The sequence below is a fragment of the Macaca nemestrina genome, chromosome 17, assembly GCF_043159975.1.
Source record: "Macaca nemestrina isolate mMacNem1 chromosome 17, mMacNem.hap1, whole genome shotgun sequence".
Lineage (NCBI taxonomy): Eukaryota > Metazoa > Chordata > Mammalia > Primates > Cercopithecidae > Macaca > Macaca nemestrina.
The window spans coordinates 15,488,820-15,632,998 of NC_092141.1; the positions used below are offsets into that span (position 1 = coordinate 15,488,820).

The 144,179-nt window shown below is 42.7% G+C and overlaps 1 protein-coding gene, 2 long non-coding RNA genes and 1 other non-coding gene across 7 annotated transcripts; 3 read left to right on the forward strand and 1 right to left on the reverse strand.

Moving 5' to 3' along the window:
- Window positions 1-20,504: 20,504 nt before the first annotated feature.
- On the reverse strand, window positions 20,505-59,350 carry LOC105473515 (tektin 3). 2 transcript variants are annotated; one of them, XM_071082368.1, is made up of 9 exons: window positions 59,230-59,322; window positions 56,777-56,958; window positions 48,194-48,801; window positions 44,826-44,909; window positions 35,767-35,837; window positions 30,802-30,945; window positions 28,969-29,191; window positions 25,368-25,522; window positions 20,505-20,841 (listed from the first exon to the last, which is right to left on the reverse strand). In XM_071082368.1, the coding sequence occupies exons 3-9, from the start codon at window positions 48,770-48,772 to the stop codon at window positions 20,625-20,627; spliced, it is 1,473 nt and encodes a 490-aa protein (XP_070938469.1). In that variant the 5' UTR covers window positions 48,773-48,801; window positions 56,777-56,958; window positions 59,230-59,322; the 3' UTR covers window positions 20,505-20,624. The 2 variants fall into 2 exon arrangements, with proteins under 2 accessions (XP_070938469.1, XP_011725640.1); XM_011727338.2 differs by lacking the exon at window positions 56,777-56,958 and having other exon boundaries at window positions 59,230-59,350.
- On the forward strand, window positions 28,054-28,156 carry LOC112425206 (U6 spliceosomal RNA). Its single transcript, XR_003016270.1, has one exon. It is a non-coding gene; the product is annotated as a U6 spliceosomal RNA (small nuclear RNA).
- Window positions 57,725-73,321, forward strand: LOC105473517 (uncharacterized). Its single transcript, XR_982272.2, has 4 exons — window positions 57,725-57,947; window positions 58,764-58,905; window positions 66,766-66,887; window positions 73,167-73,321. It is a non-coding gene; the product is annotated as an uncharacterized lncRNA (long non-coding RNA).
- Window positions 59,464-61,433, forward strand: LOC105473516 (uncharacterized). 3 transcript variants are annotated; one of them, XR_011615407.1, is made up of 3 exons: window positions 59,470-59,692; window positions 59,872-60,081; window positions 60,706-60,720. It is a non-coding gene; the product is annotated as an uncharacterized lncRNA (long non-coding RNA). The 3 variants fall into 3 exon arrangements; XR_011615406.1 differs by lacking the exon at window positions 60,706-60,720 and adding an exon at window positions 61,151-61,433 and having other exon boundaries at window positions 59,473-59,692; XR_982271.2 differs by lacking the exon at window positions 60,706-60,720 and having other exon boundaries at window positions 59,464-59,692; window positions 59,872-60,156.
- Window positions 73,322-144,179: the final 70,858 nt, after the last annotated feature.

Consider the following 144,179-nt stretch of genomic DNA (forward strand, 5'->3'; position numbering starts at 1 on the left):
ACAGGGATCAACGCCTCTTGGAAGAGCTATCGGGACATTATCATTTTACCACCATCACCCCTGAGGCTTCCTGAATGCTTATCGTGTGCAGGGTCTTCCAGAGCTTTACTGTGCAAAGTCAATCCCTTTTTGCTTTTCAAACTGATAAAATACTTAGAGGCCATGCATACCAAGGCACGTTTTTATTATCACACTTAACCCTCCATATCAATGGGTTCCGCATCCACAGATTCAACCAACTAGAGATTAAAATAGTCAGGAAAAAAATAAAAATAAATACAACAATAAGTAATACAAAGAAAAATACAGTGTAACAACTATTTACGTAGCATTTATATTTCACTGGGTATTACAAGTCATCTAAAGGTGATTTAAAGTGTACCGGAGGATGTGTACAGGTTGTGTGTGAATACTGTACCCTTTTATATAAGGGACTTGAGCATCTTCGGATTTTGGCATCTGCAGGGAGTCCTAGAATCAATCCCTGCAGATGCTGAGGCATGACTTTTTTTCTGTTTTAAACATCAGGGAAACGAGGATCCCAGTATAAAGCAACTTTATTAGCAAAGAAGACTGGAATTGGACCCTCCTGTGTAAGCACAGTGCGGTTCCAGCAGCTCAGTGTGAAACTTTAAATTTCTCCCTGGTTCGCTTTTATCTCTGAAGGACAAACCCTCCAAGATGTTTGGTTACTAGAGCAGTGGATCTGATAACTCTTCACTGGCCGCTGCCTGGGACAGGATCAGGATTTAACGTGAATTACTTGAAGGCCTCGGATGAAGGGCCGTGCAGCCGAACATTTAGTCATGTTCAAAACATCTGAGGGACTGAACTATGTTTATCCAGACCTGGCAATTCCTGCATCCAACACTATTTTCCTGGGGCATCTTGGAGGATTAGTCTTTGCCAGAGAGCATTCCTATAATGTTTCTAGCCATCGCTACGCTCTACGTGCAGATGATGGGATGGCACCTGCCTGTTTGACTGCACTCAGGGGCCGGAGCACAGGGGCTGGAGCACAGAAACACACAGTTCTCACCCAAATGCTTTACAAACACTTCTGCATGGCGTAGCCCTCCCAGCATGCACATGGAGACACTGTGGCTATTTGAAGTCCCTGGATGTCCAGATGGGTTTCTGGAGAATTCTGTGGTTGTAACCTCTGGGTTTTATGGCTCCTTTCTCAGTCACAAATTCCAGGCACAGGCCACTTGTGGTTCTGCATGCCAGCTCTGGTCTCAGCACACGTGAGCATAAGACTGCATGACAAAATACCCATGGCCGTACTGTAGGGCTTCCCCCTTGTAGGCATAGAGGAGTAGGAGGACCCAAAGCCTTCCATCCCTGGACAGACCCTTTTATGCCTGAGATGGGTTGTTAGTATTATCTTAGTTTGTGAGTTTGGTTCCCTGTTGCTGTCTCTCAACTTTTACAAACGCCTATTTTAATTTAATTTATTTTATTTTATTTTTTAGATACAGGGTCTCTGTCACCCAGGCTGAAGTGCAGTGGCATGATCATAGCTCACTGCAGCCTCAAAATCTTGGGCTCAAATGATCCTCCTGCCTCAGTATCCCAAATAGCCAGGACTACAGGTGCGTACCAACACTTTAGGCTAATTTTTAAATTTTTGGTAGAAACAGAATCTTACTATGTTGCCCAAGTTGGTCCCAAACTCCTAGGCTCAAGCCATCTTCGCCTACCAAAGTGCTGAGATATTAGGCACGAGCCACTGAGCCTGACCCAAAAGCCTATTTTAAATGTCTTCCCACAACCATACTATAAGACATCAAAAGAAGGGTCATTTTTTATACACCCTGTATGAGTTTGCCAGGGCTGGCATAACAAAGTGCCACAGGTTGGGTGGCACAAACAACAGAAATTTGTTATCTCACAATTTCGGAGGCTAGAGTTCAAGATCAAGGTGTCAGCAGGGCTGGTTTCCTCTGGGCCTCTCTCCCTGGCCTGCAGAGGGTCGTCTCCTCCCTGTGTCTTCACATGGCCTTCTCTCTGCATGTGTCTGCCCTGGCTCCTGGTCTTATAAGCACAATCATCATACTGGATTAGGTCCCACCCCTGTGACCTCATTTTCCCTTAATTGCCTCTTTAAAAGTCCTATCTCCAAATACAGTCACACTCTGAGGTAACGAGGGTTAGGACTTCAACATACGAATTTTGTGGGACACAATTCAACTCAACACTCCACTACACAGAAAGTGTGGTGGGACCTTAGCAATTAATAGGGGAGCTCCAAAGGAAGGAAAATTTCAAAGAAAATTGTAGCTTCAAGTCCGGCTTCCCCTCCCCAAAAATAGATCACCCTTCCAGGGCAGCTTGGAGTTTCTAGTTTCCTCTTTATTCATAAGAATTCTATTTCTCTGCAGTCTGTCTCTTAGCCAAACTCAGTTTCTGCCAAACCATATCCCACCCATCACTAACTCTCCTGCCCCCCTGAGCCCTCCCTTTTTCCATAGACCCCACACAGAATAGCTCAAAATATCTTCCCAAAGCACAGCTCCATCCTTTAATGCCTCCTCATGGACTGGTCATTGAAGTTTGAATTACTCCATCATATGCCCCAGAATTCTTTCCCAGCCATGTCCTCCACAACTTTCCTCCCTGATCCTTTAGATCCAGGCAACTGGGAAACACACCAGAGACTGCAAGTCTGCTCTGGAAGGAGAATCCCCTGGGGGAGGGAAAGCCAGACTTGAAGTCTCAAGTTTCTTCTCCCAAAGTTGCCTTCCCTTGGGGATGCTTAATTAATTACCAAGGCCCCACCACACTGTTCTGCATGGGGCAGGGAGGGGTATTATGGGCTGAACTCTGTCCTTCCGAAATTTATATTTTAAAATCCCAATCCCCAAAGCTTCCCTTTCTATACCTTTATTCCGACTGTTCCCTTTACCCTTTCTGTCTGTCACAACTCACATACTGCATTTGTGCCTCCTTTGAATTTCACCTCCCAATTAAGTTTCCTGTCCTTCAAAAACTAAGAGCATGCACCTGCCCCCTTGGGCTCACATATGCATTTGTTCACGATTTCTCTCTCTGTCTCTCCCTTCCTCCTGACATCATTAACTTCACCTTTCTTGAATGGCACGTATCCTGTGTGGTCTCTCATGAAATCCCTCCATGATCCCTGGAGCACAAGGGCAGTCCTGTTTCCTCTTCATGTTACTATAAAATGCCTAGTACATTACCTGGACTTTCAGCACCCAAGCTTAATTGGATGGAGCTGGGGCCCCCTTCTTTTGATTTATTTATTTACTTACTTACTTCAATGTTTTCATTGTGGTAAGATACACATGACATAAGGTTTATCGTCTTAGCCATTTCTAAGTGTGCATTTCAGTGGTATTGAGTACATTCACATTTATGTGCAACCACCACCATCATCCATCTGCAAAACACTTTTCATCTTACACAACTGACACTCTGTAGCCATAGAGCCATAACTCCTCATTCCCCTTCCCTCCAGCCCTTGGCAACTACCTTTCTACTTTCTGTTTCTATAAATTTGACTACCCTAGGTACCTCATATAAGTGGAACCGTATTTGTCTTTTTGAGACTAGTTTTTTTCACTTAGCGTAATGTCCTCAGGGTTCATCCCTGTTGCAGCATGTGTCAAAATTGCCTTCCTTTTTAAGGCTGAACAATACTCCATTGTATGAACAGGTCACACTTGGCTTATCCACTCATGCATCAATGGACATATGGTCTGCTTCCACATTTTGGCTATCCTGAATAATGCTGCTATGAACATAGGTATATAGGTGTCTCTTCAAGTCCCTGCTTTCAGTTCTTTTGGACACGTACCTAGAAGTAAAATTACTAGGTCTTAAGACAATTCTATTTTTAATTTTGGGGGGGAATTGTGGTACTGATTTTTATAGCAGCTTCCCCATTTTACTTTCCCACCAACAGTGCACAAGGGTTCCAGTTTTTCCATATCCTCACCAACACTTGTTATTTTCTGTGTGTGTGTGTGTTTTTTGTTTTTTGTTTTTTTTTTTTTTTGAGACGGAGTGTCGCTCTGTCACCCAGACTGGATGGAGTGCAGTGACGCAATTTTGGCTCACTGCAAGCTCTGCCTCCTGGGTTCACACCATTCTCCTGCCTCAGCCTCCCAAGTAGCTGGGACTACAGGTGCTTGCCACCAAACCCAGCTAATTTTTTGTACTTTTTTTTTTTAGTAGAGACGGGGTTTCACCATGTTAACCAGGATGGTCTCGATCTCCTGACCTTGTGATCCGCCCACCTCGGCCTCCCAAAGTGCTGGGATTACAGGCATGAGTCACTGTGCCCAGCCCCTTGACCACTTTTTAATTGGGTTGTTTCTGGTTTTTTTGTTGTTGGTGAGTTGTAGGGGTTCTCTATAGATTCTTGATATTAACCTGTGATCAGATATATGACTTGCAGATATTTTCTCCCATTCCATGGCTTGCTTTTCAGTCTGTTATGCCCCCTAATGCACAAGAATTGCTAATTTCCATGTCATCCAACTTATCCAGTTTCCGTTGACTGTGGAGTTGCTGCCCTTGGATGTAAGCCCAGCACTACATCCAAGCTGTTCATTGCTGCCACTGTCTTCTGAGTCACTAACACTAGTGTCTACTAGAAGAAATCTTTTTCTCTATCTTTTCATATTTTGGCCCAAAGAAGAGTAGATTTTGCTCTCTCTCCAATCTAGAGGAATGGTGAAGCGAACGTATACAGCCTTTCTCTCTCTTTCTTCCTCCAGGATCCTTCCTCAAGCAGGAGAAGGCACCGTGCAACTCATCAAAACTTGACATTCATTGGTTCTACAGGCAAACAAGGCCATGGAGTCAGAACCAGTGCTCATGTGCCACCGACCTTTTCTGGTGTTTACAGTGGCTTCCTGCAGCAGGCCAGTTATCGCAATCCTAAGTGATAAAGTGAAAGTGTTTCTCCGTTGCTTAATGAGAGTTTTGTATATATTCCAGCAGGAGAAAGAGAGAATGATCTCCAAACCTCTATTCGTTCCATGGAAATAGGTTGAAAGTTAAAAGGGAAGGAAGGTCAATTAAATGATTGAGGTAGCTCTTGCACAAAGCGGGAAAATGTAGCTAGGGGTATTGAGAGCGACATTGTCTGATTGCACAGAGAAAAAAATCTGGTTCTCTGGAGATTCCAAGTTTTCACCTTTACAGATTGTACCTCATTTTCTGAGATTCAAAGAGGTAAGGTCCTATGCATTATGTAACTCTAGGGATGTGGAGTTTTGCTTATATTTCTTCACAATACAGGATCTCTGGGACACATAAGCTACTTCCCCTCTAAATACTTTACTCAGAGATATTCTAAATTTAATTTCCTGGTATATTGCCTTCCTGACCCACTCGCCCCATGGGAAAACATTTTCTGTGGAACATTGTAGAAAAAAATTGATGTATTTTAAAATCAACTTTTGTCAAATATATCCATTCTCTACAATAAAGTCTACCTTAATTCATTTAGTACAGTTTTATTTTCTTTGCAAATAATTTCTTTTTAAAAAAATGTTTCTTAATTTTTTTGTCATTATTCTGTTGGGTTAAATTATCAGTTTACAAAAAAGAGTTACTGACTCAAAACTGGTCTGTTAAAGAATAAAACTGTAAAGAAAATAGTAATATAAATATTGCAGCTCAAAATAACATCATAAACATAAATAAGAGAGATGACTCCAGTCTCGTTCAAATATAGACTATAAAGCTACATATTCTAGAGCAAGGACAGGCAAATATATTTCCTACAAATAACCTCAATTGCAGAGTTAAATTTTTAAATTGGATTTCTCTAGACTAAGGAATCTGCTTCCACTTGGCAACGATTTATCTGTTTAGAAACATTGTTAAACAGAGATGTGAAGATTTTGCATCATTTTCTAACAGTGGCCTTTTTTAATATGCCCATTGAGGTTTTTAAAATCCTAAAGCAAACACAAAATATTGCTTTTCCAGTTTTAAACTGAATATTTCTATCTAAAGAGTCACACAGCCAAGACGCAAAGCCTTCTCCAAAGCACAAACAGGTTTAGGTCAAAATAATCCCCCAAAGTTGGTAAAATCAGTTTCATTCGTTTTTGAACGTTTCTGCTCAGAAAGGAAACAGAATACGCTTGTGGAAATCATTTGTGCTGTTCACTATGTTTCTCTAGCTCATCCAGAGATTACATCTCTCTGCTGCCCGTAAAGTGAGACACGACCTTATAACCTGCTTCGGGAAATGCGAGTGGAAGCACAGCTTGAAGAGTTTGTATGCCATGTACCATGCTGTCGCTCTCCCTGCCACCATGACAACCTGGCACTGTTCCAGTAATGGCGGTTCCGCCAGCCTTGGTCCCAGAGTGAGGAAGGCATGCAACAGACTTTCAGCTGACCTGTGCCAGGTATGAACTTGGCTGAGTAAGATTCGGAAGTCATTTGTTACTGCAGCATAACTTAGTCCATTCTGAGTGATACGTAGTGACTGACAGAACTCTTTAACCATTAGACATAAGCTGGATGAGGCAGAGTATTAATAGCATATAAAGTGCGTATGCACAGTATACAATGAGCAACATCACATGGGGGTGGTAGCAGGGCTTGTGTTTGCTTTTGGTTTATGGTTGCTGATATAGCAAATTTTGAGCTCACTCTTGGACTAAGAGTGATATATATTCAAGGAAAAAATGGCTGGTGATGTTCTCCTGTTGGACACTTATGTTACAAAAGAAGAGGTGTTTGTTTTAGTTAACAATTATGGTGTGAGTCATGGTAAGGACTGGAAAATGTGTGTTGAAATCAGGATACATGGAAACTAGCTACATAAGCATTGAGGAAAAGAGATGCCATGACAGTAAAAGAAGTTGTTTCTCGGCCAGGTGCAGTGGCTTACGCCTGTAATCCCAGCACTTTGGGAGTCAAGGTGGGCACATCATGAGGTCAGGAGATCGAGACCATCCTAGCTAACACGGTGAAACCCTGTCTCTATTAAAAATATAAAAAATTAACCTGGCGTGGTGGTGTGCACCTGTAATCCCAGTTACCTGGGAGGCTGAGGCAGGAGAATCACTTGAACCTGGGAGGTGAAGGTTGCAATGAGCCGAGATTGCACCACTGCACTCCAGCCTGGCAACAGAGCGCGACACCATCTCAAAAAAAAAAAAAAAAATTACTTGTTTCTCAATGTCAGTCTTCTTACTACCTGGCATTCAATATTATACATATTAATTGTGATGCAATAATGAAGGAAGTACATTCAGATTGGAAATTAGAACCAAGCAGTGCCTATTTGGTGTATATATATCTTCTGAGTGCATAGTGTGAAGGTATTAGCAGAATATAAAATTTATTTTCCACACAGACTGTTAGGATAAGGAGTACCCAAATGAGGATTTGAAATTAGGAATGAGTGGTTGTGAGGTTTTTGTTTTTGTTTTTGTTGTTGTTGTTGTTGTTGTTTGTTTATTTACTGTAGAGATGGGGGTCTCACTTTGTTGCCCAAGCTGGTCCCGAGCTCCTGAGCTCACGTGATCCACTCACCTTGGCCTCCCAAAGTGCTGGTATTACCAGTGTGAACTGCCACGCCCAGCTATGACTGTTTGTGCGTGTGTTTTTAAGGCATTATTACTACATGGCACTGATAATATCAGTTAAGGCCCTTTAAATAATAGTAAGTGATTCATCCATGTGGCATGTGGAGTATCTTAGTAATATATTTGGCAATTCATGAGGATTGTTAGAGATGGCCACTGGATGCAAATGAATTAATTGCTAAGAATTTGATTCCTTTCAGATATTTGATGATTTTCTTCAATTACTAGAGGAAGAGAGTAGTGGCCTGTTGTTGGGTACACAATACTTCAAAACTGTAACTGAAGGATACCATGGAATTTGAAAAATTCCAAAGCGCAATTCAAATAAAAAGTGTGTTAGGAATCATTCACTGCTACCTTCCCGCTTTTGAGTTTAATACACTATTACTACACTTCTAAATATCTAAATGGATGCAGGGAGTACAGAACAGTTTCTCATCATAATCTATTTAGTTCTTCGTCAGGTGGTTTCTGAAAGAGCCACCTAAAATTTCCTTCCGGTCTGAATGGCCTATAATGGTGAGCTAAGATTTATGATTTTGATATGTTTAGATGATTATTAAATTTAATTTTTAGTACTTTCATGACTCTTTAAAGTCTGTGATCATCTGAAATTTACATGAGCATACCACATGAAATTACACTCTAATTTTTTTTCCAAAAAGCCAATTATTAAGTCATCCATCCTTTCCCTCATTGTCATGAACTGTGGATTTTATTGGATCCACCCACACATGTGGGCCTGTTTTTGGACTTTCTGTTTCATTGATCTGTCTGTCTATCCCAGTCATAATGACTATAGTTTAAAAATACTGCTTCTGGAATAATAATCAAGTGAAAATGGATGAAAAGTTTTTTTAAAGATAATGAGAGAAGTCTTACCTTAAAAATAACTTCAGAGTTATTATGAAGAATTTCATCTATCACTAGAAGATAATATATGCTGTATTGTACATGCTTTACTTTCTTGCCTTCTGCAAGCCTGCACATGTAAACAGCTTTCTCTATGTCAAAGCAACTCGCATTGACTTCATTGTCTCTCTAATTGTTGCTTTTCTTTCCTTCCTTTCACTGCCGATCTGCCCCTGCTGCCATGGAACGTGTTCCTCTTTCCCTTAAATTCCTGTGCTATCTGGGTACACTGCACTCCCCAAAGAGAACTATTAAAAGTTATCAGTGACCTCCTTCATGTCCTTCAAGTCTATTTCTGATCTTCAGCCTCCTGGGCCTCCCTTATATAATGTTGCCCCATCAACACACTGCCCGGGCCCACCTTGGTACCCTCTTTCCACTACCTACCCTGGACCTCCTCTGACTTTCCTGCTGGGAACTTCTCTGCCTTCTCACTTTTCTTGCATGTGTGCTGCCTGTACACACTTCACTTCAAGTGTGACTGGGGGCGCCTTGCACATATTCCTTAACCTCACTCCCTGCCTCCTGTGGTTTGGATATGGTTTGTTTGGTCTGGTCAAGTCTCCTGCCGAAATTTGATCCCCATTGTTGGAGGTGGGCCTGATGAGAAGGTGTTTGGGTCATAGGGACGGATCCCTCATGAATGGTTTGGTGCCATTCTCTCAGGAGTGGATGAGTGTCATTCTTAGTTCCCAAGAGAATTGCTTGTTGAAAAGAGCCTGGCATCTTCTCTTCTCTCTCTTGCTCCATCTCTCATCATGGGACACACCCATTCCCCTTCCTCTTCTGCCATGAGTGGAAGCTTCCTGAAGCCCTCACTAGAAGCAGATACTGGCACCATGCTTCTTCTACAGCCTTTAGAACTGTGAGCTAAATAAATCTCTTTTCTGTATCAATTACCCAATCTCAGACAACACAAACAGACTAAGACACCCCCAAACCCTGAGAACATGAGGTGGTTTAGCTCACATGGCTCGTGTTCATCAAGGACCAGCTGACCATTTTCACAGCATGGTCTACTGTCAACTAACACCCTCCTGGTCTAAAAGGAACTGCCCGCCTTCCTGTGGACTCCCAGAACAGTTCCTTTCCTTGACACTCTGATGGCACCATTGTCCCCAGCACCTCCAAGACATCTTCTGGATGTGCGTGAAAGGAGCCCCTAATTTACAAACCCTTACCACGTGATTTCTCCTCCTTCCGCTCTACCACCTCCACTAGCTTATTCTTCCTACTTCCTAAGTAGCTTCCATGGAGATTTTTATTAAACGCTTTTCTGGCTTCCTGGTCCCAACTGGATTAATCAAAATTTCTTACCCTGGCACCCAAAAACCCCAGTATCGGTGCACCAACGTTGTTTGCAGCATCTGTACCCCTTGCTGCCACCCTGACTGATACTGAAGTCAACAGGATTTGGATTTCAAGCTGGACTTGGTCTCTTAGTGGCTATGTGGGCTTGGGCAGGTAACTCAGCCTCACTCTCATCAAAGACCTTGGGTGGCATAAGTGGGATTTCCCACATGTAACCTGTATGTGTCAAACGATGAAGACCCTCCAGTGATCAAGGATCTTGCTTGTTGAGCACAGACGCAGGATGAGGCTACATGATACAGCAGTAATGGTAACACTTCTGGACTTCAGAAGGTGAACAAAAGGGCTCCCCTTCCCTTCCTTCTTCCATCTTCTCAGAGGTCAACACAGGGACCCTCCTTTGTTTCTTCTCTGCTCTTGGAGATCAACAAAGTGATTCTCTCTTCCTTTCTCATTGGTCACCCCTTTTGACCCATTGGAGCTATTTCTTGGTATCCCCAAAATGACCATTGCATGTAATAGGTGTTCTGTACGACTTTGCAAATGAATTGTTGCATGAGACCACCCAATCGTTGTGTAGAGAAAAGATCACTGAGAACCAACAGATCTTGGTTTAGGTTCAGATTTGCCCTGTTCTGGCTGCATCACACTCAACAACTATATAATCTTGCTAAGCTTTAGTGCCCTAAATTTTCATGGGGTGCTCTGGTGAGTGTCCAATAGCCACATGTGGCTAGTGGCTATCATTCAGACAGATAAGATATAGAATATTCCCATCATTGCAGAAAGCACTATTGGACAGTGCTGATAGATAAAACACTACAAGAAGAGTGGTGTGTCTGCCAATAATGTCATTAAATACTATTTATGGGAAATGCCTAGAACAGAAGCTGCACAGAAAACAGAAACACTGCATTTGGCAGAGGAGACAGCCTCTGTCTCTTGATTACTCCAGTGTGCCCATGGAAGTCAATTAGTAGGGATTCAGACAAACAACTGAAAAACCCCATTGCAATCATCTGGGCTCATTGAATGATAGGAAAGAAGAGGAAAAGGCTACCTTGGAAAGGTAGCCCCACCTTGCACAGGAGCCTCTAGTGTTGAGTCAAAGATACCAAACAATTCTAAAAGATAATCTGAAGCTTCAAATGGGAAGCGATGACTTTCAGGTTTTTTTATTTTTTATTTTTATTTTTATTTATTTATTTATTTTTTTGAGACGGAGTCTTGCTCTGCCGTCCAGAACGGAGTGCAGTGCAGCGATCTCGGCTCAGAGCAAACTCTGCCTCCCGGGTTCACGCCATTCTTCTGTCTCAGCCTCCAGAGTAGCTGCGACTACAGGTGCCGGCCAACACGCCCGGCTATTTTTTTTTTTTTTTTTTTTTTTTTTTTTTTTTTTTTTGTATTTTTAGTAGAGACGGGGTTTCACCGTGTTAGCCAGGATGGTCTCAATCTCCTGACCTCGTGATCCGCCTGCCTCCGCCTCCCAAAGTGCTGGGATTACAGGCATGAGCCACCGCGCCCAGCCGGCCTTCAGGTTTTTAAGCTTCTTAATCGATGTAAGAAATCGAGCAGTCAGTCAAAAAGGCAAAGGGAACTGCATGGTATTTAGCTCAGGCAAAGAGATTGGGAGGCAATGTATAAGAGATTATAGCTTATCCCAACGAGAAGATACTATCAGATGACTGCCGGACCTCCAATTTCCCCAGATCCTCTTCAATGTATTTCTATAATGTGTTACTTTTAACAACCGCCTTGGCTGGATTTGGCATTACCAGCCATACCCTTAGTATGGAGTGCAGTGCAGCGATCTCGGCTCACTGCAAGCTCTGCCTCCCTGATTCACGCCATTCTTCTGTCTCAGCCTCCAGAGTAGCTGCGACTACAGGCGCTGGATTTGGCATTACCAGCCATACCCTTAGTTCCTGGAGGGCGATGCCTATGTCCATCTTTTCATTCTTCACAGCACAACCACAGTGCTCCTGTAGGACTTGAGATTCGTGTCACTCCTTGCCTTAAAACCCTCCAAAGGGTTCCAGATCCCACTCACACACCCAGGATTGACTACATAATTTGAGGTGCCCGGTGCAAAATGGATATGCAGGGCTCTTTGTTCAAAAATTATTAAGAATTTCAAGATGGACTGGGCACGGTGGCTCATGCCTGTAATCCCAGCACTTTGGGAGGCCAGGGCAGGTGGATCACCTAAGGTTAGGAGTTTGAGACCAGCCCGGCCAACGTGGCGAAATTCCATCTCTGCTAAAAATACAGACATTAGTCAGTGTGGTGGCACGTGCCTGTAATTCCAGCTACTCAGGAGGTTGAGGCAGGAGAATCGCTGGAACCCAAGAGCAGGAGGTTGTGGTGAGCCGAGATCGCGCCACTACACTCCAGCCTGAGCAACAGAGCTAGTCTCCATCACAAAAATAAATAAATAGATACATAGAATTTCAAGATGGTGAGAATAAAGCACTAAACTGAGCATAGACCCTTCTGAGTCTCACACCAGTGAAGCTGGCTCTGCCCATATGTAACTCCTATAGATAGCTACGCAAATTTTCAGGGTCTTGTAATATGTGTTTCTCTCTATCTGGAACAACTATGGGGGCTGTCCCACTGCCATCGTGTTGCATATTGAAACCTCCAAAGGCCCAAACACTCAAATCCTTATAAATTCTCATAATTAACTTAGTTCTTTGTGTGATTATTGGTTGCCAATCTAATCCACTGACTGTAAGCTCCATGAGGACAGACACCATTTCTGTCTTGTTCATCATATTATTTCCATGGTCGCATAAAGCACTAGCACATAGAGGGTATTCAGTAAAAATGTGTTTATTGAGTCCATGAATAAATGAATGAATCGCAATTTTCTATATACCATCTCTTCAAAGGATTGGCAGGGGGGACAAGAGGAGGATGACTCTGGAGGTGAGCATACCACAATTCTCAGTCCGAATGCGGTATCCAGCCTAGTGTCACTCAGAACACCTGATTCAACCAGCCCGAGAGCAGGGAGACAGTAAATTCAAAGCTTTATGTATTATTGGACCATCCTGTTGTTCCTGCTGGGTCTCAGTGTATTCTTCTCACTTGCCACTGACTTTGAGTTGCTTATATATTTTTCAGGGAGTTTTACTGATTACGAAAAAAGACTTCATTAGATTATTCCTCAAAGTCTTGTGGGTTTCTGACCTCTATTTTAAAGACATAGCAATGGCTTCCAAAAGGCCAAGCAACGCAGTCTTTACAACTAAAAACATAAGTGAGTCTCATCTGACTGATAACAGTATTTAGCTGAGGAGAGAGAGGCTATGACTGGGGGGTGGAGGTCAAAAAAGAGTTTAGCCTCATCTGTAATGTTTCATCATCTTAAAGGGATAATATATTTCTATGTTGTCATGTAATTTTTTATGATATTAAGATATAACATATAAGTCATTTGCTATACAGGTAATATGGACAGAAAAAAAAGAAAAAAGTATATAAAACTTAATATTATATATTTGCTTCCCCATCCTGGCCATAAAAAAATTAAAACTCAAATTCTTAAAAACAAGGATGCTGTAGCCAAAAATATCCATATATATGAACATACAGATATAAACATATAGATATGGTTTAAATGTTAAAATAAGCAGCTGCCTTGATTATATCCATCACATAACTGATGCTACGGAGCTTCTCATTCTTATCATGGGATGGATTTTGTTGACTAGTTTCTCTAGTTGTTTTGATCTCTTCACTGAGCCAGAGTATTTCAGTAATGCCAATCTGGTTATTAAATTTTAATTTGATGTCTCTTCAACTCAAAATTACACTCTAACCACGCGGTCTTCTGTAAAATCAGGCAAAGGTAAAGAATCACAAGAGTATGCGCCATCAAGTCCTTCCGTATTATCCATTTGGAATTTGTGGTAAAGCCCATGTCTTTGGCTCATGTGCCTCTTCCTCTGTTTGCCCAATGGACAGCTCAAATTTTGTGTTAGAGAATTTCAAGCTTCTTTTATTTTTTATGAATAGAATTAAGCTATGCTATAATGCTGCTTTTGTAGACATGGATGAACATGTATTGCACTACGGGTTAGGTCCTATTTCTTGATTTCTAACAACATATACTTTTAAAGTTAATTTGACAGGTCTAGGTCCCCCAGATGACTCAATCTCCCATTTTCTATTGGACTGTACACTAGTGCCATAAATTAAAACCACATCATGTTACCTGTCCCGACTGGTACATTCTTGCATCTGTGGGCCTCAGTTCATCTCAGGCCCAATGTGGCCACCAACGCTGCAATTTGAAGTATGAATAAAACAAAACTAAGCCCTAGGACTAAACTGGGGCTCCTGTCTCTACTGTTATCCTTATTAAGTTGCTTTGTAAAATAAGCATCTGAAGACATCATAGTATTATTTCAGTCTCTAAGCCAGAGCTTTCTGATTCTTACCAGGGTTTCAATAACCTCAACAGCAGGGTACAGCAGTTCCAGCCACAAAGGGCACATTCCAGAGCAGAATAGAGGCTCCCTCTTTAGTCTGGGCACACGTTCTTCAGGTCTGCTTATTCGAAGGCTGCTCTCTGCTCCCCTAAAACTCCGTATTGTTTCCCCAACCCAGCAGCTGAAGTTCAGCTGCCACTGAGCCTCACTGTTGTTTCTATTATAGTAAAGTGATACCAGGAAAGCTAAATAACCTTCGCTTGTATCTCCTGGCTGGCCGCATAAGCATTTGAGCTTGCCATCCCCACTTTATAGCCTCCGAGGGTTTTAACACTGAAGTGCCTTGGGTTGTTTTGGCTCTCATAGTCTTAGAAATACCTGCACCTCTGGGCTGGCTATTCTGTGCTTAGAGGGCCTTGCTTTGTCCTGTTTCCTAAATAAGTAAAAACTTTTTTTTTTTTTTTTTGAGACGGGATTTCTCCCTTGTTGCCCAGGCTTGGAGTGCAATGGCACGATCTCCACTCACCACAACCTCCGCCTCCTGGGTTCAAGCGATTCTTCTGCCTCAGCCTCCTGAGTAGGTAGGATCACAGGCATGCACCACCACCCCCAGCTAATTTTGTATTTTTAATAAAGATGGGGTTTCTCCATGTTGGTCAGGCTAGTCAAACTCCCGACCTCAGGTGATCGGCCCGCCTCGGCCTCCCAAAATGTTGGGATTACAGGCGTGAGCCACCATGCCCTACTGAAAACTATTTCATTTTAGCCTGCTATTTCTAGGGATGGGATGTGCTCAATTGCCTAGCCAGCACTACCTGGACTCTGGGGAAGTAAACAGTCTTAATTTCGGAGTAGAAAATGACCATTCACGTTGTAGTCCCTGCATTCAGCTGTTTCTTCTGGTTGGTGCATCAGTTAGGATAGGCTAGGTTACGCTGCAGTAACAACTCCATAGTGTCCATGGCTTACGACTACATGAATATATTTCTTCAACATGTTAAATGGCTGCAGTGGGTCAGCAAGTAAGTTCTGTTTATCTTGGTGGCTCAGGGAATATCTCAAATGTTCTTGGTTGTCATGTCAAAAGGAAGAAAACTTTAGACAGTCTCACAATGGCAATTAAATATGCAAATCTGAAGTGACTCACATCCCTTCCGCTTGGTCACATGGATCCACTCATCCACAAGAGACTAAGGAGATGGAATGCTGTAAATAGTTTAGTAGCTACCAGCATTGGTTTTCAATGACAGAGTTCTGGAAATCAAATAATTGTACCTCACTCAATCTCTTCTAGCATCCTGTTGGCAATACCCATTGACACTGATGCGGGACTAACCTCCATATACCTTTTATCAAATTGTCAGGGAATTGTTTTCTCTATCTGAAAAATCAGAGCACATAGATACTCAGCTCTTATACTTAAATTCTACTTAAAGGTAGAATCAAAGAAGTTTAAAGCTAAGTCTTGGCAATACTATGGTAAAATTTATTGTACTGATGGTATTGATTATTTATAATAAAATATTACACCTTCATGAATATCCGTTGGGATATTAAAACATTGGCTTTAAAATAATTTTCCTTTAAACACACAACTTTTGAGGATGTCTCATTCATTCTAAACAGCTTAGATGAAGGCACTGTAGGATTACAGCAAAGAGCTTTGGAAGCAAGCTTATCTGAGTTTAACTCCTGACTCTGAAATTTGCCCCTGTTTGGCTTCGGGTTATTTTCCTTCCCTAAGTCTCAATTTTCCCATTTTAGAATATAAATCATTAAATGTATATACCTTACCCGTGATGTTGAAATAATACACGTGCAGTTCTTCTGCTCAGGAAAAGTTGACTATCATTATCATTACATGTGTCAATCTCAAGATAGGATCAATGACACAGAAGCTGGATCCCACTCATGTTTTAATTTTATACACATTTTCCAAAAGTAAAAATGTCTTAAATACCTCTGTCCTCAGTTCTCATTTCAATAATACAATCATTTTACACATTTTTTGTTGTTGCGGAGAAGAGAACCACTGTCTGGGATTACACTCCTCTCAGAGGCCAACTAATAGTATAGGATGGTAGTTAAGAGCTCACATCCTGGCATCAGCCAAGAAGACTCAGGAGATTGTCATGTTATATGATGGGATCACAGTAAGCACTCCACAAATGTCAGATTTCCTTCCTCTCCAGGAATTTGACTTCTGAGAATCCAGTGAAAACTTTGGTTGTCTATTGTTACATAACAAATTACCTAAGAACTTAGTAGTTTAAGACAACAATCTATTCTTTCTTGAGATTCTGTGGGTTGACTGAGCAGCATTTCTGTCTCACATGGTATCAGCTGGGGCACTAGGAGAGTGGGAAGATCCCAAATGGCCTCACTCCCATGGCTGCCAGTTGGTGCCTGCCTAGCCTGAGAGCTCCTCTAGGGCTGTTGGCTGTGGAGCCTCTCCATGGGCTGCTTAGGCTTCCTCACAGCATGGTGGTCTCAGGCTAGTCAGACTTCTTATATGGCAGCTAGCTTCCAAAAGCAGAAGCTTCCAGGCCTTCTTAAAGCCTAGACCTAGAATTGACACAATGTTACTTCCACTGCACTCTCTTGGTTCAAGTGATCACAGGGTCTGCCTATATTCAAGGAGGGAAGACTTCACAAGGACATGAGTATTTGGAGGCATGGTTATTTTCCCACAGGGGCTGACCAATATCTATGATATCTACCTTAGGGAACTGGGAAATTTGGTTGTCCCTTCCAGCACTGCTGCAAAGCACCAATGTGTTAATCTTTCAGACTGCGCTACACGTGGTGCTCATGGGTGTTGTGTGTGGACCTGGCTTATTATTTTCCTCTCAGATTGCCTGTCCTCCTGTCTCTCCAGGGGCTCCCTGTCTTTGCTATACCCATGAAGAGCACTGGCATTGAGAGATGAAGACAACCCGCTTGTCGCAAATAAATGGGTGGCCCTCAATACAGATACAGATTTTCATTATCAGAAAATGTGCAGGTTTTACTAAAGAGCAGGTTCTTGGGCAAGCAGGGCACCATTTTAATGGAAGTAGGGAAGGCGTTCTTACGTCTGAGTGACTGCAGGGTTAAAATGCCAAAGACAGGAATGTTGAAACTTAGTCCAAAGATTTCACATCACCTTAAAATTAACCTTTACTTTACAGGGAGGGAAAAAAAGTAATTGCAAAATAAAAGTTATTTTGATGGTTCCCACAGCCCTATGCATACACAAGGAGATATTATTTAGAATAGCTATGAAAAGCTCCCTGTTGCCAATAAGCTCCCCCCTCACTCTACCATGAGGCTATCTGAGTTGTTCAGGAGTCATGGTGATATATGTAGGGATCTTGTCTTGCTAAAAGGAAAAAAATGGACCACAGAAAGGGTCTCTTTCTGGCTCCTAGCAAAATTAGCAAATGGGAAGGTCCTGTAGGAATGAGCCAGAGGTCGCAAGACAGATCCCTCTGATATTGAAAGCCAAGGATCTATCTGAGCTGAGAAAGAATTCAGAGCTGTTTAGAGAGAGGGATGAGGGAACGTATGCAGCCACTTCCCCATTCTAGATTCCCTGCACATGGAACTGTCTTTTTTTTTTTTTTTTTTTTTGAGACACGTCTCATTCTGTAGCCCAGGCTGGAGTGCAGTAGCATGATCACAGCTCACTACAGCCTCAACGTTCTGGTCACAAGTGATTCTCTCACCTCAGGCCCTCAAGTAGCTGGGACCACAGGTGTGTGCCACCATGCCTGGTTAATTCTTTTTATTTTGTAGAGAGATGGTGTCTCCCCATGTTAACCAGGCTGGTCCTGAACTCTTGGCCTCAAGCAATCCTCCTGCCTCAGCCTCCCAAAATGCTGGGAGTATAGGCGTGAGCCACAGCACCCGCTTCATGTGGCACTATCTATTGACCTCTCAGGATCCTTCTCAACTCAGCCTTCCAAATAAACAGTCCCCGTGGTCTAGGGCTGGCCCGCAAGGTGAATGGATTCACCATCCCTGGGGAAGAGATTGAGTATTGTTTATTTTCCCCATTAATGCATGAATACTTATCAGACCATATATATTAATATAGAGCTCAGATGATACCATCAGAGCACTCTGCACTACCAAGCACTTGCACTACCAAGGCCGGTCTTGGCAGTTGGTGCCAATAATGAATCCAGCCCTGCTGGGAACAGCTTCAGGGCCAGGGCTAGATAGAGGAAGGCTGCAAGGGAAGACTCAGCCACAAAGATGAGCAGCAGCTTCACCTCCTCCTCTGTGCTTTGGGTCAGCCCTGCACACAAAAGGAAGGAATCCGCCCCTGTTTCTGGTGCAAAACAAAAATTATAACCTAAAACCAGACCCCACACTTCAGCTATTTACAGCACGAACTCGGGACTCAAAAGTGCCAGGTGAGGTGTTTATGACAACACTCTCCAGAGACATAAATGGAAATTACTAAAATTATAGCCGACTCGGTTATTTAGGGGCAATTACACACATTTCTAAATCTGAATGATGCTTGGGTAAGTGGAAGGCTTTGACATTCCAGCAGCCCTTCTTAAAGCCACATGATATTAAAGATAGTTTGGGCCTAAATAAATAAAGCCAGATCATGTGCCAGTATTTGTAGTCCTAAGATTCTTAAACAGGACCACGCTTCTGAGCCTTGGAGCTCTTGGGCTTCAGCATTAGAATATTTACCGTCCTGGAGTAGCTGCAGTATTTTAGATGAGAAACCAAATGTTTATTTGTGGAATTTAGTCTTGCCCACGGTTTACCAAAATAACAAAAAAACTTTGCTATGTCTCAATTACATTTCCTTCCCATCACTGTCTTGTAATGCCAGGAATATATATGCTTCAGTAAAAGGACTATATAAGCATATATTCCTAAAAGCAAAAATATAGTTCATGAAAAAAGCCAGAAAGGTTTTACCCCAGACACATAACAAATAAGAGATATGCTGAATTTAAGTTTATTCCTGCTATTGTCTAAAAGTCGTAACTACCTACATTCGGTTACTCTCATTGCTAAAAATTTTAGTGGCATTTATATACCTTTGTTTCCATTAGAGGCAAAAACAGAACAACTAAACCTACAATTTGATTTCTAAAATGATATACTGAGACCACAGCACAACCCCAATACAAGCTTCTCATCTGGATGTCCGCTTTTCTGGCATTCTGAGATGATTTGTGGAATTGACTAACCAAGGTCTTAAAACACTTTTAAGAAACAGAGAGAGAGAAGGAAATGGAGTTGGGGTTAATGGACAGTGGTTAAGGCAGAGCAAGGAGAACACAAGGATACAGAGAGAAATGCTAATAAGAGAGAGAGACACACACAAGCGTGAGAAATAGGAAAGAAAAGAAAGAAAACGTTGCTCCCCTCCTGGTTCATCTTCCCATTTCCGAGCTCCCAGACCAAAAGGATTCAACACTAGCATGCTTTCTACACCATCGAAACATACATTCCAGATGATTAAATGCCACTTTTAAACACACAAAAGAATTAGAATAAATTATAAATACATTATCTTAGGAAACAGAAGTGCTTTCTGAGCATAATTCCAAAGGCATAAATCATACAGAAAACACTAACATATTTTTACTTTTGTACTTTAAAAAGACCATAAACAAAATGTAAAGTAACATATAAAGAATATATAGTCGGCACATAGGACAAAAGTGTTACATATGAAGAAATACGAGGTGCCTGGAGAAGCGGGGCAGGGGGTGTTCAACTCCAGGTTCAGGGACTGGGGGAACTGATGAGTATCTCTGAGCATGGAAACGGCTTTATGAAAGCAATGCTCAAGTAATGAAAGTTTGAATTGGAGAGATGAGAGTGGAACAAAAAGAGACGTGCAGAACACATTAAGAATTATGCATTATGAATCACAGCCAAGCTGGCCCTACCTACTGTTGTTCCAAAGGCGCTCTGTATTTCTCTACCTTTGTTTTTGATCAAATTACCCCAACTACCTCATGCCCAATGGCCTTTCCCCTTCTCACTGTGGATCCTTTAAAGCAAAACTCAGAAACCACTTTCTTCATGATTCCTGACTGCCTCCGAGAGAATAGAGTCCTCCTTTCCAGTCCATTCGGATTACACACACAATGACAAGAATCACACCAGTTATCATTTTTACCTTCTCTACTAGATTGATTATATTTCTTCATATCCTTCCCGTAACCCAGACGCCTAGTAAATAGTAGAAAATTAAGGTTTGGATTCGAACAAAAGGCTTTCTGAGACAGGACGTTGGTACATTTCCATCAGCATAATCCTTTAATAAGTGACTATATTAGCACTCGGTTCAAATGCTGAGACAGTGCTCTGGCTCAGCCTTAACTTAGGGGTATCAAAACCACACCCGGTGGGCTCCCTAGCAGAAGCCGACCAGCCGGAGGGTGTTGGGGTAGCTCTTGCGCATGCTCATGCATTTTTCCTGGTCGATGTACAGGGAATTGGCTTTGACAGCCAGGTCATGCTCGAGGGTGGCTTTGGTGTGGACCAGCGACTGCAGGGTGTCCTCTGCATCCCTCAGGCGCTGCTGCAGGGTCTGGATGGTGTCGTCAACCTCGTGTACCTCGTTAACAAGGCTGCAGCATAAGGGAATCAGCATGGTTAGGTTAGCAGAGGTCACACTTCTGTAGCTTACGCAACTCCAAGTACATCACATTGTAACCAGTGATGCAAAGCTCGCGTTTTCTTTACTTTAGGATATATTTATCAGCAAATGAGGGGTGCATGAAATTAATAAAATATAAAGAAATATAAAGAGAATGGTGACAATGAGCCAATGGGAATGTAGATGTCCCAGGAGACAGAAAAGGATTTCATAATTATAGAAAAATATCCAGACCATTTTAAGATCATTATTCTAAGGCAATTCTATAGTTTCACAGAAATTCACAACTGGAAAACAAAGTTAGAGAGGTCTCCAAGCCCAACTTTCTTATTTTACAGACTAGGAAATAGAGCCCGGGGGTTCATATGCTGCCCTCTCTTCGACACAGGTCCCACATGTGTTTGTAAGCTGTACCTGGTTATCCAGAAAGCTAAGAAGGAAATACAGAGCTTCAGTGGCCATCATAAGAAACTGGGTCCCATTTCCTGGCCCCGTTCCGCTCTCAGCGCCTTGAGACAGAAGAGTAGAAGCAGAGACCCGGGAAGACCCATCTCATCATCTGCAGACACATCCTGGAATATGCTTGCAATTTCTCGGACCTCAAGTCCTTCACTCTTGCTGTCCCCCAAGCTCAGAATGCTCTTAACCCATTGTTCATCCCGCTAATTTATCCCCTCCTCAAATCCTAGGTGAACTAACACTTCCTCCGGAAGTCCCTCCCTTAACCCGGAAACCATCTGCTGCCCTGTGTTATGACTTCCAAGAGGACCAAGCCTTTTACAGCACTCAGGGTCTTGTGATTGTCTGCTTGCAGCATCTGCTGTCCTTGCCCAGGGCTGCGTCCACAGCCCCTCCTGCAAAAATACAGGAGTGCAAAAATTACTTATTGGGTGAAGACCAACTTTCATGCCCTTGGTGAAACGGAGGACGTCTTGGGAGGTAGGGAATTGCCCAGAGGTCTGAATCCATGGAATCTACTAAGAAAAAGACCCAGACCCAAGGCAATAAAAAGGAAGGAAAGGCAGGACGGAGCCTGGAGCATTCGCTTCCAAGCCACTTGTAGGTGGCCTAAGAAGAGGAAGGCTCTGGGAAAGGCCCCCACGCGTGCTCATTGAAGCAACAACAGGCCATGCGAACATATCCACGCTGTGCAACGCCTTTCCTCTTACAAGCTCTACTGTCTTCTGCTTTCCAATGGGGAGAGGAAGAATTAAAGCTTAAGTGCCAAAGTTTGGTTTTGTCTGGGGACAGTAAATGCTAAATCTGAGAACTCATCGGAAAGCAAATTTCTTGTTATTGTTTAGGTCGAATTGAATTAAAAAAGAAAGGCTTTTTAAAGATCCCAGGGTATAAAACATCACTAGCAAAGAAACAGATCTTCGACGAGGCTGCTGCAGCTGGCTGGTAATGGGATTTTTGGTAGTGGATTGTTTACAATCACAGGGGGCCTGCCTCTTGCCTCCCACCCTCCCTGGCTTCAACAGGAACCCTGAACCCCAACATAGGAAACAGAGTAGGATGATATACGAGTCTTTACTCCTTTCAGCCAAATACGAGCCTAGTGGAAATTTTATCTGGGAGGGAAGGTTTGAAAATATACATGTCAAAACATTAATGCTAAAATAATAATAATAATAATAATTCAAGAGACGTAGAACGTAGGCAGCTAGAGTATTTGTTTTCACACTGCTGCATGGACACAGCTAGAGAATAACACGCTTCCACTTCCCTCAGCGTTAATTAGAAATATATTGTTCATCATCTTCAAGGCCCTATTTCACTCCCAGTTTCCTTGTTCTTGGCTGATTGCAGAGTTGTTGTGCTGGAGTCACTCTTTCTCTTCTTTTTTTTTTTTTTTTTTTTGGAATTACAGAACCACAAAACGTCTTGCATTCAAATACAAATAAAGCTACCACAGTTTATATATATATATATATGTTAAAACTAATATATATAAATATATGTGTGGATGGATAGATAGACTATTTAAGTAGAGCAGAGCCTGGTCTGTCTGACCTGCCACCAAAAATGCCAAGAATGTTTAGAATCACTTTTGAAATAACTCGTTTAGACCATTTTTAAATAAAAGTAAAAGTCTTGAAATGAAAACAGCAATTTTTCTCAGTCCCCACTCCCCTGAGTTTATGATCTTTAGTTTTTCTAAATCTAGACCGCCAAAGGGCTGCTTTCAGAATGACCCATTTAAGAAGGAAAGTAATCCCCTCCCCCAGTAATCATCCTAAAGATTTTTGGCAAAGATATTTTAACAAGAAAACTTGACGGAAACAAAAGTAGGTTTTGTTCAAAAGTCAGTGAAGGAGCAGAGGAAATAGACATACTGTGAAGTCGGCAGGAAGTGAAAGAAAAGCAAATTCTGTATAGCCAGGAAAAGGGAAAAAAAAAAAAGAGTAAAAATCATTCAGCTCCTGAGGAGAAGCTGTGAATGCCTCATTGTTTGATAATTCTAAAGTCCTCTTAGACCACTACCCAAAACCCATTTTAAAAGCAACCCTGTGTTTGTCTAACAGCAGTATAAACAATTTATTTGTTCCCATCTCCACTTTTGATGACTCTGCAGAGATTTCTGGAGAATGAAACATCAGCTCAGCTTCTCCTAATAACATTTACATAAAGTCAAAACTGGTGATCTAATCCTAATAGGCCAAGTGGGTGTGCACTCACTGCTGGGTTCTTCTAAAGCAGAGAGGTGCCTCCAGCTGGCTGTCTAGGGACCCATCTAGTCTCTGGAGTGGAGAGCTGCTTATCCTGAATAACGAGCTGTGCGTGAAGAGGGGCTCTATGGAACCCACTTTGAAAAATATGCAGCCTGAGTGACCTCCTCTGTGGCTATGGCCTAGATAACAGCTCCACCAGGAGAAATGCAGCTCATCCTGGAAATGAAGATCATGTGCGTACAACCTAAAGCACGCTTCACGGCACTCCACACAGACAACATGCGTGCTACATACGTAAGGTGTTTTGTCATAACGATCTCCTCTGTGACCCTCAGTTTCATCCTCTGTGTGAGAGAGAGATGAGGATGCAGCCTTTACTTTGCCAACTCTTCTCAAATGAGATCAGATACCTGACAGGGGAGTGGTAAAAGCATTACACGACGTAAAAGACAGGAGAAGGAGAAGCAAATGGCTTGGTGGATAGAACTCTGGGGTGAGACAGGCAAAGATTCGAACTGCAGCTCTCTCTTACCACTAAATGTGGCCTGGGCCAAGCCACTCGCCCACTCCTGCCTCAGTTTCCTCACTTGTAATATGAAGGTAATGAATGAGATAGTATAAAGTGCTTAGGGCAGTGCTCAGCATAGAGTCAGATTAAGAGATGGTAGCAGCTATTATTATCATTGCATTGATTATCGCCATCATTGTCTTTATTATTATTATTATTATCATCAATGTTGGCCTCACAAGATCCCCCTTCCTTCCATTTCAGGAAATCCACTGTCTCAAACCACCACTTATTTCTTTATTTTATCCTTAGGATCAATCCTTCAAGATAAGAGAATTTTATCGTGGAAGCACAGCGAGTGGCATCTCCCCCACTGCACCTGAAAGGCTTCTGGAGTTCACGCACTGCCACGTGGCTCCTCCAGTTGCTATCAAGTTGATTTACTTCTGCACGGAGCATTTTAAGGCCTAAGAACAGCAATGATGAAATCCAGACAGAAAAGGCAGACTCACAGGTATTGGGAAATTGGAAATGAAGCCAGATTGTGGCCGGGGTGGGGAGGGAATCTTGGCCAGTTCCTTACAAGTCCATCCCAAAACGAATCTTCAAAGTGAAAATAATAATAAAACTCATGTAGTGTTTGGTAGATAAAACTGTGGGGTCAGATTCCTCCTGCTGTGTATATATAGGAGCTGTGCTCGATGAAGACCAGCTGGCTTTGATTTCTACTGAGAAGGAAACACATTGAAGTAAACTTAAATGAGACCCTCAGTCACAAAGACAGCACATGAGTAGATAGGGGTCAGTGGAATTGGCACTGAAAGTCCCTTTTCTGTCAGGTCCCCCATGCTGAGAACTACACAGAAAGTCACAAACTGCTGCTTATAAGACAGGAGTTCTAGAAGCTCCGAAGACTCCAAGGACATGCAAAAGAACCCAAACACCACGCTGCCTCCCTGAATGAGTTAAATGCCTAATAGCATTTTTTGTGTGTAGTGTTGATGTCCCCTCCTTTTTTAAGGAGTTGTGGTAAAATATACATCACATAAAACTTTAACCAATCTTAAGTGTACAGATCAGTGGCATTAACACATTCACACTGTTGGTGCAACCGTCACCGCCATCCATCTGCAGGACTGTTTCATCATCCCACACTGAAACTCTTCCCCATTCAACATCTCCCCATTGCTACCATTCTCACAGAAGGCTCCTACACGATGTGTATGGGCAGAAAGCAGCTTTCTAGAGAGCCCAGCGCCACAGTCAGTCTGGTGGCCCTCCGAGCGAGCCCCGAGCCGTCCCCTCCCACCTTACCGTAGCTGAGCCATGTCTCGGCACAACTCAATGTTCGGCCGCCTTGTGCGCTCGTCCAGTCTGGTCTGAGCCACCTTCAGGAAGGCAGTCTTGTCCTTGATGGCCTTCTTGATGGATTCTATGGTCATTTCAGTCTGGAAAATCTCCTGCAGGGTCTGTGACAAAGAGAAGCAACTGCCTGAAGCTTTGGTGCGGTCCCTTCAACAACCCGCCTCCCACCTCTTGCCTGTCCACTCCATGCCTAGCACCTGCCTCGACCTCGCTGATGAGGAGGTCGCTTCACCAAGACCATCTGTCCGTCCCAGCCCTGCCCCAGGGAACCCACGTGTCTCACTGGAGCTGGCATGCACCTGCTCTGGAGAGTGGGCAGTGCCTCTCTCCCCAACCCCAGGCTCAGTGACCTCATTTTGGTAGCTGGAAATCAGCCAAGGTGGGAGTATTTCAACCACAGAAATTGGCAAATACTACAAATCAAGGGCTCCCTGCGTGCCACCCCCAATGGCCTTTGTTAATTACTGACCAGCACACATCTGTGTTCTGATAAAAGTGAGGCTTTGAGTGGCCCTGATCTCCCTCCTCACATCCATATGTCCATGCGTCTCTTCCCACTTTCTCTTCCTACCAACTTGAGCATTGCTTTCCTCCTCACAGAGGATTGCCCTTGCAGCGAATCAGGCTTAAGCTTCAGGGTACCTTACTTACAACAGAGGAATACTGGCAGTTTTGTATTCCTGATTTTCTATTCGTTTTCTCTTAAAGAGGCCACTCCCCCAAACTGCGTAAACATGGCTCCCTCCTTGGTTCCCCCTCCTCTTTCTCTGTAAAGAGAGTCCCTGTCCTATGCTCTGAAAAGCCTCCCTTCTCCTCACATCTCTGCACTCCCATAACTCTACATCCTCCCCATTACTGTCCCTCTTTCTAGGTTCCCTTCCATGGCCTGGAGATACAACCAAGAATCATCTTTTTTTTTTTTTGAAACCCTATGTTTTTACCACCACTCTCCCATCCAGTCCCAACTGAGTCCTCTGCCAGATGTATTCAACCACAGCTGTGCCCACGCCCTTCACTTCCCACCCACCCAGTCTCCCAGTGGCCCCTGGATTCTGTCTCTGGCCCTAGCTGCTGTCATGAAACTTCAGTTTCAAAGCCGACATCGAGACCTCTCTGAAACCTCCCTCTCCTTGAGACCCTCATCTTGTTTTATCTGGCCAAGTGTTGTTCCAACTCCCTCCTTTCCAACTACTCCTCATTCCCTTCCAGTGCAAGGCTTTGTCCTTGGGTGATGTCTGTGCAATATCCTTTCTACACTACAGAGACCTCATGCAATCACAGATTTAGCACTTGTGTAATCCAGGCACTCTTCCGTCTGTCACTTGAGCTTTGATCTCTCTCCCAAGATAAAAATCATTTCCCTGTTTCTGTCACTAAGGCCTTCTTCAGATACTATGTGCTCCATGAAACCATCCTGATCTCTTGCCAGTGGAAACAACTGCTCCTTCTTGTAAACTGTGTTCACATTTCATCTGTGTTTCCAAGTTCTTTCTGCACCTTTCTAATGCAACTTCCTGTTTTCTATGTGCATGTCTCGTCTCTTAAGACATGAGACATATGTACATCCCTGAGTGCCTAGCACAATACCTTGAGTGTGCCTGTTAGGGCTGAATAGTGCCTCTTCCCCCAAAATTCCTATGTTGAAGTACGAATCCCCAGTGCCCTGGAAGATGACCATATTTGGAGACAGTGTCTTTGTGGGGGTGATTAAGTTAAATGAGGTGGTTAGGGTGGCCCTAATCCAATACAACTTTGGTGTCTTTATAAGCAGAGGAAATTTGGACACAGACACACACAGAGGGAAGATGATGTGGAGACGCAGGGAGAAAGTGGCCATCTATAAGCTGATGAGAGAGGCCTCAGAGAAAATCAATCCTGCCCCGCACCTTGATCTCAAACTTCCAGCCTCCGTTAATTAATTTTCTCTCTCTCCAGTGAGAAAATTAATTTCTACTGTTTAAGCCACACAGTCTGTGGTACTTTGAGTTAGGGCAGCCCTGGCAAACTAACATAACAGTAAATAAAAATTTGTTAAAGAAGGAACTCTGTGACACCAGCCTTCTAAAAGGCCTTTAGAATGTCTTCTTACAATTCATAGCGTCTGACCCCATTAACCTTCTCATCAATGTCTTCTACAAACTGTCTTCAACCTACTTTTCCACGTTTCTCTCCCAGGACACAAACCATCTGCACCAGCCACACACCAGTCTCTTGACAGACCTCAACTCATCCTCTGATTTGCTGTCTCCAAGGCTTTCTTCAAGATGTGGCCCCACCTGGAATGTTCACTTCTCCCTCCAAATCCCAAAAACACTTTTGTATTTGTTATTTGATAATCACGATTTGTAATATTCTATTCTATTCATATTGTTTATGAGCTTTTCATATGCAAGTATTTCTTCTCTGTAATGTAAACTTCCTAAGAACAAAAACTACATTTGATGCTTCTCTCCACCTTTCACAGCATGGAGCACACTGTCTGGCTCAATTAATATTTGTTGCCTAAAGCAGGCACCATGAGAAGGAAAGGTAAATTGTTGCAGCCTGAGAAAATGTGGTTCCCTCAACTGGGTAAAACCATCGTAGGCAACATAGCTCATGCTTGAAGGTTCTTAAAAATAAGAAACAACATTGCTTGCTTCAGCAGCATGTATACTAAAATTGGAACAATACAGAGAAGGTTGGCATGGCCCCTGAGCAAGGATGACATGCAAATTCATGAAACGTTCCCTATTTTTTTTTACTATAGGTAACATCAATACATTATATCGTTTCAAATAGCTAGAGGAAGGATATTGCATGTTTCCAACCCAAAGAAATAATCAGTGTTTGAGAGGATGGATATGCTCGCTCGTTACCCTGACCTGGTCACCATACATTAAATGTATCAAAACATCACTGTCCATCCATGAATATGTACAATTATTTTTTGTCAATTTTTTTAAAAAGATACAACAAACTATATTCAGCATAATCCACAAAAAACAGTAAGAGCTCCAAGACTGATATTAAGGAAAGAAAGAGCTCCTCGTTTATCTTGAAACATACAAATTCTGCTGTACTCCTTCTTTTTATAGTCATTGTAAAACTCTTATGCTTAGAGCACTTAAAATTTTTCAATATCAGAAACACTTTGAACTACCTAACAGTTTCCTGTATTTGGTTTTGTATTACAGAAAAGGGGTCTGAAATAATTTAACAGAAGACATTTCTGCCATATGTTCTAATAATAAATTCACTTCCTAGTTATATACAGTGATTCATTAAACTTTAATAATAATATTTTTGTTTCTATTAAAGACTAAGAACCTTTCATTACATAGTGCCTTCTTTGTGTTCCAAATACCAGTGGATTCCAATTTCATTTTGACACCTGGCTACCTGGCTGAAATAAATGGCATGCTTTGTGCTGTTTTAAATTTTTCTTGCTCTGTGTGGCCAAGCTGTCACATGCCTATGGTGCCTCTCTGGGAGTGGTGAGAGATTTGTGGCCCCAGAGCACACCACTCTGTCCAGGTCAGCTAAGAGGTACCACTGGTGGTTGATTTACCTTTGCTAAGTGCATCTGAATCTTATTCTTAGCATCTGCAGTCTCAGCAATGCGATTGGTGAAACACAAGTTCACTTTGTTGAATTGATTCCACATCTCATTGGCTGTCACAACCAAGAGGTTTTCAGTGTCGTCTCTTAGCTTAGCGGAAGCTGCCCGTTCACTCTGGGAGCGGAGAATATTGTCATCTGTAAATTTGGCCCAGGACTCGGGCACTGAGACACTGAAAAAGAGAAGCAGGAGCAGACAACGGTGAGAGTGATGAATCAGCCTACAGGATCGCTAGGCGACCATGTATCCTGTAAGAGAGAAACCCCCAGGTCGCTGATCCTAGCTTCATTATATAAATATCAGAGTGAGGCTTATTTTAAACTTTTCTTAATTCTTTCTTATTTTACTGCTAATCCGTTTTCTATATATCTAAAGCATAAGCTAGTTCTTCTGCCAGTTTCGGGGGCAAGAGGATTAATGAATGATGTGAATGTGTAGGTTCATGACAAATGTGTCACACATCACATCAATAAGTATATGACAAAATATTCAACCTCAAGGGTAATCAAAGAAGCATTAATGAAAACAGCCTACTAAGGAAATATTAGCACGACTAGAGAGAACGATCATTAGCAAGGCTGGAGAGCATATTTAGAAAAAGTTTCTCTCCTATCCTACAGATGAGAATGTTAAATTAGTACAACATTCCTGGAGGGTAAAAAGGTAGCACAAACCAAGAGACTGTCATTCAAATGTGGAAAGCCCAGAAATTCCACTTCTAGAAATGTATTATAAGGAAGCAATGTATCCAAGGATTTATGTGTGAGGACATTCATTTCAGCCATATTTATGTTGATCCCTGAAAAATGAGAAACAATCTAAATGCTCAAAAGTTGAAACCAAAAAGGTTGATTGTGGTACATTCAAAAAAGTAATCCATATACCAGGCAAATTCATGTTAAAGTAGAATATTTATTTTACAAACAATGTTACTGAAAAATCAGACAGGCTATATTTCAACTTTCAACTGGGTGCATTGTATGGTACGTGAATTTCACCTCAATCAAGTTAAAATTTTTAAGGGAGTGGCTGGAAGAGACCATGGATCCTGCCCAAAATTGCATCCAGGGGCCTGGCAAAGAAACCACTGATGGGGTAAGTGGAGCAAGCTGTGGTAGGAAAGGCATCGAACTATTTTCAGCCTGTATCCCACAGCATCCAGGGCATGCTATACAATGGCAACACGTGGCTTGTCTGTGTTTCTCCCTTTTTTATTTTTTTTGAGACAGAGTCTCCTTCTGTCACCCAGGCTGGAGTGCAGTGGCACAATCTCAGCTCACTGCAACCTCCCTCCCAGGTTCAAGCGATTCTCCTGCCTCAGCCTCCTGAGTAGCTGGAATTACAGGCGCCCACCACTACGCCTGGCTAACTTTTGTATTTTTAATAGAGACAGGGTTTCACCATGTTGGTCAGGCTGGTCTCCAACTCCTGACCTCAACTGATCCTCCCGCCTCAGCCTCCCAAAGTGCAGGAATTACAGGTGTGCGCCACCGTGCCCAGCCTTGTCTGTGGTTTTCTAGGACTTCTGCATCAGGTAGGGTTATTTTCATAGTTAGAAAACATAAACAACAAATAGTCCTTTACAAAAGAATTCAGGACGTGATTATCAAGGTCTGATCACAGAACGTGCTTGCTTCCTGGAGACTTGTCAAAAGCTGGGTGTGTTTCTCACCTTCCGATATCTTACCACGCTTTCCGTTTTAACCTGTAAGCTGTGTCCTTTTGAAAGGAGAAAGAGTTAAATGACATCACAATCACAGCAGTGGCGTGTGCCTGACTTACGTTGCATCAACCCTCTCCACTCCGCGGAAGTAGCCGACACCGTCTGACGTGTTGCGCAGGTGGTGGCATTTGTCGTCAATCCGGTAAGCTGTCTGTTTGTCACTCAGGTCCTTCTCCAGCTCATGCTGGGACGCTCTGTCGGCTCTGCAACACAGAGTCGGGAAGTGGAGCTTCACGCTCAGGTGGCAATGTTCTGCAAGGACACATGAGTGCCCTTCCATATTAGGACCTCTCTCGCTATTGCTCTCGCCATCTCTCCCTCTTCACACAATGTTCAATTTCTCAGTCAAAACGAGCACTCTTTGGATCTGGCCATACATCTACGTCACTGCGACCCTAACTCCCACCATGTCTACACTTCTCCTTTCATAGGGTGGGATGGAAGTGGGGAGAGCAGGTGAAGATAAACAGGGGTCCGGGATCTGCAGCCCCAGCTGGGGCCCATCTTCCTAACACACACACAGTCTTCCAGACAGGACACAGGTTCAAAGTAATCTGTCCACATCTGTGCCTTCCATTCCTTCCTTTTCCTTTTCCTTTTTCTCTTCTACATCTCGGCTCCCTTTTTCTCTGTTATTTGAATATAAACCCCCAAGAAATCATGAGGCCTTTATAGCCAAGCCTCCTGCCATTCATTGGTAACCTTGGTTTGTGGTCATGCTGCGGCTCAGAAGTTTGCCAGGAGATAAAAACCAAGAGTCAAAATTAACCTCTAGGACAGGAGTGAGAGAGGACTTCAACAGAAATCAGGAATTGATGGTCCCCCCAGGCTCACACACTCCAGCAGCCACCCTGCTGGAAGGAAGAGGCCTCGGTGAGCTCTGAGATGCATGGTCTTGCCTGCACTGCCAGACAGACGGGGGACCCACAGCTTATTACCACACACAGACCCTGGGGGCAGGCATGGGTGACAGGTGAGCCACATGGAATACATCGTTCGACAAATAATTATTGAGTGCCTCCTATATGGCAGACACCATTCTGCGAGCCTGGGATGCATCAGGGGACAACACCAACATCGCTTCTCTAAGGAGCCAACATGCTTCTGGGAGGAGACAGCACATTCAGTGAATGGGCAATTTGTGTGGTTTGAAGAACAATGCTAAAAAGCAAAGCAGGAAAAAAGAGACCAGGACTGTGGTTATGATTTTAAAGAAGATGGCCAGAATAGGTCTCACCAGGTGACATTGAGCAAAGACATAAAAAAGGGGGAATCAGATCATTCAGGGCCCTAATGGACATGGGAATGAGTCAGGTTTTCCTTCGAGTAAAATTAGAGGCCATTGACTTACAATTTAAAAGGACCTCATTCTGATGCAGGCTGAGAACAGACTGCCGGGGGCAGGAAGACCATTAGGGGGCCACTGCAGTTACTCAGGTGAGAGATGAAGGTAGCTTGGACCAAGAGGATGAAAGTGAAGGAAGCAAGAAGAAGTATTCAGGTTCTGGATATGGTTTGAAGATAGAACCAAGACAATATCCTATTAAATTGAACATCAGTGAGAAAAAAAAAAAAAAAGAGCTTGAGTCGTTGGAATAATGGAATTCCATCAACTAAGGAGGGGGGGTGGCTGGGGAGGGAGAAGCTAGGGGAGAAGATGGAAGTTCAGTTGACATAGTAAACTTGAGTGTTCACTGAACATCTACATGGGAGACGTGAAGGAGGTTGTTGGAATTTGAAAGAGACGTCTAGGCTAGAGATAAAAAGTGGGGAGCCACTGGCAGATAACTAGTATTTGAAAAAGTAGGATAGCTGAATGAGCTTGGGAATTTCTCTGTTTTCTCAGCACCTAAAAACGGTTTTGGTAGAGCAAAGCCATTCACTCAGTAAAGGCTGCATTGAATGGAATGAGTCAATTCTAGCTGCAGGTTCCCCTCAACTTAGCCTGTGCTTTCAAGCAAATCGCTTGACCTCCCAAAGCTGTTTTTCTTATTTGTAAAGTGGAAATGAGAGTAGCAGCATGCAAATGATCTGCACTTTGTGAATTCTAAGACAGTATACAAGCGCGAAGGATGAAAAATGAAAAAGCTCCCTTCCCTTGCTACTTCTGTGCTGAGGCTCTTGCCTTAGGTGATCATGTTGAAATTCTAGGACTAGAAGGCCTTTCTCCTTTGGTCTGGGACCAAGATGTCCCACAAGTTTCCTGTCTTAAGCTGAGACCCTGTTAGGGAAGGGGCTGAAATGTTCATGAAGCATCTGTTGTTACAGTTCACCTCTTGGGAGGTGGGACTTGGGGAGGTGGAATAGAGACTTTACAGCCTTTTACTCCCCGTCACCTCAAGTGAAAATCCCTGCTCGTGCACACTCCCAGGTCTTGGCTGGAACAGTGTTGGAAACATATGCCTTGAGAGTGTGGAATGATGAACAGTGGGACTCGAAGGAGGGGAGGGAGGAGAGTGGGATGTTGGGAGGTTGCTTGGTGGTTACAATGTGCGTTCCTCCAGTCATAGATGCTCTGAAGGTCCTGATTTCACCACAGTGCAATATATCAATGAAGCAAAACTGCACTTGTACCCCATGAATATATACACATTTTTAATGAAATTAAAATGTTAACAAAAGCCATATGCTTCAGCATCAGACAGCCCCAGTTCAAACATCTTTGCTACTTGCTAAACCTGACCAGAGGCAAGTTATAAACTAATGGTAATAATACCCATCTTTCTGTGGGGTAGATAATTAGGTGCCTACCAGATGCTAAGTGCTCAGTAAGCATTAGGTCTCATAAGATTGTAACATGGGTGATTTTTATGACTTTAGAACTGAGGCTGCCTGGACCTCCTCTGATCTGGCCTCAGAGTCTGCTTCGGCAGGCATTTAAGGCAGTGTCCCATCAACACGTCTTACAGCCCAAGATGGGAAGACCTTGGCTGCCCTGTGAGTGCCTAATGAGATTCTATTTCAAGCTGAGATCCAAGCTGAGGGTTTCATTGCTCCTTCTGAAACAAGTGTAGTTGATAAACTCTCTTCTAGTCACCTGCCCTGGACAGAGCACAGTGGCCCCCCACAAATCCTGGAGAAGCCATCCCAGGAAGTGAGGTAGGCATTTTACCCACTGTGTATTAAAGGAAAGCCAAGTTCTTTAAAGGATCAATAACAAAGATTCCAAACAGGTACATACACACAGAACTTTCTGCAAAGGTCTGCAATACAGCCAGTATTGAGGCGATTTGTAACAGGGATTTATATCAGATGAGGCTGTTCCATGGTAGAACAATCTAGGCCAAGAACGCAAAAGATGGGCAGCAAATTTTAGACTACGAAATAAAATGTGAATTAGGAACTAGAATCAATGCTTCGAACCACTCTTAAACATATTTCTAAAATTCCTAGGGAGCAGAAACCACATGCAGTCATCCTCAACTACTTTTTTGCTTATCCTCAGCAATTTTCAAATTAAAAAACCCTTCCAGTCACAGCTCTACAGAATTTCAGCATACAAACCTCGCCAACCTTCGTGGTGTTGATGCTGACGCACAGGGTGGACAAATGAAATGGGCAGCACGGACGCTTTTATAACACACATAACCACCTCTCCTATCGGGTGGCATATTCGACACTACTTCCTTCTGTGGCCATAAGCAAATGGCAATGATCTTTCTACTTAATGTTAACCAACAGTCTCAGCCAATACTTTTCCTATGCTGACAGCTGTGGTCATTGCCTGAGACCTTCTTTATTATTATTCTTACCCCTTCTCACTCCTCATCCCACCCCCAACCATAAATATTAAGTATCTACTATCGCCAAGAAAAGAGAGCCCATTCCCTGGAGGAATGTGTATTCTAGTGAGGAATAGGATGGGTTAACAGTTACAGTGCTGTGGGATGCAGGGAGCATTGCAAGTGTGTAATCATTGCAGAGGCCGGATCTTTTTTTTTTTTTTTTTTTTTGAGACGGAGTCTCGCTCTCTGGCCCAGGCTGGAGTGCAGTGGTGCGATCTCGGCTCACTGCAAGCTCCGCCTCCTGGATTCACACCATTCTCCTGCCTCAGTCTCCCGAGTAGCTGGGAGGACAGGCGCCCACCACCACGCCCGGCTAATTTTTTGTATTTTTAGTAGAGATGGGGTTTCATTGTGTTAGCTAGGATGGTCTCGATCTCCTGACCTCATGATCCGCCCACCTTGGCCTCCCAAAGTGCTGGGATTACAGGTGTGAGCCACCGCACCCGGTCGCAGAGACCAGATCTTTAAGGAGGTATGGAAAATAAACACTCAAGTATTACTTTTTCAAATGTTAAAGCTGAACAACTATAAGTCATCTCTTATATAAAAAAAATGCCAGTCTTTTGAATTAAAAGAAATCTTAGTTACACTCAAGTGAAGGCAGAAATCCTTCTGCATCTCAGAATTATTTATTTAAATAAAAAATTAAAGCAAGTACTCCATGTGCTTATTTTTTTAAAAAGTATTTTTTTGAGACCGAGTCTCTCTCTGTTGCCCAGGCTGGAGTGCAGTAGCACAATTAGAGCCCATCACTGCAGCCTCAAAGCCTCAAAATCTTGGGCTTAAGCAATCCTCCCACTTCAACCTCCTAAGTAGCTAGGACCACAGGCACCCACCACTATGCCTGGCTAATTTTTATTTTTTAACTGTAGAGATGAGGTCTCGTTATATTGCCCAGGCTCCTGGGCTCAAGCGATTTTCCTGCCTTAATTTCCCAAAGTGTCTATTTGTATTATTTTTAAAAATGTTTACGGGTACATAGTGGGTATATACATTTACGGGGTACATGTGATATTTTGATACAGGCGTACAACGTGTAAGAATCACATCAGAGTAGCTGGGGTATCAAGTAATCATCTTAGCTTTTGAATAAAAATGTGTGTATATGGCTGTGTGTGTGTGTGTGTGTGTGTGTGTGTGTGTGTGCCCTTATAAGAAATCAAGAGAAATTTGAATGAGAGGCATGAAAGTATAGTTCAATGATAGATTTTGAATTGTATAGAGACATAAAGCTCTTACGCAAGTTGGGCAATAGCCTTATCCAAATGTAGCTTCATTCTTTCTTGACAACACAGAATAGTATCAACTTCCTACTCAATTGGAAAAAAAAACACATTAATGTTTTCGTTATTGAATATAACACTCAAAATCAGCAATGTAACAAAACATCAATGAAGGAAAATTTTGTTTCTTAAAATATTGTGACGTTAAACAAGAAAACAATTTTGCATCCACTTATTTATCTACACGCTCCGTGATACTTTGTCTACACGCTCCATGATACTGCAATCTAAAGATCACACTAAGATGCAGCCTTTATAGGCCTATGGGGAAATTATATTATGAAACAAGTGGGGACATGGTTAAAATTTTAGGATTTTTCTCTCTTTTTATCCCTGTCCTTATTTAAAACAGAAATTGTTTAAAAAATCAAAATTCTGGTAATATACAAGGTCAAATTTAAATGTATAGCTTCTTCTATAATGGCTATGCTTCCAAGACAAAGTAAGTCAGGGAGGAAAAAAGCATAATCAAAAGAAGCTTCTCTCTGGCAGTACATGTATCCTCCAGAAGACAGTGCTTGGGTCCAAACATAGAGGCTGACTTCCACCCTGGGAGGTCGCCCTCCCGTCCTGCTTGTGTACTGCAGCCCAGCGTCTGTGCTTGTACAAACACCTGTGCTAACCAGGCCTCTCTACTGGACCACACACGTTGCCTTTTGATGCTGCTAGGACGTATCCACTAGTCCATAACATGTCAGACTATTAAATCAACATTTATTTCCCCCTTGAAATTTCTATGCACATTAGCCAATGTGGGAACTCAAAATAGCACCAAGATATTTCAAAAGTGCACATCGTTGCTGTTATCATTTTCTCAGCCAAAAAGTTGTCATACTATGCATACTGGTTTGGGGCATTTTCAACTTGAACATTTTCCCATGACATTAAAAAACACTGTGATGAATGACCTTGATCAATATGTAGACACCACCGAAGAGTATGCCTTTTTCCAAGGTTTTGACAAGTACAGCCAAATTGCCCTTCAGAAAAGTGATACGCATTTACAACAACAAATGAACATGTGTTTTCTTGTCTTGCCCAGCAAGTGGCCGCTGTCACTCATTTCCATCTTCACCAATGTGATGGAACCACATCCCCAGCACCCCACCAAAAACAGCAAACCTGCCTAAATTTGCAAGCTGATATTATGAGTATTCATTTGTTCGCCATTGCCTTTTTTGCTTGTGTGAACTGCCTGTTCATGTGCTTGTCCGCTTTTACTGTCATTTATTTTTTTCTTTTTCATATGTGAGCGTTATAAGCATGTTTAAAATTCAATCGTTTTTATCATACATGTCACAATTTTTTATCAAGTTGCCTTTGCTTTTATAAATATGCGTGGTGCTTTTGATATAGATGTTTCTGATTTCTATGATGTCGAATCTATCATATGTATCTCCTTTTGGTTTCTGCCTTTGTCATTTAGATAATAAAGGCCTTCACCACTCCAATATGAAGTATTACTCACCTATGTAGTCGTCTTCTTTTATTGTTTAATCGTTTAACATAAAAATATCAAATGTGTCTAGTGTTTGGTATCTGAATTAGTGGAATAAAGGAAGAGCCAAATTCCCTTCACACACTGACACCAACATTCTCCCTGCCTTGACAAGCAGGCAAGATTTCCCAGCCTCAGAGTGGGTTGTGCATCAGTCTTAGAATTTTTGTGTTTAGTTTTTATCTTTCTCAATGCCTCTTGTATGCGTGTGCCTGTGTGTACTTTGATGAGGTTTTAACAAAAGACGCACGGAGTTCTGCTTAGAAAGGACCATTTAAAACCCCAAATCGTGTTTCCATCCTTTGTGTACACAAAGCACAGAGTGGAAATTCTTAGGACTTTTAGTGCAAAAAAAAAAAAAAAAAAAATGCATTTAGTGGGATTCTTGCTGTAAAAAATTTTTACAACAATAATTTTTGTATGTGAATTTAAATAATGTCATATGATGAATGTCAGATGGTTGGGAGCAGAAGGGTTCATGAGAATACAAAAAGCCCAAAGCCAGAGGTCTCTGGCACTGTCCCCAGTGCTAACTTATCCATCCATCTGTACCCATACATGGAGGTGGCCTTGAAATACCACAGTAGAGCATAAAGCCAGACAAACCTTTCCCTCACCTGCCCATGAGAAGAAAGTTTGCAAGAAGGTGGTGGATACACACAGAAAGCAGACGCGTAGGAAGAGCCTTCATCTAACTAGATCTCTGGCTGCTGCCTCACACCTAAGGAAGTGAAATGCACATTTAGGACCCTGGAAGGTGGGTCCAATATTTCCAGATCCTGGACTTAGGGAGAAATTACAGGCCCCATGAGTTACAAGGTCACACTGACTTCATTGAGATTCTCAGATTGCAATGGCCAAAGTGATTAAAATGCAGTTTCATCTGTGGGGCTTCGGATGAAAACAAAACATGGAATCATGTCCAGTTGTTTGAAGAACGTGGAATGCATCCTACTATTTGAGCGGCTGAAACATTCATGAAGCATCTGTTGCTACAGTTCACCTCTTGGGAGGTGGGACTTGGGGAGATGGAATAGAGGCTTCACAGCCTTTTACTCCCCGTCACCTCAAGTGAAAATCCCTGCTCCTGCACACTCCCAGGTCTTGGCTGGAACAGTGGTTGAAAACATATGTCTTGAGAGTGTGGAAGGATGAACAGTGGGACTCGAAGGAGGGGAGGGAGGAGAGTGGGATGTTGGGAGGTCGCTTGGTGGTTACAATGTGCATTGCTCCAGTCATAGATGCTCTGAAGGTCCTGATGTCACCACAGTGCAATATATCAATGAAGCAATACTGCACTTGTACCCCATGAATACATACACATTTTTTACAAAATTAAAATGTTAACAAAAGCCATAGGCTTCAGCATCAGACAGCCTCCGTTCAAACATCTTTGCTACTTGCTAAACCTGACCAGAGGCAAGTTATGAACTAATGGTAATAATACCCATCTTTCCAGGCTGCTGGGTAGATAATTATGTGCCCAGCACATGCGAAGTGCTCAGTAAGCATTAGGTCTCGTAATTTTTTAACATGGGTGATTTTCATGACTTTAGAACTGAATCCTCATGTAAGATGTGGGCTCTGCTGTACTCTCAGCTAAGGAATATGCACCACATCACAGGAACATTATAAGTTTCAGCCACAAATATGGACGAGTGCTGACCCTGTGCTGTGGTCTGAATTGTGGATATAAAATCATTACTCGGATGTCCTTGTTAAACTCAGACCCTGCTCCCACAGATTGAGGCTTTATATGTGGTTCTGTTTACCTGTGTTAACTGAGTCTTTTTAAGTTTTGGGAAAGTGGGTAAACTGCCAGCCTAACAGGTGAATGGGCTACTGAAATCAAATCTTCAAAATCAAGCTGCAAGCCTGAATGAATCTAGCTAATAAGCGAATATCACGTATAGGTGCAGACATTTCATTTCCATATACAATGCTTTTTAATGATAGATTCACCAAATATTCTTGTCTTCTCACTTATCCTTGAGTTTAGTGGGAAGAGGCGTTTCCTTTCATTAGAGATCTGCATTCTCAGTATTTGTTCCTGAGTTCGGCCAAGGTGACCTATCAGCTGCCCTTTCTGGCATGGCTGCAGGTGAGAAGCTTCTGGTCCCACAACCTGCTTAGAGGCAGAAACCTAGGTGAGGAGGGTAATTCTTATTGCTGGGGGTCAGAGCCCACCCAGAGATCCTCTTTCCGTGCTGGTTGCTATTCAATCCTGTCTTAGAGGAGAAGCCCCTTGGGCTGGACTGGGCTGTGTGCTGGTTGCAGGGTTTCTATTCAGTCCTGTCCTTGGGCCGGACTGGGCTGAAATGCTGAAACGTCCCTCCAGCAGCAGGTCTGCCATCTCTGGAACTCATTGACTGCATTCTCAACAAACCTCTGAGGCTGGAGTATTTTTGCTTTCTGCTTCTGCAACACGGAGGAAGGAAAAGCCTCTTGTGGGAAGGAAACTGGCCAGCTGGGGCCAGGCCCAGAGCCTCAGCCTGAGTTCTGAGCAGCTGTCTCAGCCCCCATCCCAGAGCCGGACCAGGGCAGGCTGCAGGGTAGATGACTTTGCAGGTTCATTTGGCTCCGAAGTCCAAGGAGTCAGCACGGTCTGGGAATGCTAAGAAGATAGTACCATGATTGACTCCCCAACAGAAGCCATTCTGTAAGAATTTATCAACTATCACTGACGGAATATAATAGCCAACAGAATTCAACAGAATTCGGAAGAAAATATTTCATTGCATCCATGTTTTTCAAAAGTAGGCCTTCTAAGGCTACTTCTTTCCTTGGCTAATACACATTTAATTATTCTAAAAATTAAGACCTATTTTGGTAAAAAAAAAAAAATAAAACATATGCCAATATCACTACCTTGAGTAAGCCACAGAATACATTCACTACTTGAATTGATTGGCAATGACCGAAGTACCTCTCTCAATTCATGAACCGTTACTCTAATTGCACATTCAGTTTTTTGAGATAAAGCCCCCCCTGCTACTGACCTAGAAACTAGAAACCTCTAATGCAGTGGTTCTTGTTTTTAAGAAACAGCTTTGTTGAGATATAATTCATAGACCATATAATTCACTTGTTTAAAATGTGCAGTTTGATGGTTTTTAGTATATTCACAGAGTTGTATAATCATCACCGGAACCAAATTTAAAACATTTCCATCACCTTCCAAAGAAATCATGAATCCTGTGCCCATTAGCTGTCACCCACAATTTCCAATCCCCCAAGTCTCCTTTCATAATAAGCAACCACAAATCTACTTATGGTCTCTATAGATTTCCCTATTCTGGAAATTTCATATAAATGGGATCACCATATGTGGTCCTTTGTGATTGGTTTCTTTCATGCAGCATAATGTTTTCAATATTCATCCATGTTATAGCAACGGATCTGCACGTCATTACTTGTTTTTTTGGCAGAATAACCTATTGTATGGCTATCTTACATTTTACTTATCCACTCATCAGTTGATAGACATTTGGGTTGTTTCTACTGTTTGGCTGCTATGAATAATGGTGTTATAAATATCCATGCACAAATTTTTGTTTGGCCATATGTTTTCTTTTCTCCTGGGCTGACGCTTGGGAGTAGAACTACTGGATCCTATGGATCATACAGGGTCATTCATGCTTAACCATTTGCCAAAGGATCTGCCTCATTTTGCACTCCCACCAGCAATATATGAGGGTTCTAATTCCTCCCACATTCCAGCCAACTTGTTATTTTCTGTATTTTCTATTATAACTATCCGTCATATTTCATTGTGAGATCCTTTGCCCATTTTTAACTGGGTTGATTTTTTTTTAATTGTGAGAGTTATTTATATATTCTAGACACAAGTCTTTTCACTTTGTTGCTAATGTTCTTCAAAATATACCACATTTTTAATTTTGATGATGTCCAGTTTATCTGCTTTTCCTTGTGTTGTTTGTGCTTTTGATATCACATCTAAAAAACTGTTGCTTATTCCAAGGTCATGAATATTCATGCCTATGTTCTTTTCTAAAAGTCTTACAGTTTTAGCTCTTATGTGTAGGTCTTTGATCCCTTTTGACTTAACTATTTTGTATGTTGTGATGTAGGAATCCAACTTCATTCTTTTGCATGTGGATATCCGGTTGTCCAAATACCATTTGTTGAAGACACTCTTGCCATTGCATTGCCTTGGCACCGTTGTCAAAGATCAATAGATGGTAAATGTGATAGTTTATTTCTCAACTCTCAAATTGTGTCTATTGTTATAGGTACTACACTGTCTTACACATTGCAGCTTTATAGTAAGTGTTGAAATCAGGAGGTGTGAGTCCTCCAACTTTCTTCTTTTTCAATATTATTTTGGCTATTCGTTATCCTTTGAATTTCTATATGAATTTCAGGATCAGTTCACCAATTTCTACAAAGAAGTCAGCTGGGATTTTGACAGGAATTGTGCTGAGTCTATGAATCAAGTTGAGAAATATTACCGTCTTAACACGAACATCCACGTTTATGGATGTTCCCATCCATAGACATGATATGCCCATTTATTTAGATCATCTTTAATTTCTTTCAGCAGTATTTTGAATTTCTGAGGCGCTTGTTCTTAACTCTGCCTAGTCATTAAGATTAGTTGGGGGATATTTTAAAAAGATCAGTGCCTAGTCCCCACGGCAGATTTGAATCAGCATCTCTGGGTGTGGGACCCAGCCACTGATATTTTTAAAACCTTTGCCGGGTGATTCTAATGTGTAGCCAGGTTTGAGAGCCACTACTCAAGTAATGGAAACACTAAATGTAGCCAAGTACAAACAAAATGTCTGTTGGAAATATCATAGTGTGTTTGTGGGCAAGCTGATGAAGTTCAGCTGTTAGAACTGCCTTAAAATTTATTTCATACAGAACATCTCAGGATTAGTGAGAACAAAAGGCCAAAGGAAAGACGATGGTAAATTCCTATCCAGTTAGGATGACAAAGTAGATGACAGATTATTTTAAGGCTTGTGAGATTCATCAAAGGCTGGGAAGGAAGAAAGAGAAGAGCAGAGACCCATCACTGCAAAACTATTTCATTCAGAATGTTCTATTTCTTTTTTTTTTTTTTTTTTGAGATGGAGTCTTGCTCTGTCGCCCAGGCTGGAGTGCAGTGGTCGGATCTCAGCTCACTGCAAGCTCTGCCTCCTGGGTTTATGCCATTATCCTGCCTCAGCCTCCTGAGTAGCTGGGACTACAGGCGCCCACCACCGCGCCCAGCTAGTTTTTTGTATTTTTTAGTAGAGACGGGGTTTCACCATGTTAGCCAGGATGGTCTCAATCTCCTGATCTTGGGATCTGCCCGTCTCGGCCTCCCATAATGCTGGGATTACAGGCTTGAGCCACCATGCCAGACTGGTTTATTTTATTTTTAGAGGCAGAATCTTGCTGTGTTGCCCAGGCTGGAATGCATTGGCATGATCACAGCCCACTGCAGAATGTTCTATTTCTAACCACTCCTGTCCAGCCACAGGGACAGTGACTTTTACAGTAGATTTACAAAACCTTTCGGTAGTAGCCAAAGCTTTCCCGAGTATATTATTTCAACTCAGAGTTCTCTCAGAGAAGCAGACAGTAGAGGAAAGGAGAGAGCAAAGAAAAAAAGTCTGCTTGTCATCTTTAATGTCATGGGTCACTAAGAAAATTTAAGTGATGTTAAAGCAGAGCGTTGATGCCACGTGGAGATAAAATTACTCTGAGGACTGGGCTGCTACCTTGTCATACTTACTTTCCTACCAAGGACTCAATTCTCACCAAGGACCAATTTAAAAAAGGCAAAGAGGTAGGAATCTGCAAAGCTTGTGCAGGGACAGAGAAGATGGATTCATTGCAGTGGAAATTCTGTGATTCAGATGGAAATGAAGCTGAGAAATGAGGGAGTCAGTCAAGGGAGGCCTTAGTGGATTTTTCTCCTGCAGAAATTAGGGAGTCAAGGAAGAATTCGTGGCAGAGGGAAGAAACTCGTGAGAATGTATAGGACAGATCCAAGGGAAACTTGGGGAAGGAAAAGTGCTTTGGAATTTCTTATTAACCAGATATTTTTTTAAAAGAGCTGGAAATTGATGAAAGGAGTTTGGGAGACAACAGGCAGCAAGCCATGGTGATGAAGGAACACTGGTACCATCAATAGAAAGGGACAGGCAATAGGCTAAGCAGGCTTTATGAATGTGAACCAGGAAAAAAAAAAAAAAAGTTACCAAACTAAAAAATGTTTGGCAAGTACTTAGGAACGCAGAACTAATGCTTTATAAAGTGCCTGGGCTGAAAAAAGAGATTGGGAAGGGCTCCAGGTACATGATCCCTGAAGTCTTAAGAAATGATAGAGATCTGTGGTAACAAGTCTAAGAAGTGAAGATCAGAGAAATTAGAACTAAACCAGATTTAATTGGTGGAAGGTGGAAGACAGATTAGTGTGAGAATCAGCAGAGTAGTGCAGATGCAACTGTGAGTTTCTGGATGGCAATTTGGCTATATATCAAAAGCTTTCAAATGCATAGAAACTTTGGCATATCAATTACACTTCCCAAAATATATTCTAAGGAAACAATCAGAAGTACCTACAGTTACCAATAATATTTTTGTATACTGCAGTGCTATTAAAATAGGAAAACAAAGGAGTGGAATAGGGAAACAGTCTAACTATATAAGAAAGGATTGATTGAAAAAAAAAAAAGATAGCACCTTTACATTGTAGAACACTGCATAACCATTAAAAATCATGTCTTAAAAGAATATCTAGGCCAGGTGTGGTGGCTCACATCTGTAATCCCAGCACTTTGGGAGGCTGAGGCAGGCAGATCATGAGGTCGGGAGTTCAAGACCAGCCTGGCCAACATGGCGAAATCCCATCTCTACTAAAAATACATAAATTAGCCAGACATGGTGGGAGGTGCCTGCAATCCCAGCTACTTGGGAGGCTAGGCAGGAGAATCGCTTGAACCTCAGAGGCGGAGGTTGCAATGAGCTGAGATCATGCCCTCATACTCCAGACTGGGCAATAAGAGCAAGACTCCGTCTAAAAAAAAAGAAGGCATATCTAATTATATAGTAAAAAAATTACCCCAATATAAATTTAGATGAGTATACACTATTCAAATTTATAAATACAATGATTTGAGTCTTGAAGACATATCTGAGCATCATTGTATAAATTAGGTGGTGCCTATCTAAGAATGATTAATAAAAAGATGCAACGGAATGGTAGGGAAAAAAGCATGATTAATAAAAAAAACTGAAATACTCCAAAATTAATAGTGATTTCTGTCTAATAGAGCTTCAAGTGATTTTTATCTTTATTTACTCTTGTTTGCATTTTTCATATTCTCAATGAATATATATTATAACCAAGAAAAACATGTCTTTGCTAAATGATGTCAACATCTGATATGATAATGCTTTACTTATAAGTCATTTTATGTAACATCCTTTTTTACTTCTACATATTCAACACACATTTACAACTAAGCTGCTTGTGACTGATGCATTTCCCCCATATTTACCGTCAGCAGTTGTGTTTCGACTTCATCATGAACTAGATCGATTCCCATTCTCTTTTCTCGATGAAATAGACATTCCCGGGCTACCTACAGATACACAGATAATGGAAAGCACTAATAAAAATTGACAATCCATGACTAGCAGCTCTAATAATTTGTTTCAAAAATAAGGCAATAGATAATTCCAATACCAACTTTTCCAGCCCTTTTGTGAAAATCTAGCCTGAAACAGACTGTAACAACTAAATGAATCTCTGTTACTAGTTCAAAGTTAAAGAGGTAGCTCTTCAAAATAGTTTGAAAATATTCCTAATTTGGAAATTTGACAAAACGAAGCAGATGGCATTTACTTGATCCCCACAAATTAGCATCTGAGGGCATTAGTTGGCATTAGTTTCTTCAGGTGAGACAGTTCAATAACATGAGACACAAGTCTTCAAGATATTATTTCTAAATATTTTCTACTGAGAATAGGTAGAAATGAATGATTATCTCTAAAAACATCAAAATATTTGTGTTGCCAAAAGTTCCAGTGATTATTTTTAAAGTGTCATTTATTGTTTTCCCAATTATCAGAATAATATGCCTTTACTCACTAAAGAGAAAAAATACAGAAAAGTAGAAAATATGATTTAGCCATACTCCTATTACTACTTCGTTTGTTTGTTTGTTTTAACAAGATAGAGGTTATAATGTTCTTACAGCTTTATATTATGCTTTTTAGTATTGACATTAAATAGTAGACCCAAATCATGAAATATTCTTTGAGACAAAGTATGTTAGTGGCTCTAATGGAAAACAGCTTAAATTTCTAACAATAAATTATGTATGAAAGAACATTATGCAGCAGTTAAAATGCTTTTTTCAAAGACTATTTCATCACGTAGGACTCCCAAATAATATTAAATTTTTAAAAGCATAAAATATAATGGTATGTATACTATAATCCAGATATACTATCATTGAACAAAATCTTTGAGCGAATCTCTAATTGTTTAATAGTATCACTTACCAGAAGAAGAATTAAAAGGTAGAGGGGAACTCTGATTATCTTAATATATATTACCAAACTGCTTTCCAGGAAATTTCTACCAATCCATAGCCCCACCAGTAATATATGAAAGTGTCCATTTTCTCCTCCTATGGCAGCTCTAAATGTTACACATTTTCATTATTGCAAGTTTGATAGGCCAAAGGTAGTTATTTCATTGATCTAATTTGTATTTTATCATTAAGCCTTAACATTTTTTCTTATATTTGTTGATTGCCTGTATTTTCTCTTTGGAAGCTTATCTGTTCATGTGACTCATTATAAAAAGGACTTTCCAATGCTGTGTTGACAATAAATTTTCAAACACACAGAACATCTGCACAAAAGCTGCAGAAAAAATTCCAATTAGAACCATCTTTCTGAAAGTAGTCATCACTGAAAGGGTTACTAAGAGAAGAAACTGAATCTGCACTGGAAATTAAGAAAGTAGCTATCATTTTAAGGATATTTTCAATTCTTAAAGGTAATCGGGGGTAGAATGAACTGTAGAATAAATCAATATTTCAGAAGAATCTGTGCCTCAGGGAAGGTGTAGAATCCCTTCTGATTCTAAACAAAATTTTATGATGAACTAATTCAAAAAGATCATTAGTGAACTATCAACTGTTCTCAGAATTCCTGGGGATTGTGTGCCTCTGTGTGTGTTTCTGTATAGTGGGGAGGGGTTGCAATAGGAAGTGACAGTGTGCAGGGTGCCCCAAGAAACTCCTCCACCCACCAGACTTCCAGTTCCTTGATTCTCTAAACTCTTCTACTACAGACGCCATGGTAGAGACCTACGGGAAGTGCTCATCGCATGGGAATAAGTCATGCAAACATGAAGAAGAATGGTGCTAGCTGTGCTCATCAAAATGTATACTTCTAAAATAATTTCTATAATTTGCACATCTTCAAACATGGAATGTCTTTTTTTTTTTTTTTTTTTTGAGAGGGAGTCTCGCTGTGTCGCCCAGGCTGGAGTGCAGTGGCCGGATCTCCACCCACTGCAAGCTCCGCCTCCCAGGTTTACGCCATTCTCCTGCCTCAGCCTCCCGAGTAGCTGGGACTACAGGCGCCCGCCACCTCGGCCGGCTAGTTTTTTGTATTTTTTTTAGTAGAGAGGGGGTTTCACCGTGTTAGCCAGGATGGTCTTGATCTCCTGACCTCGTGATCCGCCCGTCTCGGCCTCCCAAAGTGCTGGGATTACAGGCTTGAGCCACCGCGCCTGGCCGGAATGTCTTCTTTCAATGGAGGAGGGTGGAGAGGGGTTGGAGGGCCCATCGCATAGCCTGAGGGCTAGAGATGACTTAAGCCCATTCAGAAGCCTGGTCAGAGGCCAGTAACCAACTGAAATGCTCCCTACATTACTATGGCAACTGGCCTAATCTCAGCCCCATTTTTCTACTTAGTCAAGCAAATTCCATGTCCTAAGATGGTCTCATTTGATGATGTCACTACGTCTTGAAAGGGAATCATAATATGTACACAGGAGGCGTTTCATGATACAGACTAAAAAAAATTAAGTTTTTGGTTGTATAAATAAAGTTTTGGTTGTAAAATAAAGTTTTTGGTTGTATAAATAAACAATCAAATATTGTTTATTTTCATTTAGGGACAGCAGTGATGAAGCAGCCTATTTAAGAGATAAGATGGTAATCTGTGTCCCTGCACAAAGCTCAATTCAAATTGTAGTCCCCAATGTTGGGGGTGGGGCCTGGTGGGAGGTGATTGGATCATGGAGGTAGATCCCTTATGAATGGTTTAGCACCATCCACTCGGCGCTATTCTCAGGATAGTGAATGAGTTCTCTGGAGATCTGATTGTTTAAAAGTGTGTGGCACCTTCCCCCTTTCTCTCTTGCCCCTGGACCCTTCAAGATACCTGCTCCTCCTTTGCCTTCCACCATGATTGGAAGCTTCCTGAGGGCTCCCCAGAAGCAGAAGCCACTGTTTCCTGTACAGCCTGTAGAACCAGGTGCCAATTAAACCTCTTTTCTTTATAAATTACTGAGCCTCAGGTATTTCTTTATAGCAATGTGAGAATGGCAGAATACAGATGGCATGTTCACCTTAAAATGTTGTGTATCCTAACGGTGTCTCTGTAATTGGCCTTCTTTTCTTTGCATTCAGAATTATTTCTTAAAGTGGTTGTTCTTACAGTGTATAATGCATAAAAAAAAAAAAGACGTGGTTTTGCCATTGCTGAAACCAGTCGCATATTTATTGATGGGAGTTGGCTTCTACAGAGAATTAAAACATAATTCAATATATAAATAACCACAGTAACTCAACCAGTGGGTTAAAATCATAAAACTGCAGTGCCTTCTATCCTAAGGTCTCACCTGAAGAGGGGCTTCAGTCTCCATCAAAGCCCGCTCCAGTCTTTTCTTCACATCAATAAGTGCATTTGTCTCTCCAATCATTTCATCCAACTCATGAATGATTTCAGATTTCCAAAACCCTATGTCATTGACACGTTCTCCCAGATTTTGGGTTGTGTCTGCCTGGGTTTTTCTTGTTTGTTGATATTTGTCTTGAATTAGGCGAGATGTATCTACTCTTAGTTTCTCCGAATTATGTCGGGAAGTGTTGGACTCTTGATAGTTGGTTAAATTGGACCTGTACCAGTCGTCTGGCGTGTATCTTGTGAAGAAGGTAGTTCTGTTGGAAACAAAGGGAAGCATGGCATTCTCGGACACCCTCTGTGATCTGGTGCAGTACGGGGCCACGCTTGGGTAACTGGAGGCCACTTTGTAGTATGTGCTGGGTCTCCAAGGAAGGCTCAGGCTATGGGTCAAATTGGAGTGGGGAAAGCGGTCCCTGTAGCTTGAGGCCATGGTACTGATGGCTGGTAGAAAGTTGGTTGGTGTTGGTCTAGGGTGGGCGTAAGTTGACGTTAAAGTACAACCTACGCGTTCCATGATGCCAAAACACTATTTGTAAATCTCTCCTGTTAAAAAATGAAAAGTAAAATAAGACAGTCACATAAATTAATCTCTGGTGAAACATACAGCTCCGAACACATTAGATGCTTGTTCTCATTTGTTATCCACATTCACCATTGATAATATATTCCAACAAAGTTTTTTTTTTTAATCTCCGTGTCTCTAGAATGTATTAAGATCACATTTTTATTGGCCATTTGAACTTCTGAATTTTTATAAAAATTATGAGAGTAATATTGTCTTGTTGTGACAAATTCAAATTAGGAGCCTAAACTATGCATCTTAACAGATAGGGATTCAAAATAGAATTCTCACTTGAGGTCAGGAGTTCAAGACCATCCTAGCCAACTAGACGAAACGCCGTCTCTACTAAAAATACAAAAATTAGCCAGCTGCTGTGGCAGGCGCCTGTAATCTCATCTACTCAGGAGGCTGAGGCAGGAGAATTGCTTGAACCCAGTGGCAGGGGTGGGGGCCAGATAGATTGCAGTGAGCTGAGATCACACCACTGCACTCCAGCCTGAGGCTACAGAGAGACTCCGTCTAAAAAATAAATAAATAAATAGATTTCCATCTCAAACCATGAGAGAGTAGTGAAAACTAGACTTAGCCTCTTATATCTAAAAATCTAGACAACTGATTTTAGACATTGGACAATGGACAGCACAGGACTCTGAGCCATGAGAAAAGAGAAACAAGATGAATCCACGTATTTACTAGCTATGTGACATTGGGCAAATTGCTTAACCTCTCTGTGCCTCGGTTGCTTCACTTAGAAATAATAGGGAATAATTATAGCACTTCCTTCTTTGGACTGTTGTGAGCAGTGGTAGCAGCAGGGGATTGCTTGGCAACTCCCCACCCCTGCCCCCACAAGTCATCCTAAATAAACACTCCTTCTGGATAACAATGGTGTGGTTGATATGCAAACACAGCTCAAGGCAAGTACCTGGATCTCCTTTCCTGCAACCTGCAACCTGTAAGCACCTCCAACATATAATAGAAATCCTAGGGAAGCCATGGGGTTATGAAGGCTAAGACAATGCTAAGTATTTAGAAGGCTTAGCACAGTGTTGGGCACATAGAAAGTGTGCAATAGATCTTAACTTTTTAAATTGCTACCTCAGAGAAGTAGATAATGTAAAAGATAAACATCCTTCCTCCTCGCAAAGGTGAACTCCTCAGAAGTAGCCACTAAATAGTTCATTAATAGTTGTATCTTTCCAGATTTTTCCTATTCATATACCAACATATGTATTATTTATATTTTATATACCTCTACCTATATACCATCTATACCTATATATAAAGCTTTTTAATACAAAAACCGAATTATCTTAATCATTGTATATATCATTGTAGATCATGCTTTTTTTTTTTTTTTAACTTAAGTATATTTTCTGGGCCACTCCCCCTGTTAGAACACACAGATCTACTGATCTACTTCATTCTTTTTACCAGTTCCATTGTCTGAAACTTTTGATCATTATTATTCCAGAAAGCCAAGGATGCCACAGACCATAACATATCTTTTAGCATTTAGATGTCATTCTGTTTTGGGGTTAATGTCTATGGACTTGTTTACTAAAAAGGAAAAATACAATCAGGTCCAATTCTATGCACTGCTCAGAAAAATAAAAATTCTTTAGTGACTACTAAAATAGCTATGTCTTGAGGACTTTGGTACCCAACTACAAAATAATCTATCTGTAGAGTTGTGTTCAAGTCACAATCCCCACAGATCATATGATAAAATATCCACCCATGGCCCTGTGCTTATACAACCCTAGTTCTCTTTCTGCTAAATTCTTTCTTCCTACAGCTCCCAAACGTGTTATACTGGCCAAACTTACAGACTGATGGTGAAAACAAAAGCCTTAGTTACCACTTGCACTTCTTTGCTTCAATTTGAAACTTAACCATTACTTTTTGAAAAAGGAAATTTAAAGTACTGAGACCTTAGGGTCCTTAAGGTTGTCTTCAGTTTCAACCCCTTCCCCATGTCAGATCAATAAATAATCTGGTTTAGTTCTAGCAAGAAACTTCAAGTGGTGATAGACCACTCCTACTTTGCTTTGGTTTATTTTATTTTATTTTACTTTTAGAGGGAGTCTCGCTCTGTCGCCCAGACTCGAGTGCAGTGGCGCGATCTCGGCTCACTGCAAGCTCTGCCTCCCAGGTTCATGCCATTCTCCTGCCTCAGCCTCCCGAGTAGCTGGGACTACAGGCGCCCACCACCATACCTGGCTAATTTTTCTGTATTTTTAGTAGAGTCAGGGTTTCACCTTGTTAGCCAGGATGGTCTCGATCTCCTGACCTCATGATCCACCCACCTCGGCCTCCCAAAGTGCTGGGATTACAGGCATGAGCCACAACCACGCTGGGCTGGTTTATTTTATTTTTAGAGACAGAATCTTGCTGTGTTGCCCAGGCTGGAATGCACTGACATGATCACAGCCCACTGCAGCCTTGAACTCCTAGGCTCAAGCAATCCTCCCAAGTAGCTGGAGCTACAAACACACACCACCGTGCCTGGCTAATTTTATTTATTTATTTTAGTAGAGATGAGCAGATTTCATTATGTTGCCCAGGCTGGTCTCAAACTCTGGCCACAAGTGATCTCCCGCCTCAACTTCCCAAAGTGCTGGGATTACAGGCATGAGCCATCTTAATGATGCTTAATGAGCCTGCTTAATTCTTGACAATAAGAGATCTAAAAACCAATAGCTCACTTCATCCTTCAACCACGGAATTTCACGTATAGAATGCCACCCGAGTTTTCCCAGCATTTGTTATACTGGCATCTTGAGACGTCTCAACCCATGTTTGAACCGTAAGTCATCTGCTCCGGGGGTGATATCTGAAGATGCAAGGGTTTATACACCAGATGAGATATGTGGACTGAGAATAACAAATATAGTTTACAAAAGCACCTGGTGATTTGTTTTTTAATTAGAAGTGAGATTTGTCATAGAATCTGGAATCTAAAGCATAAAGCATAGTGGTTTAGAGATCACAGAAGTAGAATTTCTCACGTATGGCAGTCAGTTTCATATGGAGAGATAATATTTTACAGCCACAACTGAAGTTCTAGTTCTACCAGCCATCTCGTATGTCATTCAGGAAGACTGAATAAAAGACATCACGTGGGGATGGTTTCACCAAAGTATTCCACTGTCATGCATTTTGGGCCATTAATGGTCAAGAAAACCAAGACTGTCATGAACTAAAAAATACTTAAAAACTGAAAACTGACTTCTACCTCCAACCGTGAGAGAATAATAAAAACCAGACTTAGCTTCTTATACCTAAAAACCTAGACAAAATATATGAAATAACTGCATTCAGACCTCAGACAACAGGCATCATAAGACTCTGATCCTTGAAAGAAGGGAAACAAATAAGGTGAGCCCTCTGATTGTCAAGGCATTGTACCCAAAGACAATTTTCAGACCATGAGAAAAAACGTGAAAACTGAACAGAGCCTGGCAGCCTTTGTGAGCTGAGAAAGTGATCAGAATTCGGGAAGGCTGAGAAAGCTAGAAACTGTAAAGCAGGTTTATGGAATAAAGTGAGCTATGCAGACATAGAGATCCAGAAATCTATATGGGGATCTTTGTCTTTGCTGAGAAGAGGCTGCACAGGCATCAAGGAACACTCCACAAACCCTGGCAAAGAGCGATGGCAGAGCTGTTAGCTGAACAATTTCTAGAACTGACAGAGGGTGGAGATACATTATGAACACAAACTAACTAGATTGGAGGGTCACTGGCAACCACCTGGAGCATTCAGGAGAGACACCAGAGAGGCCATACGTTAGAGGTAGGGCTTAACTATGCCTGGAGTGAAGGTAATGAAGACTCCCTCTAGCAAAGCTTGAAAACAGGTCTCAAAGATATCAAGCTAATCCACAAGTAACTACCTTACCACATCAAGACACTCAAATATGTAACATCACCATGTCCAGCATCCAGTCAAAAACGACCAGACGTAATAAGGAGCACAAAAATGTAACCCCTAAAGAAAACTCAGTCAATGGAAGGAGGCTTAGAAATGGCAGAGATGATGGAACTAGTAAACTGCATTAAAGGATTTGATACAAGAAGAAATTGAAAAGCACCTTGGTAACCTATGGTACAACAGCAAAGGTTCTAATATTAAGGTTTTGCAGTGTCATAAAAAAAAGGAGAAGGACAAAAATATTTGAGGAAATAATGGCCGAATGTTTTCCAAATTTTCTGAAAACTATAAATACCTAGGTCAAAAAGCTCTACAAACTCCAAGAAGATAAATACACACACAGACACGTGCACACACACACAACCCCCTGCTGCCACCACCACTCCACGGCTCATGATCAAATTGCTGAAAACCAGTGATAAAGAGAAAATTTGAAAATCAGAGAGAAAAGACATATTTGGAAGAAAAGAACAAAGATAAGAATCAGTGCTGAATTATTGTCAGAAACTACCCAGACCAGAAGACAAACAACATTTTTAAAGGGCTGGAAGAAAGTGTAAAGCCTCAAATTCTGTATCAAGTGGAAATATCCTTCAAAAAATGAAGCTGAAATAAAATGTTTTCATAAAAACAAAATCCAGAAGAATTCATCATCAGCAGACCTGCAATAAGAGAATTGTTAAAGGAAATTCTTCAGAGAAAAGGAAATTATACCAGATGGAAAGTTGGATCTACACAAAGAAATGAAGAATGTCAGAAATGGTAAGCATGTGTGTTAATAAGAAAAACAAAATCTTTCTAACTTTCAAATTTATTTAAAAGACCATTATTTAAATTAAAAATAAAAAATTGTGGCATTAATAAAATAGAAGTAAATTATATGGTAGCCATAGCACAAATGACAGGAGGGCTTACATGGCCATATTAGATGATAAGGGTCTTATAACTGAAATGAAATAATGTCATTTAAACATACACTGTGATAAGTTAAAAATATGTATTGCAAACTTTAGAGTAGCCAGTTCTCAAAATATAAACTAAGGACCCATGGGCATGCCTAAGACCTCTTGGGAGGTGAAATGGTCAAAATGGTTTTCATGGTAAATACTCAGATGCTATTTGCCTTTCTCACAAATTTACAACAGAGTTTTTCAGAGGCGACATGATGCATACTATCGCAACAGACTGAATGAAGATGAGAGCCCAGCTACTAAGCTAAAAATTACTATGCCAAAAATATAAAACAATACCAAATACTTCTTACTAAATTAATTTTTGTTCCAGAAAATATTTTAATAAAAACATTATGCTAATATATAATGGGTTATTATGGTTATTTTAAAATAATTTATGGTTTTAAATTTCTAGTATAATAAATACGATAGGTATAATCCACATAAGTAAAAGCTCATTGAGGTCCTCAATATTTTTAAGAACATAAGGGGGTCCTGAGATAAAAGTGTTTTTGAACCACTGACCTGGAGCAGTATCTAAGACTAAAAAACAAGAGTTTTAACCAATAATGAAGGGGGAAAAAATGGAAGACAAAAAAGACTCGTAATTATTCCAAGAGAAAAGAGAACCAAAAATAAGACAAAGAAAACCCAAATAGAAAAATAATACAAATCCAACTATACTGATAATTAAACAATCCACTTAAAAGGCACAGATTGTTAGAAATGGTTTTTAAATAGCAATATTGAACTATAATCTGTCTAGGAAAAATCTCACTTTAAATATAAAACACAAAGAAGTTAAAAATAAAAGTATAGGCCGGGAGCAGTGGCTCACGCCTGTAATCCCAGCACTTTGAGAGGCCGAGGCGAGTGGATCATGAAGTCAGAAGTTCAAGACCAGCCTGGCCAAGATGGTGAAACCCCAACTCTACTAAAAATACAAAAATTAGCTAGGCATGGTGGCAGGTATCTGTAATCTCAGCTACTCAAGAGGCTGAGGCAGAGAATTGCTTGAACCCGGGAGACGGAGGACCATGCCACTGCACTCCAGCCTAGGCAACAAAGTGAGACTCCATCTCAAAAAAATAAAAATTAAAAAAAATAAATAAAAGTATGAAAAAAAGATAAACTGTTTAAACACTAATCAAAAGAATACAGAAGTGGCTATATTAATATCAAATCAAGTAGACTTCTAAACAAGAAATATTCGGAGATAGAGAGAAAAATAAGGATAAAGGGATCAGTCAAGGAGATATAACAATATTAAATGTTTATGTAATCATTTACCTAACTTTCAACACCTAAAGCAAAAATTGACAGAACTAAAGTGAGAAATAGACAAATCCACATTATATTTGAATATTTCAACATTTGTCTGTTACTAAATCATAGAACAAGTAAACAAAAAATTGGTTGATACATAGACTATTTGAACAACGTTACAACTGGACCTAATTTGCATCTTTAGAGTGTTTTAGAAAACATTCACCAATGTAGACCATATCATGAGTCACAAACAAGTCTAAATAAACTTAAAATATCAAAATTATACAAAGTATGTTAACTGACCATATCAGAATTAAGTTAGAAATCAGTAATAGAAAGATATTTGGAAAATCCCCAAATAGTAGCAAATGAAACAACACCTTACTCCATACCTCATGAGTCAATAATTACATGGGAAATTAGAAAATATTCTTAACTGAATGAAAATGAAAACAGCATAACAAAATTTGTGAGATGCAGCTAAAATAGTTATTAGTGGTAAGTTTATAGCTTTAAGTGTTTACATTAGTAAATAAGAATGAGGTAAAATCAGTGATCTGTGCTTTCATCTTAAAATGCTAGGAAAAAAAAAATAAACCCAAAGTAGAAGGAAGAAAATAATAAAGAGAAAAAAAAAATCGATGAAATAGAAAATAGACAAATAGAAAAGAAAAACAATAAAACTCTATCAATAAAATTGATAAACCACTTGATAGGCTTATCAAAATTAAAAAGAGAAGACAAATTACTAATATCAGGAACAAGAGAGGCAATATTCCCACAAACATTATATAAAGTGAATAAAGCAATATTACTAACAACTTTATGGCAAGAAATTTGACAACATAGGTGAAATGGACAAAATTTTTGAAAGATGTACAAATAACAAAAACTGATTAAAGAAGAGTTAGATAACCTGAGTAGCCCTGTAGTATTTTTTAAAAATTGAATCTACAGTTTAAAAACTTTCCTCAAAGAAAAGTTCAAGCTCCAATGGGTTCACTGGTGAATTCTATCAAACTTTTAAGGAAGAAATACCTCAGTTTTTAAAAACCTATGGCTTACTTTGGTGGTGTGCGTCTTTTACAATGATTAACCTACTCTCTAAATTCTAACTTAGTCAATTCCTTTTTTTTTTTTTTTTTTTTTTTGAGACAGAGTCTCACTCTGTGTCCCAGGCTGGAGTGCAGTGGCGCCATCTTGGCTCACTGCAAGCTCTGCTTCCCGGGTTCACGCCATTCTCCTGCCTCAGCCTCCCGAGTAGCTGGGACTACAGGCGCCCACCACCACGCCCGGTTAATTTTTTATTATTATTATTTAGTGGAGACGTGGTTTCACCGTGTTAGCCAGGGTGGTCTCTGTCTCCTGACCTCGTGATCCGCTCGTCTCTGCCTCCCAAAGTGCTGGGATTACAGGCGTGAGCTACCATGCCTTTCCAGTCAATTCTTAAGAGAGCATGTGCAGCACATACTAGATCATTAACTGATGCTATAAATATCTCATATTCGCAAAGAAACTGAGCAAATTCTTTGGAAAAATGACTGCAAATAGTTATGGAAAAATCCCCTAAATTAGGCAATTGTTTTTTATTGTACATTTAATCATGATGTTTTGGTTTGAATGCTCCCCTCTAAAACTCAAGTTGAAATTTAATTACCATTGTGCAGTATTAAGAGGTGAGACTTTTAAGAGGTGATTATGTTATAAGGGGTCTGACCTCATGAATGGAATAATGCTATTATTGTGGGAGTGGATTAGTTATCACAGAATTGGGTTCCTGATAAAATAATAAATTCACCTCCATTGTCTCTGTCTCTTTCATTCTCTTGTCCTTCTGCCATATTATGATGCAGCAAGAAGACCCTCATCAGGTGTAGCCCCTGAATCTTGGACTTCCCAGCCTCCAGAACTGTGAGTCCAACAAATCTCTGTTCTTTATAAATCACCCAGTATCTGGTATTCTGTTATAGCAGCAGAAAACTAAGACATATGACCAAACAGAATTTTAAGAAATGAGACATGGGCTACAAAGTCAAATACAATGTTTAACTAGGTGCACTTAATTTACGGTCAACAGTTATTTATATACTGAAAAAAATGCTATAATAGTCTTCTATAAATATTAACATGCTAAATATAGAATCAATCACACAGAGATTTTAAGAACCGGAAAGCTCTATTTGCAATCCAAAAGTTGGCTTCATATTGGGTAAACATTTTATTAGCATATTTAAGCAAGACTTGAAGATCATAGATATTTTAAAGTACAGAAATCTACAGACCATTTTCTGCAGAAGACACAGGTTTACATGACTTGCTCCACACCCTGCCTTAAATCAGGGGCAAGCATAGGCTTGAATGGCTCACGTACAAACCCCTTTAGTTCCTTTGTAGCCACTTAATTACAGTTCCAAATTGGAGCGGAAATAAAACAGTGCTGCCAATGCACTAACAAATACCAGAAGTAGAAGAAATCATATCAGACATCAATGTTTAATTTCTCTTTATGCATATATTACATAAGAATACAGGAAAACTTCATCTCTTCAAAAAAAAAAAGTTTGGTTAAGGAACTCTATTCATTGATGGTGTATAAATTATTACACATTGGAGAGCTACACGGTGGTATCCAGTAAAGTTGAAATGTCATATTCAAATATGTTTGAATATGTTCAAACATATTCAAATATGTTTACAATTAGAATGTACAAGAATTCCTTTCTAATATTTTTAAAGGGAGCAAACTAAAAGTCCATCAACAGGAGGATGCATACGTAATATGCGGTAAATTCATACAAGAATCACCACACAACAGTTCAAATGAATGACCTGGAACACGTACAGCATAATGACCTGGAACACGTACAGCATAACCATTCTATCAACTCAAAATGTAACAGTAGTCTGGGTGTGGTGGCTCATGCCTATAATCCCAGCACTTTCGGAGGCCGAGGCGGGCAGATGACGAGGTCAGGAGTTTGAGACCAGCCTGGGCAACTTGGTGAAACCCCGTCTCTACTAAAAATACACACATAAAAAAAAGAAAAAATTAGCCAGGTGTGGTGGCAGGCACCTGTAATCCCAGCTACTCAGCAGGCTGAGGCAGGAGAATTGCTTGAATCCGGAAGGCGGAGGTTCCAGTGAGCTGAGATCACGCCATTGCACTCCAGCCTGGGTGACAAGAGCGAGATTCCGTCTCAAAAAAAAAAAAAAAAAAAAAAAAAGTATACATTGGTTTGGGATAAACATATGAGTAGTAAAAGTATAAAAATATGCAGAACATAAGTAAATGCTAAATTTTGTAGGCTAATAGGACTAGGGAAGGAGAGAGGAGAATGGGATTTAGGACTAGGGAAGGAGAGAGGAGAATGGGATTGTAGGCTAATAGGACTAGGGAAGGAGAGAGGCCTCGTAAGAGGCCTCAACTGTGCCTGTAATCGATTTTTTGTTGGTTTAAGTTTGGACTGGGTACACGGATTCACCCCTGGGTTCACTCTACTTATTGTGTGAAGTATTTTATTTTAAAGAAGAAAAAAGTAGAATATTTTGTCAGTTACCTCAAAACATTTTTGCCTATTAGTAAAACTATATATTTTTTTCACAATAATCAAACAAATAATTTTACCCATTTCCAGGATGTTTATTTCTCTACAACACCATATACATCCAGGAGAAAACATAGAGGGGTTTGGTCTAAACTGCCCAAACACAACCGAAAGCTTTGCAGCCTAGCTAAACAGAAATGGCTTTGGGCGGTGAGAGAACAGCTTTGATCTGAATTTCAGGAGCTCTGACTACAAGACCAGGTGATTGAACTCTCCTCCCAGTGACTGCAGATCTGAAGGATCGGCTACTGAAGCAGAGGGAACGAGGAACACCGTGCGGGGCGGCCAGCACCGCAGTGGAAAGGCACAGCGCTGCTAACGGGTAACAATTAGAATTAAGAAATTAAATGAGTTAGCACAGTGCAGGGGGTTCGGACGCCCCTTCCCTGGTTCCGCGTTTAGAAATAACTTCTCAAACCTTGAAAAGCATCAGAAAGGTAAATTACGAGGAAATAGACGTCTGGGTGGGAGGTGCCTGTGGATTTGTATGGCTTTTATTTGGAAAGAAAAGTGAAGATGGAGGGAGGAATTGCAGGGTGTCCGCGACCTCCCGCGATCCGGAGGCCAGAGGTTGGAGTCCTGGTTGGCGAAGGGGGATCCTTTGCGGTCGTCCTAGAGGCAGGCTGGAGTCAGCGAGACCACTCACCTGTCGGCGGATGCCCGGCGAGGGGCGGGAAGGGGCGGTGAGAGGAAGGGGTCACAGCCTGCCACCTGCAGCCCCCGACTGGGGCCCAGACCAGTCCAGCCCTGGCCCCGCCTTTCCTATCTGTGACGATAGCAGCGCCTGTGGGCCACTCAGCGGCCGTCCCGGCCGGCTCGCCGGGAGCTGATTGGCCAGTCAGAGGAGAGGCGGGAGCTGTCGGGCCGGGAGGGAAACCAGTTGGGCGGCGGTTACTATGGACGCGGTCACGCTTAGTAACCGAGGATCCCCGCCCTCTGGGAGACCTGCTTGGTCCGGGAAGTGAAAGGGGTGAAGAGTAGCCCAAGAGAGAGGCTTCGGTGATTTCCCCGCCTCTCCATGAAGCCTGATTCGGAACTCTTCCAACTGCGAAGAACTTGGCCGATTCTAAGGCACATCAGGGCTGCCTGGAACCTTATCACCTGCCTAGGTGTTGACAAGCCCCCATCTTTCCTGACAAGCCTCTCCTCTCTCCAGCAGGGCTTCTCCTGTGACCGGATTATCTAGTGTTCCTTCCCTCCTTCCTCACTCTAAGAAAATGGTTTGGGCTTTCCCTTTCTCTCTCCAGCAAAGATTTCCGTAAACAGCAGCCCTTACTGTTTCTTCCAGGTGCTGATCCACATTTTTAAATACATACATCATTGCTCATCCATGCAAGCTCTTTCCAATCCTGTAAGAGGGTTTATATTTTACAGATGAAGAAACTGAAGTTCGAGAAGTTAATGGACTTAGACAATGTGACTCAGGGGCAGAGCTAACACTAAAACTCAAATCAGTCAAACTTCAAGGCATCTTTCCATGAGGCAGCGGTCTAACCGTGTAAGCAGCAAGAGAATTTACTGAGTTACTTTAGTAACTAGTAATGCTAAAGAAAATAAAGCCCTCAGTTAATTATTTTTGGCTTTTCTGGGAATCACTGTGTGGCACTCCACCCAAGGGTGAGGCTGAGGGACTTGCCAGGGTAAGGCAGGCTGCCCAGCCCCTAAGGGACCTCAGTGAAGTGACTTCAGGTTGGGGGCTAGTCCTCAGCTTTGCCAGTTCAGACATTTGGTTCCGTCAGTGTCCTGGGTTTATCAGAGGCTGGGTCAGGCCAACCGAACTCATGGGAACCTAAAGTAGAAAAGTTAGAATGCTGCCTGAAGTGTTTACATTAAGCAACACGACCCCTCTAACTGTGGAGATAAGCCCAGAGTATTTTCCCCAAGGAGGAAAACCACAGAAACCACCCAGCGCTCAGAGGCTACTCACTTGCCTGGACACAAGACTAGACTAGACAAGGCTCCCATACCCCACACCAGGGCACTGCAAATCCTGACTGGTTTTCCCACTATGTTCCTTATCAGCAACTTTTTCTACACTCAGCCTAAGAAACATTTCACTCTGAGCTGTCTTTTTTTAATTACTTTTTTCTCATGCATAGTGTTCTGCATTTTGTATTTTCAGTATTCAGGACGGGCCTTGCAGATGCCTAGAATCAGTAGACAGCACAGTAAATGATGCCATGTTCATTCTTTGCTCCAAAAGGCTGGCAACCATTCTAAAGTAGATCTAATTGCCCGCAAACTATTTAAAGATAATGAGCAGTCTTTGTGCTTTGCACACCTCAAGATGCCCAAAAGCATTGCTAATTGAAGATGAAATTCATTCAATGTCTGATTTAAAAATAAACAGGTGAAATTATAGCAGACTTTGATCTTTTCAACGACACATTGAGTCAGTGAATTTCAAAAACCTCCTGATTAAAATTTCAGGTGAAATTGATCAACTCTGCTCTCCACAGAAAGGACTGAATGATGTTTTGGAAATAATTTAGATACTCTCTCAAAAAAAATTGTTCCGTGATTATCAAGTCTTTGCCAGAATTAAGAGGTTAATTCTCACCCTTCAGTTTTACAGTACACTGAAGACCCCCTACAAAGCTTATTAGGAAAAATAAAGCAAAACCACCTGGATTCAGCTATTCAACCTTACTTTCTCAGCAACTCCACAAGTTCAGGAATGTGTCTGTTTCTGTTCATCTCTGTATCCCCAGCATAGGGCTTCACGTGCCATGAAAGAGGGACTCCACATGCCATGAAAAAGGGACTCCGTCAATGCTTGTTGAATGAAAGCATGAAGTGTGATGCTTATGGGGTAGGAAATTATCAAAGATACAGAAATGGAGAAGCAATAAAGCAGATTTTGCCTATTTTATAACTTTGCCTTAGTCATTTTTATAACTTGAAGTCATTTTTATAACTTCCTTAGTTGCTACATTTTCACCCTATTTAGAGTCACCAAACCTCCTCTCCAGGCTCTCTGAGTCTTCCTATCACTCAACCATCACCCTTCATCAAGATGCTATCAGCCCCTTTCAACTGTCTATCCTTATCAGAAACCAAGTGTGGGCCATCTTCACCCCTGGACTTCCACCCCCATTCCCATCCTCACAGCAACTCACGTACACTGCCTGCTTTCTCCATTTCTCCTCCAGCACTAAAGTTAATCATCACATTCTTCCTATTCCCCTGACCTCACCCCATGCCTCTCTCCCGCTCACTCACTGCGTGCTAGCTACACTGGCTCTTTTTGTTTGTTTGTTTTTGACACAGAGTTTCACTCTTGTTGCCCATGCTGGAGTGCAATGGCGGTGCGATCTCTGCTCACCGCAAATTCTGCCTCCCAGGTTCAAACTATTCTCCTGCCTCAGCCTCCCGAGTAGTTGGGATTACAGGCATACACCACCATTCCCAGCTAATTTTGTGTTTTTAGTAGAGACGGGGTTTCACCATTGGTCAGGCTGGTCTTGAAATCCCAACCTCAGGTGATCCACCTTCCTCGGCATCCCAAAGTGCTGGGATTACAGGCGTGAGCCACCGCACCTGGCTTACACTGGCTCTTATTCAAGTTTCTTGATGCTCTAAGCTCTTTGCCACCTCAGGGCCTTTGCACATGCTGTTCCTGCTGCCTGGACCCCTCTTCCCCCCTCAAATGTCATTACCTCAGAGATGTCATGCCTGGTCACCCAGATTCAACTGGGCTGCCCTGCTATACTCCCCTAACTCCTTTCCTTTGTGACATTACAGTTTCCAGTTACTTATTTTGTGTGATTATTTAATTAACGTCTGAGTTCCCTTCCAGAATATGAGTGTCAACAGGAGAGGGGAGGGGAGGAAGCAGGGCTGTTTTGCTAACCACCGAAAACTCAGCAGTTCACCTGGTGGTGCTGAGGAGGGCAGAATACTGTGAGGAGGCCCCTTGCACCTCTGACAGCTCCTAAGGGGGATTAAAACAAAAACAGAAAACCAAAAACACCTCTCCCACAATTGAGCTCACAATTCAACAGAGGGATTAGAAGCCAGACTTTCTGGTTCCAAACCCTGATGTGGATAATGAGAGGAAAGCTCCCAGCTCTGTCACAGCCGCTCCAGTGTTCCCAACACCCAAATGTTCTGACAGGAGGCCCCCTATACATTTATGTGACATCCTTGTTACACATCTGGCCCTTTTTCAACTGCTGGAACAGAAACAAAGTAGGGTCACAACCCCAGTGGCTCCACCACAGCGCTGCTGGTGAGATGGGGAGCAAGTTCATTCAGGGATGAATCTTATAATTATCCTGTTCCAACCTTTGCTGGTTCCTCAGAGTTTAAAAAAGGAGATCTCAACTCCTCAGATCAGCATCCAGAGCTCTCCATGATCTGGTCCTAGCCTGGCAGTGCAGCCCCGTGTCCACACTCCCCACTCCATGATCCCAAATATGAGTGAACACACAACCCTGCTTCAGTCTCTAACATCCTGTGATTTTTCTGACCCCTGACTTGCTCATGCTGTTCCCTGTACCTAGCATCCTCTTCCTCCTTCATATTGCCCCAAATTTATAGAATCTACTCATGTTTTTATGTCAATGTTAAATGCTACCTCCAAAATGTTTGTTTTGTTTGTCAAAATTAATTTATTTTCCCTGCATATGTTTGTGTAGCATGTACAATCCATTTGATGTTGTATTTATTTACTGATATTTCTGTCTCCATAGTGAGCAATCCTTGCATCTGCACACAGATGCACACACCCCACCATTGCTCTGCACTAATACAAATCATAGTTACTATTTATTAAACCCTCACTCTGTGCCATATTTCCTATATTATGCTAGCTTTACGTACAGTATTTCATTTATGGCTCCCAATACCACGATAGGATAGGCCACTATCATTTCCGTTGTCTAAATGAAGTGGAGATTCCACTGGAGAGGTTAGGTAGCTTGACCAGTGCCACACAGACAGCAAGAGGAAGAGCCGTGCTTTGAATCCACTTCTTTCTGGCTTTAAATTCTGTGCTCCTCGCCTCTATACTATAAGTGCAAAGCACCAACCATGAAGAAGTAGCCTTTAACGATTATGCCCTGCCAGGAACCACTCATTCCATCCATGAACTCCTCCAACTCTTTCAACAGCCCTGAGAGGTAGGTATTGCTGCACCAGCACCTAGTCAATAAATACTAACGGCTTGTTGAATTACTTTGTGTGAGACTGACAGCAGCAGATAGAGCCAGTACTGGGACAGAGGTCCCCTGTTAGGAGGTCCTAAAGTCAACTTTTGTAGGGATAAAAACCTTCAAAAAGGTGGTCAGAATAATGACACTCTCCAGACAGGAGAGTGAGTCGTCCACAGAGTGGCCACAGAGCAGGTGGCTGGTCCAAGAGAGTTTAAACAAACCCCGCCCCCGCCCTCCCCACCCCGTTCCCGCCCTCCCCACCCCGTTCCCGCCCCCGCCCCCGCCCCCGCCGCCCTCCCCCGTCCTCCCCCCGCTCCCCCGCCCCACCCAAGATTCTAGGACTGGAGTGCTTACAGGCGATGTTTGCTGTTAGCACAAAGTCCTATGGAACCACAAGAATACTGGCTGAGATGGCTGAAGGTGGTCACAATCACTTTGTGAGATCCTTTAAAGGTCTGCAAGATTTTAATAGGGCAATGGAAAAACTTCTACTCATTCTGGATGGCAGAGCAGGAGTCAGTGAATGGGAAGCTTGTTAGACACGCAAGTGGATGAGAAAGCAAGCAGGGAGTCCCAGCACAGCCTGCTTCCATCAGGAGAGGGGCGGTACTCGGGGCTGAAATGGAGTCAGCGAGTTCCGTTCTTCAGCACAGGAAAAAGAAAATTCTTACTGCATTAGATTGGTGTTTACCGAAGTGTGTTTCCTGAACTATTCAATCAATCGATCGCTAATAAAACAATAGTTCCATCATCAAATAAATTTGTGAATTTCGAACACAAAAAAAACGTTAAACACGTTTCTTTAACACAAGAATCCTCAGAGTCTGTAATGTGCCAATTTGTATTTTTCCCGTGTAATTCTAACCACAGAGTTTTTAAAACTCAGAACATTTTAACATCCCCCAGGACACTCATGGAACACAGTCTGAGGAACCTGCTTTAGCATAATGCGACAATTCCAAATTTTAGCATTAACGTGCCCTAAAAATACATTTCAGTCAGAAAAAGAGAAACGTTTGCCCATATCTAGCTAATTTCAGACATTCTCTAAAGCAATATAGAAATAACTGACTTTCACAATATAGAAAACTCCACTGTGATTTGATGACAGTTTCCCTATTAAGTACCTTGTCTAGAAGTGTGCGCACATGTGTGTGTGTGCGTGTGTAAAGGTGATTCGTGGAAAATTAAAGAAAAAAAGAGTAAGAGAGGTGAAAGAGGTATAGTTGTCCTTTGGTATCCTTGGGGAATTGGTTCCAGGATCCCATAAATATCAAATTCTCAGATGCTCAAATCCCTTATATAAAAATAGCATAGTATTTGCACATAACCTACACATATCCTCCCATATACTTTAAATCATATCTAAATTACTTATAATACCTAATACAATGCAAATGCCGTGTAAATAGTTGTTATACTTTATTTTTTATTTGTATTGTTTTTTATTGTTGGATTGTTGTCTTTATTTTTAAAAAATGTTTTCTATCCACAGTTGGTGAATCCAAGGATGTGGAACATGTAGATACGGAGGGCTGATGGCGTATGTGGGTGTGAGTGAGGAGTGGAAGGGGAGGGCTGATGGTATATGGGGGTGTGAGTGAGGAGTGGAAGGGGAATGTTTAGGAAGTGGAGAAAGAAAACACTGCCTTTATAGCCAAACTGTCTCTAACCTGCTTATTTCTTCTAAAACCCTTTAAGTCCATACTTACATTTATAGCTATTTAAACAGAGAAACTGGAAATATTTGCATTGTAGGAGAGGTAACAGAAATGTTTTCCATCTCAATTTTATAATAATATAGGTTCTAGAAATGTTTTTTTTATCATTGTTGTTGCAAATCACTTAGAAAAAAAGTGGTATTTTACTCAAATTTGCATCATCAATATCAATGGTATTATTTTCCTTGATTTCTGTGCTGGGAATCAGTACTTTTGGAAACAGCAATGTCATTCTATGAACTGGATGTGGGGATCTGAATGGACTTAACATGCAGAATATGACATTAATATTTACATAAAAGGGCTTCATGGGAGATTGGTTAGGAACCTCAACCGGGTATGTAATGCATTCATTGAGAATTTTTATCACTTACAACGGCAAGGTGATATCAGCTGTCACGGTTGTGTTTTGCTTATGTTACTAAGCTATTAAAAGGGATGTGTATCACTGTCAGCTTTTTCAATTGAATAGACTTTTTCAGAGCATGAAATTGCAGGGCATGCCTTGCTGGGAATGTGTCCAGAGAGCCAAGATGTGTAAACTCAGTCAGGGTTATTCTTATCTGAATATCTATCCCGTGTCTAGTGGATGGAAGAGCTATGATTCAAGACGTTAAGTGATATGCCCAAGGTCAGAGTCACATTTTTGCTTAAGATCAGTCTCCTGACCAAGTAGAAAGTGGTGGGTTTCCACAGTGCTCTCTTCATGTTTCTCTGAGAGCATTATCTTATTGTTGTATGTTTTCATAGATTGCCACTCCTGTTAGACTGTGAGCCCCATGAGAATAAGGACAGTGTTGTTCCAGCCTTCATCACAGGAACCATTTTTGAAGCACCTGCTCTGTGCAAGCCTCATATACCTCACTTATATCTCTCACAGTAACCCCACAAGATTTATAACAGTATTTCTCTCTTACAGAGACTTAGAGGTTAAGTAACTTGACCAAGGCCGCATTACCTAGAAGGTGATAGAGCTGGAATTCAACCTAGGATGTCTGACCCCAAAGCCTGTGATCTTTCCCTTACCTCAAATGGCTGTACGTTTTTCCTGTGCATTCTCCTTGTTAGTCCTTAGCACTGACCAACCATCAGGCTTGGCCTGTGGTGCACTTCTGCTATGTGTTTATTGAATGAATGGATGGATGGATGAGAACCATAACTTGGGAAATGATGATCAGCTTTCCTCCTGGAACTTACTGGTGGTGTGGTATTGGGCAAATCCCCAGATCAACTGGATCATAAGAAGATAACAATAATGCCTCACTAGTCCGAAAGGAAGATAATGAATCAGATGCTCTATTGAAGTCTTTTCCAGAAAATAGACTGAAGGTGGGATGCTCGCTGGTGAATGGTTCTTGGAGAGCCCATCAGGCATGGCACCTAGTTCTACAGGAGCTGGCTGCTTCTCTTTTTGTCCTGGAAGAAATGTAAGTCAAGGGAAAAGAAATCTAGGTTGGAGTTATCAGGTGATATGTGTTATGAGTAATCAACAACCTCCCCAGCAGCCAAGATGGCTAGACAATCAGTCTTCGTGCCTGAAGACTTTCTTATGCCATCCGGGACTACCCTGAACTTTAACCTTAAAGTTTCACTTAGAAGGTCCTGGTATTATTCACTGAGAGTCCTATGTCATAAATTAATCATCATCAACAACAAAAATGACTCATGTTAAGCATTATAGGGAGATCCTTATAACCTAAAGAAGCAGATAGAGACATAAATGGGATACGTATAGTGGGGAAAACGCTTGGTTTAATGTTGTTAAGAGTCATTAAGTGGTAAATGTTGGATTATGGATAGTGTTGTGTTATAGATTGCATTTTGTACTGTGTATTTAAAAAACAAGGAACGATACCAAGGCTACCTAAAAAGATCTGACATTTTAAGATCTGAGGGCATTTATAATATGCTCTCTATGATCAAAGAAATGTTGACTACTACTAACAGAAGGACACAAACTGGTCTAAGGAGGCTGATTTTTTATCAGAGATACATGGTATTTCATCCAGATCAGCCAATAGGACCTTTATTAGTATAGAAAAATTACCTTTTGAGCTCAGCTACTACCACTAGTAAGATGTTAGAATTTTCTCAGGAGGAAGACAGAGCATGTCAAACAGAATCAGAGAGTCAACATCTCTAATTTACCATCAGTTATGCAATCATCGAACATTTTTAAACTCTTAGTAGCATGCAAGACAATGAATTATGAAATGTGAGTGACAGTGGTGTACTGGAACTGGGTCATACTGGCTTGCAAGACTACTGTTAAATTTTCAAGAATTTTGAAAGCTCACTAAGCACAGCCATTATTAAAAACTACATTATATACACTTACTGTTTAGTAAATTATTGAAACAATGGCAACAGACACCCAAAATTTATCACCTTCTAATTATTTCACAATATTTTACTATTTTATGTCCTAAGTTTATTTTCATCTATTGTATCTTTATAATGGAAACACTTTATCATGATGTACTACTGAGCATCTCTTCCTGACTCTGACATCAGCAACACTGGTAGCTTGAAAATGATTACAGTGGGAGTATTTACATCATGGAAATGATCACAGCCACAAAGCAAGGCTTGATTTATAGTTTTGTTGATTATCTAGACTCAAGAAAGTGTTGGAAAGTATAATGCACATTAAAGTATCTCCTGTTTGTGGCCATGAAATTGTGATGAGCACACACGCACACACACATACCCACAAAACATTGAAGCTACATTCTCCCTCTATTTGAACATAATTATCTGATTCAGCAGAGAAGTCACTTGTGTCGTTAAAGTTTCCATATACATCTTCATTTTTGTCTTACTTGTTTATGTAAACGGAGCTGTCAACCAACATTCATGTTGAACTCCGCTTACTCATTAATTGCAACTACAGGTTGGCTAGAGATACAAGAGTTTGGCAGAAATCAACAAAATAATTCTGTAAAAACCAACTGGCTATATGGAATTTACAATACAGAGTATTTGTATATTGTATTGCTATTTATAAATGATATACTAAAAATTGGTTTACTATCATTAAAATATAATAAACTTATGTATATACAGATGCATACATTTTTTCCCAGAGATTCAGCTGTTAAATGTTTGCATCACTGTGAATGGGCCCCTGTTTCTCTCCTTAAGAGGTTAACATTTGGTGGGACGTAGGCAAAAATCCCACAGTGCAGGCTCTGATGTGGTCAAAGCCATCAGAAAGAAACCCAGTCTCTTGGGAGCTCAGAAGAGGAAAAAAGCACTGCCAGCCAGGAAAGCCTGAAAGTTTTCATTTATGGGCTACAGAGAAAATTGTGTAGATCTTTAAACTGACAAGAGTTTGTGGAAACAAAAGCGGAGTTGGATATAGATAGATGTGCTATATTTTTATAAAATATTTGAAATGTCATTTCTCAGTGATTTAATAAGAAAGTTCATTTATTTTTGTTGACACTGTTGGAAATAGTTTATCTTTTGTTTATAAGCTAGAAGCAACCAGAGTCTGGCATGTGTTAACTTGAGTCTGATTTGTGCTGGTCTTTGTCTAATTTACATTCACTTCAGTCAGCCAGTTCCGAGGTTGCCAGGCTGTGGAGATGAAGGTGGCAGATAGTGGGCTGAGTCTTCCACAACCTGAGCACAAGCATCCAACATGCTTTGTCAGGCTATATAGGGAAGAATCTATTCAGCTTAGGGTGTCGGTGCTGACTGTGGGCCTCTGGGGAAGGAAGCCTCTCTAGCTATCTCTTTACGAAGCTATAGCAGACGCTGTCCACACTTCAACCCACGTCTCCTTGGACCCTTTGATCATTTTCCTGAGCACAGACTCCCCGTATGCTTATTCCTACATCTCCTTGAAGATGAACTGTCTTCAGGCTGCCAGAATCTACTTTGCTTACGCGAGAAAGCCTGGAAGTGCCTGGGAATTTGTGCCTCAGGCCAATACATAACCAAAGACTAATGAGCTCCGGAGTATAAATACCCCAAATGCTCTTCTCCTGAGGCGTGACCCTCTGAGGCATGACCTACCCTGTTTCCAGAGCTCCTCCTGTGGGACTGAACCAAAGTTACCCTTCTGGGACTTTGCTGGATACCACACTCCTGCATCTCCCAACTTCCCTTCTATAATTGATCCTACTTCCCCATTTCTTTCCCAGTTTTCCCCAGTAGAACATTTCTTGATAAATCACTTTCACACTAATCCTTGGAGTCTTCTTCTGGTGAACCTGACCTAAGTCAGTGGCCATGTTTCATATGATGTGTTCCCCACTCCCATTTATTGGCCATGAATATTTGGACCACAGGTAAACACCCAGCTCAAAGGTGGCCCCTCTGTGGACTGGCCAGTGGATTGAGGTGGCGGAGCTCAAGAGCCAATCTAGGCAGATCCTCTCTCTTGTGGGGTTTGATACTGAGTCATACAGAGAGTGGCTGAGTCATCATATTTGATATTGCAAAACTCTGGCTGAGATTCATGACTTGGTCTGCCAAGAAGCAGTGAGATAACCCTCATTGGAGCCTTCTTGCATTCTAAAGGACTTTGCCATTTGCAAACATGCTCCCATTTCCATGGCATTTCTTAATTCTATGTGATTCCTTCCTATAATCCTCATCACTCAAGGTAATGGGATGTCTCTGGTCCTCAAAAAGCCTAAAATATGAGCTAGGAATCACCTCATTGAGGGCCCCAATTTTCTGGCCATTCGTTGCCGAATTATTTAGGGAAAGGGCCCTGGAAATTAGCAAAGAGGCCATAATGATTTGAGTAGAAGCAACATGGAGCCAAATTAGCATTCAAATAAGTTGGATAATGAAGATAGGAGGAATCTGTTTGAGATATTAAAACGTTGAAAGGAAGCAGACTGGTGTTCTTAACCGAGGTAGAAAAAGCAGCTGAACCTCCTTTTGTTTTCCGTATCTTCTGTCTTCCTCTCAGTTGCAGCAGCCAAGATGGGGCTATCAAGGTGGGGAGGGGATAGTAGAAACAATGAGGGAAGAGGCTCTACACTAGGAGTGGTGGAGCCCTTGGGTTTACACTTGCCTTTTAAGTCTTTCAACATCTTTTGCTCAAGAAAGCACTTTAGTTCTAGTGATGAAAGAATCAGGCTAGACCAGAAACAGGCATGCTGTCCAGGGCTTATTCTCTATGTAGATTAAAAAGGAGCTTTTGACCCAGCCCAGGTCACTAGGGGCAAAAAAGAGACAGGAATTCAGGGCAGATATTTTGTTCAGAAATGCAGGTCGACCAATCTTTGGGGTATCAGGCCAGGTCAGGTATGGAGATGACAGGTACCAACTCTACAATTTTCCTTATTGAAAATGGAAAGTCAATATTTTATATCCACAAGCACATGCAAACAAATACAAATCATGTTTGCCTGGAATCAACATCATCTCCCCCTCTCCCACTCCGCACTTCTCTGAAATACTCATAAAAATCCTAAGTGCTCCTCAAAAGCCAATAATTAGCTCATCAGAGTCACACTACACAGACATATCTCCGCTGCTAGTACATTCCCTAGTGCAGGACATGACACATCAAAATTACCCAGAGAGCTTTTAAAAATGTAGATTTCAGGGTCTCATCCCAAGAGGAACTGATTCAGTAAGCCAAGGGTGGGGTCTGGGAACCCATACAAACTTTATTACAAATGAGGAGTTTACTTGGATTTGAGCAATGATACTAGATCTTAAATTTTATACAGATGATCTTACTGTATGTTCATCTTAAGGATTTTTAAATGCAAAGAAACTATCTTCTTTATTGATTTCCTTTGTTTGAGGTGGATATTTCTATGGGTTCATAACTTATAAACAGTTGCCTATTTTTGGCTAGTGAGATTTTAAAAGTAGTTATTTATAGGTCTAATTCAAGTTTAAATGTTTTGAAGTCTCTAAGAGGAATCTTCAAATCTCTCCTGTTTCTCCCTCATCTGCTCTATGAAGCACACATTGTCTTTGAGTAGAGGCTTCAGATAATAGAATTGAAGTTGGTCAAATTGCAGAAAGTGAAACCTAGGGGGATTTTAATAGCTCCCCAGGTCAGCCGCTTCATTAGATGAGAAAATTGAGGCCAACAAGTTTAATTGATTTGCCCAAAGTCAGCCAAGTGCTTGAGACAAGTGTCTCCAACATCATTTGGTCTCTCTCTTATACCCAGGAGGCCTGGTGTGAATAGTCTCATTGGAATTTTATTTCTGGTGTCATTCTGCAAACAGCACTTTCTGGCCAAATTGAGCAAATGTGAGTGTGCTATCCCTGAAATCACCCCATCCAGGCAGCTCCATCTCCCATCTGCTACAAAGGATCTATCCGTCACTGCCTATAGCCTTCCTTAAGGAAGAACCTTCAAAATTCTAAGTTAAAAAAAAAAGAAAACAAATTTCATCATGCCTCAAAATACTGTAATGTTTCTCATTTACCTAAATCTCTGGGACCTGCTTACACATATCTGCTGAGCACATCTACCTAGATATTCTCTTTATATATACATATATAAAGGTATTTATAGAAATACCATAGTTATTTATATATACATATATACACATATACACACACTTACATACCTACATATCTACATATATATCTCTACTTCCCTGTAAATTATTTGTCTGAGTCCAAAGTAAGAGTCATAAACTCCACACTGTATTAGTTCTTCTTATCTCATCCAGCACAACCACCTTTGGATTGTCATTCAATTTAAAAATAAACAGAAAATACAGGGGGCACTGTGACGATCTGTAGGCAATCTTATGCCACCTCTCCATGTCCAGGGCCAAGCGGATTACTCATAGCTGCTCACAAGCCAAGTGTCATTCTCCTTGCTTCTACCCCATCCTTCAAAGTCACCGATGCTCTGAGGACACTAGGAGTGTCATTGAGGTGAATTCCAAAAGGGATGATCTACTGCTTAGTCCCTGTAGAAACCTAGTCCTGCAGAGGCCCAGACATGACAGTGGCTGCCTGTGTGAGACAGTGTCTGATGTGCACGTGCACTCTGCCCACTGCCGTGTGTCAGAGCCCCAGCTTCCACGCTTTGGGCAGGCGAAAAGTGTGTAGACTTATGGATGCCCCAGTTATTCAGCACCCAGGTCAAGGTCAGCCCTTTGTGCCCAGTTTTGAACAGCTTCTTCTTTTCTGTATAACCCAACCTGCCAACTAAATGCTTCCTTTTCTCCATGTGCCATGGTGTGGAAAGGGCTGGGAAGTGCTGCCCAGGATGTGCATCTGCTAAGCATTTCTGAGGGCCACAGTCACCTGGTGTAGCAGCTCCCCAGTCCCCCATCTGGGGTCCCCACTGCAGCAAGGGAGTTGCATGCTCCAGCAGGACGAGGGCGGCAGGAGATGTCTTTCTATCTAAGGAGGCTCCTGTGTCATAGAGGAAAGAACACAGGCTCAGGAATGAGACAGACCTGCTGCACTGGTAGCCTTGGTTTTGCCCCCTACTCACGCAAGACATTGAACGAGCCATTTGTACCTCTCTGAGACTCAGTTTCCTCGTCTATAAAATTGTGATACTAATACCAACATCACAAGTTGCTATGCAAATGAAATAAGAAGACAGGCAAAATAATCTCTCTCTTCCTCTAGGTAGAGCATATTGTTGTTTCCATGGAACAAAAGAGGAATAACTGGGGCTGGGTAGGGGGGTGTTTGTGAACCTACACAGCCACATACAGCAACTATTTTCTCCTGGTCTCCTCCTCCCACAGCAGTGTGGCGGGAAGAAGAGGCTGTGTCATCTCGCTCCTGAACCACGGCAAGACAGAACTTAATTATACGTGGCTGCAGTGCAGCCGCAACATTGGATGAGCTCATCGGTTCTTACAGAAAATGACCCAGGGATTCTTGAAAGGTGACAACTATTTTTAAATACCTAGACTTTTAAAAACAAAACACTTTCCTTTCTCTTCTCTCAGCTTAAGGCAGATTGGCCCAAGGTCTAATTTAGATCAGGGTCTGGTGTGAGTCACATAGTTGATCTTTCTTCCCCCAGTTCTATATTCCTAAAGTTTATATACACTTCCAAGCATGCGGCTTGTACATAATAATGGAAACATATCACTTGATTCCTGACATACATACCCAGGAGGTTTCATTTATCCACTACTATACTCTTTATCCAGAGTGTCCACGAAAAGACTGCAAAGGTCAGAGGCACGATGAGCCTGCCTTGACTTTGAGGATGTTGTTAGGAACTGCAGGGCAGCGAGAAGAAAGGGCAGCAGTCTCAGCCAGGTCTGGGAAGTCATCTGAGACGCAGTGCATGTCCCTTCTCCGGCCCAGTGGAGACTACTGAGCTATGGGACAAGGCCACTGGAGGTACTGGAACACCTCCCAAGGGGCCTAGGGGCACTGGGAAGGTTCGGGAGCAACAGTTTAGATTCAGTACATATCCATTCCTACATCTAATCTGCTTCAGGAGGAGCAGGGTCAAGAGTCTCCCTGGTTCTCTGTCCCTGTCACAAAAGCTCTTCTTCCCACTTATGGTTGCAAGTTGCCCTCAGGTGTAAAGCATTCCTGGGTGACAAACAAAGGAACAATTCAAAAACTTAGTGATGGGTTCAGAAAGTATATGACTGTCATGACTAGTTATGAATTTTTTTGCCAATGAAATGGTTTCTACTTTGTTTTCTACAAAACAGAAAGAAGACCTAGATGGTTGTCCTTTCATGAAATAATTTTTGACAACAGATGATCTTGTTATTTGGGGTATATAACTCAGAAGGAGTGATATTTTAAATTAAGTAGCATTGACATAATACTACTACTGTCTACCAATCTGTTTGAATGCAATTTCAAAGCACCAACATCTATAAAAATAAGGCATTGGGATAGAATTGATACTGAAACACAGCTCAGTTTAGCAAGGGTAGTTTAGAGATATGTTACAATACTGTGATACGTAAATTCATAAATGTCTCATCCATCTGATTGAGAGGCATGTAAATAATACAATTTTGCTTTGGGAATTTATTAATAAAATAAATTTATGTTTTTGAGATCAGAATATACTGAAAATGAAAAATGTTAAATTGTTGCACTTAGTCCCTTACTTAAAGGCCTCTTAAAGACTCCTGTTTAAAATTCTTTTTTAGAATTAAATATTTTTGAATTTTTTTATATACATATTTTTGCAGCAGAGAATTATGATAGGCTGTCCAATGGGAGATTTTCAAGCCTAAATATATATTTTATTAAGATGAAATTCTGTGGCGGAAGTAGAATAAGAAAATAAATTCAAAGAATGATGTAAACTTTGACTGCTAAGAAAAGGTGGGTCATTTATTTTTAAGTGGATGGTGGTAGGTATCATTCACTATGCTATGTAGCTGAATACATTGAAAAGAGTAATGTAAGAGCTTTAGTTTTAAATACCAGTATTTGCAGAACATAGAAAATGATTCCTCTGTAACTATTTAAACTTGTAAAACATTTTTTACATGTCAACTTTAAGAACTGAAAACACAGGAAAAATGAATAAGACCTAGTATTTGATGGCACAACAGGGGAACTACAATCAACAATAATTTAATTATATATTTTAAAATAACTAAAAGAGTATAGTTGGATTGTTTGTAACACAAAAGATAAATGCTTAAGGAGATCTGTACCAAAATACCTCATTTGCCCCATAAATGTATACACTTACTATGTATCCACAGAAGTTCAAACAATTTAAACAAACTGTTAAAAGTAAAAGAGAATATGAAGCTTTGCAAAATTCTTAAGTTGACAAGAGCCCAAAACTTTGAAGACTGCAGTTCTCATGTACCCAGATAATGATGACCTGGCTCCTCTTGTCCCTGCTGCTCCTGTTCCTGCCTCCCAGGGAACTTGGGTACACATCCTAGCTTTCTACCTTGAGGCGGCTGATCACCGTTCTGTGACTTGATGTTAGCCCAGGAATATCCTATTCATGAAGAAGACACATTTTCACATTATACTTACTGGTCAATATCTTTCTATCCTATTCATGAAGAAGACACATTTTCACATTATACTTACTGGTCAATATCTTTCTATCCTATTCATGAAGAAGACACATTTTCACATTATACTTACTGGTCAATATCTTTCTATCCTATTCATGAAGAAGACACATTTTCACATTATACTTACTGGTCAATATCTTTCCATCCTATTCATGAAGAAGACACATTTTCACATTATACTTACTGGTCAATATCTTTCTACAAAAGGTAGAAATAATATGTGTGGTTGCAGGGCTGCTTTTCAAGGCATAACTTTGAGATAAGAGAGGTGACAAAAATGTTATGCAGGTTTTAGACAAAACAAGGGTAGTTCCTAGGAAACATGAGCTCCATCTGCGGTAGCAGAAAAGATTACTCAGGGCCGGGCACGGTGGTTCATGCCTGTAATCCCAGCACTTTGGGAGGCCGAGGTGGGAGGATCACGAGGTCAGGAGTTCTAGACCAGCCTGGCCAATATGGTGAAACCCCGTCTCTACTAAAAACACAAAAATTAGCTGGGCGTGGTGGCGCGTGCCTGTAATCCCAGCTGCTTGGGAGGCTGAGGCAGGAGAATCACTTCAACCCAGGAGGCAGAGGTTGCAGTGAGCCAAGATCATGCCACTGCGCTCCAGCCTGGGTGACAGAGCAAGACTCTGTCTCAAAAAAAAAAAAAAAAGATTACTCAAGGGCAGGGAGAAGGTAGGTGGCATCCGCCTGTGTTTGGGTGGGAACTAGAGCGGAGAGAGAAGAGACAGAGGTGTTCCCAATGCCTATGTGTCTCTCCTCCACCCACACTCAGGGGCTCCAGCACCTGCAGACAAGCCTGCCTTCTCCCCAGTGTCACCATGGGTCAGGACTCCCTTTTGACCTGTAAGGACAACTTCATGGCCATCACCATAAGATCCTTGTCCAACTTGAAGGGAAACAAGCATGGGTCCAAGACAAAACTGCATGCCTGACATTGGGCAGGGGCATGCCACAAAGTGAAAACCCCTGCCAAAAAGTGGATATTAGCGCTAATGCAACCGGCTGGCAGCAGACCCATCCCAATGTTGAGAAAGGAGCAGGAAGTATCAGGCAGCAGTTCCCGAGCCTCGTGAGGTCAGGGAGGGGCCTTCATTTACCAAAACAGGCCACCAAAAGCAGAAGCTGGACATGCTGGAGGAAAACTTTATCAGCTGGATTGCTGAGGACTGGCCCTCTGTGTTCTCAACCGGGTAGAAGAAAGTAGAAATTGTACAGACTGGTGGCTTAGGTCATGCACTGAGTCACAAGCGTACTATATTATGAAATATTTGCTTTTCTTACACAGCTCATGGGCATACATACCTATTCATAGTCCACACATGGATTCTAAAGAATTTCACTTTCGTGTAGCTGCCTTCATGATTAGAAAACTTTGTTCACAAGTAATTTAGTAATCAAAGCATCAGAAAATTTAGAAATAATGATATTAACACAAATAGTAGTACAGATATTCCCTGACTGTGGTAGAAGTGGTAGATATCCCTTGGGATACCTGCATAGGCCCTGATTTTTTTTTTTTTTTTTTTTTTTTTGAGACAGAGTCTCCCACTGTCTCCTGGGCTGGAGTGCAGTGGCACAATCTCGGCTCACTGCAACCTCTGCCTCCCAAGTTCAAGCAATTCTTCTGCCTCAGCCTCCCAAGTACAGATGCCTACCACCACACCTGAATAATTTTTTTTTTTGTATTTTTAGTAGAGACGGGGTTTCACTATATTGGCCAGGCTGGTCTCAAGCACCTGACCTCGTGATGCACCCACCTCGGCCTCCCAAAGTGCTGGGATGATAGGCATGAGCCACCGCACCCAGCCTAGGCCCTGATTTTTAGAGCAACTCACCTGTTCTGCCTTCAATAATGGACCCATGCCCAGCCCCATGGCCACATTCTTTCTACTCAAAGTGTGGTTCATGCACCAGCAGCAATGGCCTCACCTAAGAGGTCATAAGAACTGCAGAACCTGAGATTCTGCCTTGATGACAGATCTAAATACTGAGAATTTTTTTTTTTTTTTTTGAGATGGAGTCTCACTCTGTCGCACAGGCTGGAGTGCGGTGGTGCGATCTTGGCTCACTGCAAGCTCCACTTCCTAGGTTCACACCATTCTCCTCCCTCAGCCTCCCAAGTAGCTGGGACTACAAGCACCCGCCACCACGCCCGGCTAATTTTTTGTATTTTTAGTAGAGACAAGGTTTCACCATGTTCTCGATCTCCTGACCTCGTGATTCACCCACTTCGGCCTCCCGAAGTGCTGGGATTACAAGCGTGAGCCACCGCGCCTGGCCAATACTCAGAATTTTAACAATACCTCTAGGTGAGCTGTATGCACATTAAGGTTTGAGAAACACTTGACAAATGGCATCACTGCTCTAAATTTAGCTCATTAGATTCAGGGTGAGCTGGACTTGGAGAAAATTGTGCCAACCACGATCTTCCTTGAGAATCTTAACTAAGAAACAATAATGGCAAGGGAAACGAGATCACATTCGTGGCACAGCTCCACAGGGAAGGTTTGAAAAGTTCTGCTAGGCCCTCAGTTGCCATACTTGCTGGGATGTCCTACAATAATATGCTTATTTGGGCAAACATTCTGTTTCAAATGACTTGGAGCAGCTTGGATTTTTGGTAAATCATAAATGTGTTAGAGTATCTGTGTGCACAAACACATATAACACGTAAAATGTGTGTGTGTGTCACAAGAAAAGAAGACTACAGATCAGTGTCTTTCATGAATATAGATGCAAAGATCCTCAACATGATACTAGCAAACCAATTCCAAGAGTGTACTGAAAGGATTATACACCATGATTAAGAGGGATTCCTCCCAGGAATTCATGGGTGGTTCAACATTTTTTTAAAAGACAGTAGAGATAATCCATTGCATTAGTAAAATGAAAGGAAAAAACCCACATGATCATTTGAATTGCTGCTTAAAAAACATTTGACAATATACAACACATATTCTTCGTAAAAACGCTCAGAACACTTCCCAATAGGATAAAGGGTATTTGTGAAAAGCCCATTGCTGGCATCATATTCAATGGTGAAAGACTGAAAGCTTTCCTCCTAAGATCAGGAAAAAGACAAGAATGCCTACTTTCACCACTGATACTCAACACTATACTGGAAGTCCTAGCCAGAGCAATTAGGCAAGAAAAAGATAAAAGGCAGCCAAATAAAAAAGAAATAACAAAACTATTTCTGTTCACAGGTAACATGATTCTATATATATATAGAAAATCTCAGATCCGAAGAAAACCTATTGGGGCAAATAAATCAATTCAGCAAAATTGCAGGTGTGATCAACACTGAAAAACACATTATGCTTCTATGTACCAGCAATGAACAATCTGAAAGAAAATTAAGAAAACAACTCCGTTCACAATAGCATCCAAAAGAATAAAATACCCAGGAATAATCGAGAATGTGAAAAACCTATACACCAAAAACTACAGGTTCCAGGTTCCTTCTTTTTTTTTTTTTTTTGAGATGGAGTCTTGCTCTGTCGCTCAGGCTGGAATGCAGTGGCACCATCTCGGCTCACTGCAACCTCCACCTCCTGGGTTCTAGCAGTTGTCCTAGCTCAGCCCCCCGAGGCGCATGCTGCCACACCCAGCTAATCTTTTGTATTTTAGTAGAGACGGGGTTTCACCATATTGCCCAGGCTGGTCTCAAACTCCTGAGGTCAGGCAATCCACCCACCTTGGCCTCCCATACTGTTAGGATTACAGGCGTGAGCCACCGTGCCAGGCCTACAGTTTCCTTCTTACACAGGGCTCCAAGTGGCAACACCAATCTACAGGGACTAACATGACCTAGGAAATATCACAGGCTCAGAGTTTGTATATATTTAGGCAGAGGGCATTTTGCCTGCTTTTCTGCTCAAGTGTGTTTGCTTGGCTACAAATAATATTTAAGAACATGTTTTTGGCCGGGCGCGGTGGCTCAAGCCTGTAATCCCAGCACTTTGGGAGGCCAAGGCGGGTGGATCACGAGGTCGGGAGATCGAGACCATCCTGGCTAACATGGTGAAACCCCGTCTCTACTAAAAAAATACAAAAAACTAGCTGGGCGTGGTGGCGGGCACCTGTAGTCCCAGCTACTCGGAGGCTGAGGCGGGAGAATGGCGAACCCGGGAGGTGGAGCTTGCGGTGAGCCGAGATCGGGCCGCTGCACTCTAGCCTGGGCCACACAGCGAGACTCCAAAAAAAAAAAAAAAAAAAAAAAAAAAAAAAAAAAAAAAAAGAACATGTTTTTGAATTAAATATTAGCTAACTTTTTGTTTGTTTGTTTTGAGATGGAGTCTCATTCTGTCACCCAGACTGGCATGTGGTGGCACAATCTTGGCTCACTGCAACCTCCGCTACCCAGGTTCAAGCCGTTCTCCTGCTTCAGCCTCCCAAGTAGCTAAGATTACAAGAGCTTGCCACCACAGCTGGCTAGTTTTTTGTATTTTTTAGTAAAGATGGGGTTTCGCCATGTTGGCCAGGCTGGTCTCGAACGCCTGACCTCAGGTGATCCGCTCTCCTTGGCCTCCGAAATTGCTGGGATTACAGGCGTGAGCCACCGCTCCCAGCCAATATTAGCTAATATATTTAGTACAGTTGCCTCAGTGTCTGCTAGCTTCCCCAGAAGGGGCTCTGGACGCCACAGAATAGTCATTTCAGGACCTCAAGAAAAATGATAATTAGAACATTTTGATAATTAGAACATTTTTTCTCAACTTAGTTCTGTCTCACAATAGCAACACACATAGACCACCCTCTATTTAGTGTCGATGATTATTCACACAACAGAAAGAATACTAGACTTTTAGAACTAGAAAGGAGGCCAAGTGGTTTTATTTTTATTAATGTCTTATTCTGGCACGAATATTTTGTTCCCCAGGAAGTGAAAAGTATACATGCTTGCACTTTTTTTTCTGGGGAAGATTAATCGCTGACCTCTTCCTCTTGTTCCACAAAGCGAAGAATATTAGAAATCAAAGGAAACTAAAAATCATCCAGTTCAATCCCATTTCTTTACAAACAAGAAAACCAAAGTAAAGCTTAGAGATGTTCAACAAGTTGCTTAAAGCCACACAATTGGAAGAATCTAGACTCGAACCCAGGTACCCCAACTCCAGGGTAGAACATTCCCAGCCCAATCCAATGTGGCTTTCGTGGAGCACACGTGAGCTTCACCTGATGGTATCAAGACTGTGTGGGAGTTCATCATCTTCACACCTGGGGATGGACATCTAGGCTTTGCTCTGAAGTTTCAGATTTATCAATGTGTGGACAAGCTTCTTGAAGAAGTTCTCCACAAAAAGAGGTCCCAATGCAAACTAGGTGTAGCTCTAGCTGGAAATGACGGGAGGATGAAGTGTTGGTTCACTTTGAAATAAACTTCAGAGTAATAAAATGTGTTTAAAGAGCACGTAGAGGGTGCCCTGTCTTGAATAACTTGGCCTTGTGACTTTTTAATTCTTTTTAAATTTAAATTTAGTATGTTTCTGTATCCTCCTTGTAGCAAGTCAAGCGACACGTAAGCTCGTGGAAGAAAATCTAACAATTTTCTCATTACTCTCCCTCCTCTCTCACCCCCTTCAGTGCTCAAAGGCGAGCACTGTTAACCATCTGTTTTCTCTTTCTGTCATTCTAATGGACTTTTAAAATGATATTCTGGCCGGGCACACTGGCTCACACCTGTAAACCTAGCACTTTAGGAGGCCAAGGCAGGTGGATCACGAGGTCAGGAGATCGAGACCATCCTGGCTAACACAATGAAATCCGGTCTCTACAAAAGATTCAAAAAATTAGCCAGGCATGGTGGCAGGTGCCTATAGTCCCAGCTACTCAGGAGGCTGAGGTAGGAGAATGGCGTGAACTTGGTAAGTGGAGCTTGCCATGAGCCAAGATCGCGCCCTGCTCTCCAGCCTGGGCGAGAGAGCGAGACTCCGTCTCAAAAAAAAAAAAAAAAAACAAAACAGATATTCTAAATGTGCATAGTACAAAATCCAAAATATAGCTGTCTCCCTGCCCACTATCCACCCAGTTTGAAGGAGAAGGCAATTTTTTATCAGTTCTTTTAAGTCCTTCCAGAGATAGCCCAATAAGTATTTACTTATTTACATATTTTACACAATTATTAGTGTTCTCTACATACTACTCCAAATCTTTATTCTCACACAGACTGATAGTCTTTTTCCGTTATGTGTATAAAGCAGCCTCATTCTTTCTATTCATCTATTTCATTCATAATTTATTTAACCTGTCATGTTGAAAGATATTTAGATTGTTTTCAAACTTTAAAATTACGTTACAAATCTAGGTAAATATTTGTAGAGTGAGCCTCTGAAAGTAGAATTTCTGTGTCAAGGGAGTGTACATTCATAATGTTGATATCTAGTCTTTTTCCCCACTAAAGACATTGTTTCAGTTTGATTTCTCTCTAGGATTTCCTGGTCCTGCCTGCACCTGCCACTCCCTCCAAATTTGTTAATAATATAATTGGGATTGAATTAAATATATGTTTCCCCACAATGACCAACATTAGGTGTTATTCAACTTTTAGAATTTTGGCAATATGACAAGTAGTTGTATTTATCATTCTCTTATAATTAATGAGCTTGAGTAGATTAAGGCCTATTTCTATTTTCTTTTATCAATTGTCTGTTCATATCCTTTGTCTGCTTTTCTGCTGAGTTGCTGGTCTCTTGTTGTTTGTTTGTTTGTCATTCTTGATACCAGCGTTTCCCACCCAGTGAGCCACAGGGTTGCAAATGGGTACTGACCTCTAGCCCCAGGGCGACCAGTGGGACTAAGCCAGCCTGAGAAGCCCATATTCTGTGTGCGCCACAATCTGGAAACATTCAGCCCCAAGTCTGTGCGCTGAACCACTATGCATGCGTCCTCTTAAGTGTAAGGGTGGATTTAATATATTTTATCAACTGCAATGGTCCTCGACCTTTTTGGCACGAAGGACCAATTTCGTGAAAGACAATTTTTCCACAAATGGGGAGTTGGGGGGATGTGATGCTTTGGAATGAAACTGTTCCACCTCAGATCATCAGGCATTATATTCTCATCAGGAGCATGCAACCTAGATCCCTCGCATGCACAGTGCCCAATAGGGTTTGCCCTCCTTTGAGAACCTAATGCTACTGCTGATCTCAGGCGGTAATGCTCGCTTGCCCACCACTCACCTCCTGCTCTGCCGCCTGGTTCCTAACAGGCTGCGGACCAGTACCCCCACAACCAGGGGTTAGGGACCCCCGATAGAGGAAGCGTTCACCAATTCCCATTTTCCCAAGAGTTTTTAGGAAGATTACATACTGAATATTTCAAATGTCTTTTCAGCATACACATTTGATTTTTAACTTGTATTTGGTTAATAAGGTGAAATACATTAATAAATATTCTTATCTGGAATTATCTTTTATATGTTTATAAAAAGTTTAAAAATAAAATCCTTTTTTTTTTTTCTTTTTGCACTCTTGTTGCCCAGGCTGGAGTGCAATGGCATGATCTCAGCTCACTGCAACCACCGCCTCCCAGGTTCAAGCAATTGTCCTGCCTCAGCCTCCCAAGTAGCTGGGATTACAAGCATGTACCACCATGCTGGGCTAATTTTGCATTTTTAGTAGGATGGGGTTTCGCTATGTTGGTCAGGCTGGTCTCGAACTCCTGACCTCAGGTCATCTGCCCTCCTCAGCCTCCCAAAGTGCTGGGATTACAGGTGTGAGCTACTGCGCCCGGCCCCAAAATAAAATTCTATGAAAAGATTTATAACAATGAAAAGCAGTTCCTTTACCCATTTCTTTTCAACTCCCAGTTCTACCTGTTAATTAATGTGCCAATGTTGTGTGTGATTTGTTGATGTCCTGCAATAGTAACTGATGATTTTTGCGTCTTACACCTTCAGGACCACTTTCCCAACCATGGAGTCTCACAGTAGAATTTTATTACCAAGAATCGATGTTTACATGATTTCAATTAAGCAAATATTGTTCACTGCAAAGCCAAGTAGTAGATTTAATACATTAAAATATTTAAACTTGCATATTTTTACTTGCTTATTTTTTCTTCACATAATTTCCCTGTATGACTCTGTTGCATTTTGTTCACATCTGCCGCACGCTTGTGAACCGTGTGTTCCAAATGCTCAATGTATCCAATCATTTGTCAATTCTATTTTGTCCCCCCAAGTTCTCAAGACTTGGGCCTCTTGAGGCTCATTAGGCCTCTACACAGATAACATCCAGGGATTTCCACTTGCCATTTTTTTTTTCTCTATTAAATACCCTGTTTCTTGGCTCCCTTGCCTTCTTCATGTTCATTTTTTTTTCTCCCATTTTAGTGGAATAAATCCTTATAGCTTCCTATGCAAGGGTTTGTGGCCAGTAAAATTTGTGATTTCCCGTAGAACCATCCGTTGCCTAACGACAGGGATAGGTTCCGAGAAATGTGTTGTTGGGTGATTTCGTCCTTGTGAGAACATAGCAGAGTGACATACACAAATCTAGATGGTACAGCCTGCTACACCCCTGGGCTATATGGTCTAGCCTATTGCTCCCAGACTACAAACCTGTATAGCGGGTGATCACACTGAATACTGCTGGCAACTGTCACACAATGGTAAGCATTTATGTATCCGAACATATCGAAAAACAGAAACTGTACAGTAAAAATACGGTACAAAAGATTTAAAATGGTATATACCTGTACAGGGCACTTACTATGAATGGAACCTACAGGACTGGAAGTTGCTCTGGGTGAGTTGCTGAGTGAGTGGTGGGTGAAGGTGAAGTCCTAGAACATTGCCGTATGTGACTGCAGACTTTATAAACACTCTGCACTTCGGCTACACTAAATTCATTTAAATAATTTTTTTCTTCAATAATAAACTAACCTTAGCTTACTGTTAATTTTTTTTTTTTTTTTTTTTACTTTGTACACTTTACTATTTGTAAACTTTTTATAATAACACTAAAAACACAAACACATTGTATGGCTATATAAAACTATTCTCGGCTGGGTGCAGTGGCTCGGGCCTGGAATCCCAGCACTTTGGGAGGCTGAGGTGGGCAGATCACCTGAGGTTGGGAGTTTGAGACCAGCCTGACCAACATGGAGAAATCCCATCTCTACTAAAAATACAAAATTAGCCGGGCGTGGTGGCGCATGCCTGTAATCCCAGCTACTCGGGAGGCTGAGGCAGGAGAATCACTTGAACGTGGGAGGTAGAGGTTGTGGCAAACCGAGATCGCATCATTGCACTCCAGCCCAGGCAACAAGAGCAAAACTCCGTCTCAAAAAAAAAAAAAAAGAAAAGAAAATTCTCTATCTTCATATCCTCATTTTATAAGCTAATTTCCATTTTAAATTTTTATTTTTTATTTTTTTACTTTTTAAACTTGTTTATAAAAACTAAGATACAAACACACACATTAGCCTAGGCCTACACATGGTCAGGATCACCAATATGATTGTCCCCCATATCCGTGTCTTATCCCACTAGAAGGTCCTCAGGGGCACTAACACACAGGGAGCCGTCATCTCCTATGATAACAACGTCTTCTTCTGAAATACTTCCTGGAGGACCTGCCTGAAGCTCTTCTGGAGGAAGTGTAACTCCTTTCATAAATATGTTCATAGTGATTTGCCTGGTTTACTTTTTTATCATAGGTTTGCATGAGTAATGTGTTGTGCTATGACATTACAAAGACTATGACGTCACTAAGTAATAGGAACTTTCCACCTCCGTTACAATCCTATGGGACGTCCGTTATATGCAGGTTCATTGTTGACTGGAATGTCTTTATGTGGCAAATAATTGTATTCTAAAAATGTCATTATTCTTCACTTATACACTCGATTAGCTATTTGTCTCACTATTAAATTCTAGTTTGAAAATATTTTTCCTTCTGCCTTCCAAGGTTGTGTGAAACCACATTGATTCCCAATTCTTTCTTTATGAGACCTGTTTTCCCTCTTTCATCTTTCAGTGTCTTTTCTTAATTCCTATTGTTCTGAAATTTCATAAAAGATAGACATGTCATGAGTTGGTTGTTGTCGTTTTTATTTGTTCACTTTGTTTGTTTTACTTGTAATAGTTCTCGATCCTTGCTTATCTGTTATTACCTGGACTGTCATGTCCTTCAGTTCTAGAAAGTTTTCTTGTACCATGTCTTAGATAATTTCCTCCTGTTCATTTCCTCTGGATCTCCTATTAGATGAATTTTGTTTTTCTTGAAGAGATGCTTTAGGCCAGGCACAGTGACTCATGCCTGTAATCCCAACACTTTGGGAGGCTGAGGAGGGTGGATCACCTGAGGTCAGGAGTTCGAGACCAGCCTGGCCAACATGGTAAAAACTCATCTCAACTAAAATTACAAACATTAGCCAGGTGTGGTGGTGCATGCCTGTAATCCCAGATACTCGGGAGGCTGAGGCAGGAGAATCACTTGAACCCAAGAGGTGGAGGTTGCAGTGAGCCAAGATTGCATCACTGTACTCCAGCCTGGGAGACAGAGTGAGACTCCATCTCAAAAAAACAAAAATCTTTTAATGTTCTTATTGTTTCTCTACAATTTTCCATTTCTTTGCATGACATCTTTACAATTTTAGAAGATTTTCTCAATTGTATTTCCCAGTTTCCTCTAATGTTTATTTTGCTGTGATACTTTAAATATCCAAGGACCTTTATTGTCTGATTTGTTTTTTCTGAGAATGAGGTTCTTATTGTATGAATACAATGTCACCTCTCACCTCTTTGGAGACATCAGTGTTACAGTATTTTTGAAGGTTTCTTCTCTGTCCTGCTTAATTTCTTACCTGGTTTCTTATGTTTGTTTTGGACCCTTCCCCCAAATGTCTGATGAAACTTGATTGCCCATGTATGTTTCAGAGTCTTGGGGGCACTAAAAAGATGACTGCAGGCTCAAAATACACAGCCAAGACTTGTCAAGCAGCAGCTGCCACACTTGGGCACCTCCAGGTGTCAGTGAATGGAGCTATTTTCTCTGGGTCAGAATTTTCCAAATCACGTCCTTGTACGTGGCTGTGGGCATACTGTGAGCAGAGTCAGGGAAGAGAGCAGAAGGATGCAGAGCTTCATTTCATACCCATTTTCATCCCTGTACCACACTACCTCATTGTACCTGAAATGTCCAAGACCAGAACTCCTTCTATCTAATCTATCTGTAAAATAAACCTGTAACTTTCTACATGGAGCAGAGGTCAGGCTAGAGCAATCTGGAGACCCCCAACTGTGGAGAAAGTCTGTGCTTCTGTAGCCTTTCTGCAGGCCCTAGCTTGCCTCCCACTTTCTGTGGGACCTGATGCTTTCCACACCAGACTCTCTAAAGAGCTTTATGGACTCTATGAATGAAGTCACCTGTTTTCTTCCAGTATCCCCTACTCAACTAAATTTAGAATGCAGTTTTTGCCTCTTTGCTAAGTCAGTTCCTCTCTCCCATCTGTTTTCCATATTCCAGAAATTGGTTTAAATCTCTCACGCACTGGTGGCTCCTGTCTTGTCTTCTGAGTCCTCCTGGGCTTGAGTACCTTTTGGGTTTCTATAAAGTTATGTTAGAGTGGTCTTGGGTGAAGAGTAGGAAAAAGAAAAAAGATACACATAGATATTTGATCTGCCATGTTTTAATAGGTGTTTTCTTTTTCCTTCTACTCTTGTCCAGTTTCAAAGTTACACTTGTGGCATGAATGAAGAACGTTTGCATTTTTTCTATGCTCTAGAAGAGTTAATATCACATAGCCTCTGGTAGAATGTGTCCATAAAAGGATCCGAGTCTTCTATCTTTTTAAGGGTTAGATTTTTGACTGCCTTTTCAATTTTTCTGTGGTTATTATTTTATTTAAGTTTTCTACCTCTCCTCAAACCATCTCAAATTTTGATATTTGGAGGTCCTGAATCTATACATATCTTACCTTTTATTATATTCTTTCAATGGTTTGTTCTATAGCATAAAAATCAGGGACATGGCATAAACAGTCACAACAGTCAAAAGGTATAAACAACCCAGTGTCCACTGACAGATGAATGGAGAAACAAGGTGTGGTATTTCAGACGAGGGAATATTATTCAGCTTTAGAAAGAAAGGAAATTCTGACATATGCTACAACATGGTTGAACCTTGAGAGAATAATGCAGAGTGAAATAAGCCAGCCACAAAAGGACAAATACTGAATGATTCCACTTACATAAGAGACCTAGAGTAGTTAAATTCATAGAGATAGAAAGTAGAATGGTGGTTGCCAGGGGCTGGGTTGAGTTGTGGTGGGAGGTTGTTTAATGGGTACAGAGTTTGGGATTTGCAAGCTAGGAAGAGTTCTCTGGATGGATGGTGGTGATGGTCACACAACAATATGAATGTACTTAATGCCCCTGAACTGTACACTCAAAAGTAATTAAGGTGGTAATATATTTTACAACAAACTAAACTTGCCTAATTTTAAATTTAAGAAAAAATTAGGAAGACTTTCTTGGTTTGGACATTTAGCCCACTGATTTAGTTTTCACATTTGGTTATTCATTCACTATACTGAAGTTTCTTAAAAGTCACCTTATTTTAAATTTGTAAAGTTTCTACTTGGTTCTTGTTTGATACCAACTATTCTTATTTTGTGGCGACTCCCGGCAAGTAACCCATCATAAGATGTTAATAATCTTTAAAGTATTTGGTCATTTTCACTATTTCCTTAGAAGATAATTTCCTTCTCCGCCTTGTTAAGCTTGGTGTTTTGTTGGGTTTTTTGTTTTTGTTTTTGTTTTTATTTTGTTGTTGTTTTTGTTTTTGTTTTTTGAGACAGAGTTTTGCTCTTGTTGCCCAGGCTGGAGTTCAATGGTGTGATCTTGGCTCACCGCAACCTCCGCCTCCTGGATTCAAGTGATTCTCCTGCCTCAGCCTCTTGAGTAGCTGGGATTACAGGCATGCACCACTATGCCCAGTTAATTTTGTATTTTTAGTAGAGACAGGGTTTCTCCATGTTGGTCAGGCTGGTCTCGAACTCCTGACCTCAGGTCATCTGCCCACGTCAGCCTCCCAAAGTGCTGGGATTACAGGCGTAAGCCACCGCACCCGGCCAGCTTAGCGGTTTTGTTTCATGAGTTTGTTTTTCTGGAGTGTCTGGTGATTTTTGCTCTTCTCTTTGTATTGGGAATTTCCTCTTTGCCTGTCTGTGGATGCGGTTTATTGTCTACGTCTCTTGCTCTTGGTGAATGTGCAGAGGGGTTTAATGGGTATGGACAGGTCTCTATCCCTCTTTGGCTGCAGTAGTAGGCTCCAGGGTACCTCCTTCTTTCTGAGCCCCAGTTACCCACCACACTATCTGCAGTCACGGCTTCTTGCTGCATAGCAGAAGTTGAGACTGGGGGAAGGGGCTGCCTTAGCCGCCTGACCTTCCAACTAATTGCCCTGAAGAAAGCCCCAGGACTCCGCCTGTGCCCGTGTTTCTACCTAGACTCTGGGCCTGGGGCTTCCTCGCCCCACCACATCTGCACAGCAGCCTTTTACTGGGATGCCCTCTGGTTTACATCTTCTGCTCTTCTGGTCTGCCCCCACCTTGGAGAACTGCCTCTCCCTATCCTTACTGACTCATGGTACTTATCTTATTTCTTGGTGCTGTCATGAACTTAATATTTCAAGTCATTTTTATCTGGATGTTCACTCCACCTCCTTGTGGTGCCCTTCCCTGGCTCTTCATAATGACTTCTTGAAAGCTCTCCGAGTCAGGCCAGGTTGCTTCTGAGCTCCACATCAAGCTGGTACAACTCATACTTATGACTAGTGCTGAATAGTTCTCCACACTTGAGTCATTCACAACTACAAGGGCCCAAACAGACAAAAAGGATCCTTACAATGCATGGAAGGTGCTTTTCTCCACAAGCTGCTGGATAAATGAAGCCTGTCATTTCTTGCAGACTGCAGCTTCTCAAGCACTTTCCTGGGACTGCAAGGAGACCAACGTGTTCTGGTGCCGTGAGAGGAAACACTGGCAGTTTTGATATTAGTGCCATAAAGAATCAATGCACAGCCATGGAGTACAGAGAGACATAAAGCGTCCTTTTGTTCAGCTGCAATTAGTGCATTCCAGGAGAGCCAGTTCTGAGCAGGGGGCAGAGGGAGTAGCCACAAAATGGCCTTTGTCCGAACTCCCATAAAAAAATTCCAGCCAGTGGGAGTGAACACAGACACAGTCCAGAGAGTCGATTGTAGATGTCCCGGATTTTGGCTTTTACAGTGAAGCTATTCCAGGAATTCATGGACCGTGGTCTATTGAAGGAGGAGGAAAGCAAATACCTCCTCAAGAAAAGGTGCCACTTGCAGAAAAGTTGATTTTTATGGTTGAGGATTTATTGCTTACTAAGAACTTGGTATCTAGAAAATTGGGTGAGTTTTTGTTAGTGGTGTATAGATACAGCCAAAGAAAAGCACTTCCCCCCTTTATCTCACCCTCACACCCATCCTTAGTTCTCTCATACACACTTAGAAATGCGAATTCAGCTAAATAATCTCAAAACTGTGTTACATCTTTGGAATTACAGATATACTTGTAAAACCTGGTCACTAGGTAGGTATTATTCTTCCTATTTTAGAACTGGGAAAATGAAAGATCCAAGAGTTTAGGTACCTGGATGAAGGTCAGCTGGCAGAGCTGAAATTCTAACCCAGATCTGTCTACCTGCACTACCTGCATTCCAGATCTACCACACAGGAGCCTTACTGCTAAAAAGAAATATTAGCATGGTGGTGGGACTGCCCGGGTCCGAATCTTGCCTCATTGGCCCAAAAGCTATGAGATAAGCACATCTCTATACTTTGTCTTTCCTGACTTTATAATAGACATGATGGTCATGCCTCCATCATCACTGGAGCACAGAACTCTGGAAGCATTTAATGATGTAAGATGTGGCAGGCATAGAACAAACAGTACCTGGAACTTGGTGAACAGCAAATGGACCTACTTCAATTGTGTCAAGGGCCACAGAGGAAAAGCCTACCCAGGATCAGTAGGATGAGCTTCGAAAGACTTTTCCAGCTTGGAAGAATTTGCACTGATGCATTCATTTTGAGTCACTCTGGGTTAATTACATACAATCAGAAGGTGGCTGGTCAGATGAATGATGTACTTTTTCTACTCAGGCATTAACTGAGCTCAGATACCATCTAAAGTGCTGACCACCGCTAGGCAGAGTGACGAAAACGGGCAGAGAACACCCTGGTCTTGCTTTCCTTTCTTCTGAGAAGATAAGAATTGTTTCATAGACTCGAGGGAGAGAGTGTGCTAGGAAGCACCTTGAGCAAAAGTCGTAGGATCTAGACCTGAGGCCATCTCAGTCACTAAATGGGGGGTCTTAATTTCTTCATCTGTATAGATAGGGAGGGGAAATGAACTCACATTGGAATTTTCTTATAAATCTAGAAATACATAATTCTGCAGTTCTGTTTCTTTGCAAAAATAAATGAACCTCATTTATCTCAAGGCCAGACTCCAAGCAACCACCATACAAATTAGAAAATTCAATCTTTGAATGATGAATGCCATCTCAAATTGAACTGGAAAACCTTTAAGATGTCAGACCGGAAACAGTAAGAACAAACCTTTGCAAAATAATAGCAGATTACAGTAAGACACAGCTGAGTTCTTACGTGGTGAATTCACCTTCTTGCCTAGTACAGAATTTTTTTTTAAGAATTTCACCTTTGGCCAGGTGTGGTGGCTCAAGCACTTTGGGAGGCCGAGGCAGGTGGATCACGAGATCAGGAGATCAAGACCATCCTGGCTAACATGGTGAAACCCTGTCTCTACTAAAAATACAACAACAACAACAAAAAAGAAAGAAATTAGCTGGGCGTGGTGCCTGTAGTCCCAGCTACTCAGGAGGCTGAGGCAAGAGAATGGCGTGAACCTGGGAGGCAGAGCTTGCAGTGAGCGGAGATCATACCACTGCACTCCAGCCTGGGCAACAGAGCAAGAGTCCATCTCAAAAAAAAAAAAAAAGAATTTCACCTTTAGTGTTTCATTTACAGTGGCTTGGGTACATCATTTAATTTTTACGAAACATGAACTTTGTATTAATGGAAGGGTAGGAGCAGGGTGTGGGTTTAATGCTTACATTAGGAATCACCTCTCTGTTCTGCCCCAATCCACCTGAAATGACTCAGAATGTTGTCACTGTCACCATCATAAGAGCTGTCATCCATTGGTCACTGTGTCTCAGGTGCCTAAAATATCCTTACATAATTCTGCAAAGGAGAAGTTTTGGGGTTTTTATTTGTTTGTTTGAGACACAGTTTCACTCTTGTCACCCAGGCTGGAGTGCAATGGCTCGACCTCGGCTCACTGCAACCTCCACCTCCTGGGTTCAAGCAATTCTCCTGCCTCAGCCTCCTGAGTAGCTGGGATTACAGGAATGCATCACTACACCCAGCTAATTTTTTGTATTTTTGTAGTAGAGGCGGGGTTTCACCACGTTGACCAGGCTAGTCTTGAACTCTTGACCTCAGGTGATCCATCCACCTCAGCCTCCCAATCATGCCTGGGATTACAGGTGTGAGCCACTATGCCTGGCCAGGAGAAGGTTTAAAGGTAGTTCCAATTGATGAGTAACTCTCCCATTCTGTTTTAGAGTTTTCATTGTAATGAAACATTTTAATACAGTTGAAGTTATTTTTATAAATATTAATATATTGATAATCAAAAATAAAAACAGTTAATTCATCTTGACATTTTTGCCAAGCAATAACTACAAAACCTTGTTTCATATATGTTTTCTTTTAAAGACACCTATTTTGTATACGTTGTGGATTCATTAACATTGACTTCCTGACTAGCTGCACTGTCACTCATGCCCAGACAAAGCTTATCTAACACACGCTTTTTCTCCATAAGGCACATCATACCCTTCTTGCACTTAGGAACACTAGACAGCATTTCAGCACTACACTTGGAGGTCTTTAAAAACAATAAATCACCAACGATAAGCACCAAAAAAATGTTTAAAAGTTGTACTAAAATACCTAAAATACTTCACAAAGGACATTCATTTACAGTACTGAGAGCCAAAACAGGAAAGCAAAGACTTTGTTTACATCTCAGACACTCACATTTTTTGCCACTTTGTTGCATATGTGTGTCTGTGAAGCCGAACAAAGGCCATGAGTATGAATCTTTTGTTTGTTTGTTTGTTTTTGTTTTTTGAGACGGAATCTCGCTCTGTGGCCCAGCCTGGAGTGCAGTGGCGCGATCTCGGCCCACTGCAAGCTCCGCCTCCTGGGTTCACACCATTCTTCTGCTTCAGCCTCCCGAGTAGCTGGGACTACAGGTGCCGGCCACCACGCCCAGCTTTTTTTCTTTTTTTTTTTTTTTTTTTTGGTATTTTCTGTTCGCCAGATGGTCTCGATCTCCTGATTTCGTGATCCGCCTGTCTCGGCCTCCCAAAGTGCTGGGATTACAGGTGTGAACCACTGTGCCAGGCCGAACCTTTTTTTTTTTTTTTAAGATGGGGTCTCGCTCTGTCCTCCAGGCTGGAGTGCAGTGGTGTGATCTCCTTACTGCAAACTCCGCCTCTTGGGTTCAAGTGACTCTCCTGCCTCAGCGTCCCGAGTAGCTGGGATTACAGGTGCCTTCCACCATGCCCAGCTAATTTTCGTATTTTTAGTAGAGACTAGGTTTCGCAATGTTGGCCAGGTTGGTCTCGAGCTCCTGACCTCAGGTGATCTGCCTGCCTCGGCCTCCCGAAGTGCTGGGATTACAGGCATAAGCCACCGTGCCCTGCCTGAATCTTGAGGTGACAAATACATTTTAGTGACCAGACCAACTCACAAATACAGAATCTGCAAATAATGAGGATTGATTGTAGCTTGAAAACTATGGTCTTAAATAAGGAAGCAGAATAATATACATGTTAAGAGCAAGAGTTTTAGAGGAAGACTCCCTGTGCTCAAATCCTGGCTTAACCACATACTAAGTGGGCAAATTCTTCTTCATGTATTGGCTTTATTTCCTATGAAATTGGACGATAAAAGTATTCACTACATAGGACTGGCATAAGGACTAAAAAGAGTTAAAATGTATAAAGTTCCCAGAACTGTGCCTAGCATGTAATAAATGCTCACAAACATTAGCTGGTTTTCCTCACTTCCCTCCCCTGCCCTGCCTTCCTTGAGGGAGCTAGAGAAAGAAAAATAACCCCAAACTGAGAAGACCCCATTTTGGGTTTCCATACTTGAAAAAGCAGAAGCGATTTCCCCATTTTCCATCTAACAAAGAAAAACTCAAATAAACCATTAAAATATTCAGTTGGATAATGAATATGCCTACTTGTGAGTTTCTAGAAGTTTCTGAGACTATTTCCCCATTCACTTCTGTAATAACTTATTTCCACTGAACTTCCATATATCATTTGCTTTTTATGAAGCTTGATACTCTGCTCACTGGAAGAGTAGGAAATGGGAACGAGGCTGATGTTTACACAACATGTGACAACACCTTCTTGGCCCAGAGCTCAAAGGTATGATTCACTGTGTCATGCATAGCTGTTAAATCCCCAGATAAGTCTTCAAGAATGCACCTGCCTTACAGTCTGGATCATGGAGCAGAAGAACCACCATCAGGTGACACCTCATCCACATCACAGTTCCATTTTCTTAGAGAGTAAATAAACTCCTTTTTATAAGATTGAATTTGCAAACTGATGTGTATGGCTAGAGAGTAGCTGAGAAACAAGAGATAAGAAAATGTATACCTAACATCATTACTAGTAATTTCAAGGATTTATTACTAAAATTAATAATATTCACTTTAAGACTACTTTCATCTAGTAAACAAGATTCTTGAAGGTATCAAAAGAAAGAAGATTTGTGGTTAGAGTTGGTGTTTGGAATAATAATAATAATAATGAATGTTATTATTACCACCATCCGCTATTAACATTAGAGCTGGCCCTGTCCCTCTTTCCAAGGATGACTGAGGTGACCAAAGAAGGACGAGGGCAAGACAGTTTGCGGGAGATGGCACAAGGCTTATAAAGGAAGTTGCTTTCAACTCAAGAATGGGAAAAGATAGCCACATACATTCACAGCTTGCATCTTCATTTAAAATTACAGCATCAGAACACCTAGGAAATAGTAGCACAGGGATAGCAAATACATAAATTCACCATATCAGCTCGTGTTCTTTGGCGATGATCTCTGGAGCCCTGTTGGAAGGGTCGGAGTGCAGTGGTGGGATCTCGGCTCACTGCAACCTCTGCCTCCTGGGTTCAAGTGATTCTCCTGCCTCAGCCTCCCGAGTAGCTGGGATTGCAGTTGCCCTCCACCATGTCCAGCTAATTTTTGTATTTTTAGTAGAGACTAGGTTTTGCAATGTTGGCCAGGCTGGTCTCGAACTCCTGACCTCAGGTGATCTGCTAATTTTTGTATTTTTAGTAGAGACTAGGTTTTGCAGTGTTGGCCAGGCTGGTCTCGAACTCCTGACCTCAGGTGATCTGCCCGCCTCGGCCTCTGTGGGATACAGTGCCAAACCATAAATTGGGAAATTATGACTCCACCTGGGTGCTGTGATGCTTTTTATGCTGCGATGCTCCACCTGATGCTTTTTATGCATCAGTTCATTGCTTCCTCACAATGGGCATGTGAGGAATGCCCATTTTATTGAAGAAACATGCACAAGATCCCATTGATTAACAAAGCTAATTGCTAATACATGTCCTTGGATATCATCAAGGTGTTTCTTGAGTCAAAACTCCCTGGTTGAGAGCCAATACATTTGAATACAGTAGCTCCTGGTTATACCACTTGATATCCATGGGACCTTGGACACTTTTCTTTAACTTCTCTATACCTCCACTTCACTTAATAGAGGTAGTAATAGATCCCTGTTGCAGGGTTGCTGTGACTACGATAGTGTTGTGGAAAGTCTTAGCATAGTGCATGGCAGACAGCAAGTGCCCAATAAAAATGTCAGTTTTTATTATTGCCGTTACTGGCTTTCCAGGGTGCACTGAGAGTCACTAATGCTGCATTTCTGGCCCCACCCAAGCAGTTAGTATCCAAAGTCCCTTGGTGGGAACGTACTGCAGACTCAGCCAAAAGGGATGTAGCTGACTCTTGGTGGATACACTTTTATCAGACTAAGTAAAACTGCACCTCAGGTCCTGATCATAAGTCTTTATGGAAAATCATCAAACTATACCAAACAGTGCAAAACTCCTTTACCGATTTCCTTAGGAATTATAGAAGGTCTATAATTGGAATATATGTTATTTCATTTTACGTATTCCATCTTTTCCCGTGAATTGATCACTCCTGCCATCTTGGGGCTCCAGCAGCCTGCCCGCAGCTGTCTTAAGCACTTGTCAGATTTTCTGACCCAGTGAGGTTGGCATCATTATAACCACTTTAAAAATGGGAAAATTAATGTTTTGCGAGCTTAGGTAAACTTGCCAAAGTCCACAGAGCTAGCAAGCGGCAGAGCCAGGCTTCATCCCAGGCACCAAAGCCCGTTTCCTAAACTGAATGGTAGACTTCTAGCATGGCGTTTGCAGTGGCTACATTGTGTATTCATTGTATCCACTATGACTGAAACATCATTTATTTGACCAATTCCCCATTATTGTGCATTTAGAATGTTGCCAGTTTTTTCACTATTATACCTGTGACACCAGATACCCTTATACACTCTTTGGTTATTTTCTTAAAACAGTGTTCCTAGAAGGGGAATTGCTGGATTAAAAGGCTTTCTGAGTTTTTAAAGTTATGGATAAATAATGCTAGATTGGCTTCCAAAAACCATCTATCATTTAAAACTCCCACTAATGATAAATTAGTGTTAATTTCCCTTTTCTTGGTTGTGTATTCCTTTAATCAACAAGATACTTCAGCACCTATTAAGCAAGGCACTGATTAACCATAGTGCATTTATATGTGCTGATTTTTTTTCATAATTATAATAGGTGAAAAGTTATACATTTGTTTAGAGGTCCTCCAATAATCCAAGAAAAAGGCAGCTAAGAAAATTCTACAGAAGAGGAAACAGATATGCAGTGAGTTTCGGTAGCACATCCAAGGTCGTGCAGCTGGTGAGGACACAGCCAGGATTAAAGCCATCCAGCTCCAAAAGCAGTGCTCTTGCCCTTCTGCCACCCTGCCAACCCCTGGCACCAAGAGTCTCCAAGGGTTTTTGTGCAATTTCCTGTCCCTTCCCCACAAGCTGCATATTTCGAGCAAAGTCAGTAAAGGAAAACAAGGGGAAGAGTTGATGGAAGAGAAAGTTGAAATGGGGTGATACTTTACAAGCTTCCAGGCTAACCTGAATATCATGGATATCCTGATTCTATCTGCCTGAGGAATCCCAGCAGCTGATAGATGCCAAGGCGATGGCTCTACAGTCCTGTGGCAAATGATATTGAAACTGAATCAGACTCTAGAAATCATCTGCACAAAATCCTTTATTTTTAAAATGTCAATACAGAAGCCCAGAGGGAATGGCTGCCTGGCATCCTGTCAGGTGCTGAGTGATAGCAGCAGAGGGATTGGAACCCGGGGCTTCTTAAGCTTCAGACCTGTTCTCCTTCCATACATTTTTTTCTGAACAAGCCCAGATGGCTCTTGACCCTTTCCACTAATAACCAGCCCTCTTCTCATCTTGGCAGTCCCAGTACGAGAAAGAAAGGCAAGATCCCTGTCAAGTATCTGGGATTTTTATCTCCATCTCTCACCCTTCACAATCCTGCTCACAAAATTTAAAAACTCCTCTATTAAAAAAAGAACAATAATAATAATAATCCCAGCCCTCTGGGAGGCCAAGGCAAGAGGATCACTTGTGCCCAGGGGTTTGAGACCAGCCTGAGCAACATAGGGAGGTCTCATCTCTACAAAATAATAATAATAATGATAACATAAAATTTTGAAAAGCAAAAACCACCAACAAAGCAACAAACTGGAAAAATGTTTGCAATTCATATTCAAATATATATGCAAATATTAATGAATAAGGAGGTCATACATAACTTTGTGAAAGATAAACAATCCCATGAAAAATGGCAAATGGAGATAAGCAGCCATGTCAGAAAAAAGAAACACAAATGGCCTTATAAGAAGCAAAGTCTCACTCACAATTAAATTCAAATAAGAATAACACCAATTACTAAATAATGAAATAGCAAAAAAAGATATCTCATTTTAGATAACATTAGCAAAGGTTTAGAAAATACCTACCAATCTTTGGCTTCTCTTGCTTCTTTGCCTTGTTGTTCCAGTAACAGAAGGAAATGCTTCCCAGTATTTGCTTTACTAGTTAAACAATTTAATCTCCCTAGTCTTAATTCCAGTCAAATGAATAGAATCGTTTGTTTTTCTCCCAATAAATAAAATAAAACCCAGTTCTTATAAGGAAAAGATGTTTTCTTAAAGCATAGCTTGCCTGGTCACAGACTAGGAGAAAATATTTGCAATACATACATCCCATAAATGATTTGTATGTCCTTATATAAAGTATTCTTATAACTTAATAAGAAGACAACTCAGTAAAAATGGACAAACTATTTGGACAAACATTTCACCAAAGAAGATATACAGATAGCAAATAAATAAATGAAAAGATGCTCAGCATCATTAAACCATTATGGAAAAGCAAATTAAAACTATGATGAGCTATCACTACACATTCACTAGAATATCTGTGGTTAAACAGACTGGTATACCAAGTGTTGGCAAGGATGTAGAGAAACTGGAAGTCTCAAACTTTGCTAATGGAATGCCAAATGGTGCAACCACTTTGCAAATCAGTTTGGCAGTTTCTCAGAATTGAAATATATGTTAAGAGGATAACAAGATAAATTAGAGACCGGGAGAAAGTATTTTCAAACCACATATCTGACAAAGACTACCATCTGAAATATATAAAGAACCCCCCAAATTAATAAAACAAACAATTTGATTAAAAAGTGGGTAAAAGAGGTGAACAGATATTTCACTGAAGAGGATGGGCAGAAGACACATAAGCACATGAAAAGATGTTCAAAACCATGAGCCATGAGGGAAATGCAAATTAAAACCAAAATAAGATCTCACCACGTGCCTATCAGAATAGCTAAAATAAAAAATAATGGCAACACCAAAAACTGGCAAAACTGGTTTACTCACACATTGCTGGTGGGAATCTAAAATGGTACAGCTGTTATGGGAAACAGGCAGTTTTTTGTTGTTTTTTTATTTGTTTGTTTTTTGTTTTTTTGAGATGGAGTCTTGCTCTGTCGCCAGGCTGGAGTGCAGTGGCAATCTCGGGTCACTGCAACCTCTGCCTCCCGGGTTCAAGCAATTCTCCTGCCTCAGCCTCCCGAGTAGCTGGGACTACACCACACCCAGCTAATTTTTGTATTTTTAGTAGAGACAGGGTTTCACCATGTTGGCCAGGATGGTCTTGATCTCTTGACCTCATGATCCGCCCGCCTGGGCCTCCCAAAGTGTTGGGATTACAGGCGTGAGCCACCACACCTGGCTGGCAGTTTTTTATAAAATTAAACATACAACTACCAGAGAACCCAGCAACTGCACTCTTGGATATTCAGCCCAGAAAGATGAAAACTTATTTTCACAAAAGTCTGTACACAAATGTTCAGCTTAATTCATAACAGACAAAAACTAACAACCAAATGTCCCTCAACCAGTGAATGGTTAAAACTGCACAACCCGCATGTGCAGACTGAGATGAATGCACAACTTAGAGGAATCTTAAGGGAATTATTCTGAATGAAGAAAAGTCAATCCCAAAAGGTCACATACTGCATGATTCCAATTACATAACCTTCTTGGAGTAACAAAAATAGAGAAATGGGAACAAGTTAGTAGGTTCCAGGGCCAAGGGCAGGGCTGGGTCGGGGAGAAGGGAGGTAAGTGTGGATGTCATGGGCGCACACATGATCCTCCTGGGGCTGAAACTATTTTGTATCTTGGCTGAGGAGGTGGAACATACACATGTGATAAAATTTAGTAGAACTAAGTACAAGTCTACAAAAACGAGTACAAACAAACTGGGGAGATCCACACAAGATCTGTGGATTATATCAGTATCAATATCTTGGTTGTAACATTGTACTATAACTTTGTAAAATGTCACCACTGGGAGGAAACCAGTAAGATATTGTTTTTTACAGTGGCAAGTAAATCTATAATTTTCAAAAAATTAAAAGTTTAACATAAAAACATTAAACATACACTTACCATATGGACAAGCCATTCCATTTCTAGGTAATTATCCCAGAGCAATGAAAGCTTACGTCTACATGACAGTCCCGGAGCAATGAAATCTTATGTCTACATGATAATCCCAGATCAAGGAAAGCACATGTCTACCAAAACCTGTGCCAAGAAGTTCATAACAGTGTTATTTCTAATAGCCAAAAATTTAAAACAATCCAAATATTTCTCAGTAGGTGAGTAGATAAACAAATTGTGGTATACCCATGCAATGGAATCCTACTCAGCCATGAAAAAGAACAAACTATTGCTACACACAACCACACAGATGAATCTTAAAATAATTATGCCTTAGTGAAAAAGAGTACATACTGTACTGTGTGAGTCTCTTCGTGTAAAATCCTAGATAATGAAAACTAATCTATAGTGGCAAGAAACAGATCAATAACTCCCTGGGGAAAGGATTGGGGCAGGAAAGAGTGGGAGGGAGGGATGACAAAATGGGACAAGGAAATTTTGGAGCGTAATAAATATGTTCATTATCTTGATTTTGTCACAGATATATATATGTGTATAGTACATGAAGAAACTTAACAAATTGTTTATTATGTATCACTTATACCTCTATAAAGCTGTTAAATAAACAACAATAACAACAGCACAGCTTGCCTTGAAGTTTTCCATCTCACCAATATACCCGGCACTATTCAATTCTTTCCAGTGTCTCTTGCCCCAGCTCTTAGGGATTAGGTTCCTTACAGTGGTGTGTGCTTCTTGACTTGTTGAATTGTTACTGTATGGATTTCCTTCATGTTTCCATATCTTCCTCTCAGATCCTCTTAGGAATTTGTATCAAAAGAACTGGAAATAATAATAATATCATCCCAATAGACTCAAGGCAAGGAGAGCAGAAGCTATCGTCATCTGTCATGGAGAAGGAAACTCGAGCTCAGAGCAATTGGGTGATCCAGATAAGACACAAGTCCAGGGGGCGGAGCAAGATGGCCGAATAGGAACAGCTCCAGTCTCCAACTCCCAGTGCGAGCGACACAGAAGACCGGTGATTTCTGCATTTTCAACTGAGGTACTGGGTTCATCTCACTGGGGAGTGCCGGACGATCGGTGCTGGTCAGCTGCTGCAGCCCGACCAGCGAGAGCTGAAGCAGGGCGAGGCATTGCCTCACCTGGGAAGCGCAAGGGGGAAGGGAATCCCTTTTCCTAGCCAGGGGAACTGAGACACACAACACCTGGAAAATCGGGTAACTCCCACCCCAATACTGCGCTTTAAGCAAACAGGCACACCAGGAGATCATATCCCACGCCTGGCCGGGAGGGTCCCACACCCACGGAGCCTCCCTCATTGCTAGCACAGCAGTCTGTGATCTACCGGCAAGGCAGCAGCGAGGCTGGGGGAGGGGCGCCCGCCATTGCCGAGGCTTAAGTAGGTAAACATAGCTGCTGGGAAGCTCGAACCGGGTGGAGCTCACAGCAGCTCAAGGAAACCTGCCTGTCTCTGTAGACTCCACCTCTGGGGACAGGGCACAACTATACAACAACAAAAGCAGCAGAAAACTCTGCAGACGCAAACGACTCTGTCTGACAGCTTTGAAGAGAGCAGTGGATCTCCCAACACGGAGGTTGAGATCTGAGAAGGGACAGACTCCCTGCTCAAGTGGGTCCCTGACCCCTGAGCAGCCTAACTGGGAGACATCCCCCACTAGGGGCAGTCTGATACCCCACACCTCACAGGGTGGAGTACACCCCTGAGAGGAAGCTTCCAAAGCAAGAATCAGACAGGTACACTCGCTGTTCAGAAATATTCTATCTTCTGCAGCCTCTGCTGCTGATACCCGGGCAAACAGGGTCTGGAGTGGACCTCAAGCAATCTCCAACAGACCTACAGCTGAGGGTCCTGACTGTTAGAAGGAAAACTATCAAACAGGAAGGACACCTACACCAAAACCCCATCAGTACATCACCATCATCAAAGACCAGAGGCAGATAAAACCACAAAGATGGGGAAAAAGCAGGGCAGAAAAGCTGGAAATTCAAAAAATAAGAGCGCATCTCCCCCGGCAAAGGAGCGCAGCTCATCGCCAGCAACGGATCAAAGCTGGACGGAGAATGACTTTGACGAGATGAGAGAAGAAGGCTTCAGTCCATCAAATTTCTCAGAGCTAAAGGAGGAATTACGTACCCAGCGCAAAGAAACTAAAAATCTTGAAAAAAAAGTGGAAGAATTGATGGCTAGAGTAATTAATGCAGAGAAAGTCCTAAACGAAATGAAAGAGATGAAAACCATGACACGAGAAATACGTGACAAATGCACAAGCTTCAGTAACCGACTCGATCAACTGGAAGAAAGAGTATCAGCGATTGAGGATCAAATGAATGAAATGAAGCGAGAAGAGAAACCAAAAGAAAAAAGAAGAAAAAGAAATGAACAAAGCCTGCAAGAAGTATGGGATTATGTAAAAAGACCAAATCTACGTCTGATTGGGGTGCCTGAAAGTGAGGGGGAAAATGGAACCAAGTTGGAAAACACTCTTCAGGATATCATCCAGGAGAACTTCCCCAACCTAGTAGGGCAGGCCAACATTCAAATCCAGGAAATACAGAGAACGCCACAAAGATACTCCTCGAGAAGAGCAACTCCAAGACACATAATTGCCAGATTCACCAAAGTTGAAATGAAGGAAAAAATCTTAAGGGCAGCCAGAGAGAAAGGTCGGGTTACCCACAAAGGGAAGCCCATCAGACTAACAGCAGATCTCTCGGCAGAAACTCTACAAGCCAGAAGAGAGTGGGGGCCAATATTCAACATTCTTAAAGAAAAGAATTTTAAACCCAGAATTTCATATCCAGCCAAACTAAGTTTCATAAGTGAAGGAGAAATAAAATCCTTTACAGATAAGCAAATGCTTAGAGATTTTGTCACCACTAGGCCTGCCTTACAAGAGATCCTGAAGGAAGCACTAAACATGGAAAGGAACAACCGGTACCAGCCATTGCAAAAACATGCCAAAATGTAAAGACCATCGAGGCTAGGAAGAAACTGCATCAACTAACGAGCAAAATAACCAGTTAATATCATAATGGCAGGATCAAGTTCACACATAACAATCTTAACCTTAAATGTAAATGGACTAAATGCTCCAATTAAAAGACACAGACTGGCAAACTGGATAAAGAGTCAAGACCCATCAGTCTGCTGTATTCAGGAGACCCATCTCACACGCAGAGACATACATAGGCTCAAAATAAAGGGATGGAGGAAGATTTACCAAGCAAATGGAGAACAAAAAAAAGCGGGGGTTGCAATACTAGTCTCTGATAAAACAGACTTTAAACCATCAAAGATCAAAAGAGACAAAGAAGGCCATTACATAATGGTAAAGGGATCAATTCAACAGGAAGAGCTAACTATCCTAAATATATATGCACCCAATACAGGAGCACCCAGATTCATAAAGCAAGTCCTTAGAGACTTACAAAGAGACTTAGACTCCCATACAATAATAATGGGAGACTTCAACACTCCACTGTCAACATTAGACAGATCAACGAGACAGAAAGTTAACAAGGATATCCAGGAATTGAACTCATCTCTGCAGCAAGCAGACCTAATAGACATCTACAGAACTCTCCACCCCAAATCAACAGAATATACATTCTTCTCAGCACCACATCGTACTTACTCCAAAATTGACCACGTAATTGGAAGTAAAGCACTCCTCAGCAAATGTACAAGAACAGAAATTATAACAAACTGTCTCTCAGACCACAGTGCAATCAAACTAGAACTCAGGACTAAGAAACTCAATCAAAACCGCTCAACTACATGGAAACTGAACAACCTGCTCCTGAATGACTACTGGGTACATAACGAAATGAAGGCAGAAATAAAGATGTTCTTTGAAACCAATGAGAACAAAGATACAACATACCAGAATCTCTGGGACACATTTAAAGCAGTGTGTAGAGGGAAATTTATAGCACTAAATGCCCACAAGAGAAAGCAGGAAAGATCTAAAATTGACACTCTAACATCACAATTAAAAGAGTTAGAGAAGCAAGAGCAAACACATTCGAAAGCTAGCAGAAGGCAAGAAATAACTAAGATCAGAGCAGAACTGAAGGAGATAGAGACACAAAAAACTCTCCAAAAAATCAATGAATCTAGGAGTTGGTTTTTTGAAAAGATCAACAAAATTGACAGACCACTAGCCAGACTAATAAAGAAGAAAAGAGAGAAGAATCAAATCGACGCAATTAAAAATGATAAAGGGGATATCACCACCGACCCCACAGAAATACAAACTACCATCAGAGAATACTATAAACACCTCTACGCAAATAAACTGGAAAATCTAGAAGAAATGGATAATTTCCTGGACACTTACACTCTTCCAAGACTAAACCAGGAAGAAGTTGAATCCCTGAATAGACCAATAGTAGGCTCTGAAATTGAGGCAATAATTAATAGCCTACCAACCAAAAAAAGTCCAGGACCAGATGGATTCACAGCTGAATTCTACCAGAGGTACAAGGAGGAGTTGGTACCATTCCTTCTGAAACTATTCCAATCAATAGAAAAAGAGGGAATCCTCCCTAACTCATTTTATGAGGCCAACATCATTCTGATACCAAAGCCTGGCAGAGACACAACAAAAAAAGAGAATTTTAGACCAATATCCCTGATGAACATCGATGCAAAAATCCTCAATAAAATACTGGCAAACCGGGTTCAGCAACACATCAAAAAGCTTATCCACCATGATCAAGTGGGCTTCATCCCTGGGATGCAAGGCTGGTTCAACATTCGCAAATCAATAAACATAATCCAGCATATAAACAGAACCAAAGACAAGAACCACATGATTATCTCAATAGATGCAGAAAAGGCTTTTGACAAAATTCAACAGCCCTTCATGCTAAAAACGCTCAATAAATTCGGTATTGATGGAACGTACCTCAAAATAATAAGAGCTATCTATGACAAACCCACAGCCAATATCATACTGAATGGGCAAAAACTGGAAAAATTCCCTTTGAAAACTGGCACAAGACAGGGATGCCCTCTCTCACCACTCCTATTCAACATAGTGTTGGAAGTTCTGGCTAGGGCAATTAGGCAAGAGAAAGAAATCAAGGGTATTCAGTTAGGAAAAGAAGAAGTCAAATTGTCCCTGTTTGCAGATGACATGATTGTATATTTAGAAAACCCCATTGTCTCAGCCCAAAATCTCCTTAAGCTGATAAGCAATTTCAGCAAAGTCTCAGGATACAAAATTAATGTGCAAAAATCACAAGCATTCTTATACACCAGTAACAGACAAACAGAGAGCCAAATCAGGAACGAACTTCCATTCACAATTGCTTCAAAGAGAATAAAATACCTAGGAATCCAACTTACAAGGGATGTAAAGGACCTCTTCAAGGAGAACTACAAACCACTGCTCCGTGAAATAAAAGAGGACACAAACAAATGGAAGAACATACCATGCTCATGGATAGGAAGAATCAATATCGTGAAAATGGCCATACTGCCCAAGGTTATTTATAGATTCAATGCCATCCCCATCAAGCTACCAACGAGTTTCTTCACAGAATTGGAAAAAACTGCTTTAAAGTTCATATGGAACCAAAAAAGAGCCCGCATCTCCAAGACAATCCTAAGTCAAAAGAACAAAGCTGGAGGCATCACGCTACCTGACTTCAAACTATACTACAAAGCTACAGTAACCAAAACAGCATGGTACTGGTACCAAAACAGAGATATAGACCAATGGAACAGAACAGAGTCCTCAGAAATAATACCACACATCTACAGCCATCTGATCTTTGACAAACCTGAGAGAAACAAGAAATGAGGAAAGGATTCCCTATTTAATAAATGGTGCTGGGAAAATTGGCTAGCCATTAGTAGAAAGCTGAAACTGGATCCTTTCCTTACTCCTTATACGAAAATTAATTCAAGATGGATTAGAGACTTAAATGTTAGACCTAATACCATAAAAATCCTAGAGGAAAACCTAGGTAGTACCATTCAGGACATAGGCATGGGCAAAGACTTCATGTCTAAAACACCAAAAGCAACAGCAGCAAAAGCCAAAATTGACAAATGGGATCTCATTAAACTAAAGAGCTTCTGCACAGCAAAAGAAACTACCATCAGAGTGAACAGGCAACCTACAGAATGGGAGAAAATTTTTGCAATCTACTCATCTGACAAAGGGCTAATATCCAGAACCTACAAAGAACTCAAACAAATTTACAAGAAAAAAACAAACAACCCCATCAAAAAGTGGGCAAAGGATATGAACAGACATTTCTCAAAAGAAGACATTCATACAGCCAACAGACACATGAAAAAATGCTCGTCATCACTGGCCATCAGAGAAATGCAAATCAAAACCACAATGAGATACCATCTCACACCAGTTAGAATGGCGATCATTAAAAAGTCAGGAAACAACAGGTGCTGGAGAGGATGTGGAGAAATAGGAACACTTTTACACTGTTGGTGGGATTGTAAACTAGTTCAACCATTATGGAAAACAGTATGGCGATTCCTCAAGGATCTAGAACTAGATGTACCATATGACCCAGCCATCCCATTACTGGGTATATACCCAAAGGATTATAAATTATGCTGCTATAAAGACACATGCACACGTATGTTTATTGCGGCACTATTCACAATAGCAAAGACTTGGAATCAACCCAAATGTCCATCAGTGACAGATTGGATTAAGAAAATGTGGCACATATACACCATGGAATACTATGCAGCCATCAAAAAGGATGAGTTTGTGTCCTTTGTAGGGGCATGGATGCAGCTGGAAACCATCATTCTTAGCAAACTATCACAAGAACAGAAAACCAAACACCGCATGTTCTCACTCATAGGTGGGAACTGAACAATGAGATCACTTGGACTCAGGAAGGGGAACATCACACACCGGGGCCTATCATGGGGAGGGGGGAGGGGGGAGGGGGGAGGGATTGCATTGGGAGTTATACCTGATGTAAATGACGAGTTGATGGGTGCAGCACACCAACAAGGCACAAGTATACATATGTAACAAACCTGCACGTTATGCACATGTACCCTACAACTTAAAGTATAATAATAATAATTAAAAAAAAAAAAAAAAAAAAAAAGACACAAGTCCAGGGCTGAAGCATTCTGGTCCAGTGCCCTTTCTAGCACACCTCATGGAACAGGGCAGAATCCTTTTCCTTCTTTCCCCATACTTCAGCCAGGAAGGTCAGGGAATTATTGAAACCTTCATGAGATGATTCCGAAGAGAGGAGGGGTTGAGAATCTAATTGATGCATCTGAGTCTGAGAAATTCATCGGGCCGAATTTGACAAGAGGATGGGTAGTCACTGAATGAAATGTGGAGGATACCCATACATGGGCTCTCTTTCCAGTCCTCTGCCTCCAAGCCTGGGTGATTACGTCCAGTCCCGTCTACTCCGGACAGACCATTCTGGATCCGGGGAGCAGAAATCAGTGAGGTCTCCTGGACTAAAGCTACATTCAGCTGTTCAGTTTTACCAGGGAGTTCTGCCTTGGGAGTGAGGAGGATCTGGTATGTTCTTATGTGTTTCTCACTCTGTCTTGGCAGGGAGAATGGGTGTGTATCAGAATGCAAGCATTAAAAACCAGTTTGCAAATCCCTAACCGCACATCTCCATGGCTCTGCCATGCCCCACCTCCCCCAAAAGTCCAAGACTTGTCTGCAGCTCGGGCGCTCCTTCCCTTTTGGGAGAGAGACGCAGAATCTTAAGGAAGGTTAACTTTATAATCCAAGTGGATTCCTCAGAGCTTCTCAAATGGGGTTAGTGTGGCAAAAGCTGCTAGTTGACTACACTAACCCTTCCCTCCTTGGTAACAGAACCCCAACTGGGTACATCACTAACTAAAAAAAAATAGACTACTTCCAGGCTTCCCTGCAGTTAAGTATGGCCTATGGCCATGAGACCAAGTTCTGACCACTGAGACATGAGTGGAGTGCTGTGTGGAGCTTACGGAAGGAAGGCTACTTACAAGAGCTGCCTGAGATGAGAGGGGATTGATTGTCTTTCCTCCTTTCTGTCACCTGGAATGTGGAGGTCTTGGCTGAGGTTCTGTTAGTCCTCTAGGACTAAATAATGAGGGAGCCACGTGCTGAAGACGGTGGAGCAGAAGATAAGAGCTTGGCATCCTGATGCCCATGGGCCCTCCAGCCTCATCACCCACTTCTGGACAATGTGTGTGCGAGAGAAATAAACTTCTATCTTGTGTAAGTCACTTATTTCTTGGGTTTCTGTTGTATACACCTAATCCTAATCTTGAATTAGTGAGTCTTCTCTCTTTCTTTCCATAGCTAGCACTTTGGTGGTTCACTGCATTCTGCTGGATTATCTCTTTATACGTATTTACATTTCTCTACTAGTCTATGACTTTGGTAAGAGAGGGGACCACATATTAGTCATCTGCAGGTGCCTGGTACCTTCCTGCCTTGCACACAGCAGGTATCTTTTGAATATGTTTGAATATTTGAAGGAGAGAGGGTCCAAGATGAAATTCAAAAGCTGTCTGGAGTTGGAATGTCCTATAATCTTCAGCCTTGGGTCTTATAATCTTCACCCTCTTGCTCCTCTATAGATGATTCATGAAGACCAGCCCCAGGGCTTTCCTTGCTGGCAAACTCAACTAGCAGGGCCCAGAAATAAGGGTGTAAAAAAGCCATTGTTGGCTCCCCTCCCACCCATCCAGGACCTTCCCCCTCACTCGCAGATGACAAAGCCAAGCCTTTGTTTAGGCAAAGTGCAACATTACATTTCTGACCTCTCAGTCCCCAACCAAAACTCTAGAAATGGAAAAAAAAAAAAAAAAAGTCTCCATTCTCCCATTATTCCTTGCATATCCAAGTCAACATTTGTTTAAAATATCCAGACACTATTTTGGTATAGTTTTCTCCCTCTTAGATTTCTACCCTGGTATTGAACCTTCTATCTCCTCTTCTTCAGCTGCACATTCAACATGTCCACCTCTTTATTTACTACTCTCCTTTTTTCTGTAAATGAATTCATTAAATAAAATTATGTTGGGGGCACCCAATTAATGCTTCACATTGTACAAGGTGCTTGGAATATGAAGACAAAAAATATGATTTCAAGTTGGGTTTCTCCACTAGATGTAAACAAACAAACCACAATTTGGCTGGTAGCTATCCTGGCGCTCAGAGCCACACACAGTGGTGGCCTTGAGGAAGAACCCCCTAAGCTTTTCCCAGACAGTTGAGAGAGGCATGGCAGTGAGAAGGACTTCCTATTTGAACTACCTGGGGAAGAAGAGCATTTGTGGGTAAGTTGATATGGTTTGAATGTCTGTCCCCTCCAGATCTCATGTGGAAATATGATTTCCGTGTTGGAGGTGGGGCCTGGTGAAAGGTGATTGGATCACTGGGGCAGATCTCTCATGAATGGCTTGGCACCATCCCTAGTTATAAGTGAGTTCTCATCCAGTCAGTTCATGCAAGACCTGGTTGTTTAAAAGAGGCTAGGACACACACCCCCTTGCTCCCACTCTTGTCATGTGATATATCAGCTCCCTCATGCCTTCTGCTATGATCATAAGCCTCCTGAGGTCCCACCAGAAGCTGATCAGATGCTGGCACTGCACTTCCTGTACAACTTAAAGAACTGAGAGCCAATTAAACTTTTTTTCTTTATAAATTACCCAGCCTTGGACATCTATTATAGTAACACAATAACAGTTTAACACACAAGTTGAATCCCTCTTAGCCAGAAAATAAGAAGAATACATTTTCATATGAAAGCAAATAAGTTGGACATTAACACCCTACTTGATGGAGATACAGAGAGGGGTCCAGGTATGAAAAGTCTTAGGCTCCTTCTCCCTCTTCTATTCATTCATTTATGGGAAGTTCCAGTTGAAGTCTGACCAGGAACCACGGGGCCCTCTGGATTTGGCAAACTGGACTGATTATCCAGAGCCAAGCTGAATATGGATATCCTGGCTGCTGCAGCTAAAACACTGTTGTCAATCCCAGAAAACTGTCGAGGCAACTGCCAAGGACATCTCCCAGCTGCTATGTCCTCAAGCTCCAGTGAGAAGGCGTAGGTTAACTATTTAACTCTGGCTCCTGACTCAGTCCTTTAGGCTTGTCTGTGGGCACTCCCTTGGATTCAGGACTGGGCATGATGCTTTTTGCTCTGTGACCACAAGGTAGTAAGATGTGTTCACAACATCCTAGAGATTTAGGGCTGAAGTTGACTTCATCATGATGTGGCTGGGGCCTTTATTTTATAGAGGAGGAAGCTACAGCACAGAGAAGAGATGTGACTCATTCTATGAGCTAAGAACTGTGCCCTGGCCAAGTAATGCTGGTGTAGCCAAAGATGGGTGGTCCAAACATCATCTAGAAAGTGTGTTTGTGTTTGTCCAGCTCTCCATTGTGGAAGGAGGCAGGGAGGGGATGCCTCTGACAACTTCAATCAAACCTAACACCGGTGTGGCCCATAGTGGAGTAATATGCCTCCCAGTGAATGCAAGGCAACCTCTAAGCCTAATTTTTTCATTGCTTAGAGTATTTGTTCACAAAACACTCTTGACTACTAGATCCCAAGGTGTCTTGATCATAGAACACAAGATCCTTGGAAAATGATATGAAGCCATAGAGATAGATATCCGACTGTAGCCTCGTATTCATTGGCACATCAGGCCCTTATGAGTTTGGTAAATGTGAATTACTTTTCCCAGAGTGAGATGATCCTTGTGTCCATCCTTCTGCAAGGGTGACCCCACAGGCTCTGCCTGGAGGAGCCAATGAGATCTTCTCACTCTACTACTTCTCAATGACAACAAGCAGAAGATAGCTTCTCTCATCTAGTGGATGTTAGGTGATTTTGGTGAGTGTTATCTCAGAAAAGTAGTGAGTGAGTATTTACGCCTCATGCACCACCAACCATGAACACCAACCATATATAAGGAGGCAGATCATAGAATCCCATTCTTTATCCAGTAGCTGGTTAGTTTTCAGATGCCCCCAAAGCCCCATTCTCTACCCCTCCTTCTTCTGAGTGATCCCTCTTTTCTCTTCTTTCTGTGCTCCAGGCTCCAGTAAGTTTTCTTGTTCTTCCTTTCCTAATAAAATGTCTCTCAGAAAGAATTATCTGAAACATGACTTGGGGGCAATATCTGAGGCTCTGATCTCTCCTCTCCATTCCCTCTGCCCCTGGTTTTATTCGGTCCCGCCCCTTTCCACACCCGGATATTAAAACAGCCCTGCAACTGATTTCACTGCCTTCATTGCTATCCGATTCAGCTCTGTTCTCATCAGGACACTTCCTTACCTAGATATATTCAGTGGCTCCTCACTGCATATGGAATCCACTCTAGACTCCTGTGCCGAGTCTTGCACAAACTGAACTCAGTGGTTCTTTTTAGTCTCATCTCTTTCTCTTTCCCCTTCACTGGCCTTCCCTCCAGGCAGCACATCCCTCTGTGTTCTTCCAGTTCTTCTTTACACAGCCTTCCATTTCCTGGTTTCATACTCACTCTGCTCGGAGTATTTTTTCTCCAACCCTCACTTCCATTTATCTAAGTCTTACCCATGTGTATGAATTAGGATTCATTAGGAACAACAGAGACTCAAAATAATAGGTTTAACCATGATCAGAGTTTGTTTCCCCTCATATAGACATTTGGAGACCCAGGCTCCTTCTAGTCCATTGCCCCATCATCCTTAGAACGGTCCAGGATGGGCCGGGTGCAGTGGCTCATGCCTGTAATCCCAGCACTTTGGGAGGCCGAGGTGGGTGGATCACGAGGTCAGGAGTTCGAGAGCAGCCTGACCAATATGGTGAAACCCCATGGCTACTAAAAATATAAAAATTAGCCGGGCATGGTGGTGCATGTCTGTAATCCCAGCTACTCAGGAGGCTGAGGCAGGAGAATCACTTGAACCCCAGAGGCAGAGGTTGCAGTGAGCCGAGATCACAACATTGCACTCCAGCCTGGGCGACAGAGCAAGAATCCGTCTCTCAAAAAAAAAAAAAGATGGTCCAGGATGGAGTCTAGAGTTCCATTCACCACATCTGTTATTTCATGAATCTGGGTGCAAATAAATTAAAAAAAAAATAAAGAAAAAGAGGAAAAGGGTGTGTACCAGCTGTCTTTTGGGGATAGTTCCTGGAAAGTGTCACTTCTAACATTTCAGCTTACATTTTTTTACACTTAATCATGTGATCACATTTAGTTACTACGAAGGCTAGGAAATGACTCAATTCTGGGTGACTATATTCCCAGTTGAAAATTAGGTGCTCTACCATCGTAGACAGAGAGAACAGCTATTCATGTCTGCTACACCCTTGTTCAGCGCTACCTCCTCCACGAGCCTTCTTTCCATCTCCTGAACTCCTAGAGTAGTTTATCTCATCTTTTCTCCTAGCACATGACAATTCTTACCCTCTTACGGCCACTTATGTTCTTTTATTATGTCCCCTGCTGACCTATGGTCACCTGCAGGGCAGGATTTTGTGCTGAATTCATTTGAATGCCTCCTGTCCTCACCACCAGTGGCTAGAGAGGGGACAATATTTACCACAGTGGTCCACAGTTCCCTGGCTATTGGCAAACCTTCTCATTCTGAGCCACTGCAGATAAGCATCCTTAAGAGCATGGATCCATTTTTACTTTCAGATCCTCTTTTTTTCTTGAATCCAGACACATGTTCACATGTTGCACCATGGATGATTTGAGTGATACCCACACAGACTTACCTCTCCCTTCCAACAACTGGAAAGAGCTTTAGCACACCTGGGTCCTCATGCCTTAGGATGGGCTCCCTCCCAGGATCCTCTTCAGGCTCTCATGAAAATACTTTTGCCAGGGTTCACCCCATTCCTCCTTCATGGACATGTCTGGATTCCATCTTAGGCTTGTAAGTGATTACATAATCATAAGCTATTGCATAAATAATCATAGACTGTTATATAAACAGTACCCAAAGCCTCTGGTGCTGTGCATATAGGGTGTGATAAACATTTGACGGATGGATAATTATTGCCTCCAATTTGCCAGTTCTCTGGATCATTTGATCAGGCTTAATGCGAACCAGTTTTTGAAATATGAGCAGATAACCGTGGAATCTCAGTTGAATGTACAGATGATGACAGTGAGGGGATGTGTTTTAGGTAAGTCAATAGAAATCCTGTCATACAAGGGGAAGGTAAGGATAACCGATGGTGTGCAGGCAGAGAAGCCTGTTCTGTCTTCAAACAAAAAATAGTTTCCAGAGTCTTATTTCATGAGAAATGTTAGGTGCTTCTTGGACATTACATCTTAGCCCCACAACAGCTTGAGGGTATAGGCTCCATTCTACAGATGAGAAAAACTGGCACACAGAGAACAGAACAACTGGTTTGCCCTGCACCACCTAAATCTAGTTTGTTTGTTTGTTTATTTATTTATTTATTTATTTATTTATGAAACCAAGTTTCTCTCTTTTTGCCCAGGCTGGAGTGCAATGGTGAGATCTCAGCTTACTGCAACCTCTGCCTCCCGGGTTCAAGTGATTCTCCTGCCTCAGCCTCCAGAGTAGCTGGGATTACAGGCACACACCACCACGTCCGGCTAATTTTGTATTTTTAGGAGAGATGGGGTTTCACCATGTTAGCCAGGCTATAAATCTATATTTTAATTTGAGCTTGGATCTGTCTTATTTGAGCTCAAATTATTTTTATCCAAGCAGATCCAGTGGGATTTTTGCAACTGGATGGCCATTTGGATACTTGATGAGCCTTTTGGAACATGCAGGGGTGGATGGGCAACAACCATCGACCATACAGCAAGGCCGTACAGAGAAACGCACACAGAGAGGCCGCGAGGGTTTGACAGCGTGAGAGTGGCCCAGGAGGAAAACGATCCCTTCACTGAGGGCTGAACATCAAGGGCAGGTTTGAGCAGAAGCCTCCTGACCAGATGTTGGGAGGCCATGGAAGGGGTTGCATTTCACAAGGTTGGTGTCTGTCTCCCCACTGACTCCAGGACTGTAACCAAAGCACAGGTTCTTCAGCCAAGAGGAGAGCAGGTTGCTCATGAAGAATGTGGGTGAGAACATGGATTTAAAAAGTCAGTGGAAAATGGCATGACAATTCAGAGCCTTTTGAAATGTACCCTTAAAAATGACTGGGTAGGCCGGGCACAGTGGCTCACACCTGTAATCCCAGCACTTTGGGAGGCCGAGGTGGGCAGATCACGAGTTCGGGAGATCGAGACCATCCTGGATAAAACGGTGAAACCCCATCTCTACTAAAAACACACAAAAAAATTAGCCCGGCGTGGTGGTGGGCACCTGTAGTCCCAGCTACTCGGAAGGCTGAGGCAGGAGAATGGCGTGAACCCGGCAGGCGGAGCTTGCAGTGAGCCGAGATGGTGCCACTGCACTCCAGCCTGGGTGACACAGCAAGACTCCATCTCAAATAAATAAATAAATAACTGGGTAAATTTTATAATAAATTGTATGTCGTGGGTGTTGTACCACAATTTAAAAAAAAAAAAAAAAAAGTCAGGAGAAGAAAAGTGACAAATTCATACCTAGACCAAACAATAGGCCTGGTGTGATTTCCAGTATTATAAGAGGAAAGGCTATTTGGTTTCATCCTTTAGACTCTAGGCAAAAAGAAGCAACTTTGGTACAAGACTGGACATGTCCTGGAATTGGAATAAAGAAGAATGAAAAAAATTAGTCAATAGCATCCTCTGTCCACCCACTGAGCTCACGCAATTAGCTCTGTGATGCAGGCCACCCCGAGTCCAGCTTCCCTGGGAAGTCAAAGGTTGTTCCATCAGGGATTTTGCCATGATAATTAAAAACAACAACTGGGGCCGGGTGCAGTAGCTTACTCCTGTAATCCCAGCACTTTGGGAGACCGAGGTGGGTGGATCACATGAAGTCAGGAGTTCGAGACCAGCCTGGCTACATGTTGAAACCCCGACTCTACTAAAAATACAAAAATTACCCAGGCATGGTGGCAGGCGCCTGTAATCCCAGCTTCGTCAGAAGACTGAGGCAGGAGAATTGCTTGAACCCGGGAGACGGAGGTTACAGTTAGCCGAGATTGCGCCACTGCATTCCAGCCTGGACAACAAAGCGAGATTCTGTCTCAAAAAAAAAAAAAAAGAAAAGAAAAGAAAAGAAGAAGAAGAAAGAAAGAAAAAAGAAAAAAACTGGATTTCTTATGCACTTACTACCTGCCAATAGGTGCTCTGGTAAGCCTTGTGCTAACTCGGGCTGAGGGACTCAGGGTCGGCGTTAGAGAGGAGACAGTTGGGCCTGAAGGAAGGGTGGGAGAGGATAGGGCAGAGAGGACCGAGGGGAGGCTGCAGACCTGATAACTGGGGTGGGGAAGGGTGATGCCCTGCCTGAGGGGAGGCTGCAGACCTGATAACTGGGGTGGGGAAGGGTGATGCCCTGCCTTTCTGGACAGGCTCTGCCCCTCTCAATGTGAGGGAACAGCACATTCAGTTCTCTGTGGTTGGTTGAAGACTGATAACAGATCGAGAAGTCTCTTAAGACCGCAGGTATTTTCTGTGTAAATTCAAGTTCATTTTTTGGCTAGGATGCCTTCGATAATTCAAAGAACTGAGACTTTGCTTTCATCAATCTAGCATTCTGACCTGCCAAAAGTATTTACATTTATGAAGAGCAGCAGTGTCCTTGGGGAGCAAATGAGCAGAGTCACAGGAACGGGCAAGCACTTGCCATGGCCAGGCGAAGGGTTTGCCAGCGTGCTTGCTCTCACCACCACCCCACCCCTGTCCTAGCCCTTCACTGCCATACCCTTTGGTTATAGTCAAAGGCTTTCTTCCTGGGCTCCCTGCTACCAGCTTCTCCAGACCCCCGCCTACGCATTCAGGTGCAGGAACGTCTTCCTCAAAGGCTGCTTCGGTCATTTTGCTTTCTTGCTTCAGAACCTGGCAGAGATCTTCAACCCCCCGTCTGAGCCTCACCACCGTCCTCAGATCCCAGTTCACCTTCATCTCTCATTCCTGTCGCCTCTCACTGTCTCCATTAGCGCCAGCCAAGCCCATCTCATTAACAACCACCACAGACAACTGGTGTTTTCTGACATCTGTGCTTTGTCATGAGTCACTTCCCCCATTATAAAACCTCCTCCCTCTTCATCAATTCGGGGCCACCACCTCCTGCAGGACCCAGCTCACCGCCACTGGGAAATGTTCCAAAACAGCCATTTGAGAATTGGTTCATTGTGCCCAGTGTCGCTCGGCTCAGAGACCTTCAGTTTCACCATCTCCAGAGGGAAAAAGAATGCCTGGTTTCCTATCAGCACAGGGTCCAGGCAGTGCTCTGGCTGTGCAGATGGAGGAGGACATAGGGGTGGGGGTGGGGTCTCTAACATTTTCTTAAACAGTTTTTCAAGGCATGTTCCCTTTTTTGACCTCTGCTACTAAAGGCACACGGTGCTGCCATTCCTGGGCCGTTAGAGGGTTCTGTGGTCTAAATTGGACTGCTTTTTGTCTTTCTTCACTCATGGTTAGCAATGAGTTTTCCACATCTGCTAAATCAGTTGCTATTTGTCCATGTGCTTTATACCTTCCAAAAAGCTGCTGCAACTGACTCCACCCTCCTTTTCTGTATCCTCGCAGCTTTCTGCCCTCTTGTTCCTTAACCCTTCTCTGTAATGTTGATAGAGTTCCACAGACATGTGGCCTAGCTGCCCTCTTTAACTGGGAATCCCAAGTGACCGCCTGCTTTTTGCTGCTGTGTTCTCTCTCCCCTGAAGGTACCTGCCCTCCCCGGCTGCTTAATAGACTCCTGGTCTCTCTGTCTGCCACTACAGAGTGCAACTCTCTAGACACACACAGAGATGGCTTTTAACAGATGCCTCAGCAGCCTCTGTTGACTGTGAGCCATCCCAGGGCCATGTGAGTCACTGAACTTCCTCCAGTGTCTTGTTCTGTCTGCCAGGGCTGGCCAAAGCCCTGGGGAGAGAAACCAGTGTCCCTTCACTCTTTCCCACGTGGCAAGTTACGAAGCACATTGAGCTACGTCCTCTGTCATGTCGCGTGTTTCCCATTGGGTCTGTGTTAGGATGTGGAGGTATAGTGTCAGTCAGGCAAACACAGCCCTCAGCCTGATGTTCTTATTTCCTCCAGAGAAAACAGAAGATGCCTGGCGTTAAGACACACAGTAAGAAGAGCCTCATACCCCTGGGCCTATTCTGACTGATGACATCCTGGTATCGGATCTATTTCTGAACATCAGGGAAAATTGCCAAGGTCCAGCTCTGTTCTGGGCTCCTGCCCTTCCCCATGCACACATCTGGTATACATTGTGCTCTAACCTGCCAGGTGCCCCGGAGACAGGCAAGGAAGAACTGACCCAGATTGGTGGGTTATTCCTTCCTTCCACCTACATTGTTGGAGTTATTTATATTGGTGGAGAGTTTGGGCCTTGATTCAAATAATCAGAACTGGCCAGGTGTGGTGGCTCATGCCTGTAATCCCAGCACTTTGGGAGGCTGAGATGGGTGGGTCAGTTGAGCCCAGGAGTTCGAGACCAGCCTGGGCAACATGGCAGAACCTCATCTCTACTAAGACACAAAAATTAGCCAGGTGTAGCGATATGCACCTGTAATCCCAGCTACTCAGGAGGTTGAGGCATGAGAATTGCTTGAACCCAGGAGGTGGAGGTTGCAGTGAGCCAAGATCACGCCACTGCACTCTAGCCTGGGCAACAGAGTGAGACTTGTTCTCAATACTACTGCTAATAATAATAAATAAATAAATAACCAGAACTGCAGACCCCAGATTTAATTAGGTCTATTACAGAGAGGGCAGCATCCCAAAATTCCGACCCAAGAAAGCAGAAACAGGGTGACTGTGGTCTCACATCGGAGTGCATGATCAGTTTGCTCATTTCTTTCGTATGCATTGAGTCCCTTCTCTATGCAAACTCTGCGGTTAGATGCTGGGAGTTCAACAAAAAGCAAGTAGCCTTGGCCCTGTACTATAGGAGATTAGAATCTATAGAAGATGCAACCAGGTAAATGGGTACCCTCTGCGTGGTAAGTGTTATGCCAGGGTGCTAGAGACAAGTACCAGGAGACTTCAAACAGTTCTTGGAAAAAATGGAATTAAAAGGTAAACGTTAAAAATGTAATCTTTATTTCTCAACATAACCTCCATCAAGTTCAACATAACCTCCATCAAGTTCAACATACTTCTGTAAGCAATGATACCAGCCATCTAGTCTATCCTTAAAGAAATGAGGGTCTTGAGAATTTGACCATGTCAGTGCAGTCCTTTTTTTTTTTTTTTTTTTTTTTTTGAGACAGAGTCTCACTCTGTCACCCAGGTTAGAGTACAATGGCATGATTTTGGCTCACTGCAACCTCCACCTCTCGGGTTCAACCAATTCTCCTACCTCAGCTTCCCAAGTAGTTAGGATTACAGGCGCCTGCCACCACTCCCAGCTAATTTTTTGTATTTTTAGTAGAGATGGGGTTGCCATGTTGGCCAGGCTGGTCTCAAACTCTTGACCTCAGGTGATCCACCCACCTCGGCCTCCCAAAGTGCTGGGATTACAGGTATGAGCCGCCATACCCGGCCCCAATGCAGTCTTTTTACATTATTCACTGAAGAAAAATGGGTGCCCTTTACAATTTTTTTAAAATTAGGGAACGAAAAAACAAAGACAGAAGAAGCCATATCAGGACCGTAAGGTAGAAGCCTAATGATTTCTCATCAAAACCCTCACAGAATCTTCCTATTTGGTGAGAGGAATGAGCAGGAGCGTTGTAATGGTGGAAAGGACTCTCTGGTGAAGCTTTCCCAGGCATATTTCTGCTAAAGCTTTGGCTTTCTCAAGACACTCTCATAGTTAGCAGATGTTATTGTTCTTTGGCTCTCCAGAAAGTCAACAAGCAAAATGTCTTCAGCATCCAAAAACATTGTTGCCATGACCTTTGCCCTTGACTGGTCCGCTTTTGCTTTGACTGGCCCCCTTCCACCTCTTGGTAGCCACGGTTCTGATTGTAATTTGTCTTCAGGATCATTCTACTAAAGCTGTGTTTTATCTGCTGTTATAAGTATTGAAGAAATGCTTCAGGATCTTGATCCCACCTGTTTAAAATTTCCATTGAAAGCTCTGCCCTTGTTTTCAGCTGATCTGGGCATAACAATTTTGGCACCCATCAAATGGAAATTTGCTCAACTTTTATTTTTGAGTCATGATTGGATAAGCTGAATCTTTGAGATAGCTTTGGTGTTGGCTCTGGCTATCGTTTCAGCTGCTAATCATCAGTCCTCTTCAATTAGGACGCAAACAATATTAAGTTTTTCTTTGAAAACTGATGCGGATTGTCTGCTACTGTGGGCTTAACCTTCAATATCATCTCATTCCTTCTTAAAACTATGTATCCATTTGTAAACTGGTGATTGTTTTGGAGCATTGTTCCCATAAACTCTTCATTTAAAAAAAAATCAATGATTTAATCATTTTTCCACCCAAACATTACCATACACTTGATGAGTTGGTTTTTTTATTCAATTTTAATAGAATTCATGTTGCTCTGGTAGAGGCGCCTTTGAAACTGACGTCTTACTCTCCTTAGTGCCTCAAGCTAGATCCTGTTCACGCATGCCATAACAAGTTAGTGCAAGTTTCTTTTGATGCCAAAAAACTTTGAATTCATAAGTAGTTTTTTCGTCATACTCACTTTCCAGGAACTTTTTGAAGACCCCTCTCATGTGATCCCAGTCTAGGGAATCAAGGCTGACTCCCAAGAAAGGTGGCATCTGATGTGAATAATGAGTGAGACTTAGGCAAGCAGAGTAGGCAGGAAGAGGCCGGAGTTGAACCTAGAACTCCAGCATTGTTCCATGTGGCCCACTGGAGGGTGGTGGTGGAACGATGGGAGAGGAGGGGGCTGTGGCTTGCACAGGCTTAGGGGTCAACAAAGAGTGTGGACCTAGCCCAGAGAACAATGGAGAGCCACAGGCAGTCCTATGGAGAGACATAATTTAAATTTTGGAAAATGTCTCTGATAGCTGAGTGCAAAACGAATTGCAGGGAGAGGGGTCTAGGTTGTGGCAGGAAGATGAGACCCCAGCAGGGGTCCCAGGGAGAGAAGATGGTGGCCTGCACATGGGAATACAGTGGAGCTGGACTCTGAGCTCTTCAGTGGGGAAGAATCAGTGGGATTTGGTGATGGATTCACTAAGGGGGATGAAGTTTAGGGAGGAGGCTGGATGGTGGTCCGATTTCTGGTTTGGGCATCTGTGTGGTGATGTTTACCAAGACAGGGAACCCTAGGAACAGTTCTGCAAGATTCGCTCTATCTTCTTTACTTAAAAAAGGGTGACAGTGAGAACTGAAGATGCCTCTTCCAGGAAACTGCACTCCACCAACTTGAGGAGGGGGCCAGCAACACCCTGAATTCACCAGCCCTTTCTCAGCACTGCTCACTGCCAGTGCACTGCCCTGCTCCTCAAACTGTCTCTATAATTGGACTCTGTGTACAATGAACAGCCAAGAAAACCCAGCACCTTTGGCTGACTCCCATCGCATCCCAAACCTAGCCCCAGCTATACTTCACGATTTCAGGTGTTAGTCTCTGGCCCCTCACTGCGTTGTACCAACACACACACATATCTCAGGCACCATAGCAGCCTCCAAACCTGCCACGGCCTCTTCACTCCTGAGTCATGGGTGCACGCCTCTGCCTGGAGCTCAGCCCCCAGCCACCCTCTCCCTATTCTCAGGCCTATGCTCACAGCCCTACCAGATCCCCAGGCCTCCTGAGATGCCTCTTCTAGCTGAAACCCGAGCAGCGAATGCTGTGTCAGCCTGAACCTCCTCTCCTTTTTTCCTCTGTTCAATCACACAGAGACGGGTAAACAAAAAGACACGACGCATCCTCCCACCATACAAAGATAACCACCTGGTTATCTTGGCGTGTAAGAGCCGGACTCCCCTTAATAGTGCTGAGCTGAAGTTAACCTGGGGAAGAACACGGGGCTAACTCAGATGCAGTCTCTATCAGCCGGAAGTGGAACAAGCACTCACGTGACTCACTGCAGTTTAAAGTTAACTGTGATTGCTATTGTTACAGGCTGAATTGTGTCACCTACTCCAAATTCTCATGTCGAGGCTGTAACTTCCAATACCTCAGAATGTGACTGTATTTGAAGACGGGGTCTTTAAATGGCAATTAAGTTAAAATGAGGTCTTATGGGTGGGCCCGATCCGATATGACTTGTGTCCCTATAGGAAGAGGAGATTAGGACACAGATGCACAGAGAAGGCAGAGCATGTGAGGACACGGGGAGAAGATGCCATCTACAAGCCAAGGAGAGAGGCTTCCGGAAAATGGTTCAAAAACCTGCTGACACCTCACTCTTGGACGTCTGGTGTCCAGCACTGTGAGAAAATAAATTTCTATTTCATAAAATACCATAGCCACCCGTCTACGGTATTTTGGATGGCAGCTCTGGCAAACTAACACAAGCGCTATACCAGAGATACAGAAAATGTGCTGCAGGAACACAAAGGAGAGAGAGAAATCCTCAGGAGAAGTGAGTCAGCACAGGGGTTACTTGTGTGGGCTCCAGAGCGGACTGGCTGGGTTCCAACCTCCCTGACCTGCTATTTCCCTCGTGAGAGCCCCCACCTGGCATGGTGGTTGGAAGGATTAATAAAATGAAGCGGGGATGGCAAGGATCAGACAATGAGGCACCGTAAGGCCAGCTATTTGCAAAGGAAACCTGTGTCACCTAAACTGGGAACCCGGAGACAGAGGAGACTGCAGGGCTGCTGGTGGAAGAAAGGTCCTGTCCAGCAGAGGGGACCCCATGAGCCAGGGCTTGTGGTTGGGCTGGGCAAGGTCCAGCAAAAGCAAGTCACCTGGGGAAGCTGGGGCCGGGGAAGGAGGCCTGGGCAGGAAAATGGGGGCAAGATGGCAGAGGGGAAACTGAAACACCAGACTAGATCTGTTCCCAGGGAAAGAGAAACCATAAAGCAAGGAAGTGGCAAGATGGGAAGGGAAGCCCGACAAAGCCGCCAGAAACGAGACTGGGATTGAGGAAGGAGAAACAGTTGCAGGCTTCTGTGATGCAGAGGAGAGGCCAGTGAGTGATTTGCATTCTTCTATTTGCTCATCTGAAATATTAATTTCAATGTTTGCATGCATAAACAATGAGAGAGCCCAGACACAGCCGCTCCTCTCCAGCTCCTAAAAGACGTTTTGTGACATGGTCCTGGAAGAGACAGTTAATGCCTTGCCCCGCTTGCCCTGAAATTGATTTCTGAGAAACAGGGCCCTGCGTTTGTGAGTTGGCTGCAGGGATGGAGGATTTCTCAGCCCAGCCCCTCGGCCCATCGCACCTCCTGGACGTGGGTATGTAAGGAGACTCAGGAGCTCAGGTTGCCAAAGAGAGAGTAGTCTTTATGGAATTCAGTGGGCGGCGGCTAATGAATAAATAAAAGAGTGCCCTGTGTGCTCCTCCATTTAGCAGTGTCATGCTGTTTAACCTTTGATCAGACAGTGCGAGCACGTGCCCTGTCTTTCTGCAGGAATGGAGACCGGCTGTGCGAACTGTCATTTCTTTCTAACTTACCCATTACCTGGGTAGCAGAAAAGTTGAAAGTTGCCTGTAGGTTGGATATGATCTAGTTCAACTCTCCTGTTCTACAGATGAGAAAACGGAGGCCCAGAGAACAGATTTACTCAAAGCCTTCCAGGTTTGTTAGTGCGACAGATGACATTGGAACTCGGATGCAGTGACTCCCAGCCCAGCGTAGCATAACATTTAGCGTCCACTGGAAAAGTGTTGCCCGACACAAATACAACACAAGCCACGTATGTAGTTTTAAGCCTTCAAGTAGCCACATTAAAAAGATAAAAAGGGCCAGGAGCAGTGGCTCAAGCCTGTAATCCCAGCACTTTGGGAGGCCGAAGTGGGCAGATCACAAGGTCAGGAGATCGAGACCATCCTGGCTAACACGGTGAAACCCCATCTCTACTAAAAAAATACAAAAAATTAGCCAGGTGTGGTGGCAGGCGCCTGTAGTCCCAGCTACTCGGAAGGCTGAGGCAGGAGAATGGCGTGAACCCGGGAGGCGGAGCTTGCAGTGAGCCGAGATCGCGCCATTGCACCTCCAGCCTGGGCGGCAGAGAGAGACTCTGTCTCAAAAAAAAAAAATAAAATAAAATAAAATAAAAAATAAAAAGAAACAGATGAAATTGGCCTTATATACAGTCACACCAAGGATATGTTTTGAAAAATACATCACTAGATGATTTCATTGTTGTGCAAACATCATAGAGTGTACTCACACAAACTTAGATGGTCTAGATCCATTATCATCTCACCAGACCACCATTGTATATGTGGTCCATCACTAATGAAAATGTCGCGATGCATGACTGTATTCTATTGAATGCAGTATACGTCAAATATACAGATTCTGTCTGTGAGCACCTTCCCATTCACTAGGCCAGATCACTTTATGCACCTGCTCAGGCCTAGCTAGGCTGAAGGTGGAAAGGTAGGAGTCAGACTCCAAATAGAAGCATGAAGGCCTCTCCGAGGAAAGCCATTAACTGCAAGCCCATGAAGTCACACATTTAGCAGAAAATGTGCACTTATCTCAGGAGCATTAAGCATATAGACAAATATTCCCATAATACAAGTGTAGGTTGTGGTAGACGCTGTCCCAGCCAACAACAGACAGAGGACCTTTTATCCAGCCACCCATTTCCAGGGTGCTTTTTGCTGACAAGGGACGACTGTGGGCTGCTGGTATTCCATCTATCTCTTGAGGTGGCTGGATGTGGGTGGCCATGCCAAATCCTGGGCAGAATACTTGAACAGAAGTGCCTGGGGGGGACAGAGGATTGCCCCTCACCCTGGGGCACTTATGAGGTCAACCCAGATGACTCATATGGAACCCCCAAGCCTCCTGGATCCAAGAAACTACACCGACCTCCAGAGTTCATTCTGGAACTATGCTAAGTGCCAGAAATCCACTTCTTTCCAAAAGTTCAGAATTCCATTTTAATTCCCCTACAAGCTGTTGCCTACTGACTTGGCCTCCACCCTCCTCAAAGGTGTCAACCTGCTTTGAGGGCCAAGTGCTTCTTCTCCGACCCTCGAAACAGGTTCCCATGTCGGCGCCACAAAGCAGGTGGACCAACTAGAGCTGCTGATGAGCAGCAGGTTCCCACAATAAGAAACCCCTAAAAGCAAAGTTGGCCTTTTCCCCACCACCAGCTGGTTCGTGGCGTGACTTACCTGAGTGCTGATCAAGGCAGACGCTCCCATCAGAGGAGTTAGGAAGCTCCTGGGACAACAGGTGGTCCCAGTTTGATTGTGCAGAGGTTGCATCTGCAACTATGCTGACCAATCCATGTGGGCTCTTGAGTCCCTGAGGAGTGACTTGACCAAGCGGAGACATGGTTGGTGTAAGTGCAAACTATGCACCAGATATCAGACATAGTATGGAGGGGGAAAAAGGATATAAAAAAACTAAAGTGCCTCACTGAAAATATTTCTGTTGATTATATGTTGAAATGATATTTTTTATGTATTGGATTACACGCAATGGATTATTAAAATTACTTTTACCTATTTTTAATTTTAAGGAAACTATTTTAAAATTACCTATGTGGCTCACGTTTTATTCTCATCAGACAGCACTGTTCTAGTGGAAGCATTTCATTTGAGGGGCCACCACTTGGGGTGCAATTCTGATGGCATCGGCTGAGATTTGACTAGCAGTGTGGGGATGGATGGCATGAGCCTGGTGGTCACTATCCAGGACGTGGGATGTGAAGTGGGGGGACTGGCTGGGAGTGCTGTTGGATAAGAGAGGCCACACCCCCATCCCCTGCTCCATTCACTGCCCTGAATGTGCAGCTGAATTCACTGCCCCAGTTTAAACAATAGGCTGAGGAGCCATCAGCCTGGGCCCAGGTCTCCCCACTGCTACCACTGTGGTATCCCCCAGAAAACCTAGAACAGGACACTCCAAAGGAGGGCTGAGCTATTTATTGCTTCTCACCCTTTAGAAACGGAAACTAAAATATAGGGCTGAACTTGGGGGCCTGGTCAACACAAAGGATTCTTGCTCTGTATCTTGATTTTGGTGGTGGCCATATGACCCCACACAGGTATAAAATTGCATAGAACTAAATACATGTACACACACACCCCTGTATTATTTCCTATATGCATGTGAATCTACAATGATCTCATAGTTCAGGTCCATATTTATACACCCATATTCATAGCACTATTATTCGCAACAGCCAAAAGGTAGAATAACCTAAGTGTTCATCAACAATGAGTAGATAAACAAAATATGGCATATCCATACAATGGAATCTTATTCAGCCTTAAAAATGAAGGAAATTCTGCCGGGCGCGGTGGCTCATGCCTGTAATCCCAGCACTTTGGGAGGCCGAGGCAGGCAGATGACCTGAGGTCAGGAGTTCGAGACCAGCCTGGCCAACATGGTGAAACCCCGTTTCTACTAAAAATATAAAAATTAGCCGGGCATGGTGTTGCAAGCCTGTAATCCCAGCTACTCAGGAGGCTGAGACAGGAGAATCGCTTGAACCCAGGAGGCGGAAGTTGCGGTGGGCCGAGATCCCACCCTGCACTGCAGCCTGGGAGAGAGAATGAAGCTCTGTCTCCAAAAAAAAAAAGGAAGGAAATTCTGACACATGCTACAACCTGGATGAACCTTGAGGACACTATGTTAAGTGAAATAACCCAGACCCAAAAGGACAAATGCTATATGATTCCACTCATACGATATATACTGAATAGTCAAATTCATAGAGAAAGTAGGATGGTGGTTGCCAGGGCCTAGGGGAGAGGGGAATGGGGAATGGAGAGGAGCTGTGATGTTTCAGTTTGGGAGGATAAAAAGAGTTCTATGGCTGGATGGTGGTGATGGTTGCACAACTATATGAATGTGCTTAAAAATAATTAAGATGGCCAGGTAAGGTGGCACACACCTAGCTGTGGTCCCAGCTATTCAGGAGGTTGAGGTGGGAGGATCGCTTGAGCCCAGGATATCTAGGCTATAGTTCTGGGCTACGCCAATCGGGTGTCCACACTAAATTCCACATCAATATGGTGACCTCTTGGGAATGGGCGACTACCAAGTTGCCTAAGGAGGGGTGAACCGGCCCAAGTCAGAAACGGAGCAGGTCAAAACTCCCATGCTGGTCAGTACTGGGATGCACCTGTGAATACCACTGCATTCCACTCAGGGCAACATAGCAAGACCTCATCTCTTAAAAAATAAAATAAAATTTAAAAAATGTTTAAAATGGTAAAGTTTATGTCATGTGTATTTTACCACAATTTTTTAAAGTTAAACCTTTTTTTTTTTTTTTTTTTTTTTTGAGACGGAGTCTCGCTGTGTCGCCCAGGCTGGAGTGCAGTGGCGTGATCTCGGCTCACTGCAAGCTCCGCCTCCCGGGTTCACGCCATTCTCCCGCCTCAGCCTCCCAAGTAGCTGAGACTACAGGCGCCCGCCACCACGCCCGGCTAGTTTTTTGTATTTTTAGTAGAGACGGGGTTTCACCATGTTAGCCAGGATAGTCTCGATCTCCTGACCTCGTGATCCACCCGCCTCGGCCTCCCAAAGTGCTGGGATTACAGGCTTGAGCCACCGCGCCCGGCCTAAGTTAAACATTTTTTAAAGTCAGAACCTTTTGACCTAAAGATCAGTGACTCTCTTTTACAGTCACCCTGTTCAAGAAGGTGAAACCAAAAAGCTACGGAGCCCGTTCGAAGGAAGCAGACTTCCAGCACCTGGATAAATAACCCATAAGGAAAGCAGGAGCTGAGAGTGGTCCTTGGTGAGGTGCTGGGTGTCGGGGAAGGTGGGGGCCAGCTTGGCACCCACTGCCTGCACTTCACCCCAGTCACCCCAGCACATCGAGTACCCAGGTGGAGCTCTTGTGCCACCCAAAGGTGAAACTAAACTTGTGATTACAAAGTTAGCCTTGACCCAAAAAGCTACAGAGCCCATTAGAAGGAACCACCCCAGTTGTACCATTGAAACAGCCCCAATTTTCCTAATTTATGGGAAGGGCATGAAAGAATCCCCCGAGTAGGGCAGGGCAGGGAACCTGTCTGTACTCCAAGCAGTTGGCCACCCAAAGGAGGTAACTTCAGATGCTTCCACTGAGAATCTCTGAGACAGTAGTGAGGAGGAGGGAGTTGCCAGGCTGAGATTTTTCCCTCATCCGATCATGACTGAGTACAAGATAACAAGAGTCCCATTTTTGGTAATGGGGGCATTTCAAAGGAGAATGATGTTGTTCCCTTAAGTTCACGTAGGTTGGCCAGAAGCCCCCAGCCTGCCTGGAATGTGCATTTAAAATGCCAGATGTCTCAGCAATAATTTCCAGCCTCAGGGCATTTACTAAGACACGCAGCCCCTCTATCACTCTACTCAGATGCACCGTCACGGCCATCCGGCAGACCTGTGCCAGACAGCGGCGCCGGTGGCTCTGCACCCGACCGCAGCTGAGAATGTGTGGATGCCCATATGATTCTGCTCAGTCCATGGTGTCTCCTCAGCCACTGTGTCCTGAGCCAAGAGATTTGAGTGTTTATGAAAACCAGCATTGTTTTCCCTCTTGGTCATGTAAGTCATGGGAAATTTTTGTGTGGTGATGCATAAATCCCAGAAAGTTTGGTTTAAAAAGTTCCCTCAAGTGTGGGTGGTTCCTCAAGGATGTCCAGATTTAGTGAATATCCTGAATCCGTAAAACAAGCCTGAGAGTTTCACCCAAATGCCATCTCCGTGAAGAGGCCCTCCAGATTCATGGACACCCCCATTAGTGAGTTCCTGCAGCTGGCCGTTAGATGTAGGACTTTTAAACTCAAACTTAAAATGAGTCTACATGCCTGAGTGAGCAGAGTTGCTGGGAAATATTACGCTTCAAGGCAGGTCAGGCCAACTCTCCCATGATCTAAAATCCCTGTATTAAAAAAGTTACAATTCATCCTGAATAAATTAGCTGTCCTCTTTGAGAAATCTTCCTTTAATGTTTTGCTCAATCCATCAACAATTATTTCATGAGCATCTGTGCATCCAGGCTTGGCAATGCCACAGATTCTAATTCCTTCTCCTATCCTCGCTCCTCGTCCTCATGAAGAAAATGATTTGCCTCTGATCCTCCACCATGACTTGGGCAGCCACAGAAAATGAGGCTTCAAATAAATGTGTTGATGTGGAAAGACAGCAAAGCTTATGAAGGAGTATATATTTCATTCCATTTTCATAAATATGTAAATAATATGGGTTTAATCCCACTTTTATAAATACATATTCTTAGGCAGATAAATATATATTCATGTGTATATTTCCATAAAACAGAATCTAAAAGGATATATACCAAGGTGTTAGCAGTGGTTATCTCTGAGTAGTGGAACTAATTTTCTTTTCTTTTAGCTTCTCTGTGCATTTTTTTCTAAAAGACACACATATTATATGTTAAAAACGGAAAATGTTGTAAAGGAAACAGTGGCATTGAGAGGTGGTGGTAGTTACGTTTGGTAGCCATTTAAAGAGGTTTATGGCTGGGTGGAGTGGCTCATGCCTGTAATCCTAGCACTTTTGGGAGGCTGAGGCGGAAGGATCACTTGAGTTTGAGACCAGCCTGGTCAACACATCAAGACTCCGTCTCGACAAAGGAAAAAACATGGTGGTGCATGCCTGTAGTCACAGCTACTCAGGAGGCTGGGGTGGGAGGATCACTTGAGCCTGGGAGGTCGAGGCTGCTATGAGCCGTGACCACGCCACTGCACTCCGCCCTTGGTGAGGAGCGAAATGTTGTCTAAAAATAATATAAATAAATAAAAATAAAGAGGTTTGTATGTTTCCGGTTGGGGAACTCAAACTTTTTCTGAGACTAAATGCTTCTGTACAGGAACATTTTAGGCCTAAACAAAGAGAAAAGGTAAAGTTTATATTTTTCTTATGTGACTGGGACTAAAAAACATACATACATAAATATAATTTATATTTTTTAAATGATGTCTTTGCAACCTCCTCCTTCAAATGAGAAAGGAATCTTCTCTGGTCTGGTCCAGCTGATTCCTGGCCCTGCCTTTGTTGTTCTTACTGAAACAAAGGCTGCAGAAGAGACTAGAAAAAGCAAAGAGAAGCTAAATTGATCTACATACGGAAGAGCACAACGCTAGCAAAAACGGGGAAAATACACAAAATGGGGAAGGAAGTTGACAGAGCTGGAACAGAGAAGGGAAGGGAAAGTAGGGCAGAAGCGGTGCAGCTGGGATTTTAGGGGGAAAAAAGAAGTAGAGAGGAGAGAGAGAGAGAGAGAGAAAGCATTGAGCAGCTGCTCTGTCTTTGGGCCGTTGGAGCAGGAGGAGAGAAAGGAAGTGGAAGAAGCAGAGACCTCATTCATCAAAAGAAACTGTAGCAGAGCACGCTCTTTGCCTCCTCCTCCAGAAAACCTTCAGTGAAGAGAGACATTACTCTTGAGGGCTGGGGCTCCAGTTTGTATCTCTGGGGATACATTAGCTGAGATGAGACTTACAGCTGAAGCAAGAAGACTCAAATTAAGTTGGATCTGAAATTTTGTTTTGCAAGATTGGAAATCCAGTCAGCTGAGAATTCCCTGGGACTCCACCTCATCTGGGAAGATCAGGAGACAACCCCGCCCTGTCTTTGCTGAGCAGTGGAGGGCAGTCAGATGGGCCATTGGGATGGGCCCTAATCCAGTGCGATTCTACTAAATCTAGGCCTTCTTGCTTCAGCTGAAAGTCTCATCTCAGCTAATCCATCCCCAGAGACAAAAACCGGAGCCCCAGCCCTCAAGAGCAATGTTGCTCTTCACTGAAGGTTTTCTGCAGCCCCATTCCGGGGAATCCACCACCTCATCGTGAGCTCCAGCAACAGTATTTCCACTTTGCTGGCATCCTGGGTACCGGTCCAGGGTACCCATCTGGATTAGTTTCCTAAGGCTGCTGTAAAAGTGACACAAGCTGGCTGGCTTTAACAATAGGAACTGGCTGTGTCACAGCTCTGGGGGCTGGAAGTCCAAGATCAAGATGCTGGCAGGGCAGGTCCTTTCTAAGGACTGTGGGAATGAGCTGTTCCGGGCCCCTGTCCGGGCGTATGGATCCGTCTTCATCTCCACATGGCCTTCTCCCTGTATGTCTGCCTCTGTGTCCAAATTTCCCCTTTGTTTGAAACCAGTCACACTGGATTAAGGCCCAACCCAATGACCTCACTTTAACTTGATCACATTTATAGAGAGACCCTATCTCCAAATGAGGTCACCTTCTGGGGTACTGCAGGTTCGGACTTCCACGTGCCAATCTGGGGTGGAGGAGACACAATTTAACCACCGTGCCCACTGACAGCCCCATGGCCGGCGCACACCCTCGGTGCCTGCAGCCCCCACCTTGGCGGTCACTTGGGGGGATTCCTCCCTCTTCTTTCACACGTGCTCACTTCACAGCTGTCCAGGCCATTCTGCCCTATCTGAGGAATTTGCAGAAATTCCCCAGAACTCAGGCTTGGTGATTTCACCCTTCTCTGTTTTCAGTCAGCGGAGAGTTTTGTCCTAGGCTTCTGTTTCTCTGGTGAATTCAGTAGGGATTGAGGTGGGAGGAGAGACTCATGGGTGGGTTCAAACCCCTTTCTTGATGCTGATATTGTTTTAAAGCTACTTCCCTGGAGGACGTCAAGTGGGCCAGGATGCTGTGTATGGGCCTGCAGACAGCTTCCTGCTCCTGCCCGGTCCTGCCCTTGGACAGAATTGGGCTGTGGACTCATTTTCTTAGGGGACTCCTCCAACCCTCATGGGGACATGTCTGCTTCTTAAAGCGTGGGTTCTCTGCTGCAGATGCCGGGGGAAGGCTCTGTAGTCGGAGAGACTGAGGAATGAAAGGTACATTCAGGCCATGCAGAGTCACTTAGCTAAAGGGTGGGGTGGAGATGGACAACTAGATAAAGAGGCACAGAGAGGTTCGACCTGAGGAAAGTTGAGAGGAGGGACTGCATTGTCACGGGAAGGACATGCTACTTTGATCCGGATGAAGGAGCTCCCCCATCTTCTAGTCGTCTAGGTGCAGCAAAAGGTTTGCATTAAAACCCAGGTTACTGGAGTGAAATACTGAGGGGAATGTGGTTCATGAGAATAGCAATTTATATTTGAAAAACGTTTTAAATCATGTCTTATAGGATTTGTAATTGTAGGGCTTCTTAAAACTAGTGGTTTTCGGAGGCCCCAGGGCATGCTTGGATTTCCCACATAGGTTCCTGTGGCCTCCTCCAGGGAAAAAGCAGAAAGGGGTGGAGAAGATGCCAGAAGCACCCTGTTCTCTCCTCTCCAGCTCACCCTACTTGGAGCAGAGACCTCATCTATCACCTGTTTGGTACAACAGGCTCCCATATAGGATTTTATTTGGTAAAAGATCTCCATGATTACAAAAAAAAAAAAAATGCATGCATGCATACAAGCATATATACATTAATGCCACTGGTTTAGCTAATGAGTTTTCCATGCATATATTTTATAAGATTATATGCATGTTGAGTATCTGTACTGTATAGTTGAGTACCTGTATAAATGAGTTTTCCATGCATATAATCTTATAAAATTATATGCGTGGAAAACTCATTTATACAGGCACTCAACTATACAGTGCAGATACTCAAAACACCTATGATTTCAAGGTTGATACTGCTGTGTGAAGTTGGACATGTGTATCTATAGTTCATTCCTAATGAGAAAGATCAACTTCGACACAATAAGGAACATACTTTAACCTAAGAGGGGTGTCATCTCCAGAGAGGATGTTCCAGCCATCGAAAACAAGAAGTGTACTGAAGCAGATCGACCTCTGGCTTGGACACTGTGGCAGAGTCCTATGTGTACCTAATTAGCATTTCAAAATGAAACCAAGTAAGAGAACCAGCTCCTTCCTGAAAGAGGCCATAAGGGTCTAAATGTTCCACGGATCTGGCTGTCTCTGTGGGAAACCACCTCTTGGAGAAGGAAGGTCTGAGCTTGCAAGGCCGTGCATCTTCCCGAAAGCTTCGTGTTCCTGCTTCAAGGCTGTGCTTCCCAAGGAAGCACATCGTGGGGTTATTTTCCTGACGTTCCCCTCCTAGGGAAATTAAGTTCTTATATTTTGACATGGGGGCAGTAAGCAGAGTGGCCAGAAGGAGAGTCTTTGGTGGCTGTCTGGCCCCTTACCTGGTTTGATTCTATTCCTGAATCATAAGTGGAGAACTCCTATATTCAAAGCATGGTGGTAAGAGCTGGGAGTACGAAAGTGAGAGGGGAAAAAAAAATCTTTGCCTTTAAGGGGCTTTGGTGTATTTGCAGGAGAGAGTCTCATGAACAGATGACAGAACGCCACGTGGAAAGTGCTATCCTAAAAGTGCACTCTAGCGCCAAGGAGTATCAAGGTGAGGTAGAGTCCTGTGCAGAAGCCACGGGCGGCCTCTGGAGCAAATTCACCTCCACTTCCTCACAGGACTCTATGGATTATTGGTCTATAAATACCTCTAGCCATCACAAATGCACTTTTGCAGAAGGATTGAATTTCAGCATTAGAAGCAACCTTCATAGCCATTAAACCCTTCACGTATCTGGTGCTGGAAGCCCTTCTAGGACACACCCACCAAATGGCTTTTTTGAGTTGCTTTTAGGACAGGATACTCACTACCATGTGGGGAGGTGCTTGGACTCCCTGGGTGCCCATTGAGAGGCGTCTGGCTTTTAGAGCCTGCTGCCAGCTTTGGGGAGTGTGAAGGCTCAGGAATGATGCTCTCTGTGTGTCTGGCTCAGCCGGCAGGCCCAGGGTTCCAAGCATGGGGATTCCAGGGCCTCGGGTTGCATCTCAAGTGGTGCAACTGAGCAGTCAGCTGCTGGCAGTCACTCTGAACACACGCTGCTCCTCAGGGCACGGCATGTGCCTCCCAAGGCAGTCAGCCCGTTCCAAAGGGTCAGAGCAAAGCACACAGTACCCTCAACAGTCTGCTCCCTTATTTGGCCTTGGGGCCTATGGTAACCTAAGCCTAGGCAGGGGCTCTCAGCACTGCATCCCTCAGCTCATTTCGGCCTCTGAGTGCATTGTGCTCTGTTTCCACGTGCTGCTCACCTTGTTTTGGAGAGTTCTAATCTCACTCACATCCTTCTATTTCTCTCATGGCCTACAGGTCCCCTTTTACTATTCCAGGTGCATCAGAAGTTACAGTTCCCATGAGCGTAGGGGCTGTGTCTCTAGTGAGCTTTTCCCAGTAAAGTCATATTATTCATGTCACTTCCACTTTCAACCCCAACATTCCCTGACTGTGTCTTTCAACTCCCTTGTCCCCTACGGATCCCTCTTTTTCTCAGCTTCTAAGACACTTGCAGCCTACATCTTGTTAGCAAGTTCTCCATTATATGCCGCTTTGTGCTATTTTCCACTGGTTTCCTCTCTGCCATCTTCCCCGCAGCAGGCCCCTAATGAAGAAGAATTATTTTGTTTCATCCACCTCTGATGTTCTTTGAAGCACATGTAGGTTTCAATGAATGTTTGTTGAATGAAGAAATGAATACACATTTTGAGCCCTGCTCCCCCAAATCTTATCCTATACAGGGGCACAGAGAAACAATAATGAACAATTACAAAGAAGCAGGAGGAGTATGTGCAGGATATGGAGGCAGCCCGGAAGTCAGACGCATTAAGTACAGGTCCTCAGAAGGCATTAGTTTGCTAGACAAGCAAGACATACACAAGCTCCGTTTCTTCCACCTCCATTTATTATCCATTCCACACAAACACCAAGCCACCGTTCTTTCCCTACAAGACGCATCTTGGCTTGTTGCAAAAATAAGAAAAAAATCAATGCTTTATAGTCTTCAGGACATTCTGTGAACAAATCACTTTTGTATGCCAATGATGGATGAGATGCCTTCTGCAGCCCTTTCTAGATCAAAAACCTTGATTTGCGGAAAAGAGCAGAGATCTCAAGTGACTTTCCTGAGTCCCCACAGGCAGGTCAACATGGGACTGGAACCAGGATCCAAGGAGCTCCACATTATCCCATGCTAAATCCCCTCTGTCCAGCTGCCTCTCCGTCCCCAGCCTCTCCTGGAGTTGGAATGAACTTCTCTTTCCACAGTCTGCTTCAAATGATCGGATTATTGGACAACATCTTTGTGTTCAGGAAAAATGGTATGGCAGCCACAGTGACACCCAACTTACCTAGTGATGACAGATTACATGTGGCTTTCCAAGCTGTACCTGGGGATTCTCAGGGCTATTTGCCCCTAATTATAGGCCCCCTCTAAGACTCCCACTGTTGAAGTCCATTGCAGTAAAACTCTTCCCAGATTGGAATTTTTTTTTTTTTTTTTTTTTTTGAGATGGAGTCTCGTTCTGTTGTCCAGGCTGGAGTGCAGTGGCACAACTTTGGCTCACTATAACCTCTACCTCCTGGGTTCAAGTGATTCTCATGCCTCAGCCTCCCAAGTGTCTGGGATTAGAGGTGTATGTCACCACACTCGGCTAATTTTTGCATTTTTAGTGGAGACGGAGTTTCACCATGTAGGCCAGGCTGGTCTCGAACTCCTGAGCTCAAGTGATCCACCCACCGCAGCCTCCCAAAGTGCTGGGATTACAGACGTGAGCCACTGCACCCAACCTCTGGTTGGATTTTTTAGTAATATAGTGGCAGAAGGGTGCAAAGAACCGTGTTTCCACCATTAAAGAAATTTGGGAAGGTTCTCCTCTTTTAGTGCATTGATTTTAATAGGAACCAATTCTAAGATTATTCCTATGCCAGTAGAAGTATAATATTAGTAGTCATGGTGGTGAAGTAATCTCTTCAGAAAAAAGGAAAAAAAACTTATAGCACTTGCCAATTCCTGTAGTGTAAATACTCCCACCATGGCCACTTTTAAGCTACCAATGCAAAGTCCCCGTACACAGAGTTGGAAAGAGATTGACTTAGTTGGTTCTATGAGCCAAGACAAGTGGCTGCCACAGCCACAACCTTTACTGAGATTTTACTGTGAGACAGGCACCCTTTCGGGCTCATTGAATTCTAGCACTTCACTATGACTTATCTATAAAAATAGGGAAAATAAAAATAGGTGCTTACAGGTTTTGTGACGATTGAGTGAAGTCATACATACTAAGCGGTTGAGAACAGTGCCTGGCAGATAGTGAACATTCAATAAACAGAAACAACCAGAATTGCCGTTATTACCGCATGCACTGAATCTTCTCATCAGCCATGGGAAGCAGATGCCCATCCCATGGCCAACAGGAGCCCCTCCTTGGTAAGCATGTGTGTGGCCACAGCTTGGAACATTGTGCATGGTCTTCTGGCCTCCCAGGGAGGCCCACGTCACAATTCATCTTTTGACCCTGACCCCCAATTTCCCAGTCCTCCCTGAGGATGACAAAGTGGAGTGCTCTGGGAAGACAGAAGCAACAAAGAGGACCTTTTGCGACAGAGGAGAGCATTTAAAAAGAGAGACACAGAAGACAAGGCAGGAGTGACCTCAAATGGCCAACGCTAGAGCCCTGGGGCAGCAACACAGGAGGCAGGTGTGGTTTAGCAGCAGCGCCCATTAGGACATCCCACAGGCGAGGCCTCCTACAGGGGTGTCTGCCCCACCTGCCCCACCCCTACAGCAGGTCCTGCAAAGCCATCCGTGAGCTGCGGTTGACACTGAACAGCGGGGAGGATGCTAAGGGTGCACTGAGCTGAAAGCAGGTGACTTCCTTCCAACCTGGACAGCACACATAGCTCATTCGCTCAAAACAGCACCTTCCAGTTCCCCTCACCCGCCCTTCTCCATTGCAGGCACGCATTAGCGTGGTCTCTGAGAAAGGGAGGAGAAGACGCCCAGCTCTAAATGTGTTCACTGGTATGTGTGTGAGGACGGGGGTGCTCATCTTGGCTTATAAGTACCAAGCTGTGGGCACCTTTCTACCCTGAGATTTGAGTGATTCTGCAGCGATAGATGCTCAGGGGAGGACAGCAGAGGTGACTCCTGCAGCTCACCCAGGTCAGGGTAGGTACACTTGGGGCTGTCTTGTAGTTGCTTCTCTGAGGAGCTGGGTTCTGCTCCCCAGGTTCTTCACACACTCTCAGAGATGGTCTCTCCTGAGGCCACAGACGGCACCCTTGCCAAATTGCCCAGGGCAGGGGTACACAATGGGGGCCTGTTCCCGTGGAAGCCAGGCATATTCCATGAGACAGAAGCAGAGAAGAAAAAAATGTCTAAATATCTGTTTTTGCTTCCTACACCTCACCCACTCAAAACATTAACTTCATACCAAGCTCCCACTGCATCAGTGTCCAGGGACTTCAGGAGGCCCAGGAAGGAGCAGAGGAAGCCGCCTCTACACCAGCTCTGGCAGCATGTCAGCCCTACGGCCTTAGCCCCAGGCTTCACGAGCTTTGCATTTCCTTAAACATTTCATGGAATCACGTGCACCAGCTGCAGGCCAATGATGCCAAGGGCCAGATTTTTTGTGTGCAATTTGTATTTTTTTTCTATTTTGCTTTCTTTTTCAGTGGAAAGCTTGTATCTTCAGACTGCTACATTCATTGGTAAATTCAAGTTTCGACCCATCCTATCACATCTGCTACTGACAATCCAAGCCATAGCCTAACCTCAACGTGTCAGATTGCAGTCAGGCCACTAACTTCAGGGGAATTGAAGGAAAGAAGATGACTAGCTTTTATTTTACTATCTCCATTTTATGAAGTTTGACTTTTCAGCAGGGAAATGGGACTTGTTAAATAATAGAATAAACAAACATATATTCCATGCACCATTCTGGGCACCCAAAAGAAAGGAGGGCAATTGTACCCCCTAAAAATGCTTTCATTCTTACCAAAAGGCTCAGTAGCAATCAGAAAAAAAAAAAACTTCAGAAAGATCTTGTGTGCTTAGTCTTACCAGAAATTAAAAGAGATTGCAAAGCTACATTAATGAAAATATTTGATTCTGGTGCATAAATAGACAGATGGATCAATGAGCCAAAGCAGAAAGTCCCAAAAGAGACTGGAAAATATAAAATAATGCATAAGGCAAATTTCACATCATTGCAGGAAAGATGGATGATTCCATAAATATTGTTGGAAAACCTGGCCAATCATAAAGGAAAAAAAAAGTCAAACTACATTCTCCTTCATGTCTTTACACTAAAATAAATTACAGGTAAAAAAATATATTTAATTTTTTTAAAGTTTTAAAGCATCAGAAATAAACATAAGGTAATCTTCTCATATAATCTTGAGAGAGGAAAAAGTCTTTCTAATCAAGACAAAACTCAAAAGCCATACATAAAAATATTGATAAGATTGAGTATATAAATATTTATAATTTCACATATACCAAAAATACTAAAGTGATATAAAAAAATGAAAATGTGGGGAAAATATTTGAAAGACAAATTATGAACAAAAGACTAATATATAAAGGGTTTAATATAAAAACAGGACTGTGAACTACAAATAAAAGGCTAAGGACTCATTTTTTTAATGAGCAAAACACATAAACAGGCAATTCACATAGAGAGAGAACAAATGAAAGAAATTAAAAGAAGCAGCAAATTAAAATTGGTAAAAATGTTTTACTGAGTAGGTTGACAAAGATTAAAAAGTTTGTTGTCCGCATAAATGTCTTCTTTTGAGAAGTGTCTGTTCACATCCTTTGCCCACTTTTTGATGGAGTTGCTTGTTTTTTCCTTGTAAATTTGTTTAAGTTCTTTGTAGATTCTGGGTGTTAGACCTTTGTCAGATGGCTATATTGCAAAAATTTTCTCCCATTCTGTAGGTTGCCTGTTCATTCTGATGATAGTTTCTTGTTTTTGTTTTGTTGTTGTGGTGGTGGTGGTTGTTGTTTGAGACAAGAGTCTCGCTCTGTCACCCAGGCTGGAGTGCGGTGGCGCAATCTCAGCTCACTGCAAGGTCTGCCTCCCAGGTTCACGCCATTCTCCTGCCTCAGCCTCCTGAGTAGCTGGGACTACAGGCTCCCACCACCGTGCCTGGCTAATTTTTTGTAGTTTTAGTGGAGACGGGGTTTCACCATGTTAGCCAGGATGGTCTCTATCTCCTGACTTCATGATCCACCTGCCTCGGCCTCCAAAAGTGCTGGGATTACAAGCGTGAAATAGTTTCTTTTGCTGAGCAGAAGCTCTTTAGTTTAGTTCGATCCCATTTGTCAACAGTGCGTGATGCTCCCCTCCCTGTGTCCAGGTGTTCTCGTTGCTCAACTCCCACTTATGAGTGAGAACATGCAGTGTTTGGGTTTCTGTTCCTGTATTAGTGAGGATGATGGTTTCCAGCTTCATCCATGTTCCTTCAAAGGACATGAACTCATTCTTTTTTATGGCTGCATAGTATTCCACGGTGTATATGTGTCACATTTTCTTTATGCAGTCTATCATTGATGGGCATTTGGGTTGGTTCCAAGTCTTTGCTATTGTAACAAATAACTAATGCATGCTGGGCTTAAAACCTAGATGGTGGTTGATAGGTGCAGCAAACCACAATGGCACATGTATACCTATGTAACAAACCTGCATATTCAGCACATGTATCCCAGAACTTACAGTACCATTTTTAAAAAGTTTGATAATGCACAGTGTTGACTAAGATATATGAAAACAGGCATTCTGACCAGCTATTGGGGAGAGTGTAAATAGGTGTGATGTTTTTAGAGACCAACTTGATAGCATCTGTCATATGAATGAGTCCATCTGCAAGATGAGTGAATTTGCAAAGGTCTAGGATTCTCTGCAGCATTGTCTGCAAGGGCTAAAGACTAGAAACAGTCTCAAAGTTCATCAAGAAGAAACTGGCTAAATACATTCACACAACCGTATACTGCAAAGTGGGTTAGAAGAATAAGATGATTCCATATGTTCTAAGAGAATCAACCTCCAAGATTACTAAGTGTTAAAAGTGAGGGGACAGAACAATATATGTACTATATAATGTGTGTGCGTGTGTGTGTGTGTGTGCATGTTTGTATGTTTGGGGGTGAGATCACACTTGTGTATTCATTCAGCTAAGCTTTACTGAGCAACTGCTATATGCCAGGCACTGTTCTAAGCACAAGGGATGCAGCAGTGAACAAAACAGACAAACCAGCTGGCTCATGCCTGTAATCCCAGCATTTTGGGAGGCTGAGGTGGGTGGAGCACCTGAGGTCAGGAGTTCGAAACCAGCCTGACCAACACGATGAAACTCCATCTCTACTAAAAAAATACAAAAAGAATTAGCCAGGTGTGGTGGTGGGTGCTGGTAATCCCAGCTACTCGGGAGGCTGAGGCAGGAGAATCACTTGAACCCCGGAGGCAGAGGTTGCAGTGAGCCAAGATTGCATCATTGCTCTCCAGCCTGGGCAACAAGAGCAAAACTCAAAAAAGAAAGAAAGAAAGAGAGAGCAAGAGAGAGAGAGAAGGAAGGAAGGAAGGAAGGAAGGAAGGAAGGAAGGAAGGAAGGAAGGAAGGAAGGAAGGAAGGAAGGAGAAAAGAAAAAAAAGACACACTCCTCCGCCCTCGTGGAGCTTATTTTCTTTTTCTTTTTCTTTTTTTTTTTTTTTTGAGACGGAGTCTTGCTCTGTCGCCCAGACTGGAGTGCAGTGGCACCATCTCGGCTCACTGCAAGCTCCGCCTCCCGGGTTCACACCATTCTCCTGCCTCAGCCTCCCAAGTAGCTGGGACTACAGGCTCCGGCCACCACGCCCGGCTAATTGTTTGTATTCTTAGTAGAGACAGGGTTTCACCGTGTTAGCCAGGATGGTCTCGATCTTCTGACCTCGTGATCCGCCCACCTCAGCCTCCCAAAGTGCTGGGATTACAGGCGTGAGCCACCGCACCCGGCCTACGGAGCTTATTTTCTAATGAAGAAGAACAAAAATAAGCAATAAATGGAATATGTGATGTACCGCATGGTGCAGAGTCACATGAGGAAAAATAAAGGTGGGAGTATGTGAAGGAATCCAGCTGCGAAAAAGGTTCTTCGAAAAAAGCTTCACCGAAAAGCGGGTATTTGAGCCAAGACTTGTAGGAAGTGAGAGAACGCACGGTGCGCTCACATGGGGAAGAGAGTTCCAGCCAGAAGGAAGGGCACTGCTAGGATGAAAGCGAGGGTGCCGGTGAGCTGGGGCGCGTGAGTGAGAAGGGGAGGATGGGAGAAGAGGTCCACAGAAGAGGAACGCAGAGGTCCTTCTAGGGGCTTGAGAGACTCTGATTTCCACCTCGAATGCCATGTGACATGATCTGACTTAAAGTTTTTAAAATATGCAGAGAAGACTTCCAAAGAGATGCACACCAACCTGTGACAGTGATTGCCTCTGGGCAGATGGATGGTGGCAGGCAAGCGGGAGGTGTGGGGGAATTCCTTGGCATTCTATTCCGTGGGCTGTTTCGTTTGGTTCTCCTCTTCCCCAACCTGAGTGCATAGTTCCCTCCTTGTTTTCTTGTTTTATAATGCTTTCTTATTTTTTAAAAGAGCATGCTATGTGCAATGCAAAATAAAGAACTTCCCCTGTAAAGGGATCTTTTTATTCCTGGATAGCTTGGTAATCTAGGGTTGGTTGGGATAATGACTCAGACTGGCTTCCCCAAAAGCAGAGCCTGAGAAGAGGGTTGGAGGACATCCCAGGTGAGGAGTCTATTTACGAGATGAACCCAGGAGACACTGGTAGAGGAGTGAGGAAGTGAGACAGAGAAGGCAAAAAGGGCAATACAGGGTGCATTCTTGAGCAGATTGCGATTTGGATAACTGAGGCACGGTCCTGCTGGGAACTCTGGGAGACCGTGTGGAGTACGCCTCAGTTATTTGCTCAACTTAAGGACAAGGAAGCTGGGCTGTTTATCCACCAACTCGTATTTGCTGTTAGGAGAGAAGCTCTGTGGGAACTTAGCTCCATTTCCCATCCAGGGGATCAGGGCAAAGCTCTCAGGTGGAGTATGTCGAGTGCCTGGACCTGGACGCCATGGGCAGGTGCTGAAATGGAGGGCCCGTGGGCTCTTGGCTGCAGGGTGTGCTTTGCCTTTTTAAAAATGCGTACGATGGTTTCACCTCAAGTTCTTTTCACCCTACTGTCCAAAATAGACCCTGCTTTGGCTGGGCGTGTTAGCTGATGCCTGTAATCCTAGCTCTTTCAGAGGCCAAGGCACAAGGATTGCCTGAGCTCAGGAGTTCAAGACCAGCCTGGGCAACATGGTGAAACCCTGTCTCTACTAAAAATACAAAAAAAAAATTAGCCAGGCATGGTGGCACATGCCTGTAGTTCCAGCTACTCCGGAGGCTGAGGCATAAAAATTGCTTGAAACTGCAGGGCGGAGGTTGCAGTGAGCTGAAATCACGCCACTGCCCTCCAGCCTGGGTGACAGAGTGAGACTGTCTCAAAAAAAAAAAAAAAAATAGACCTTGCTCTTTAATTCATGTCATACGAAGATGGAACAATCAGAAGAAAATGGGGTGGGCTTAGAGCTGCACTCGGGGAGTTGCACAAACCTGCAGTCTCTTGTACCTCTCCTGTAGCCTAACTAAGAAGGCCCTGGAACGGGGGCATGCATGCAAACACTTTCTGTCCATTCTGCTCTGGTGAGGGGGAAAAAAGCTTTGAAAACATGCCTTTAAGAAAATGTATGGTTCACTATTTTTTTAAGAAAAGAAATTGTAGATAGCCATGCACTTTTGGATCCAGCTGGGATGCCCCACCCTCCCCTCCACGCCCATTCATGTCACTCTGCTTCTTCAAGTCCAGCACTAAAATGACTGTCTCTTTCAGGAAGCCATAGCAGAAGAAATCCACCTGCTCCCATCCAGTCTATCAGGAGGTGCTCAGCACACGGGTCACCAGGCATCCGCAGTGAACCTGAAAAACATGAATGTATTGAATCCAGATACTCAACAAAATCACTGGGGCTCTCTGACCCTGTCTCGTCATCTTCAAAATGATTGGTGAAATTAAAGGATCTCTGTAAAATGATCTCAAACAATCAATCCTTCTACTCACTTGATCTTTCTGTGGTTTTAAAGCAACTGGTTTTGGGAGTCGACCATGAACTGACTCAGAAAATGATTACCAGAAGTGGGGTTCAAAAAACGCTCTGGGCGGCGCCCGCTTTGTTGGAATGAGAACAACCTTTCATGCTGGTAACTTTGAAGTAGACGGCTCTCACTTGGGGATGCAAGTTCTTGTGTATACTTTTAAAAATTATCTGTGAGTCCTTCAAAGGCAGGCCTTAAATCCTGCTTGTCTTCACCTCTCCGTATTTAAGGTTCTGTGTTGAGCTGTTGATAAGCCAGTATTCACATTGCCAGGTCAATGAGAGAAGAAAACCAAGCAGGCTTTATCCTCTGCTTATAGCTTTAGCTCCTGTCCTGCCCAAAACCCTGCATGGCTGTTCATTTTTCTATACACCATGGAATACTATGTAGCCATAAAAAAGGATGAGTTCATGTCGTTTGTAGGGACATGGATGAAGCTGGAAACCATCATTCTGAGCAAACTATTGCAAGGACAGAAAACCAAATACTGCATGTTCTCACTCATTTGTAGGAATTGAACAATGAGAACACTTGGACACAGGATGGGAAACATCATACACTGGGGCCTGTTGTGGGGTGCGGAGAGGGTGGAGGGATAGCATTAGGAGATATACCTAAAGTAAATGGCAAGTTAATGGGTGCAGCACACCAATGTGGCACATGTATACATATGTAACAAACCTGCATGTTGTACACATGTACCCTAGAACTTAAAGTTAAAAAAAAAAAAGGTTTATCTTTTCGTTTTGTTTTGCTTTTTAATGTGATGCACATTAGACCTCTTCTTACCTTCCAGCCACAACGTGGGTCACCCAGCCCACCAGCCCTCCCACACGGGGGCCTCTCAGAGTGTCGTCTTCAGGTGAGCTGCATGTGAATTACCCAACATGTGTGTTTAAAAGGCAAATATCTGGGCCCCCATCAGATCTACCAATCAGACTCTGAAAGTGGACCCCAGGAATCTGCACTTTTAGCATGTGCATGAGGCAATTCGCGAGAATGCTGAAGTTTGAAAAACACTGCTTCCACTAGGCCATTTTGACCTCCTTTTAATGTCTTGAATGAACTGACCTCCTTCCTCCCTGAATTAGTTATCTATTGCTGCATGAAAAATTACTCCAAACTTTAGCCTCTTAAAACAACAAACATTTGTTATGTCATAGTTAGGTTAGGAATTCAGGAGCAGCTTAGCTGGTGGTTCTGCCTCAGGATCTCTCGTGAGGTTGCAGAGATGCTGGCCAGGGCTTCAGCCCTTTGAAGGGGCCACAGAATCTGCATTCAAGCTCACACCACGGCTGGTGCCAGGAGGCTTCGGTTGTTTCTCCAGCATGGGCCTTTCCACAGGACTGCTGGAGTGAAATGGCAGCCTGTTTCCCCCAGAGCAAGTGATCTGAGGCAGAAAGAGTGGGCGCCTACTGTTAAAGCCAAGGTCTCTTTATAACCTAATCTTGGAGGTGATATCCCATCGCTCCTGCCACATTCAGTTCATCAGAAGTGAGTCACGAAGTTCAGCCTGCACTCCAGGAGAGGGGAATTTAAGCTCCACCTCTGGAAGGGAGGGGTATCAAAGAATCTATGGACAAAATTTTCAAAATACTACACCACCTCCACACCTTCTCCAACGCTGTTTTTCCTAAGTGTAACGTCCCCCTACCCCCAACACACACACACAAACACACACACACACACATACACACACACACTTGCTAGGCTAAATCATACTTGCCCTTCAGGTATGAAATCAAGCACCACTTCCTTTCAGAACTACCCCGTGTGGTGGCACAGGTGGTGCCATCGTATAGCTCCAGGTGGTGCCATTCACCTGGTGGCCATTGTAGATTTGTGTGTTTATTCAGACCGTTTACAGCAGGTGATTGACAACATAAACCTCACGTGCATTCAGAACGGTCTACTATTGTAATGGTGGTATGTAAGAGGCCTCACATCATCAGATCTGTCCCAACTCCAGCTAACAGGGAATCTTCATCCGCCTGCAGACAGGTGAAGCCCCATGTCAGGAACCCCACAGCCCACCTTGGTTCTAACAGGGCAGAATTCTATGGCTGTTTGCCAGGTGCATGTGTCCTGGAGCACGGGGGCTGCGCCATGCCCTCGTGGAGGAAGCTGGGAGCTCCCAGCCCAAGGATGATTAAAAGCAAGTATTGTGGGACAGGCAGGGGTGATGATGATGAGGCCTGCATGGGGAGGCCATGCTGTCTGGTAAAAAAATGCTGAGGCCTCTCTGCTTGTGTGAACTTAGGGTGTTCTCTTAACCTAAGTCTTCCTGAGCTGACAGTGGTTGGGGCATCAAGTAAGAAAGGTGAACACACTGAGGATAAATGCATTCCATACAAATAGAGGGTGTTGCTAGGGTCTGCATATTTGCATACCCC

Coding starts and splice junctions, on each gene's coding strand:
- LOC105473515 (XM_011727338.2), bottom strand. CDS start 48,772: ATGGAACGCGTAGGTTGTACTTTAACGTCAACTTACGCCCACCCTAGA. Junction 44,910..48,193: donor AGACTGAAGCCCCTCTTCAG/GTGAGACCTTAG, acceptor GTGTATCTGTAG/GTAGCCCGGGAATGTCTATT. Junction 25,523..28,968: donor TTCAGATGCACTTAGCAAAG/GTAAATCAACCA, acceptor TCTTTGTCACAG/ACCCTGCAGGAGATTTTCCA.